The sequence below is a fragment of the Pleurodeles waltl genome, chromosome 11 (assembly GCF_031143425.1).
Source record: "Pleurodeles waltl isolate 20211129_DDA chromosome 11, aPleWal1.hap1.20221129, whole genome shotgun sequence".
Classification (NCBI taxonomy): domain Eukaryota; kingdom Metazoa; phylum Chordata; class Amphibia; order Caudata; family Salamandridae; genus Pleurodeles; species Pleurodeles waltl.
Genome location: NC_090450.1, coordinates 830,141,073 through 830,285,251, shown reverse-complemented (window position 1 = coordinate 830,285,251; position 144,179 = coordinate 830,141,073). Strand labels below are relative to the sequence as shown.

At 42.7% G+C, this 144,179-nt stretch overlaps 1 protein-coding gene across 1 annotated transcript; it reads right to left on the bottom strand.

Moving 5' to 3' along the window:
* Positions 1-25,862: 25,862 nt before the first annotated feature.
* On the bottom strand, positions 25,863-83,424 carry MN1 (MN1 proto-oncogene, transcriptional regulator). Its single transcript, XM_069214681.1, has 2 exons — positions 78,626-83,424; positions 25,863-29,203 (listed from the first exon to the last, which is right to left on the bottom strand). The coding sequence occupies exons 1-2, from the start codon at positions 82,092-82,094 to the stop codon at positions 29,019-29,021; spliced, it is 3,654 nt and encodes a 1,217-aa protein (XP_069070782.1). The 5' UTR covers positions 82,095-83,424; the 3' UTR covers positions 25,863-29,018.
* Positions 83,425-144,179: the final 60,755 nt, after the last annotated feature.

Below are 144,179 nucleotides of genomic sequence, written 5' to 3'. Positions count from 1 at the left end.
CTCCTGAAGGTAATTACCTGCTATCTGAGACTTTATATGAGAGGTAATACATTATAGGCTCAAATCCCTTCAACCTACATGCAGAGGTGAGCTCTGTAGGCATGAGGCTACCTTGCATGTATTCATATCACTTGGAGCATCAGCTGTCACAAATAGTGTACCTGACTCAGTACTGCAATATGGGAAAACTGGGCCAATTGGAGAAGCCCCCTCACTTTTTGCCACCATTTTTTAAGCTGATACTGTTGTTTTCTGACGCTGACTGTGACCAGGGCTAAGCCGGCTTTCACATTAGGGATACGTTTCTGGGTCCCTCATCTGCCCTACGATGATACCGCGGGCCACGGCGGTGATTTTACACACCTGGCCCACTTATCAACTTATTAACTTAATTGACGACGCGGTCAACTGCAATAAATACACCATCTCCCCTTGGCCGTTCCATGCAAGAGGACGGCATAGGCGCACAGCGAGCGCCCCCTTTGATGCAGTGAGTGATCGACCAGTGCCATGGCTATACAGATAAGAACCTTCTTCTCTGTCTTTGCTATATCTAACTTTATGCTACATATACTTATAGTGCTTCACTTGGGCATTCTGCTTTTACTCTCTTCAGGCTGATATCTTCCAACCAGACCCCCCTCACTTGATTATGTAGGTCCCCTTGCTGGACCTCGCCTCTGTGTAGTTCCTCCCACAGATGCTACCATTTATTGGGTCACCCACCCACCTTGTATATGTGTACTTCCCCTTATCTCTCTTTTATTGTCTTTTCTCTCCCCTTTCTTTGAACTTTAGTGTTTGACAATAAGGGGACACTCCCCCTCCTGGACACCAGAGGTCATTAGCCTCTAGGGATTGGGTAAGATTCACTACTTGCCCTCAGTAGTAGTAGTACCTACAATATGCTTATGCCTACTCTGTGCATGAATACTGCGTACAATAAGTGTATCTCTCTTTTTGTGCATGTGCAAATTTTCCGTGTCACGTGTGTGTTTGGTTTGCTGTGCAGTGTTTCACGTTTGCATTCATTGCCTGTCTGTTTTATACCCTGTAGGCCACCTCAAGGTAGTTCCTTGGCAAGTTAGGCCGATTGCTTTATTGCTTCTTATACCTGTTACTAACTTAGCAGAGTTTTTCTCCACTCCTAATATGAGTCTGTGACGGAACGGCCGCCGACAACGGGTCCCCAGTGCTGGCCACGTCCATAGCAACATACCCCCGGGGCACCAGAGAGAGCCTAGGGGGTATGACGTCTGACGCAGTAGGCGTCGGGACGTTCAAAAACAGAGAAGACGGACAGAAACGAGACGCGAGAGAAGGGACGGAGAGAGACGCGCTGTGGAGACGAACCGAGGACAGAAGGAAAGGAGAAACGGACCCCGGCCGAACGGAACCTCCCAGAAAGGAGAGGAACCACAGGGCACCTCCCGCCCCTCTGGAAGAGAAGCAGGGAGACCGCCAAAGAGCCGGCCGCGTCCCCGGAGGGGCGTGGCCTCCTCAGGTACATGTGTACCATAACTGGGGCATTCTGACGGAGTGGCTGTCAGGAATAAGGGGCGGTTGGGGGAATAAAGGGAGGAAGCCGGGGAGGTCCTGCAGAGCAGGGGAGACCCTCTAATGGAAAGGGAAACCTGACCTCGAACTCCCTAACCCACATATAGGAGCGCCGCTACAAGAAACTCTAATGAGAAAGGGAAATTCCTGGGATTACACCAAAAGAGCTAAGGGCACAACAATTAAAGATTATCCCGTCACAACCGCCACCCTTTCTACCTATCCCCGCACTACCCTACTAACCCTGTAGAGACTTCTTTCCCCGTATGCCCCACTTACCTGCTTTTGTTCTTCTTTTTATTTCGTTTCTGGGAAACCTGGGCGGCTGGAACAAGGGGAAGACCGGACCCCTCTCAAGGTTGGACCAGACCACATCGGGATCACTGCAAGAGCCCTGCAAGGAAAAGAAAGGGGTCTTGAGTGAATATAACCGGACAAATCTTGTGAAAAGAAACAAGAGATTAAAACAGTCCGCAGTAAACAGAACTCAAATAAATCTGTTATCCCCCTCAATTCTTGCGCCTGTCACATTATTCCAATATCTCTCTCACTTGGGATAACGAACCCGCCACAGTGGTGTCAGAAGTGGGATATTGGAACGGGCGACAGGATAATTCAAGAACATGGAGGGCACTCCCACAATAGCGGACATGATGCAGCAGTTAGCTGAAGGACAGAGACATCTACAAATTGTGTGGGAGGAGCAACAGAAAGAAGCCAAAGTGGAAAGGGAGGCACTACAAAGCGCTCTTAAAAGTCAGGCCACTATCATGGCCAACAACCAGTTGGTACATGAAAACGCAATAAAAACCCTGACTGATACTATTGCAGCCACTCGGGTACATCCTAATGTACCCACTTCAGTTTTACAGAGATATCAGGAAGGCGAGGATCCCGACGCCTTCTTTATCAACTTTGAGCGCGTTGCCACTTCAGCCACCTGGCCGCAAGATAGATGGGGTCAGTATATCGCTCCTTTGTTAACAGGGACTCTCCAAGCAGCATATCAAGCGGTTAACCCGGGAGGAACAACGCCCTATCAGGACATCAAGAAGAGCATCCTGGAACGGGTGGGCTTTGACACAGAGCATTACCGGGTTAGGGTCCCTTAAGCCAAGTGGGGGCCCTCCGAGAACCCTCGAGCGTTATACTTTAGGATCAAAGATTTGGGTCTCAAGTGGCTAGGACCCATAGGGACGAATAGGGAAGATATTATTGAGGTTGTCCTCTTGGAACAATATCTAGATGCCCTACCTACTAATACACGCAACTGGATCAAGCAACACCCAAACCCAGATACGAACACTACCATTGAGCTAGCCTGTGCCTTCCATCGCTCCCTCGAGTTTAAAACGCCCCTCCCGCGCACATTGCCTAACCCCCTTAGACAGAACCAGGGACAATCCTCGACCATGGGGAAAAGACTGGTAGAAGAACCAGGAAAACCACGCGGGACGGAGAAGCCCTATGTGCAACAACCCCAATGCTTTAGTTGTGGGGAATGGGGTCACATAGCCCGTTTCTGTCCTCTGAAATCCGAGAAACCTGAACCTATGGAAATAGGGGTTACGAGGGGCAGGGTATTCTACACTGGGGGACGAGAAACCCAATACAAAAAGGAGCTTGTCATCAATGGAAGAGAAATGGTGGCCCTCATCGACTCAGGGTGCAGTCAATCCGTAGTTAGAGCAGATTTATTGGCCGGCCTTACCTTCACTCCGGGACTCACAGTATCCATTTGCTGTATACACAGGGAGACAAGAGAATATCCCCTGATATGGACCACCCTTTCATGGGAAGGAAAAGAGACCCCCATAAAGATGGGGGTGGTTGAACGTTTGGTTGAAGAAGCCATAATAGGAACGGACTTTAAAGATTTTCCGATACTGTTAGGCAGTACACGGAATAAGGAGGACCTGAATGCCTGGTGGAGAAGTGCTCCTTTTTCTAAGCTACCCATACAAGCCCCTGTTGGTCGCTATAAACCTACTAAAAGAGAAAAACGAGAAGCAAGGAAGTCCTATGTAAGAGGAAACCCGAGCCACGCTAAGGTACTTACACAGGTACACACCCTCACGGGTCTTCGCCCTTTCCGTAGTAGTCAAAGAGAAGATCCAAGCTTGATCAATGCCTGGAAAAATGCCAGACCCCGAAACCTAGATGATAAGGGTCCCTCCTTTACGATAATTAAAAACCTGTTATACCGAATCACCAATAATGGCAGAGAAGAAAAGAGACAACTACTGGTTCCTGAACCCTATAGACAGCAGGTGCTGCATCTAGTCCACAATCAACCGGGGGGTGGTCATTATGGGAGGGAGAAGACAGAAGAGTACCTGTTAAGGAAGTTCTACTGACCTGGGGTCTTTTCTCAGATCAGAAAATTCTGTCAGCAATGCCCTAAATGTCAGTTGATCGACCCTGGACCTAAGAAAAGAGCCCCATTACATCCCCTTCCCATTATTGACATACCTTTCTCTAGGATAGGAATGGACATAGTAGGTCCCCTTCTACCTTCTTCCAGGGGTTACCGTTATATTTTAGTGTTGGTTGATTATGCCACTAGATACCCTGAGGCCATACCCCTCACCAGTATTAACACCAAAAGTGTTGCCAATGCCATGATAGGGTTCTTTTCCCGAATCGGTTTTCCACGAGAAATATTAACGGACCAAGGTACCCAGTTTATGTCCAATTTGATGGCTCAGGTTTGTCAATTGTTAGGGATCAGACGGTTGAGGACAGCGGTCTACCATCCCCAAACGGACGGGTTAGTGGAGAGGTACAACCGCACCCTAAAGACACTCCTAAGGAAGCAAATTTCCGAGTCAGGTAAGGACTGGGACAGGAAACTACCCTTAGTATTATATGCCATCAGGACCCATGAACAAGCCTCGACAGGTCATAGTCCATTTGAACTGCTGTTTGGACGGCAGCCTAGAACATTACTAGACATGGCAGCAGAGTTATGGGAGGAAGAGGAGGATGGGGAGAAGTCTCTTCTGGAATACACCAGCGATTTAAAATCCCGATTACAAACAGTATGGGAAGATGTAAGGGGACATATGGAAAAAGCTCAGGAGAAGCAAAAGCGATATTACGACAGGAATACGCAAATGCGGACTTTTGTGGAGGGAGACAGGGTATTAGTGCTTCTACCCAGTTCAGATAACAAACTTTTGGCCAAATGGCAGGGGCCGTATAAGGTGATAGGAGTGGTAACTCCTGTTACATATAACATACAACTCGCAGTTAATCCCAAACGATCTCAGACCTTTCATGTTAACCTGCTTAAAAGATGGGAAGAACCGCAGGTAGACCAGAACACGGGCTGTTTAGTTAATACGGTAAAGGAACTAGAAATAGGATGGTGTCCCACCGAACTTCCCTCACAAGACGATGTACCCCATCGGAATATAGAAATTTTGGTTCAGCAGAATAGACAATTGACCCAACTCCTCAACATTCATAACCATGTATTTTCCCCAATACCGGGTCAAACCGAACTAGAGCAACATCGGATTATAACGCAACCGGGTAAGATAGTCAAGCTACGGCCCTACCGTATTCCCGAAGCTAGGAAGGTCATAGTTGAAAATGAAATCAAAAAATTTTTAGACCTGGGTATTATAGAGCCTTCCCAGAGCCCCTGGTGTTCCCCTGTGGTGTTAGTGCCAAAACCGGACGGGTCTATACGCTTTTGTATTGACTTTCGACAAGTCAATGCTGTATCCCAATTTGATACTTATCCCCTTCCAAGGGTAGATGAACTCCTAGAAAGACTAGGTAAAGCTAAATACATGTCTACCCTAGACTTAACAAAAGGGTACTGGCAGATACCTTTAGCCAAAGAAGATAAAGAAAAAACGGCGTTCTCCACCCCCTCCGGCCTATATCATTTTAATGTTCTCCCTTTTGGACTACATGGGGCCCCGCCACTTTTCAACGACTCATCGATACCATTCTACGACCTCATACCAGATACGCAGCCGCCTATCTGGATGACATCGTTATTTATAGCGAGACCTGGGAAGACCATTTAACGCATTTAGACAAAACCCTTACAGCACTACAAATGGCTGGACTGACAGCCAATCCCTCAAAAAGCTGACTCGCATTTAATGAAATACCCTACCTGGGATATCATATCGGAAAAGGGAGCATTAGACCCCAAATTAATAAAGTAGAGGCCATCCTACGCATAAGTACCCCTACAACAAAAAAAGAAATCCGTTCATTCTTGGGCCTGGTGGGGTACTATCGAAGATTTATACCACATTATTCCACCTTGGCAGCCCCTCTGACGGATCTCCTAAGGAAAGGTCAGCCCGAAATTATTTCAAGTCTAAACCCGGTACAGTCACATAGTTATCAAACCTTACAGAGGTGTCTCACTACACAACCGGTTTTAAAATGCTCTGAGTTTGATCTTCCATTTCACCTTCAAACAGATGCCTCGGACGTCGGTCTGGGGGCTGTGCTTTTCCAGAAGGATAAAACCAATGTAAGCCATCCAGTAGTCTTTATTAGCCGCAAGCTTTTCCCCCGGGAACAGAAATATCCAATAATAGAACGTGAGTGTCTCGCCATAAAGTGGGCTATTGAAAGCCTTCAATATTACCTCCTAGGGAGACCCTTCCTCTTGTACATGGATCACGCTCCTCTTACCTGGCTCTCGAGATATAAAGATACCAACGTTCGCATTCTGAGATGGTTTATGGAGCTTCAACCTTTCTCCTTCCAGGTTTGCCATCTTCCTGGTGATCTTATGGGACAGGCTGACTATTTGTCTCGGTACCCGGGGCCTTTGGGGCTCGAACAGCCCCATTCAAGGGGTCTCCAGTGCTGGCCGCGTCCATAGCAATATACCCCCGGGGCACCAGAGAGAGCCTAGGGGGTATGACGTCTGACGCAGGAGGCGTCGGGACGTTAAAAAACAGAGAAGACGGACAGAAACGAGACGCGGGAGAAGGGACGGAGAGAGACGCGCCGTGGAGACGAACCGAGGACAGAAGGAAAGGAGAAACGGACCCCGGCCGAACGGAACCTCCCGGAAAGGAGAGGAACCACAGGGCACCTCCCGCCCCTCTGGAAGAGAAGCCGGGAGACCGCCAAAGAGCCGGCTGCGTCCCCGGAGGGGCGTGGCCTCCTCAGGTACATGTGTACCATAACTGGGGCATTCTGACGGAGTGGCTGTCAGGAATAAGGGGCGGTTGGGGGAATAAAGGGAGGAAGCCGTGGAGGTCCTGCAGAGCAGGGGAGACCCTCTAATGGAAAGGGAAACCTGACCTCGAACTCCCTAACCCACATATAGGAGCGCTGCTACAAGAAACTCTAATGAGAAAGGGAAATTCCTGGGATTACACCAAAAGAGCTAAGGGCACAACAATTAAAGATTATCCCGTCACAACCGCCACCCCTTCTACCTATCCCCGCACTACCCTACTAACCCTGTAGAGACTTCTTTCCCCGTACGCCCCACTTACCTGCTTTTGTTCTTCTTTTTATTTCGTTTCTGGGAAACCTGGGCGGCTGGAACAAGGGGAAGACCGGACCCCTCTCAAGGTTGGACCAGACCACATCGGGATCACCGCAAGAGCCCTGCAAGGAAAAGAAAGGGGTCTTGAGTGAATATAACCGGACAAATCTTGTGAAAAGAAACAAGAGATTAAAACAGTCCGCAGTAAACAGAACTCAAATAAATCTGTTATCCCCCTCAATTCTTGCGCCTGTCACATTATTCCAATATCTCTCTCACTTGGGATAACGAACCCGCCACAGAGTCTTAGGGATCCAATGGCCTGATGAATGCCCCGAGACCTTCCTAGACTCACTACTGAGGGCAGAAACATGTTGGCTATAACTCCTCAGATAGGTGACCCTGTGAGTCCTTGTTCTCACAGAGGTGTCCCACTCTACGCTTTTAACCACACCAAACAGACCCTACTATTAAATTGTAACTTTACACAGGTGCCTGTTTAGGTGGTTTTATCCCATAGATTAGCTGGATCCCGATGTTTCCAGACCTAGAATATATTTACGCACTCCCTCCTGTTCTTTTAACAGTGAGGTTGAGTCCGCCCAGGTGGCACTCTCCTACCTGGGTGGGGCTAGGTGGTCAAATGATGAAGCATGACACTATATAGTGTGTGAGACCACCTAGTCCGTAAAGGAAATCTCCCCTTTATTTCCCCTTTTAACTGCTCTCCAAGCTCACACTGACCCCTTTTCCTCCAGTGGAGGACCACGAGGAACCTTGAGCACAACTGGTACCCTTGTGACCCATCCCTCGATATATAAAAGAACCCCGTACTCCTTAGTGTGTTTATTTCAGGATTCTGACCAGGTGCATTCTGGGAACTGTGGTCCCAACTCCCAAGGAGCAACTCAGATCTTCTAGAACCTTGCATCAAGTTTGTGGACATTTCAAGGACCCAAAAAGAACCTCTGGAGGAAGATCCAGAAGTTTGGCGATGTTTGGAGCAACTGTTGTATACATCTCCATAAGCTGAAAAGGTGCATTGTGGGAGTTGTAGTCCCAGACTTCAAGAGGCAAATCAGAGACTCTGAATCCTTGCCTGTTGCTGTGGGCCACTTTTCTGTGTCAAGAAACACTTCTGAAAGTAAGTGTTACAGTGCTACATCATGGGTGGCCTGAACTCCGGACTTTGTCCCTGTCCAGTGCAACCTTTTATTAACCCTTTGAGCACTATTTGCTTCTAAGCACGAGTATTACTTTTATTCTTTACAAATTCATATCTCTGGTTCCTTACATTTAATTTTTGCTGTTTTGGTGGTGTCATTTTAAAGATAAATATATTCTCTATTTTTATAAATTGGTGTTGGATTGTTATTGTGTGTTTTGTTTTACTTATTTACTGTTTTGTTGATATTAGATGCTTTACACACCTGTCTCCTAAGTTAAGCCTAACTGCTTGTGGACCAGGCTACCAATGGTTGAGCAAGGATTAATTTACTGAGACCTTGACTGGACTGAGTGGGGGGTTTGTGGCCTATTGATAAGTGTAGGTACCTACCGGCCCTTGCCAATAATGATAACTCACTTTCCAACATGTGGGTCAAACATGAGAGATATTCTGTAGGTGATAGGACAGATTTACATGATCTATATTAAAAATGCTACAAATGTGACCTAGCTCCTTCGCCTGAAGTCAAGGTGATGAGGTGTTCCTGGACATTGGATCATAAATGACTTAAGGTGGATATGTACATACACAGTGAAACCATAATATGGTGCGCAAGACCTGACAACAGGAGGACAGACCTTTTGGTGGCAAACATGGGCCTCCAATGGCACTAAAACACTGGACGTTAAGATACAAAGGGGCATATTTATACTCCGTTTGCGCCGAATTAGCGTTGTTTTTTTCGACGCAAATTCGGCGCAAAACTAACGCCATATTTATACTTTGGCGTTAGACGCATCTAGCGCCAAAGTAGGAGTAAAGAGCGTCATTTTTTTGCGTGAACGCCTTCCTTGCGTTAATGAGATGCAAGGTAGGCGTTCCCGTCAAAAAAAATGTCTGCGACGCAAATGCGTCGTATTTATACTCCCGGGCAAAAATCACACCCGGGAGTGGTTGGGTCAAAAAACCCTGCATTTGCGCCTCTTTTTAACGCCTGGGTCAGGGCAGGCGTTAAGGGACCTGTGGGCTCAAAATGAGCCCACAGCTGCCCTCCCATGCCCCCAGGGGCCCCCCCTGCCACCCTTGCCCACCCCAGGAGGACACCCAAGGATGGAGGGACCCACCCCAGGGACATTCAGGTAAGTTCAGGTAAGTATAATTTTTTTTTTTTTTTGGCATAGGGGGGCCTGATTTGTGCCCCCCTACATGCCACAATGCCCAATGACCATGCCCAGGGGACATAAGTCCCCTGGGCATGGCCATTGGGCAAGGGGGCATGACTCCTGTCTTTACTAAGACAGGAGTCATGTAAATGGCGTCTGGGCGTCGTTAAAAATGGCGCAAATCGGGTGGAGGCGATTTTTTGCGTCAACCTGACTTGCACCATTTTTAAGACGCCCTAGCGCCACTTTTCCCAACGCTGGCGCTGCCTGGTGTACATGGTTTTTTTCACGCACACCAGGCAGCGCCGGTCTGCTTGCGCCGGTTAACGCCATTCAATAAATACGGCGCCCGCATGGCGCTTCAGAATGACGTTAGCCGGCGCAAAATATTTTGACGCTAAACTGCGTTAGCGCAGTTTAGCGTCAAAAAGTATAAATACGGGCCAAAGTGATACCATCAAATCCTGGGGTGACAGCACAAAATTTCACACATGTATCTTCCACTGATGGAAGTAACAGCAATTGAGGGACTGTCTAAAAAAGAAATCAAATCAAGGAAATTAAGCATATTAAAATGCAGGATCAGAAATTAAATAATTTAATAATAAGTAAATGTTGGTGAAACATACATATCGGCACATACCAGGTTGACTCAATACTAAATGTAAAAACATTATCTGAAATAATGGTAATCAGAAACTATGCAGAACATATTAATTACATCCAACCCCATTTAGTGACATTGAAAAGATTGTATTTAAATCCATCAGAAGAATTTCTAATTCGCTTTTTAAAGAAAGGTATAAAACAAATGGTTTTTTCAAAAACTTTACATTATCTTAATCAGACTTGATATTTGAAGCACAATACCAATCCTAGTCTTGAACATTAATGGCATATTAATAATTTCATACAGATAGCCATAATTAAAGGATTCATCAATGACATTTCTCAGAACTAAATGTACATGTATTTAAGTACCTGCTGAAAATACACACTTATGGCCAGCACTTGGCCAATGAGATTCCATTTAAGCCATTATGCAACTATGTAGATTTCTATCATTAACAATCTTTTTCTTTCATGCCATCATTAGATGAGGCCATAACTATAAGTCATACACTTGTAATGTTACAAATGTCTGTGACAGCATACAACATAGTGAATAAATGCCATCTCAGACACAAATTAAAACACCTATTGAATTGTTGATGATATATGACAGTTTAAAATATTTTTTTCAGTTTTCATGGTGAATTTGTCTAACAACTGTTGGCACAGCAATAGCCAGCAGTATGGTACCAATATATGCAAATATACTCCAGTGCTATTTTGAACATGAACACATTTTACATAACCTGGAATTAAACTGTCAGGAAGAACTAACATTGTACTCTTAACCCAACTGGAGCAATTCACTCTTCTGCCTGTCACTGAATCAACATTTAACCACAAACAATAAGAATTTGTTTGGCAACAGTATAAATGGTGAAAGAGGAATAGTATTAAAAACAAAAGACAGAGACTGAACCTCACCACCCTCATTCATCACTCTGCTGGGCACTGGCATCTGCACATATCTAAAGACAAAATTAGATATCTTAATATGATGAGGTAGCGCATCTAACCTTAAACTGTAGAAAGGATATAATGTAAGTGTATCACCATATAACAAGCTCTGGATGTTCTTATGTGAAGCTCGTATTTCTGAAATCGAAGCGTAACAGTACTTAGGGAACTATATATATTGACTAAATCTTCATTATTGACCTTCTGGTTTGTAGTTATGTGTTCTCTGATTGCTGGGATAAGAGGCATCCATTTTGGTTTGCCCTTTGTTTAACATGGCACAAAATGGAGGTGGTAATGCAGCTTCCTCAAATAGTGGAAATGATGTATTTCCTGTAGTAGAAAAGAGGAGCCCAAATAATGAAGTATAACAGGATTAAAACAGGCTTATCCTTAGAAGAACCTGGCACAGGTAATTGCTGATTAGTCCCTCCTGAGCACTGCCATCTGGTTGCTAGTAGGGCAGTAGGCATGAATTAGCAGATTATGTTGTTAAGAAGGAGGATGTTTCTAGTCACGGTCTTCCCTTTGGTCTTTCCATGATTGCCACTTCAGTAAGGCTTATCAATGTGCAGAATCTTTACACGCCACTGTGCCCGTGTTTTGGGTACGCCTGCTTGGATGTTTGGAACCACATAATCATTATCTGCTGTGAGAGCTACCACCTTGCTCAAAGGCTGTGGTTGCACTGCAGCCAGAAGATGAAAATGGAAAAGGAGTTATCCCATTTAAGACAGTAGATCAACATCCCCATTGGTACAATAATTATGCAGTTGGGACCCAAACCATCCCACTTTGTTCCATGCCAAGGTTCTTCTTCACAAGGAATGGAATAGTTTGCAGAGTACTTAAAGAGCTACTCTGCTCCAGAGCTGGTATCCGTCTGAAAGCCAGTCTCCCAGAGATAAGGGGACATCACCTGAAAACTGTGCAACTGCCTAAAACCTAAAGCATGTTTACCAGCTCAGAGAGGAATGGAGAGCTTCTGGCACTGCAAGAGGAAAGACTTTCCAAGAGGAGAAGACCAGGCATGTTTGCAGCAAGTGGAGCACCAGAAAAGCTGACTTGTACGAAGGGCATAACAGTGCCATTCTGAGCAGCAAGGGGGGAGTCACCTAACCTCCCTGCACGATTCATGTAGAAAACTGTGTTATGCATCAACAACCCCCAAGCAACAGCCGGTTATCTGGCATCACTTTAGTGCTACCAGAAGCTCCTGTCCTTCCACAGATTTGACATACTGTCCAATCTGTAAGCCCCAATAATACCACTGTATAACAGGCCACTACAACCTTGAGACCGACTATGCCACCACAAAGAGCACCACCTATATTTGTGCTGAACTGCGTCACATCAGACATGTAACACAAGGCCAAGAATCAAAGACTAAGCAACTGTATCCCGAATTCAAAAACATATACCTCTACATTAGGGAGATTAATGATTGCCATTGTGAACCTTTTTTTCAAGGTATGAACAAACTGACCTGCGGGTCACCAAGTGACTGTATATAGTACTGCTTTTGATCTGGCTCCAAAGGCTTCCCTTCTCCCTTAAAGAAAAGCGAGTGGTTAGGTATTACTCCTGGTCCCTGACTGGAAGGACTCTCACCTCCCACCTATCTTCCTGTCATGGGGAAACCTCCCATGTTTGATATCCACTTACTTGGACACAAAAGAGGAGGCAGGTATTAATTCTGGTACAAGGCTGGAAGGACTGCCATATACCTTCCTCTTTTCCCTCAGATTTTATTGCTTTCTTCATGGGTGTGGCTACTCTTCAACCACACTATTTTCTTATTGCTTGCTTGTTGTCTTGCAGCTTACCTGATTCCTTGCTGCTCTTCAAAATTGGAGTTCTGCTTAGGTCTGTAATTCCCATAGCCCACACAACAGTCAAGCAAACTATAATGTGATCATCAGATGCAATGCTATACCCTCACACTGGATGTGGTAGATAAAATTAGAAATGACAGAAACAATGGCTTGTCTATATGTCCTTACTTTATGATGTTGTGCTTTTAAGTGTTCTTTCATATTGGTCTAATTTTGTGAGATCATAATCATGGCATTCTGTGTGTTACAGGTGGCTATCCTCCACTGTGCATGTTTTTGGGCTATATGCAGAACGTATTGGCATCAGGGATGGCCGCTAGTCTTACCCTGCACTACATCTGCCATGTGTAGCTAGTTCAGGCTTTAGAAATACCCTAAAATCAACCTGCCACAGGTGGACAACCCCTGCCTGCATCCTTTGGCCATGCATAGCAGAGTGTGTCACCAGGGCATGGCCTGCAGCAAAGGAACATGTCTGGTCTGGTCTGCAACAGGGATGCAACCTATTATCCATTATATATTACTCGCTGTTGTCATTTGAATGCATGTGTTGACAAAGCAATAGGCCACAGACACGTAATACTGTGATGTTTGTTGTAATAGTAATATTTTTTCACAAGTGGATCTAAAAAGTATCTTTTTTTGAGTGTGTTGATTTGGTGTGTTTTGTTTTACATTTCAATGTTTTTTTAATTCTGTTGAAAATTGAAAACAGACACTTCAACATGAAAAACAGAAGTCAAAAATAAAGAAGACAAACATTTTTCAAGAGTGAAATTCTCTATTGCATTTTTTGAATATGGTTCCAGTTTCACAATTTCTGGTTCCAGCTCTGTTTTTTCTTCATGCTATTGTCCTGGCAGAACAGCATCAGGTACATAGGTGGTGGATGGCTTTCATTTTTTATATCCTCTTCCTTCACCATGGCTGATGTCCTGCCTGATTCTTGGTGGGACATGGTAGTCACTTCAAAGGAGTACCTCCCAGTTTTTCCCTGCAGGGTACTTGTTCACAGAATTTGAACATTATTTTACAAGCATTTCATTTTTTTCAGTGGCTAGATGTGGGAAGTACTCCCAGACACACATAACTTAATTGCCCGTTCCTTAACCCCTTTGCTGCCAGGCCTTTTCCCCCTCCTGTGCCGAGCCTTTTTATGGCTATTTGGGGCACTTCGTGCTTAGGCCCTCATAACTTTTTGTTCACATAAGCTACCCACGCCAAATTTGCGTCCTTTTTTTCCAACATCCTAGGGTTTCTAGAGGTACCCAGACTTTGTGGGATCCCCAGAAGGAAGCCAAGAAATTAGCCAAAATACAGTGAAAATTTATTTTTTTTCAAAACAATGGGAAAAAGGGGCTGCAAAAGAAAGCTTGTGGTTTTTTCCCTGAAAATGGCATCAACAAAGGGTTTGTGGTGCTAAAATCACCAGCTTCCCAGCTTTCAGGAACAGGCAGACTTGAATCAGAAAACCCAAGTCTCCCGATAAAAATGATACCTCACTTGTGTGGGTAGGCCTAGCGCCCGCGACAAGAAATGCCCCAAAACACAACGTGGACACATCCCATTTTTTGACAGAAAACAGGTGTTTTTTGCAAAGTGCCTACCTGTAGATTTTGGCCTCTAGTTCAGCCGGCACCTAGGGAAACCTACCACACCTGCATTTTTGAAAACTAGAGACCTAGGGGAATCCAAGATGGAGTGACTTGTGGGGCTCTGACCAGGTTCTGTTACCCAGAATCCTTTGCAAACCTCAAAATTTGGCTAAAAAAACAAATGTTCCTCATATTTCGGTGACAGAAAGTTCTGGAATCTGAGAGGAGCCACAAATTTCCTTCCACCCAGCGTTCCCCCATGTCTCCCGATAAAAATGGTACATCACTTGTGTGGGTAGGCCTAGCGCCCACTAAAGGAAATGGCCCAAAACACAACATGGACACATCACATTTTTTCACAGAAAACAGTGCCTACCTGTGGATTTTGGCCTGTAGCTCAGCCGGCACCTGGGGAAACCTAGCAAACCAGCACATTTCTGAAAACTAGGCACCTAGGGGAATCCAAGATGGGGTGACTTGTGGGGCTCTGACCAGGTTCTGTTACCCAGAATCCTTTGCAAACCTCAAACTTTGGCTAAAAAAACACATTTTCCTCACATTAGGGTGACAGAAAGTTCTGGAATCTGAGAGGAGCCACAAATGTCCTTCCACCCAGCGTTCCCCCAAGTCTCCCGATAAAAATGGTACCTCACTTGTGTGGGTAGGCCTAGTGCCCACGAAAGGAAATGGCCCAAAACACAACGTGGACACATCCCATTTTTTTTTACAGAAAACAGAGGTGTTTTTTGCAAAGTGCCTACCTGTAGATTTTGGCCCCTAGCTCAGCCAGCACCTAGGGAAACCTACCACACCTGTGCATTTTTGATAATTAGAGACCTAGGGGAATACAAGATGGGGTGACTTGTGGGGCTCTGACCAGGTTCTGTTACCCAGAATCCTTTGCAAACCTCAAAAAATGGCTAAAAAACCACATTTTCCTCATATTTCAGTGAGAGAAACTTCTGGAATCTGAGAGGAGCCACAAATTTCCTTCCACCCAGCGTTCCCCAAAGTCTCCCGATAAAAATGATACCTCACTTGTGTGGGTAGGCCTAGCACCCGCGACAGGAAATGCCCCAAAACACAACGTGGAAACATCCCATTTTTTGACAGAAAACAGAGGTGTTTTTTGCAAAGTGCCTTCCTGTAGATTTTGGCCTCTAGCTCAGCCGACACCTAGGGAAACCTACCAACCTGTGCATTTTTGAAAACTATAGACCTAGGGGAATCCAAGATGGGGTGACTTGTGGGGCTCTGACCAGGTTCTGTTACCCAGAATCCTTTGCAAAATCTGGCAAAAAAAACACATTTTCCTCATATTTTGGTGACAGAAAGTTCTGGAATCTGAGAGGAGCCACAAATTTCCTTCCACCCAGCATTCCCCCAAGTCTCCCGATAAAAATGGTACCTCACTTGTGTGGGTAGGCCTAGCGCCCACGAAAGGAAATGGCCCAAAACACAACATGGACACATCAAATTTTTTCACAGAAAACAGTGCCTACCTGTGGATTTTGGCCTCTAGCTCAGCCGGCACGTGGGGAAACCTAGCAAACCAGCACATTTCTGAAAACTAGACACCTAGGGGAATCCAAGATGGGGTGACTTGTGGGGCTCTGACCAGGTTCTGTTACCCAGAATCCTTTGCAAACTTCAAAATGTGGCCAAAAAAACACTTTTTCCTCTCATTTCGGTGACAGAAAGTTCTGGAATCTGAGAGGAGCCACAAAAGTCCTTCCACCCAGCGTTCCCCCAAGTCTCCCGATACAAATGGTACCTCACTTGTGTGAGTGGGCCTATCACCCACGAAAGGAAATGGCCGAAAACACAACGTGGACACATCACATTTTTTCACAGAAAACAGAGGTGTTTTTTGTAAAGTGCCTACCTGTGGATTTTGGCCTCTAGCTCAGCCGACACCTAGGGAAACCTACCAACCTGTGCATTTTTGAAAACTATAGACCTAGGGGAATCCAAGATGGGGTGACTTGTGGGGCTCTGACCAGGTTCTGTTACCCAGAATCCTTTGCAAAATCTGGCAAAAAAAACACATTTTTCCTCATATTTTGGTGACAGAAAGTTCTGGAATCTGAGAGGAGCCACAAATTTCCTTCCACCCAGCATTCCCCCAAGTCTCCCGATAAAAATGGTACCTCACTTGTGTGGGTAGGCCTAGCGCCCACGAAAGGAAATGGCCCAAAACACAACATGGACACATCAAATTATTTCACAGAAAACAGTGCCTACCTGTGGATTTTGGCCTCTAGCTCAGCCGGCACGTGGGGAAACCTAGCAAACCAGCACATTTCTGAAAACTAGACACCTAGGGGAATCCAAGATGGGGTGACTTGTGGGGCTCTGACCAGGTTCTGTTACCCAGAATCCTTTGCAAACCTCAAAATTTGGCTAAAAAAACAAATGTTCCTCATATTTCGGTGACAGAAAGTTCTGGAATCTGAGAGGAGCCACAAATTTCCTTCCACCCAGCGTTCCCCCATGTCTACCGATAAAAATGGTACATCACTTGTGTGGGTAGGCCTAGCGCCCACTAAAGGAAATGGCCCAAAACACAACATGGACACATCACATTTTTTCACAGAAAACAGTGCCTACCTGTGGATTTTGGCCTGTAGCTCAGCCGGCACCTGGGGAAACCTAGCAAACCAGCACATTTCTGAAAACTAGACACCTAGGGGAATCCAAGATGGGGTGACTTGTGGGGCTCTGACCAGGTTCTGTTACCCAGAATCCTTTGCAAACCTCAAACTTTGGCTAAAAAAACACATTTTCCTCACATTAGGGTGACAGAAAGTTCTGGAATCTGAGAGGAGCCACAAATGTCCTTCCACCCAGCGTTCCCCCAAGTCTCCCAATAAAAATGGTACCTCACTTGTGTGGGTAGGCCTAGTGCCCACGAAAGGAAATGGCCCAAAACACAACGTGGACACATCCCATTTTTTTTTACAGAAAACAGAGGTGTTTTTTGCAAAGTGCCTACCTGTAGATTTTGGCCCCTAGCTCAGCCAGCACCTAGGGAAACCTACCACACCTGCGCATTTTTGATAATTAGAGACCTAGGGGAATACAAGATGGGGTGACTTGTGGGGCTCTGACCAGGTTCTGTTACCCAGAATCCTTTGCAAACCTCATAAAATGGCTAAAAAACCACATTTTCCTCATATTTCAGTGAGAGAAACTTCTGGAATCTGAGAGGAGCCACAAATTTCCTTCCACCCAGCGTTCCCCAAAGTCTCCCGATAAAAATGATACCTCACTTGTGTGGGTAGGCCTAGCACCCGCGACAGGAAATGCCCCAAAACACAACGTGGAAACATCCCATTTTTTGACAGAAAACAGAGGTGTTTTTTGCAAAGTGCCTTCCTGTAGATTTTGGCCTCTAGCTCAGCCGACACCTAGGGAAACCTACCAACCTGTGCATTTTTGAAAACTATAGACCTAGGGGAATCCAAGATGGGGTGACTTGTGGGGCTCTGACCAGGTTCTGTTACCCAGAATCCTTTGCAAAATCTGGCAAAAAAAACACATTTTCCTCATATTTTGGTGACAGAAAGTTCTGGAATCTGAGAGGAGCCACAAATTTCCTTCCACCCAGCATTCCCCCAAGTCTCCCGATAAAAATGGTACCTCACTTGTGTGGGTAGGCCTAGCGCCCACGAAAGGAAATGGCCCAAAACACAACATGGACACATCAAATTTTTTCACAGAAAACAGTGCCTACCTGTGGATTTTGGCCTCTAGCTCAGCCGGCACGTGGGGAAACCTAGCAAACCAGCACATTTCTGAAAACTAGACACCTAGGGGAATCCAAGATGGGGTGACTTGTGGGGCTCTGACCAGGTTCTGTTACCCAGAATCCTTTGCAAACTTCAAAATGTGGCCAAAAAAACACTTTTTCCTCTCATTTCGGTGACAGAAAGTTCTGGAATCTGAGAGGAGCCACAAAAGTCCTTCCACCCAGCGTTCCCCCAAGTCTCCCGATACAAATGGTACCTCACTTGTGTGAGTGGGCCTATCACCCACGAAAGGAAATGGCCGAAAACACAACGTGGACACATCACATTTTTTCACAGAAAACAGAGGTGTTTTTTGTAAAGTGCCTACCTGTGGATTTTGGCCTCTAGCTCAGCCGACACCTAGGGAAACCTACCAACCTGTGCATTTTTGAAAACTATAGACCTAGGGGAATCCAAGATGGGGTGACTTGTGGGGCTCTGACCAGGTTCTGTTACCCAGAATCCTTTGCAAAATCTGGCAAAAAAAACACATTTTTCCTCATATTTTGGTGACAGAAAGTTCTGGAATCTGAGAGGAGCCACAAATTTCCTTCCACCCAGCATTCCCCCAAGTCTCCCGATAAAAATGGTACCTCACTTGTGTGGGTAGGCCTAGCGCCCACGAAAGGAAATGGCCCAAAACACAACATGGACACATCAAATTTTTTCACAGAAAACAGTGCCTACCTGTGGATTTTGGCCTCTAGCTCAGCCGGCACGTGGGGAAACCTAGCAAACCAGCACATTTCTGAAAACTAGACACCTAGGGGAATCCAAGATGGGGTGACTTGTGGGGCTCTGACCAGGTTCTGTTACCCAGAATCCTTTGCAAACTTCAAAATGTGGCCAAAAAAACACTTTTTCCTCTCATTTCGGTGACAGAAAGTTCTGGAATCTGAGAGGAGCCACAAAAGTCCTTCCACCCAGCGTTCCCCCAAGTCTCCCGATACAAATGGTACCTCACTTGTGTGAGTGGGCCTATCACCCACGAAAGGAAATGGCCGAAAACACAACGTGGACACATCACATTTTTTCACAGAAAACAGAGGTGTTTTTTGTAAAGTGCCTACCTGTGGATTTTGGCCTCTAGCTCAGCCGGCCCCGGGGGGGGCAGAAATGGCCTAAAATAAATTTGCCCATCCCCGGGGAGCGACCCTTGCCTATGGGGTCGCTCCCCTTGCGTGAAGGGGCAAAAAAAAAAGATCCCCAGTGCCTAGTGGTTTCTGCCCCCCTTGGGGGTTTCTGCCCCTCTTGGAGGCAGAGTCACCTAAAATCGGCCGATTTGCCCCCAAGGGGGGCAGAAAAGGTCTAAATACAATTTTCCCCTCCAGGGGAGCGACCCTTGCCTAAGGGGTCGCTCCCATCTCTAAAAAAACAAACAAAAAAAAAACACAAACAAAAATTAGCCCTGGTGCCTAGAGGTTTCTCCCCCCCCCCCCCCGGGGCAGATCACCTAATAACAATAGGCCGATCTGCCCCCGGGCGGGCAGAAATGGCCTAAAATGAATTTGCTCCCCCCACCCCCCTCGGGGAACGACCCTTGCCTACGGGGTCGCTCCTCTTGCGTGACGGCGCAAAAAAAAAGATCCCTGGTTCCTAGTGGTTTCTGCCCCCCTTGGGGGCAGATTGACCTAAAATCGGCCGATCTGCCCCCAAAGCGGGCAGGAATGGCATAATTACAATTTGCCCCTCCAGGGGAGCGACCCTTGCCTAAAGGTTCGCTCCCCATCTCTAAAAAAAAAAAAAAATAGCCCTGGTGCCTAGAGGTTTCGGCCCCCCCGGGGGCAGATCGACCTAATAACAATAGGCTGATCTGCCCCTGGGGGGGGCAGAAATGGCCTAAAATATATGTGCCCCCCGGGGAGCGACCCTTGCCTGCGGGGTCGCTCCACTTGCCTGACGGTGCAAAAAAAGATCCCTGGTGACTAGTAGTTTCTGCCCCCCTTGGGGGCAGATTGACCTACAATCGGCCGATCTGCCCCCAAAGCAGGCAGAAATGGCCTAAATACAATTTGCCCCTCCAGGGGAGCGACCCTTGCCTAAGGGGACGCTCCCCATCTGTAAAACAACAAAAAAAAATCCCCGGTGCCTAGTGGTTTCTGCGCCCCTTGGGGGCAGATCGGCCTAATTAAAATAGGCTGATCTGCCCCCCTGGGGGGCAGAAATGGCCTAAAATAAATTTGCCCCCCAGGGGAACGACCCTTGCCTAAGGGGTCGCTCCCCTTACGTGAAATTCACGAACAAAAAAAAAAACTCCCTGGTGTCTAGTGGTTTCTGTCCCCCTTGGGGGCAGATTGGCCTCATAAAAATAGGCCAATCTGGCCCCAAGGGGGGCAGAAATGGCCTAAATATAATTTGCCCACTATGGGAGCGACCCTTGCCTAAGGGGTCGCTCCCTACCTCTAAAACAAAAAACAAAACAAAAAAAACAAAATTATCCCTGGTGCCTAGAGGTTTCTGCCCCACCCTGGGGGCAGATCGGCCTAATGATAGGCCGATCTGCCCCCAGGGGGGGCAGAAAAGGCCTTAAAAAAAAAATCCCCCCCTGGGAGCGACCCTTGCCCAAGGGGTTACTCCCTTATGTCCATTTCATTTTTAAAAAGACATCCCTGGTGTCTAGTGGCCGTTTTGACAGCCGGATTGCTTTCAATCCGGCAGCCAAAACGCAGAGAGAGACCTCAAAGGGAAGGAAATAACTTTCCTTCCCTTTGAAGCCTCTCTCAGCCTCCCACACATGATCGGAAGAGAAATGCAAAGCATTTCTCTTCCGATCGCGCTGGAAGCTCAGGAGGCTCTGTGACAATCAGCGCGCGAGCTGACGTCACAGGGGAAGTGGGGGGGGGTCGGGGGTGGAAGGGGAAGGGCTTCCCTTTCCATCCCTGACTTGGGGAGGTGGGGGGGAACCACACAGAGGGAGCGCTAGAACCATTATGTCCGCGGCACAGAAGGGGTTAACAAATTAGTCCTCTTTGATGATCGAATTACCAGATATGGTACCAGCTTGTGGATTCAGGCTTGCTTTGACAGACACTGTACATTTTTTTAAAAAGTGTTAAGTCCACTATAATGTTAGTGAACTTAAAATCACAAACAATTAAAGGGGACCTAGTGTTGCGTAGGCTCTCATTATTTTAATGAGACTACTGGATTTGAGCGGCAGAATCCCCTGCGGTGTGAGGGACTGAATCTAACCCACTACAGGTGACACCTGTCGGCCAAATCTGGGTTTTGCTCTGGCTAACTAGCAGTGCCTCATCTCCACCCAAGAGCAGGGATGATTGGGCAGCCGAGCGCATGACACAATTGACTCCTCAGAGAAATCATGGTCACTCAGATCGCATCCGTTTATCTCATTAACATTGGTCTCACATATACAAGGACAATCAGAGGCAGTATATGTTTCAAAAAGGTTTTAATGAAGCAACTGCATCTTAGATAATAAAGCATGTACTGGAATAACCAGGACAATGAAGCATGACAGGATTAAAATTGTGACAAGGAGAGTGAAGCATAAAAATAACGCTACAATATTGTCACAAGAGTCATTAAAATAATTCCTACCTAGGCTATATTAGAGCAGAGCATGTTAAGCTCTAGTTCTGCCCTTCGGGTTCCCCTGGGAAGACATCATCCCTTATACCCGAGCAAGAGGCCTGAAGTCTGCATAAGCAGCTGTAACGAAGCATTCAGCAATAAGGTTACAGTCGTGGTCATCTGGCTGGAATCTCCCTCTAATGTGTATGGGACGGAGAGGTGCTTTTTTATTAAAACAGCTGATGTTCTGAGAAAATATTCTTACGTAAGGATGTGTATGTTTCTATGAATACCAGAGACAAAGCATTACCACATTTACCGGCAACCTATCTTACTGCAGCCTTGAGAAAAGCACAGAGTGAAAGAAATGTCTTGTTTAAAAACGCAGAGCTGGCCTAGGCAAAGAACAGCTAGATAGAGAAAAATAAAACAAGACCGCAAATGTGGCTATTGCTAAAATAATAAACAAAGCTGAATAAAATATATCTGGGTTAAAGTGCACAGTGGCAAGCCTAGTGTGCTAAAATAACGTGCATGGAGCTATAACTAAAATGGCTACATAACACCAGTAGGGTCCACAAGTTTCATAGTTCAGGAACCCTGTACAGACTGCACAGACTCCATAAACCATAGTAGGGGATCCAACCTGAGTGCAAAAGTGTTATAGTTTCAGAATCCAAACACACTTCGGGAATGTAAGGCAGGGGGGCAAGACTGGGTCCACAAATGTCATAGTTTCCAACTTTAGTACTGCTTTTACAAACTTCTGAACATTGGTTCCGGGGACTATGGCTGTCAGAGTTTGCAAGCTCTGGCAGGTGTTCAAAGATCCAACATAAACCAATTTTTGTATAACTTTGAGGAGGCCATTTCAGTGTGCATCTGCACAAGTTTTTGAGTCATGGGGTGCCCACTATGCCCCATGTGGGACCTTTTAATTGTTAATTTAGAATGCAGAGTCTTGCCATCACCAGATATGCTACCAGTTCTTGGTGAACAGCATGCCGTAATAGTGTGGTCTGGAATGCCATGCATCCTGTAATGATGACTGCAAGTTTAATTTTTCTCTTGCGGCCAGCCAATCAGGGTCTCCATGTCAGCAGATCTAAGTTTGGGTCCACTGACCTAAATTGGATGATGGAAGAAAAAGTTCATTTGTCCAATAAGGGGGCTTTATTTGTTGAATTTGGGTCTGCAACTTGTCCTTTAACTCAGGTTAATAAACAGTTCATAGACTATTGGTCCTCATATCTTTAACATTTATTCCTTTGAGACCCACTTAACACATTTTGTAACACACATTTCTTAAAAGTACTGGACAGATGTACACCAAACTTAGCAAAAGCACTTCCCTAGTTTCACACTTAGGCCCTCATTACGAGCCTGGCGGTCTGTGACCGCCAGGCTCGCGGTTGGCGGGAGCACCGCCGACAGCCTGGCGGTGCCCCTTAGGGCATTCTGACCACGGCGCTTTGGCCGCGGTCAGTGCAGGAAAACCGGCGGTCTCCCGCCGGTTTTCCGCTGCCCGTCAGAATCCTCCAAGGCGGCGCAGCATGCTGCGCCGCCTTGGGGATTCTGACACCCCCTACCGCCATCCTGTTCCTGGCGGTTCGCCCGCCAGGAACAGGATGGCGGTAGGGGGTGTCGCGGGGCCCCTGGGGGCCCCTGCAGTGCCCATGCCAATGGCATGGGCACTGCAGGGGCCCCCGTAAGAGGGCCCCGCTTGTATTTCACTGTCTGCATAGCAGACAGTGAAATACGCGACGGGTGCAGTAGCACCCGTCGCACCTTCCCACTCCGCCGGCTCGATTCCGAGCCGGCGTCCTCGTGGGAAGGTTGTTTCCCGCTGGGCTGGCGGGCGGCCTTAAGGCGGCCGCCCGCCTGCCCAGCGGGAAACTCAGAATGCCGGCCGCGGTCTTCAGACCGCGGTGCGGTATTCCTGCGGCGCAACTTTGGCGGGCGGCCTCCGCCGCCCGTCAAAGTTGTAATGAGGGCCTTAGTTTGGTGAAATACAGTTTTTTTTCTGAAGCAGATATAAATATTCTTCATGAAGTTCAAATGGAAAACACTGCTTTTGTCAGTCTCCTATCTCCATTTTACCGCTCTTTGATGGATCTGCAAAAACCTTGGCATGCCACTTCTAAACTAGATAAGCGTGTGTTCTCCACTGACTCTGTGGCAAGTATCTCAATATTGCTTTCAGTGTTCATATCGTAGTGTTTTTTCATGTACAGAACAGTTTGCTATGACAAAAGATACATTTTGCGCCATGTCTCTCTGTTCTTCTTATTTTGTGGTGAATCATACTGTGGGTGTTTGTTTTTGTGGGGCTGTTTGTTACATGCGCTTTTGGCATGATTTTCATTTCTCAATACTCCATATCGTGCGTTATGCATTTAAGGTCACAGTGAATTCTATGCCATTACTTTTCTCTGAACTGCAGTGGTCACTTTCTTGGGTCTCTACGGCACACAAATATTTTGGTAATCATGCGCTTGGTTGCCATTTCTTTAGGTGATAATAGCGTAATTGCTACTTTCTGACCTGTTTGCTCGATGTGCAAATCAAGTTTTTGTTACCAGATATCAATCAGGGAGACTTCAATGTCACTATTTTGGTGATTTAGCTTTGTTTGCTTGACTCAATAAATGTAACGTTAACAAATAAATGCAGAACCTTTAAATTCACGCTCCAATTGTGCATGTTTGTGGAAATACAGTAGTGTTTACTGGATGGTATTGATATTTGTATCCAGATATCTCATTCAACATGTGAAAGTATGGATTATAAGGAAGGGTGACAGACTCAATATTTTTTAAGTTGTAGCTACTATAATAGTTGTAGTCATGTTCTGATTTACTAAATGTCTACATGTGTCTTGTGTTCAACTGAAAAGATCATTGATATTAGCAGCATGTGCAGCCATGCATCCAGTCTTCCATCTATCTAGCTTGTTTTTCAATATGTTCTGTGTTTTCTCCTGAAAAAGTACATATCTACTCTCAATATGTGTCTGTTGAAAAATGGAAAATGTGTGAATTCAATTGTGGCCAGAACTCTGTTTAATGCAATTCATATAATTGGTTTACTGGCATCCAAGCTTCCTCTTTCTCTATAGAGGCAATAGTCACAATATAACTAGTAGGACGTAAACAGTGAAATGAAGGCTCACTGGACATCACACTTTCATTCTCTGATGGCTCTGACCAATGTTTAGATAATGTAATTCCACATAAAAGGTTTAGGACCGACTAACAAATCAAAGATCTGAACTTTTAGGAAATAATGATAGGTGAGACACACCTCTCAAATGTTTCACTATCTTTCAGTTTCCTGTTTTGAAACATAAAACTGAGGGAACCTGCAAATGATACAGAGGTATACATTAACCTTGTATACCACAGTGTTCCTTAAAATCATTGTTTCTCAATATGTAAGAGATTTGAGTGCAGGTCTTATTAATGTATTAGTTAACAACCATTGACCACCAAACAGGCATTACAGTAAGATCATAATCATCAACTAAAATCTGTTTCCAAACCCCCTGCACTTAGAAATGAACGGTAAAACTGATGTTGTGGTTGCAGAGGCATATTCCCAAAAAGATATCTTAAGGACTAATGTTTTACATACATAGATACAAATTGGTGGCAGATGAACCTCATAGTCCACGAGTCTAGACATTAATAGAACATAAGCAGTTATGAAGAGGTAAGAAGTAAAAGAAGATATTAAAAATGTATATTGAAAAGGAAATACAGCTGTATGACAATGTATCTATAGATTTTCTTGTGATAATATTTAGCACCATTTAAAGAATAAAACATGTGAAATGCCAATTTTTTTAAAAATGTGGAGTATTATATCCTTGTTTAAGGATGTATTTGTTGTAAGATGTAGTGCAAGTATCATTTTAAAGAAAAGGAAAACCTCTGACAACTCCTTACGCGGATGCTGGGGTTAGTCATTAGTTTGTTCTACATATGAATATGTATTAAAATGCATTTTATATTACGAAACGTTACGAAACAAATTCCTATTTGTTTTAAATGAATTTGGAGCAGGTGTATTCTCTTGTTTTGTAACCAGAAATATATGTCTCCCAGCCGTAACTGTGTGCATTTACTGAAAAATGGCCTAAAAAGAAATACTACACTGACTGGAAATTTATATAAAATATACAACAGCCATGCATGTACAAAAGTCACCATTAACATCATATTTATTGTTATTTAGTTGTTCAGTAAAACATATACAGATATATACATTATGCATGAATACAGAAGACTGCACTTTACATATTTAAAAAAGGAAAAAAATAACACTCGATTTTATAGGTTGTCACAGTCTTTCAACCAAGCATTTAAGAAAAAATAACAAGAGTAAAAAAAGAAAAGAAAGATTACAGGGTTGCCGAACACACAGCAGGCTGAACTTTCCATATTTTACATGTGCAAGAACAACTGTAGAATACTTTTCTTTGCAGTACTGGTTACCAGTGTTTTTCATACTGTATTTTTCAAAAAGTACATTTCAATGCGTCGTTTTTCGTGAAACATGATACAAATAAAAATTCTGGTTTTCTTAGTTTTGTCTAAATATAACATTGTTTTAACCACAATACCCTTGAGAAAATGTGTGTTATCACCATTTCCCAGGCCGAAAAGGATCCATGTTTTCCTCACCACCAAACTAAAATGTAAAACATCATTTTTACAAGCAGAAATAAATTCTGAACTCCTGTGGATATTTTTAATGAAATGACTGTCACAGCTTTAGCATTATTAAAATATTTATAAATAATTGAAAATGGCTACAATGACTATCAATTGAGGAGACAAACTTTCTTTCTACGTTTATGGTCTTGTGCTGGCATGGAAACAATAAGCCTGCTTGAAAGCAGTGTCCCTGCTCTTAGTATTTTACAAACGATGGCCCCATGCACATATCTCTACCGAAAAGTCGTTCAATTCTGACCCCTGAATAGCACACGTCAGTGGGTGAAGTGGTTTACTCTAGCTCTATGATAACATGTAGGCATCCACCAATGCATCAAGCTTTCATTATATTCCTATAAGAAGTTCACCAAGGAGTTTTGAGATTTCATTGGAATTAAAGGGAATTCCAATACTATGTCAATTACAACTATTAATCTGACTAAATGTGTAGATTCTGAGAAAATGGTTTCCCTTGTTGCAGAAGCGCTTTGCAAAGTAAAATACATTTGGTGCAGCTACCAGTGCTGCTGCTACTGATACAGGGCTAGCCTCTAAGAAAGTTGCTACTATGCATGAATCCGCAGTCATAAGATCCTAATGTGTCAGAAATTGTAGTACATATCTGTCTAATTCATGCACAGAAGAAAGAACTGAAGATCCATTTTTATATACTTAAATGCCACATCAAAAGGGCATTTGTTATATGAGGTATAGTGGCACACTGTAAATCAATACTTATGGTTGGTTTTGAAAATGCTAATACACATCATACAATACAAGTCCTAGTCTTTAATGGATCTTGTTTTGCTGCATTTTTCTTTTTACTCCACAACCGATCTTGAAAGGAGTCTTGAGAACAATACCCTGTTCATTATCTTAATTATCATTTTTTAAACAAAGCACATTATTATTTTCTATCATTTTATTCCCAGAAAATCAAGAGTAGATAGTAATGTCCAGCTTTTTTTTTTTTTTTTTACCAAGGGTTAGAGGCAAAATGTAAAAACAACGAATTTCAAAGGACTCATTTTTTTCCGAGCCAATTAAAGGAGGCAGTTTGAAAAAGGAGTGGAGCCTTTAAACATTAGGGGCCTTACTCCATGTTTGAACTCGTTAGGTCAGAAAACCGCCAATAACGTTTTCTACCTGCTGGCCCTATTATGAGTTATGAGCTAGCCTGTCGGGAAACTACCCAAACATTGACCCGGCTCGTAATAGAGCCATGGCAATGTTGCGGTGCGTCGGGTCCATGGGCACTGCAGGGGCCCCAATTAGGCCCCGGCACTCTGTCCCTGCCAGACTTTGCATGGCGGTAGAACTGCCATGCAAAACCTGGCAGGCACGGAAGCTGTAATCCCCAGGGCAGCGCTGCTCACAGTGCTGCCCTGGTGGATTATGACCATAAGCACCACCAGGCCGTCGGCTGGTGAAAAAAGTGGCAATGCCGGCGATTGGACCGTGGCACTTTCACCACGGTCATAATGTGGCTGTCGGACCGCCGCATTGGCAGTGGTCCGACCGCCACCGCAAGTAAATGAGGGCCCAAGTCTTTGTATTTGTAAATCATTTGCTATATCATGGCTGAGCATGTTATTTGCATACAAAAAAAAAAAAACAGAGTGGGGTACAATGCCTCAAAAAACCGGTGTGCATGTCTTGCTGTGATCTGTTTTAATCCAGCATTTAACCAGAACCCATTATTACAAACTTTAATTTTTTTCCACTAATGCTTCCTAGGAGACAACTGCGAATTGTACTCCTGTGTTGTAACAGGGAACTACTACTGCAACCTTACTAGTGGTGTTTGCCCATGCTAGCCACTGCTCAGGAGTCATTACACGTGCAGAACCTGTATTCCTATGTATCATGTCATCGCTGCTGTATCGCCGTTGAACTTATAATACAGACATTAAACTGGAAAAAAGAAAGGACAATTTATTTTCTCTAAAGAATATGCACACATATTTTGGACCGAAACCAGCATTCACAAAGAGGGAGTTGCTGATCGTTTTCTTTTTCATACATACCTTGTTATTTCATCACAAAAGTGAAGTCGACTAGGTATAGAAAGTAAAATTTGAGAGCTTTTGGACACCTCACCTATAAAAACAGATCCGAAGGCTGCAAAATCATTCAAAGGAAAAGACTAGCTTTGGGTGGGAAATAGCTAAATTTAGCACACAGTGCTAATTGTTTGCCTGGTGTAGGGCTTTGTGAAGTTCTTCCAGACTAGCATGTTTTGGGTACTAAGCAAAGCAAAAAAAAACTATTTTGTCTTATTATGACAAATACTGTTTGAACATACATCATGATGTTAAAAATTAAAGCCCCGTTCCAGCACACTCAAATGTATACCAGGCTTGCAGAATAACAGCAAAGCGTGTTCTCTACATGTAAAAATAACAAATATTGGTTAACTTTAACAGGTTTAACACTGGTAACATATTGTGGAAGAAGATTAAGTGAATGAGGTTTGTCATAAATTAACCCTTCCCAGTTCATTTGCTAATAAGCAGTTACCAACCTAAAAAAAATTGTCCTCCTAACATTGATGGCCCTTTAGAAATTTTGTTTCTTTTATGAAAAATACATGAAAATATGAGTTTTCTTCAAGTAAGGGCAGCCACAAAAGTTCCAAATCGGTTGGAGATATCTGAATGCAGGGATCTCCACGTTGGCACTGGCGTCCGGCCCTTTGATTCGCCGATGTCATCTGTACAGTGGAGGGAGAGGCACTGCAAATGGCTGCCGGCCTGGGCTGCTGCTGAGATCTTGCTTTGAGGGAGCTCATGAACTGGGAAGAAAAAAAAAGAAATGTCACTGTAAATCCTGTTCGAGTCTTGCAAAAGAAACAACATACTAAATGAAAACTGATTTAAAAAAGGTATCGATTTCTACTATTTAGAAACCAAAACAGATATTAAAAAGCACCGACTGAGTAAATCAACATTAGCCATGACTACTCATATCAATTGTTTTCAATGTTTTCAAACTTGTTACGATGCAAGGACACACCGGCTGTGAAAGAGGAAGGAACAGTAATAATTAACCAATTTAAAATGCAAGGTAACCTTTCTACTTCTGCTTTCAAGTCAATTGCCTTGAAGATAAACTTCGGAAAAAACACTGTGAAGATATAGCAAGTTACTAGTAGATTTGGCTCCCTCTGCAATATGTTTTCTACTGGTAATAATAACTGGCTTTGACCTGGTGCAACCTGTTCATATAGTGTCTCGGCGTTGGTTTATAAGCTTGAAGCATATCGGAGAGTAGGACACGCGCCAATTCCACTCAGCCTTCAATGCCTGGAGTCTCTCTGCCTCAAATGGATAGTAAATCACCAGTTGTCTAGTCTGGAGGAAGACATATGATTATTAGAATGTGTGCAGTGCATGTTCAAGTGTGGTGTTTAGGGAGTTGTAGAGTGTTGTTAAGAGCCCCTTCTGATTAGCAGTTCACAGAGTCAGAGCCCAGACTCGTTTTAGACTTTGACTAGCTTCTCTATGTTGATTTTGATTAAAGGACGTGATTTGGAGGGGCTGGTCTGCAGGATCAGGACCAAAAAGTGAGTTATTTGTGTAAACTGGATCAGGGAAATGATGGATCCCAACCATTGGTGTACTGGATGTAACTTCAGTGAGGGTATCTAGGCTAAAAAGAAGGTTGATAATGTGCTTCTTTTGATGTGTGACCTTCGTAAATTCCTGTAAAAGCCCAAAATCCAAGATGAAATTAAGAAGGGTCATTGTGAAGTTAATGGAGATACAGGCAATGACTTATGCTACATTTTCCCAAAATAGACCAGAGCGGGAGAAGGTCAGCGGACAAGTAAAACGCAAGCAGTGTAGGTTGCTGGTACTACCAAATGGCAAGTCAATATTTCTTCCAAACTACGACTAAGTTTTAGGACAATGGCCATATTCAAGTCTAACTTGAATACTATTGCGAGTCCACCTCCTACAAGCTGGAGTCCATTAAAATGTAACACAGCAAATCCCGTAGAGAGTGCAATATATCTGGTCTAGATACCTCTTGCAACCATGTTTCAGTCATTCAGAACACATCAAGCTGAGTGTCGTTCAACAGGATGAGGTTTCAGCCTTGTGTTTAAGGCGTGATCTTACATTTGATTAAGCTACTTCAATATGGGACACCTGGCATGTTGGTTCCTTGATTATATTTGGAGTTGCCAGATTAGATGCAGCAATGTTAATTTCACTGATCTTGTTCCAGAGATGTGATGAGAGTTGGGAATATGCATATCTTAGGTTGTGGAGCGTGATGTTGTTTTCCGTAAACCAGCAATGTTTCCCGCCACATCGCAGCTGCTTCTAGATAGACCTAATGGCCTCTATGGTCGTACACACTGGACTACAATAGTCTTGTTCAAAGCCTCCCTCCAAGATGGCGCAACGTAAAAAATAGAAAAAATACTAACAGAATAGAAAAAATACTAACAGAGTGCAACCAGTTTTCATGTTTCAGCCAGGTCACAAAGTGCAAACCAAACCTATTGACTTTTCCAAAACTTGTTAGGGCAACATGAGGAGAAATGCAGTGTGAAGCACAGTAGAAATGAGTGGGGTAAGCAATTTGTTATGAGACTCATCCTGACCATAGAGGGAGAGAAGTAAAATAGTTTTAGAGCTTTCATCACTGTTGTTGGGGTGAGCTTAGTGTCATCAAGATGTGATGAGATCTTTGACCCAGTTTGATTAGATTGTGAATGCAAGTAAAATGTTATTTAAGTAACTAGAAATGTTGGTGGTGAGGTATGGTATGAGGATTGCACCAAGTATTCAAATATGTATGAGATTAATGTAATGAATGTTAGTAACCATTACTTTTTTATGTTTGGAAGTAACCAAGAGCTTTTGTTTTTAATAATTAATATATATTTATTATACAAGCGTGAATGGCTTTCAGACACAGTTCATATCACATCAGCAGTGTCATTCACATTTCGATTTTGCCTATCACAGCATAAAATATGAGGTACAGTGTCAGCCCACTTCAGCCACTGGTCTAACTGATTGTGAATGCATTAGCAAAACCAAAAGGTCACCAGCCAAAGCAAGACCTATTGGCTTTGTCAGTGCTTGTTCTATTTGTATTCAGATTGCATTATAGACATGACAAAGGGCATAATGTTGTCAACTTTAAAAGCCTTTTAAAACACATTGAGCCCGAATCACAAGATTGTTATCCAAGAGTGAATAGTAACTATTGATAACTTCACAGGGTTCCAATCAGATGATTACAAATACACAACCTGTCCTCTCTTTCGCCTCCGAAATTCAATGTCAGCAGTGATATTATGTGCTTAAGACACACACAGTTATTTCCTGGCTTAAATGAACATCTGACAGCGTATTAAAAACACAACTTGATTCCAGTGTAATCTAGATAAGGGACAGACACAATTCGGCTCACTTGCCTCTCCACTAGGTCTAATGCTGAGAAAAAATAGTGATTAAAACAGGAATGTCCAGCCGAGGTGAAAGAAGGGCTGGACTAATGACAGCTTTTAATATAACCTCTGACTACGTAAATGAGTCCCTTCTATAATCATTGTATACCAATGTAAATTAAGTGGATATCAGGAAACAAGTTAATGCATCCTGCCACTTATGGACCTATGTTGGGCACTCCTTATTCAGAAGATAACTTTTTTTTTAAAGGCATTCTGATTCAAAGAGCCTTCAGAGAATGTTGAAAGATTCCGAATACGAACCTGAAATCGAATAATCACATGGAGATTATTTTATTCAATGTGCATTAGAAAACCTCTTATGAGATCTAAAGTGAATATTGGAGTTTAAGTGTATCTTATTTGCAGATCGCCAAGTAGAACGCCTTTAAAGAATAATCTGTTAAAACTAAATGATTTAAGTGAAGTGAGACAGTTCTCGCGAAGGTTATTGTCATTACATACTAGAAAATGGCAATTCCCACTTTTTACTATTCTAAATATTCTTAAATCATATAACATTTATAAGATACATAAAACTGCATTTTGCACATAGAAATTCTGTAAAATCATTTTCATTGTCTAAATTCCCTGTGCAGTCAGAATTCCTCTCTGTCCTTAAAGGTATCGACCTCATCCAACATTTTCTCTTTTAATGGCTGTACCTATCCTATGTATAGTGTTTGTAATACAAAAGCTTGACATCTATGTAACTGTTAATGGGCATATCTTATCCAATTCGATAATATAGAGATACAAAGGAATAAAAAGTAAAGGTTCTCGAAACTTATAAGCCCTCAAATATGACAAATAAATGTGAAATCCAAAAACGAAAGTGAATGGGCACATCAGCTAAAAATAACTCATGTAGTTCCTCTATTTACTTTGTTAGCACAGAGGTTCAAATCTTTTGCTTGCTTAAATCTAGAACATCTGAAAAATAAATGTTACTAGGTTGATAAAAAAAAAGATAAACCTTTTGAGCTTGATTCATTTGTTTGCCAATAGAAATTCATTTCCATTTGCAGTGTATCCAGAAATATATCTAAACATAAAAGTTCATCAACTTTGAGCTTATCTTCCTGGTGTTGAGATGTGGAAGAATGAGCTCTTGCTGAGGAAGGGCGTATGAAAGCGGTGCCCCCCAGGTGACAGGCTGGGAGGGGATTGTATCACCAGGGAGGGGAACTCTTACAGAAATTGACAAAGCCCAGGGACAATTCACCTTTTGCTGACTCATCTAGCACACATAATGGGAGGGGACCATCAGACAGCGGGAGAGCGAGCTCTGATAATACACCCCTGAATAGTGCCCCTAGATATGCCTATCAAGAGGATAACCGAATATAGTGCCTAGGGGATAGAGAGGTGTAGAGATATAGTGGTTGTTTTGCAGTGTGTCCTAGGGGAGTACAACTATATATATGGTGCAGGAATTGGGGTAGAAGGGAGAGGAGGGCTAGAACCAATGCAGGGCTAGAGCCAATGCCACCTTTGCGATACAAATTGTGATACAAATGCCATGCTTGTGCTTGTTCTGTTGAATCATTGTGTATTTTACACTTAAAATGGAATAAATACACATTTAAAAAAAATAACAGACCTGAGGAGGGATTCAGGGCCCTATATTACATTTTTGAGTTATTCTAACATTTGAAAGTAAACAGTAACATTAATATTCCCAAAAAGTTATATTTTATTCAAAAACATAAAATGCAACTTTTATATATATATATTGTATGCAGTTAAAGATGTGAGCTGAAGGTATTTTTCTCACTCATTTATATTTTTCACTGTGTTGGCTCTGTTATTGCTTGTTTAAACCTCCTTTTGTTGTATAAGTTTATTTTTCAATGTGTATAACATGTTCTCTCATTTCCTCTGTCAATGTGTATCCTTGTTTAATTTATGGAGATGTGTAACTTGTAGAGATGTCTGTATGTGTTTGTCAGCATTCTGGTTTCTCTTTCTTGCATTTTCTTTTTCTTCGCTATGATGGATAGCTTGTCCTCTGGTGCTTACCTCTCTCTCATAGCCACTGTTCATGTTGCTTTTTGATTTACCTTCCTTCTTTGTGTTTGGTTCTTTCACATGCCACCACACTGCAAAGCTCCCTTTTGCTATGCAGTTTATCTCATTTGTATTTGTCGTTTGCGATTAAGCACTGCTTTTCCTGTCCTTAAGTGAGATCAAGGAAAGTGGGTGCAGGCTTATGCAAAAACCACAGACAAGCCATTACTGTGTACAAGGAATCTGAAAGGACAGAGCAATCTCTGCTCTACAGCAACCATGAAGTATGTAAGAGGCAATAGAAGAGCAGAGGACTGGATAGGTGCTCATCTTAGGAGGTCTCTTACACTGGTTTTATAGTTGCTTTAAGGCCCTGTACTTCTTTAACTCTTTCCTGCCTGATAACAAATCCATTTCATCAGCAAAGACAGCCAAATGTCAAGCAAAGCCGATGTTACCATTTGTTCTCAGTTCCTTCATCTATGCAACACAGTGACAAAAGGGTCCTTACATGCCAAAATTATTTTTCCTGTGGTTGAAAATGGGTTGGGAGACAACCTATGTGTAGCCTTCTCTGTTTTTGGATCTGCCTACATCCACTACACGATTCATGGGAATATCTCTTGTTCTCTAAGTCAGAGATCTCACCCTCATCCTTAGCCTTATCACCATCACCAATCAGCGGAACCTGAAGAGAAGAACCAATCAGTGAAACATCCTTCTTACCTTTAATTTTTGCTTAGAGTTGCATGCCAGCCATTTTAATGATCTTTGGTGACAGCAGTGCACAATCCTTACAAATGCCAGACTGATGAACTGCCATCATGCAAGTCGAACAAAAATAATTGGGACCCTTGCTCCTAACCCAGTGGCAGAGGTCATATTGATTTAGGGATTTTTCTCTATTAACTTGTCTTTCTTCATAGAAGGCTCATCTTTGCGCAGATCAGTCCTGGCAGAAAAAAAATAAACTTGACATCAGGCTAAAAATAAACAAAAAATATTCTTAACATCAGTGAAAAAAGCGAGACATTAAGCAAAATGAAAAATGGGAGTGAGTTAAAAACGGGCACTCACAGATGAGAAGCATAAAGATCCACAGTTCCTGAGATATTTGTAGGTATGCATACTGTACTAAGAAAGTGAATAATATCCGACAAAATGCGGGACCTAAATAATCAATGATATTGTTAGTTGCATGGCCTCCACCATCTCATAAGATCCAGCTACTGAACTACGCTTCTTTAGGACTGAAGATTTCAATTCACCAACCTTCCCATAGTAGAGGTGTTCTATTTAAGTGCAAACAGCAAACAACCAAAAGGACTCTCTCTGTGGTTTTACCAGCACCTAGTTTGCTGCGTGGCTTCTTTCCATCCACCAAGTCCACTGGAGGAGAGTGTCATCACGCTGTGCTTTCCGTTTGCGAGAGAAAAAGACTATTTTCCACATGCTTTTGTGCATCATATTTTACATATAGCCACACTGACGTATTCGAACGATACTTACTACAGATCATGCTATTTAAATATCCCCAAAATGTTCACTATTGGAATCTTCCATAAATAAAGTGTAATCTGATAGTCAATATCTGACACAGTGGCACCAATTAAAGAAATAGACTGGACTATGCAAACAAAGCATGCTGAATTTCCCACTGAGAAGCCCCAGAAACAAAACAAATTTGAAAACAACTATGGTTTTCATGATTATGTTTTATCCCTGACTGTCACAGATGAGACAGTCATTGGGATTTAAACGCCCTCCGAGAACATGGTACAGTTGCCGGCTTGGTTCTATGTTTTTAATTAAGTTATATATGTATTGTAGTGTTAGTGCCGCCTGCAGTGCATTATTGGGAAGGGTGATGTGTACGTGAGTGGGTGCGTGCGTGCGTGAGAGAGAAGAATACTACCCTCCATGTGTATTTGGAGTAGAGGAGAGTGGGGCACTTCCTGGTAAGAGCATGGTTAGAAGCAGTGTTCACGGCTGCATTTCAGCTTCCTTGTACGATTGGAATGACAAACAGGAGGTGAAGATCTCCGGAAATGCTCCTTGCCTCAGGGCTTGTCCCTTACACTTCTTCAAAGACTGTGACAGAGCATCAGCCACTGCTCATGCCTGCCCATCCCATGCGCAGTGAGGGACCAGTGTGAGGCAGCCCGCCCTCGATAACTATCCAAGCGTGAATTTCTTCCATGGCTTCTATCAGGGTTGATTGATAAGAAAAAAATCTCCTTTCTCAGCATAAGAAAATGTTCTCTTTTTTTCTGTAGCATTCTAAAAAATACAGTCACTAAGAATATATCAATCCCTTTCATCATGTTTGAGTAAGGGTCATCGTTTACAGGTAAGAATGAATGGGAGTTTCCAGCATATGAGAGGCAGCAAACCTAAATATAGAGTACCCAAGAATTCCCCTAGGACAAGATATTATATGAACAAATCTTCCACATGACAGTATGCCATATTGGTTTAGGCAGACTTTCTGTTCCAACACTCAACAAAATCAACGCTTGCTAGTAAAAGGGAATGCCAACTAGCACATGGAATGCTTATGTAAAGATGGAAATACATATTTTGTGAAACAGTCTCTCATACCCATGTCAATATGATCTTCCATAGTGTTTTTGCTTAAAAGACAACTAAGATTTGAAATCTTGATTTAGAAGCAAAATACTTAAAGATGCTTCCATCTCGACGGTGCTAAATGTTATTAATGTGGGTTCATGGACGGCTAGCATCAAACTATCTAATCTACCGTTATGCACATATATCTCTTCCAAATGTTTTTCAGTAGCAATCAATTGAATTGTAATACATTTGTAGAGAAATTAGTCTAACAAATGCCTCTAAAATTTAGGCACAAAGGGCTCTCATAAAAATAAAAAAAATGCAAATGTTTTAATGCTCCTCAATAAAAGCCTTTAATGCTCAACAGCCAGGCTAGCTTTAATCCAATGGCACAGTGAGCACCGGACCCACGTCTGGCCATACCCTTCCCACTTAAGGAAACAAAAGCAAAAAGAACAGATGATGGACGGAATACTACACAATGCAAACATTCACCCCTAGTCACAGATCTGGGTTTAATCCATCTTTTTTTGCTCATTACGTTCTTTTTGCTTTTGTCACCCTCAGTGGAAAGGGTATGCCCAGACAAGGATCCCATGCTCACTGTGCCACTAGATTCAAGCTAGCCAGGCTGATGAGGGGTGATACCCCAAAACCAGTCTCAGGATGTTTTTTTTCCATTTCAAGGAGGACCTACCTATCCTGGCAGTTCAGGCTGGCCTGTTCCTTCTGACGTATTTAAAGTATGCTTATTGAAAGCTCCGTCCATGAGTTAGTTTGAAGTCAGTAACACACTGTGGTGTTCACCTTTTCAGTACTTGAGGATGCTACAGCAGGCATTCTAGTGTCTTTCTGTATATATTCAGGCATTTACATCATAGCTAATTTGTCAACTTAAATACATCACTCAGTCACGATTTTCAGAACTGACAGTCGGCCACATTTCAAGTGCTTAATGGTCATTTTACAGTTTTCTGCATATGCCCAAAAGGAGAATCGATTTGATGTCAGCTAAAAAAATAACAGAACACTCATATTGTACCTAAACTAATTATGTAAGCAGTTGTAAGAATGACTAAATGAGTTGCACAGTGCAGAATTGCCATCTAAAGTTTCTCCACGAGCTCGACTTAGCGTTGAGACACATTGGCTGGAAATGGTCCCATATTCTGTGTTCATTGTATTCATATGTCATCATTCAAGTGTACTTAAATTTAGCGAGCCTCTACTTAAGGGTGCTTTATTCTGCTTCCTTACATTGCAACCTTGACTTGCAAAAAGAACTAAACGTGTTAAAATGACTAATGACAGCAATCTGCATGTACTTGACTCAGGACTTGAACCTCGTGGCCAGCAGTGCTAAAAGATTTTAAAGAAGCAAATTAAAGGGTTTACTGAAATGCGAACAACTATTGAAAAGTCAACCTATTAATGGAACCACATCAATTTTAATGTGCATTCATTTTAGACTAATTGGTTTTCTGTCCCTTTTCTCCAGTTGTTCAATGTACCACGGTGTTACTCGGTTCTCTCTAGCACACATCTTAGATTACAAATGTATATATTTTCACATGCATTTTTTTACTGTTGCAGTTCGTGCCCATAACAAAATACACTTTAGTACTTTGAATGCAGTAGTAAACCTTCTTTTATATTTACTAGGCACATTGCTAAACCTTTAATTTGGTTTGTGCTAATCCAAACGTTTAGACATCACGAATTGTGGTGTGTGCAGTTGAGTGGTTGTTCCAATGACAGTGTTATATAATAAACTTGTAATAACCAGTAGTATTAGACATTCTTAATGCTGATTATCATGAGATACTCTGGCAGGATGCCTGCGCTCCTTCTGAACTTATTCTTCTAACACGCATTGCTTATTTGCTTCCTATCTAACCTCCACTAAACAAACTGACTGTCACTTTCTCAACTTCTTAATGTCATAATGTCACCTTTGGTCAGTGGCGGCCCGTCCTTTAGGGCGGAGGGGCCACGCCCCCCCACCCCATGAAGAGTGTCTGTCAGGCTGAACAAAGGTCAGCCTGACAGACACCCTTCATGTTCAGGTCAGGCAGCCAGGAGCAGACATGCGCGATTTGCGCAGACTCCTGGCTGCCTGAGCTGAACTTTGCTGGGCTGAGGAGATCACAGCTCCTATGGGCGAGACCTGCTCGGCCCAGCAAAGGTGCCTCGAGGCCCTCCCCTGGATGACGAGGAAAGCGTCACCAATTGACACTCTCCCTGGGCGCTTCAGTTTAAGCCCTGAAGCGCCCAGGGCGAGTATCAATCAGTGACACTTCGTCACAGAGTGGGGTGGGGTCAGCAGTCTCACTGACCTCATCCCACTGACGAGGCTGGGACTGCTGCCTTCCCTCATTGGCTGACCTCAGGTCAGCCAATGAGGGAAGGCAGCAGTCCCAACCCTCCTGGGGCCTGGAGGCTAAAGGTAAGTGTTTGTGTGTGTGTATGTATATGTGTTATGTTTTACATTGAATGTTTGGTGCGCGCGTGCATGTTTGAGTGTTATGAGTGTTGTTAATGGATGTGCGTGCGTGCGTGTGTGTGTGTGAAAGAATGAATGTGTGTGATCTTGTAAAATGAATGTTTGGTGCGTGCGTGCATGTTTGAATGGAATGAGTGTTGTTAATGGATGTGCGTGCGTGTGTGTGTGTGAAAGAATGAATGTGTGTGATCTTGTAAAATGAATGTTTGGTGCGTGCGTGCATGTTTGAATGGAATGAGTGTTGTTAATGGATGTGCGTGCGTGCGTGCGTGCGTGTGTGAAATAATGAATGTGACGGGGATCTTGTAAAATGATTGTTTGGTGCATGCGTGCATGTTTGAATGGAATGAGTGTTGTTAATGGATGAGCGTGCGTGCGTGTCTGTGCTTGGAAGAATGAGTCTGTGTGTGTGTGTGTGCCCCGCCCGCCCCCCTCCCAAAGCTGCCAGCCGCCACTGCCTTTGGTCTCCGCAACAACGTTTTTGCTCGTTCTCTTGTAGTCTCTACCTTGGCACTCAACTGAACCTTTCTAAGTGGGCATAACCCACAGTACCCAATCCTTAATAAATCCTCTCTCCAACATCCACTTGCCTTCATACCACGTTCTTCTTTTACCACACTTTCACCAAATATTCCGTCAACTCATTCAAATGATCTTAGCGCTCATTTTCCACTTTGCATCAAAAAACACCTTATGACTTCCTCTACTTCCCTTTCTCATTCCTCTCTTGAAACATTATCTCTTCAATACCTCAATGACCAATATTACAAAATGGGAAGTGGACTCCCATTGTCAGACAGTCAAGGAAATTGTTTTTGGGACTCTCATCTTTATGCAAGGAGCAGCACCGCCTGGCAATATGCCTATCTAGCAGAAATTCAAAATGGCAGCATTAGCATTCTGGCTTGTATAATTCTTGGTGGTCGTCTAGGGGCAGTGGATATCAGCAGTTCTTCCAGAGATGTTAGAAAAAGCAGCAGGAGAGGGCCTAAGATGCTCATCTCCAGGAAGGATACATGAGACTGCTCAGTCATGTGGTTTCATGTCTGGCCAGCGTGGTAGTGTTCTGATGGATGGAAATTGAGTTGATTAAAAAAATTTCTGTTTTGCTGCTCAGTTTGACAAAAAGAGATTTACTACTATAATTCCACTGTGCCTATCTTTATCTACCATCTACCCTTGACAGGCACATTTAAGGATATTGTGGACCCAGATGTCTTTACCCTATTTACATGATTATCTTTAAGGCATACCCTTTTCAAGAATTGTATTTGTTTCAACAAATTTCACTTCTTTTCTCTCATTCTAGGATTTATGAATTCACTCCTACAGCCACAATTTTCAACAGTTTTGCTTGCTCTACTCCCATCCACCTACAGATCACTATGGTGGTTATATTTATAACACAATCAAGTGAGCCATGTCATTTTCAAACAATGCATTGGCATTTGGCTGTAATCCCTCATGAGGTGTTATGTTAACAGTAATTGTGAAGCATGTTGCCGGCCATGGATGTGCTTTGTAGTTCAGTATGTAACCTGGCAGGCAGATGCATCCTTCACCTATGCTTTTCACACCAGCTTCCATGTTGTGCAGAAAGGCTTTAATGGTCTACCTAAATGACAGGTGTTAACCAGTGCCTTAGATGTCACTTAGGAACCCATTACAAAGTGAGGAGCCCATTACAAAGTTATAAACCTAAATGTATAACGCACAACAACCTGATTGGGGATTGCTATACTTTAGCTCGGGACAGGTGTGATACTGAGGGGCTTATTTACAAGCCCTGTGTACCACCGGTGTATCACTTTTTGTGATGCACTGGTGGTGCATAGTGCAGGCACATATCTACAAGGCCACGCAAAGCCACTTTGAGTGGCTTTTCATGGCCTTTTGATATGTTGTAAGGCAACGCAGCACAAGTCGCTGCGTTGCCTTACACTGCATCAGGGAGGCGTTCCATTGCAGTGGGTTTTCCCATGCTACATGCAGGAGTTATGGACAATTCAAATGCAAGGAGAACGGAAGGAAGTTCCAGGTTAATGCCTTGTCTCTTATGGTGCTGTTCCCAAGAAGGAAACCATAAATTCAGGGGGTCTAATAATCTCTCTGCTTCCAGAGTGAGATCTGTAAATTATACCTTAGTCCAGAGCACTTGTCCTGTGAGTTATATTTCTCTGGATCAAGCACTTTAAGATACGCGCTAGCTGGACAAGAGCTCTTTCTTGGCAGAGGCAGAAAATAACACTAGCTTCTTTTTGGGGAGGGTTTTCCTTGAGATGTCCAGCATGAAGCTCACTATACATTACTATTGTAATTTCTTTTTTATGGCACAGCCAGTCAGTGAGGGCTCTGGGTGGACTTCGTTTATTTTACCGAATTGAAGGGATGGTAATCATGGGGTACTTGATGGAGGGCATAGCATTAAAGTACATCTTCTTAGAAAGTGACTAACCACAGGTTGGGAGTCTCCAGGTTGACTCATGAAAAGGTCAGTGCCTTCAAGGGTTCAATTGATGCATGTTGTGGTTCTAGAAAGACTGCTCTACACCAAGTACTCTTAGTGGTCAGGCATCTAGGTTTTGCAATGAAGGACATCCCTTTGGACAATTTTCCAGATCAATCACTCACTCAGTCAGTGGCACCCTTTAGGGTGAAAGAGGAGTGTTGTGAAAATGGGGGCTTAGGATTTATCCGACAAATTAGCTGTGGTGTTCTGTGAAGAGTGTTGGCATTGATAGTGAACACTACTAAGGAATTGAAGTATGGACACCATGAATACCAACGGAAGGTGTTGTAATTGTGAATTTGAAAGTCTCCTTTAAAATGTAAAGTTACTGCAAAGGTGTGGTCATTTCTTGTAACTATTGCTGCTTCATTGTATGGTATATTGACTTGGTTTCAATTTAAATTTAGCCTTTATTACTGAGAAAGATGAATTTGCTGGATTAACTCATCATTACTCACCTCTTTACAAGTGTTCAGTCTAAGGACCATATACGTGAGAGTAAAACATGGCATTTCCATAAACTGTACACATCCCTCAGTGTCAGGGGAGGTAGTCTTAGATTATACCTTTCTTTAAGTGCAAACTTTTCCCAAGTTAGCAACTATAAGATAGATAGGATGCACAGCTGTTTTGAGAGTGTCTGAAATTTGGAGAATTGGTTTCTTTGGAGGCCTAGGAAAGGTTAATTTGGTATGCTCTACAAATTGACACAGGCAGCCCTTAGAAGGTCCTTTCTGAAGCAAAGGACATTTTAACTGAGCTAACCTTAGTTTACCACATTCCAACAATTAAAGAATAGCTAGAAGATAGAAAATAAAGTAATAGGGAAATTGTTGCTAGTCTTTGCATTTATCATATTTTTAATGTGAGAGATAGTAAGACATTACACAACTTTATTAACCATTTAAATAGCTTGAGACCTATAGATTCAGGCAACATAGTATCAGCCTTCTCATGGACTATGCATTTTGAGAAATTAGTTGTGGATCCTGCTCAGTTATAATTCAATTTTAGGCCTGCCAATGGGTCCGACAATCTTATTGAGGAGGATATTGGAAATGCAATACAAGCTCTGCATTCTGAACACTATTTCAAACACACTTTACAAGAATGACCCTCAATTTTGGGATGCTACCTTATTTCCTCTGTTGAAATCATTGCTTGAATCACAAATATCGTTGGCTTCCTGCCAACGCTCTATTTTACACCCAATACTAAAGAAGGGCAACATTAGATTACCTTAAACAATCACATGATTGCCTTACTTGGTGCTGAGGCAGAAATCTTCACAAAACTGTTATTGCTAGATCTTCATACTTGGGTAGCGGAAAAAGATTTGATTCCCCTTCACCAAAATAGGCTTTAGGCCACTTTGTGACACTCTGGATGTCTTCGCATTGTAGCTGAGAATGCATCAGGCGATTTTCATCACAAAGTGCAAGCTGTCTATCTGTTTCATAATTATTAGTTCTGCTTTCGATTAAGTTGGTCTATCTTTATCATGGTTAAGCCTAAGGGACAGGGAAATCCCAGATTCCTTGCTGAACCCTATTATTGCACTGCATTACAAAACATAGGCCAGGATCAGGTTAGGCCAGAAGTGTTGTGTCTCTATAACAGAGGTTTGAAGCAGGGGGCTTGCACACCTGATTTGTAGACTCTATTCTGCAGGCATGGGATTATCTTCCTAAATACTTTCCCAGTAGACATACTGCAACGTGTTCACAATACCATCATGTTGGATTACACTTCAGTTGACATTCAACACAACCTGTCAAATTTACATTGTTCTATTGATAATGGTCTTTTAGTTAATGCTTACACATCAGCAGTGGTGATGTTCTGTTAGGGTACCATGCACAGACGCAACTGGCAGACTGGAGATGGCTTAATTGGTTGGAAGTCCCGGTATAACAATCTTGACATATGGAGAGAGATGCAGGAGGTCACAAATTCCATCTGAATAGGTTTAAGGCAAAAATTAATTTGCTCATTTATTGATTCAGGCATATATATGACTACCTCAAATCTCCGACAGTAGTCTTAAAAGTGTTAAAAGTCATCTCACTTCTGTATGGCCACATCACCTTTCCTGTGAAATGTGAGACTGTCTTGAGTATGCTCAATCTACAACCATAAAATCTAATTTTCAGCTTCCATAATTCAGCTAATACATACAATTCAGACTTGAATTTCAGTTACTTCTTCGGACCTTAATGTAATGAGACCCCTTTTGTTGGGCAATCCCAGATGTCACCCTGAAAACAAATCTATGGGACTCAATAGGTAATTATTCTAGAGTAGCTACGCCACTGTCAACTTACGCTAGAAATGCAATTGCTACTTTGAAACTTGAGGATAGCTTGTCTGGTGATGTCTCCTTATCTTCTAACTTTAGAATATGCATTCAAAGCAACCCAAAGAAAGCTTGATCCACAAGTATTGCATATATCCATTTCTTTCATATGCCCGGACAAAAACTGCTAAAACCCAAGTTAAATAGATACAGTAATAGAAATTGCATTGCTACAGTGCTTTTCATATTAAATGGCCAAGTTCTAATTACCTCAAAACGGTGATCAAGTTTACTGACATTACCCTAAAGGAATTATCCAAAATTCACTTAGATAATATAAATGCACTTTGTCATTTTAATTAGTCACTTGATTTTTTAACAGTTTTAATATTTATTAAATCAAGTGTCAGTGTGGTTTATAAGCTTCTGAATCACAGGATGGAGTATGACCTATTAGTGTTTTAGGGCCATATGTACGAACACATTTTCCCATTGACACAGAATGGGAAAACCCCTTTGCTACATCTGGCCCTTAGTTAACTAATCAGTAATTAAACAACTTGACTGGCTTAGACTTGAGATTCAGAAGTTTGTTTTCCTTCTTATGAAACCGTGTTTTACTGGCCATTCTGAAGGGGAAGATTTTGGGTAGGTGAAGGCTGCTGTTCATGCAGTGTGTTCAGGGGTGGAAGGCAATGGGGGTGACATTTTAAACTATTTAGCCTCCAGCAGACAGGTGTCTTGCACAGTACACTCTCTCAAAGGTTACATGGTTGTGTACTTGTTAGTGTCAGTTTGTACCATTTCTCATTCATAGAGGTGCATTATTTTTTCTCTTTTTCATTTCACTAGATTTTGCACTGCTCCACCAGCTAAGGCAGACACTGTCCATTTTATCCACATAACTTTAAAATGGGTCAACAAGGCTGGGTTTGGCACACAGTGAAATAATTAATTTAAGGTGATGGCCTTATGTTGCTAAAAGCAGTACGTTCACCAGTGTTTGTGATTGTGCTGCCTAGGTATTTTTCATATGTTTATTTTCCTGTTTATCTAATGTAATAACAATACTGGGAATACAGTTGGTTAGTCATTGCGTTATTAAGAAAGCTAACTAACAACTGAGAAAATGGGAAAGACACCACATCAATTCTACAGGAAATTAGTGAGATAATTACAAAGATGGTTTGTCTCCGGACATATACACTCTTCACCTTGGAAGATATTATCTGGTTGTTTCATCCTGAAAGGAGGCAATGGTTGCAATCTTCAATGACTGCGGTTGGTTTGCCAAGCTTTTTCCCATTAGTGTTAGTCGACGGTATGCCATGATGGTGAAAAGGTACTCAAGGCAGATATCTCCGAACACTGTATTAAAGTAGAAACAGACTCGATTATTGCTTTGGGCAGCTGACCCAGGGACTTCTACACATGAGATTTTCATGTAAAGGGAATGTTACACAGAGATGGGGTCAACCTGACAGAGCAGGGTACAAATCTGTTAGTGTACATCATGTCATTTTTTTAAAAATCTGTCACTATTTGAAGCCGGGAAAGCTGAATGACTTCTCATGATCATCCTCCTGGCTGCTTAGGTATTTCTCTTTTTTTTATTATTGGTTTTTATGCAGCCCTACATTTCATAATTTGTCACCTTGAAGTGTGTAGTACAAATATATCATTACAGGATACTATGTCAAGCCAAAGTACAAACGTAGCTGAAGCCATGATGGCAACATTGGCATGTTAAATCATGGAATGGGTCTATAAAGGACTCCATACAGACCCTCCTACGGTTCGGGGCCTAGAGGTGCCAGCTTACCTAGGGATTCAAATCACACATCATGCTGACACATTTGCTCCGACGGCTGCATGAAACACAACCATGGCTATAATTACACCAGCCTGAAATACATATGTATGCACCTCTATCGATCCTTCACAAGGCAAAGGGGCTACTTGAAGTCGTAAAAACTTCGACAATCAGTGATCATGGACAATGCAGGGCAAGGTATATTTTGCATATTGGCAACATTCCTCTATGATCTTTGTCACCAAACTTGGAACTCCACAGGATGTAGAGGGGTAAGCGATTTCCTTGTTCTTTCTTTAGTTTTCATAAGGAATAAAAAATGAGAGGGGCTGTAAATCAGCCCTTAAACAGTGAATCAGAGTTACAGTGACATACAATAGGTTTTACTTATAGATGATGCAATTGAGGGAAATAACCAAGGTACTCAGGGTTTGAGTGATCACGCAGTACAATTTGACAAATGAAAAGAGTGTACACAAAATGAAGAGGCTGCAGGACTAACCAGTGAAAGAACAGACTATATCAAAATCCAGTCAAATGGTTTTATTATTCAACTATGGTTGTTATCCTATTATACCCCTGGTGTCAACATTTTAACCGTATCTATATTACTTCCAGGGTAATCTTGAGGGAGAAAAATCAAATCCAAATATCAGGATAATACTGCATCTAATATCAAATGGTGTGCCAGCTGATCACTCAGGATTTGGGTAGCAAGTCTTTGAATAGTGAGAGATGAGCCAGGATAGGCCTAGACCAAGGTACGAAGCACCAACGCAGTCAGTGTCAGCCTGTTGGTGTTTTCCGTGCTTGGTTTGATATGGCTGCCTTGGTTGATGTTAGTAACTCTCACTCATCGGCCATTTGTTTTTGAACCACGTATTGGACAAAGTGCAACGCATCCTTTTAAGACAGACCCATATGCACCCTTGAGTTGGTCATTGGTCACTGTATGCAATTTGCTAATATAGTCATATCCTTGTTAAATGCAAATCAAAAACCATTGGCAAAGCCAATGGGCCTAGCTTGTATTATGAATCGTGATCCATGCCCACGGTGTAGACCTTTAGAGAGCTGCAGGAATCTTCCAATGTGGCTTTAATGAAAAGTGCATTTAAATATTGTTTCTGAAGCTTGCTGTTGCCTGTGCCTGCATTTTTACTATTTTTCTTCTCCGAGATCTCCTTTCTCATGCCCTCTCACCTTCCCCTATCCCTCTCATATTTTTCAACACACAGTTAATAAGGACGAATGGGATGTGTGTTACCAAATGTGGTTTCACCAAGGACACCTTCCGAGTAAAGGCCAGATCTCACCTTGATTGACTAAAATAACCAATGCAGCGAAAAAACTAAATAAAAAAGTATGTTTTCTATATAGATGAGATCAAAAATGTACTGTGTCGTGATTCAACGCTCTTCAAAAGTAAAATAGTCCCTTGTGCATTTCAATGTAAGCTGACTATAGGAGGCAGAATGGTATACCAAATTGTAAACAGCATGAGACGAGAGAATCATAATCCTCTGGGCAGAGCCAAAGCACAATTTATGTATATTTTAAACAATTGCTGACAATGGGTCACACTGACAGTTCTATTGTCAAGCAAGACCTAATAGGTATTGGGTACAGGTGGCACACTGGTAAATGATTCAAATATTTGCACTGATAATGGAGATAAATGTCACACAACTTGTTGGTGCTAATTTTAGGTATCTTTCTTGTAAGCATGACAGATTACTGGAACCTACTGGGAGTAAACTCTGTCAGGTCACACATTAGCCTCTGCAGTACGTGCATTATGCAACCGAGCTAACAGTTTAGGATACTAAGCAGAAAATCCTGCAATGTGATTCGTCAGATGCCAAGAGTCACAGGGGCACTGACATTATGCCTGTGAACCCAGAAACCCATACTGAAACCGCTGAAAATATTTAAACATCCATTATTTAAGTCAGACAAGATGCATAATGATAGCACTAATCACCGATAGAAAAAAAAACACACACAATGGAAGCTATCCAGACTAGATCTAAACACCTCACCTACGTCTCAGACCCTCAACTCCATGAGCTATGGATTTGTTCCCCAGGAAAACTCCCTTAAGACTGATTTCTTCACGTGGGACAGCTCTGCGTTGTCTTTATCATTCGCTAGGCCTTTTCCAAGCTATGCACTCTTTTTTCTCCGAGTACATAAAGAGATTATAACACGATGTACAGTCAGGATTTTCCCAATTACGGCAAAATAACTGCTTTAATTAGGAAATGAAAAAGTAACATGTTGACCCTTTTCCATTTTTTCTCTCCCAGCTGAAAGGAACCTTTTATTTGGGTCGTATGTTGCATGTTGCAAAGCGAGCTCCTGGCTTCGCTGGTTGACAAACGGTATCAAACATGCTAGTGCCCCTAAACCCCCACTCCCAGAGATCACCAGGACAATGACCTGTGGAAAATGTTTGATCCTCGTGCAAAGCAGGTTTGTCTCTTTTTTGTGCCCTCGGCTTCGGATTTCATTATTCCAGCCCCTTGAGCATTTAGGTCGAGCCAAAAGCTGAAACCCGACCTCTCAGCCTTTAAAACAGGCAGCACTGAACTCCGACCTGTATGCTTACCAGCAACACAGCCGCAGCATGAAAAAGCACGTTCTTATGCTCGTGGTTTCTCGTGCCCACTACAAAGATGCGCGTCTTCTTCCATTCTTTTTTGTTTGTTTTTATTGCCTCATATTCCGACCATTTTACTTGTTTAATTTTAGGGTTTTATTGCAAAGTGAAGAACTCTACAGGACGCAAGGTTTTTCCTACTTAAGCCTGTTTTGGGGTCTGCTTATCTTTAGCATAACTGCCACGTTGCCTCTTGCCATGCCTGACACCCTGAGTTTGTCCTGTTGTTTAAGCCAGCGAAAGTTGCATTACTGGGATTGTAGTTTCATTTAATGTCGCTGTAAGAACACACTTTTCAAAAAAAAAAAAAGTCCCCAAATGTACGTTAAGCATCAGTCGTGAGTCCCTCGTCAGCCCTGCCTATCTTCTAAAGCATGTGCAAGCCTATATAAATGTTTCCAAGTCACAAAAATACTAAATCTTATATTAAAGCTTCCAAATAGGAGCACACCACTATTCAGACCAGCAAAAAAGGGGTTGCAGGCGTTTATTTTTACTACGCTTTGTTTTACAACATTGGAATACCAATACCTGTTCGAAGGAATGAAAAATGTGAAACTGCTTGCTGGCAAGGAAACCAGCAGCATCCTCTAAAGCAACGTGCAACGCGAGGGAGAACAAAAGGCGCTTTTAACGCTGTGCTACCCCAGAAGGACTGCTGAGCTGCGCCTCCCTGACAGCCGAGTTCGGATTGCTCACAGAAGGGGAGCAGCCGAAGCTGAAATAGTTAACCCCTGGAGCACGTTTCGGGTTTCTCACAAAGTTGTAGCTAGCCCAGCCTGCTACCCAGCCAGCAGCTTGACCCCTTGGCATTTCCACTCGGCTTCTCCCTGCCATACATAAACTTACACAAACAAACAGGTTGCTCAGACAGAGAGGCGCAAGAGGAAGGATTTTTTTGCAGCTTGCGTCTTATGCTTTCAATTGCCAAAAAATGCTTAACTAATGAACCAGAAAGTGAACTGACAAACCAGAGTTATTGGGTAACTAGGAAAGTACAACAGCCAGACAATTTGTTTAATTACTTCCAAAAGGAGGCCCTGTCTCCCCCCTTTCCTCGAGGTCTGCTGGACTAGGCTCAAGGTTAAAGGTAAAGAGAGCTCTTTGTGTGTTTATCGTGAAAGCCCAGTTAACTCTTCGAGTGCGGTTACTATACAGCGATATTACCAAAACCACAAGACTTGCAAACAAAGAATGCAAACAAATAAACGAGCTGCTAAAATGTGCTCAGTGTAAGATTTCAGCATAAGGGGACACCTTTAATATAAAATTGTAAACGTGTGCACATTTAAATCAGAGCTCGACATCCTTTATTTATTTTAAATGATTTGTGGGGTGCTGGTTAGGATCTTAAGAAAACGTCTCAGTGCTGTATCAGATATCAATAACGAAAGACAAACGCTAAACACATTTACTTGTGTTTTGTTAATGAAAATTATATAATTGTATATGGGTAAGTATGAACAAAGAGGTTATTTTGCAAAGAGGATGTTCCCCTTGACATCATATGCAATGACAGTGACGAAAGCCTCCATAAAAATACTTAAGGCTGATGTAGTAAAATAACTAGGCCCTGCAACCTTTTGCAAAACGTTATGCAGATGCTGTACTCTAATTCGCCACAGCTCATCTCGTTCGGCATCTTTCTCTTGTGTTAGGGATCTTGACATGCTGGTGCGCAAATCTGTAGGGCTACATGAACCTCGACTCTGTATGAACCCATTGATTAGAGTTCAATTGGCATAGCTTGAAAAACTGATGTTCCCACAACCAGCTTGGGAGACGTTAATGTAAAAAGATCCTTAACGCTGCCAGGTTGGACTGCTCCTGTAGATCAAAGTTCTGTGACTACTATCCCCACTGATAATCAGCATTCTTGAAAAAGGGTGGCTAGCTGGGATGGCATCTTGGGAAACTTAGTGCACTTAGCATGAGTTGTGGCTAAGGCCACTGGTGGCAGCCTTATTCAGGTAAGGAGGGCTGAAAGGACATCACCCTAAATCAATGGTGTATCTACCAACAATTCAATAGGTGCAGTGACATTAGACCGTGTAGCTCTGAAGGGCCCACTTCACACAAATAGATTACAATTTTTTTTTACTAGCACACCAGGTGGTTTAGGGGCCCAAAAGCTTGATTGCTTTAGAGACCATGGTATCTGTGCCACACCACTACCCTAATTTGCAGCAAACATTGGATAGCCATTGGAAGATTAGATCCAGATTAATAGATACTGTGGTAGCATCACACTCGAGATTCTACTTTGGAGCTTTTTTAGGGATCTGAAGAAAGTTTGAAGGATTGACATAAGCTACTGGGATACAGGATTGATTGTAGGGTAGACAATCTATGTACATTTAGAAATTTTAGATAGAATTCTGGCACTCCAGTGTTTCACAACTTGGAATGCCAACTTCCCACACGTGACCTTAGCTTTACTGACTCATGGATGTAAATCAGACAAGGAACAATACGCCATTTTACACCAGAAAAATAATTTTATAATACCAAAGTGAATTTATGGTAAATTACAAAACAACTGAGAAAGAACAGTGTGTTAAATAAACAGTTGCTATTTATTCTCCTACTGATTGCTAAATTAATTTTACCTGTATGAATAGATAATCATTTTCAATTTCATAAAATAAATTTGGTTTGTCACAACCAGTCAAATAAACTATTGAGTATGAGTAGCCAGTCCCTTCTTCTCACATGTTTGCACTTTCGACAGTAAGATTACTTCATTTCTAAAATTAAGTCAAACACAAAATGTGCATTTAGCAAAAGATTAACTTGAAAGTTTAGGATTAAATGAATTATGTTTCACTAATTTAAACTGAGCTAACTCTACATTTATATTGGTGATGACTTACAGGGCATTAATCAAATCTCCATTGACAATGAGTGTAGCTAAAAGAAAAAAATGAATGGAACCATACTCACTTTGAGTAGCTGGAACATTTTTATACATAGTTAATTTATACGCCCCTTATTTTGGTTCACATTTTAAATTTCAAGTGTTTATGACATCAATAGTACATAAATCTCACTTTTGGAGAATTCTGAAAATATCAACAAAAAAGTGGGTGAAATGATGTAATCTCTGTTACTAATGTTACTTAATATCTTCAATGTTAAAACCTCTACTGCCCCAGAAGGAAACAATATTTTGGAAGGGTTTACGAGGTTGGCAGTCACAACTGTGGTGGTTTGACCATCACATTACATCCCTGGGGGTGGGGAGGGGGAGAGGCGGACCCACCAGGAGACCACTGTTCCTGACAGGAACATAGTTCCCGAGGGGGGGAGGTGGTGGTCGGAGTTGTAACCAGCCACAGTGGCGCTGAATTCTCCACCGCCTGACTGATTACAAACCCACTTTCTGCCAGCCTTTTAATGGCAGGGACCCCGCCATGAAAAGGCTGGCAGAAAGCCGGTGCTGAGGGCCACAATAATGCCCCAGTTCCCTCAGCCCAGCACTGTCGGAATGGGCACTGTCTGCATTGCAGACAGTGCACATTCCAAGGGTGCTGGAGTGCTAGGATATTGGCCTCGGCTCCCTTAAAGGAGCCGAGGCCAATACATAGCATTGTTCCAGCCAGTCAGCCTGGCTAGAACCCGTATTACAATGTTTCCGCCGGTCAGCCCAGCGTGAACATTGTAATACATTCCTGGGGGATGGGGGGAGCACCACTGGTATGACGGTGACATCTTCCCCACGGCTTTGGCAGTCCGCTTTTAGGACCATCAAAGTCATAATAAAGCCCTATGTTTGCTATAGCAAATCGGTAGAGTGTGATATACTTGCCTGTAACCTGCCGGGAAGATGACTCAGAAAGCTAAATGCACTTTGCTGGCAAATGTGGTGTTCAAGAGGTCATGATTCCAATCCCAGCAAGGCACACATTGTCTCCCATCTTTCCAAGGTGGATAAATAGCGCAGTGTCTGTAACTGTATCCTCTGTTATTAACAGCTCTTGAAAACGCCAGTTGTGAGTTATTTGGCACTGCATATGCATGTCATTATTAATATTAACATTTGTTCTGAATTATTGTGGCCATCTCTTTGCTAAAACGAAATTAATTATAATCACGAATCACCAAATAAGCCATGCTAAAGTAGGCACCTTCAATATACATTAATATGATATGCTGGTGATACCTCAAAAATTTGTTGTAAACTATTGCTGCCATATTTGTGTTAAAGAAAATAAATTACAAATTAAATCGGCAATCTGGTCATTTTCAACGACTAGAGCAATGTTTGAACTACATTCTGACCTTAACTATGTAATCAACAATGATAAACCACATCATATATAAATATCCTCACAAAAATGGAATAACTACACATTTGACCTTATATGTTCTACTTTTTATACTTCATGACATTAGAGCACCGAGAAACAAACTTAAATACTGTTTGTCTGAAATGATGAGATCCACGAGTATACACCATTATGATAAGGTAGTTCTCAAAACTACTTGTGTCCCATTCATTCCACATAGGGGTCCACTAGGAAATGTCTACACTTTACTTTAAGTTACTAAGGGAAAGATTACAAATCTTGAAAAGCAACACAATCTCAACGGAACGGGGTCAAATATAGTTCAGGGGAGACATGGATAGCCACACATCCAAATAATCAATTTCTAATCCTAAAGTTTACTATTTAAATAGGTTTAAATGGGTGAGTGCTCTGGCAAAATCCTTCACTCACAATATATTTACTGGAAAATGAACAAGCAGCCTCCCAATGCAATCCTCATGGAGACATTCAAACACTACACTTGGCTTACAAAGCAGGTCTTTATAGTATCTGTTCACTCAGGGGATGTAGGCGCTGCATATTGAGTTGAAACCTTTATCCTCACTGATGATCAGTGGCATCAAAAAACGACTGGCCCATTATGTAAAGTGTTTCCATGCATTAGCTAGATATAAGAAGGGAAATGTGTGAGGCGTTTTGTACATAGATCAAAAAATCAAACAGATGTGTGCAGAGTTGTCACTCACACATCCAGAAATTGTGCAAGTAAACTTTATTTTAGGCCTCTATGTGAGACACCTACAGGAGAAGTGAGTTTTCCCTTCGGAGCGCCAAAGCAGTGGATAATTCAAAAAGAAGAACATCTTTATTCGTGGGTGTTTTCTTAAATATTTACAATGCCTTTTCCAACACCAGTTGCTCTTTTAAGTTAGACTCTAATGACCTTTACTAAGAAAAAGGAAAATAAAAAAAGAAAGACTATTAAAAGAATTATGAAGTTACCCTCCACCTGTAGATGTAGATTCTAAACAATATAAGTCCCCACACATGTTGGGTTAGGGATCACAGGCTTGGGAAAAGGAAAGTTAAAATGTAAAAAAACATTTTCCGTTTTGTGTGGTTGTATTTTGGAAACACTGTTTGCTTGTGTTTCATTGTTTGTCATTGTTTTGTGGTCATTTACATCCTAATACTTGTGTCGTTTTATTTAATGCTCTTTATTTTCAGATATTGTGCAGTTTTATGTTAGTTGTGGGGAGCTTATGTATTTATCTGTTATGGAATTCAGTATTTATCTGTTAAGGAAGTCAGTAGTCATATTACATAGCAATTGTACTTTATCTGTTAAATTTCCCTATCTTCTAGAATGCATTTTAAATTTGAATTAATGTTAGGTTGTTTTAGCTTTAAGAAAAAAACACAGCTTTTATTTTGATTTCTTTGCTTTTTTTTGCTAACCAGACCAGAACCGATTCTAAATAAGACTTAAAAGTTACCTCAATAGATTTCTATGTATATGTTACTTGTGCTAAAGTGGGGTCAGCATAGAACAGTGGAGGGAGTCTTGATACTACAGTGACTAACAGGTTTATGTGGATTTGTATTTCTTTAGCAGATGTGTTGGATTTGATGATCTGAGCACCCGACAAATGTTTAAACCTCGAAAAGATCTGTATGAGAGTACATTGTTTACCTTATGGGGGTTTGATAAGACTGAAGTGCAAGTGAATTACATTTATAAAGTGCGTGTGTACCCGTAACGAGGACAAGCATATTCTGGCCCATATTTATACTTTTTAGTTGTGCGTCAAAAATTTTAACGCCATTCCAAAGTGCCATGCGGGCGCCTTATTTATGGAATGACGTTAGCCGGTGCAGCTGACTGGTGTGCGTAAAAAAAAAATTACCCATACCAGGCTGCGCAGGGGAAAATGGAGGGGAAAATGGAGCTTGGGCGTCAAAAAATGGGGCAAGTCAGGTCTGAGGCAAAATTTTGGCCTCAACCCGATTTGCGCCATTTTTTTTTACTTCCAACCCCCATTGAAATGACTCCTGTCTTAGCACAGACAGGAGTCATGCCCCCTTGCCCAATGGCCATGCCCAGGGGACTTATGTCCCCTGGGCATGGTCATTGGGCATAGTGGCATGTAGGGGGGCACAAATCAGGCCCCCCCTATGCCACAAAAAAAAAAAAAATACTTACCTGAACTTACCTTAAGTTCCCTGGGATGGGTCCCTCCATCCTTGGGCGTCCTCCTGGGGTGGGCAAGGGTGGCAGGGGGTGTCCCTGGGGGCATGGGAGGGCACCTCTGGGCTCCTTCCGAGCCCACAGGTCCCTTAACGCCTACCCTGACCAGGCGTTAAAAAATGACGCAAAAGCGGCTGGACGTCATTTTTTTTTACCCGCCCACTCCCGTGCGTCATTTTTGCACGGGAGTTTAAATAAGGCGCACATGCCTTGGAGTCATTTTTTAGACGGGAACGCCTACCTTGCATATCATTAACGCAAGGTAGGTGTCCACGCTAAAAAATTACGCAAACTCCAAGATCTTTAGCGCTAGACGGGTCTAACGTCAAAGTATAAATATGGAGTTAGCTTTGCGTCGGATTTGTGTAAAAAAAAATGACGCAATTCCGGCGCAAACAGAGCATAAATATGCCCCTCTGTGTTTTGTGTGTAGTGTGGCCACTTGATTTAATTGGTCAGTTGATGTCCCCTTTCTACTGAGACATTACCATTCATCATTAATGATCAACAAAAATATTTTGCATGTTTTACTAACTATTGTGTGCTATTTATTGGCTCTAACTGACTCTAATTTAATGTTTGGATTAATATATGTGAAAAAAGTCTATGCATCTAAAGAAATTTGATGGGAGTGTAAACTCAATATATTTTGATGTGAAGACCTTTTTGATACGCATTTCAAATGACAGATGGGACTCTGCATTTATCCAGGTTTCAACATTTTTCTTCTCTGTCACAGATTTTCTATGGAGGTAGGAAGCTATGGCAAAACAGCTATCAAATTGGGCATTGCCACGTGAACTGCTTTACCTTCTGTCATGTTCTAAAAACCTTAGACACAAATTCACAAATAAAGTATGGGCAGATATTTACACCAATTCCTGAATGCACTCTTAAATTTTTTCAATTCACAAACATTCTCAGATATATGCCAGGAAAGTTGCACCAACAAAAAAGTGATGGATTGAATGCATGAATTAATCTCAGCTACTGGTAATTACTTGGGGACATATCCCAGTCAACTGTTAGTTTCCACACCATGCTACCACTGTTTAGACCCAGCCATATGCAAATCAGTCTTGACCCTGTTCCAATGGAAATAGTCCATCCCGAACTGCCAGGCCAAGTTCTCCCTCAACCGGCATACAAGCAACCCCAGACCAGTTTTGCCCCAGTTAGGGTTCATCAGCCAGGTATACCTTGATTCTAGAGAAAAAGTTTGCATGGGAACCACATCTGAGCATACCCGTCCCACTTAGGGCGAAACACTAAAGTATACAAAAAAGTGATGCATGGAATTATTGAATTAACCTCAGCTACTGGTAATTACTTGGGGTCGCATCCCAGTTCATCATTATTTTCCGCACCATGCAGCCTCAGATTGAACCCAGTCAAATGCAAATCAGTCTTGACCCTGCTCCAAGTGGAACAGTCCAGTCTTAACTGGCAGGCCCTCTCTGAACCGGAATATAGGCAACCCAGGACCGGTTTTGCCCTAGTTAGGGCTTACAGTCCAGGTATAGCTTGGTTCTGTGACACACTATGCATGGGACCCACATCTGGGCATACCCATCCCACTTAAGATGACACACTATAGTACACAAAGTGATGGATGCAATGCTTGAATTAATCTCAGCCACTGGTAATTATTCAGGGCTGTGTCCCAGTCCATCATTAATTCACGGGTTATAGTTAACTTAAGAAACTTTAACTCATGCCCCCTCCCAAAAACTTTAACTGTACTGGGCACTGTCCCCCAGGTTGATTTTTTATACATAAAAAGGCAGGAAACCACTGGCATTTATTTGATCTTCGCTGTGGATCCTCTGCAGATTTGTAGCACCAATAAAAATAAATTGCCAGGCCTAGGGGCAGGCCATTCTCCTCATCAAAAAAGTACTACCCAGAAGGATGGTGTGCTAGGGGCTGCTAAAGGGCACTGGGAGGCAGGCCGTGCATACCCCTCTCCTACAAATGTATCTGCACTGCCCCTGTGCCCTAGCACATGCCAGGGTTTTGTTTTTAAATAAAAGACATGAGACTGTGGTATACTTTTATCTGCATCACATATCCTCTGTGGATTTGTGGCTCCAACAAAAAAATACAAGCCCTATCAGGAAAGGGTATCAATACACTGCCACCATATGTTTTTTTAAAACTTTTTTCTGGGACAGGGGAACACAGGCCAAATATGGCTGCTAACACATCTCGTTTGATATAGCGGCCGCCCATCAGATCACAACTTTTGATCTTTCAGAAATATACAAATATCTTTGACCCTTAAAATTAAAAATACTACTAAACCTAAGTACACCAAATCACAAAAGAACACACTTTCTGGACCAAAATATATATTTTCTGCCAAATCTGGTGTAATCCTGTTCTGCCTTTTGGCAGTAGCTGTGTCTAATTTTCCTATGGAAAACTGCATGGGAAAATCAGCTTCTGGGACCCCTCCGCCTCTTTTCTCTCTGCTCCTGGCTTGGCAGAACACCCTGAAACTTTACAGAAGGGAGCTGAGGTGGATGTACAAACATTTTGTAAAGTTTCATGAAGATTTGCCAAGCAAAGCAAAAGTCATTGGCAAACTGATAAATGTTTTTCCTAAGGAAATGTGGTCTTAATTATAACTACGCAATTGCAATTATATATAACTATCAGTGTGTACAACTAGCAATATTTACAATTAGTAATTTCGCTTTTTTTCCCAAAAAGATAGGGCATAGAACTCTCAAATCACACACAGAAAAAATAGTGCTTTTAATGAGAAGGCCACATTTTGCAACTCACAAGAAATTATGTCATATTTCTTGTGTTCGTTAGATAGAAGAGATAGATCCGTTAGTCTATTATCAATTAAATAAAGGTAGTCGTGTAATTTTAACTCTCATTGAATGTCCAGAGTGTTTCCCTCCTGAGAAGTGATTTTGCTTACAATTATCGTATTGGTTCCTAACCAGCAGTGAGCGCTTCTTCGACATTATGCTCCACTTGTCTTGTGCATTCTTGGCACTCAGGTTTGTTGTAAAGGTACAAATGACCTTCCTCTCTAATGCAGAGACCCTGATTTGAGTCAGATGTTTACATTATTGCAAGGTATTTGCTGGCACTGTGTAAGTCAAACACCAAAAGTGATACCCTTGCTAGGGTACATCATAGAGATCAAATCTCATTAGGCCAGGAAACATCCACCAAGGACTGGTATTGCGGTGTCCCTCTATAAAATCAATCCTCACGAGAAAGGTTGCATATGCAGTAAGGAATAACACTGGCTCAAGTAATCAGAGCTTAATTTCTGCTGGTGGTTGCATGTGGCGAACACCAGCACTTATTTCTGGGCATCAGGATTATTTTTCATTATCATTTTTTGACATAAATCAACAGAGTGAAATGCAAACAAAGTAGAAAGGAGTAGGACGATACATGTAAGGAAACAGTGACTAAGTGAGACTGAACCTGCAAGAGTGAAGTAAAGAGACACACAAGTGTAGGTTGGTGGACATAAGAGGAGAGAGGTGGCATGAAAACTAGAGAGCCTTGGTTTTTAACAACACCGTCATTCAGTAGCAGTGGTGGAACACTCCCAAGAAAATCATACAACTTATACACTGCAAGTGATATTTGGGAGAGTTTGCAATCAATATAGCTAAAATGATTAAAATATTCCGTTAAAACTGGATGCAGAAACATATATATCTGGGAGGCTTCACAGCTGAAACAGTCAAGGTTAATGCCAAGCCCATACAAGTACAATATGGGGACTAGATGCATCATTATAATTGGCACTTGCCGCTCATAGTACTCAATTTAGAGATTCTGCTCTGATATTAATACCTACTGTAATAACTGTAAGCTGGTCAGACTCGAATGTAAATCTCTATAGGGAAGGGAAGGTGTTTCAAATTCCACACCATCCCCATCTCACACCTTCAAAGGTTTAGGTAACCTGGTCCTAGAGCCTATTAAGATTCCATCTTGTAACATTTTGGTAGGGGAAGAATCGATCCTTCAATGTTTTAAATGTACTTTCTAGTATATTATAAGTGTGATAATAAAGGAAATATATTTTAGGCAACGTAGTATGTTACAGTGCGAAACTGGTGGATATCAAGCTCAATAAACCGAGGTATAGCAACTGAAGCGAACGTGTGTAGTACTCTGTATTTTCTGCAAAATTAATTTGTAAAACCATAGCCTGGCTAGCCAGTTTTAAAAAGTATATATGTTTTCATAGCAGTTTTGAAAGGGCCAAAGATGCAATTTCAAGCCCTAGCATTCAAAGACACTTCCCTTAGATATCTGAGAGAGTGAGAAAATTTGCAGTGATTATTGCTCCCCACATTTCATGTCACACAACTAAACATCACCACGACCACTTTATTAACTCCAATATGGTTCAACTTCTTTTGTTTTCCCCATTGGCATTCATCTACAACGGCGGTTCACCACCCCCTTGTTCCCAGTCATTTTTTTTACCTTAGCCCACTAAATCTCTGCACTCACCCGTGTCCACCCCTCCACTATCTATTCTCTTTCACTAGTCTACTCTTTACTGCCATTAAAGCACATCTCATCTCCCACAATTTCACCATCTGACCCTTTCATTTCACCTTTATTTGTTCAATCCCAATTGACCTCTTTGTCTGGCTTCTTAGCCTGCCATGTGTCCCGACCCACAAGTTAAAGTGTTTTCTCAATTCCCTAATCAAATGCTCCCCTTACAATCAGCTTTATTTGTGAGTCACTTACTGGCTAATCTTTGGGCCAGAAGAACTAGTTGGCAAATGTGGTCACCATCTCACCCTGCTGCATTTTCATTTCAATCTGATCAACCTAGTCCGGTATGGATCCTCCCAACACACCCCAGTGTGTCCATTATTTCATCCTTTTCCCTTTGTTGCTCCCTGCATATATGGAAACTAATTATTGCCCTGTTGTGTCTCCATTACCTATTAAACACGCTTAGCTTGTCCATTACTGGTGATGCTACTTTGTGCATCAATCAGCGGCTGAATACTCTCATGGGTGACGAGCAGTTCACTACAAATCCACCTTTCCTTACAAGACTCCTACTGACCCCATATTTGTTCTCCACATCGGCATTCTTTTGCATACTACCACAATTTCCCCCAAGTATCTAAAACCTCAAATGCCAACCCTCTATTGCCTATCATGTTTCCATTCCCCTATGTCAGTTTCTGTTTCTTTCTGTCTGCAACCATCACATTAGATTTTCATAATTCATATTTTTTAACCAACCCCATCTAGACTATTACTTCTCCGGCGGCCCACATGTTTATAGATCTACAAGACTCAACTTTGTGAAACCGAACCACAATGCCACCACTAATCAGAATATGACATTAAGGGGTTAGCAGCTCATTTTCTTACTCCAGAAAGGCGCTTGTTGTGGGATACAATTGAGTGCACTCTAATTATTTGCAGAAAGTGAATGCTCTGAGCAGGAAATGACATAGCCTGGTTTAATCTCTCATTTAATACAGTGAATGCCATGGCTTCTACTTCCCTTGTGGAGGACTGCTCCCTGATTTCAAGATCCCCGTCTGTCTTGTGGGGATTTCCAAGCATAAATTGGAGCCACTCCAATCTAGTAACATGCTTTGAACACACGGTTCTCTTTTTGCATGTCTGCACTACATTAACAAACTCCAAAAGCCAGAGTTTGTCTGTGTGAAACAAAGAGGCAATGGCCTGATAAACATGGAAAGCACAGTTGAATTTTCCTTCCTGGGACCATATGTCTAACACGGTGGCCCCAGACAGGGATATGAAATATTGTGCTGGTAAACCATAAATAAAGTGGGGTGATCATAACTATGGCCTAGTGGGCCAAGTGTGGACGAGGTGCAAGATCAAATATTTCCATGGCAGAGCAAGTTGGGGTTTCAGTGGTAATTCACCTATTTATTAATGAGGGGGGAAGTAATTAGTTTGATCCAGATGGAAACCTGACGATTTGCAATAGAATCCCCTACTCTGGCAAATTCTAACTATCCACAATGTTACCTATTTAGTGAGTGATTTGATGAATACAGTGTCTTAATGTGTATCTATACAAATAACATAACATAACAACCACTTTGGTAAAGTGCACATTCACACCTGGACTTCTCTGAGCTGAAGTAACAGGTATTTATTGTTACCCAGCTCATTGATAATATGGATGATGACCTCCAATTTCCACAAGTAATTAAGATAGTTATTTTCTGTAATCCTACAAAAAAAGGGGTGCTATCATATGAAGTAATTCTTTTAGTACACTGACATTACTGTACAAAGTAAAGGACTTACTTTATATACAAAGCTTCTGAAAAGTCAGCCAGGATCTCTTCTACCTCTACCCGGTTATTGCAACTTGCCATTGATGGAGCTACAGGAATTGATATTCATTCCCAAAATCCAGTAACTACAGTAATATCCACACTCAGATGTTGGATGCATGTAATTCCCACCATCCACTTTCTATCCATTAGCTCTGAATACATCTCACAGCCTGGTCATCCTTCATAAAGCTATCCACCCAAATAATGTTGCTAAAATACACATTTCTCAATAAAAAAACATCCCAGCTAGAGTCACCCCCTTGAACAAAATGTTAACCTACAACTTCCCATGCAGAATTTAGGATTTCAACATCTCTACAGGCAGCTAAATACTAATTAAAGAACCTGATTATCAAAGGTAATTGGACAGCATTGCAGAAAGCGCTTCTTTCCCTCAGTTCGCTTAGAAATAAATGCATGAATCCAGTGTACCTAATAACATCCCATCTGATAAACATAAATATGATTATGTCCCTTGACCTAGTACAAAAGAAAGAAAGAATCACCCTCCTATGCATGATTCAGGGAAGAATTTGTCAAAGGTTTGTTATTGCAATTGCAGTTGCAAACCACTGACGAGCTACCAAAGCCCCTCAACACTCCGCCACCACTTCCCACCCGGAGTGGGAAACTGATTTTCAAAATGGGACGGTGTCCCCTTGCAACACCTTAACATTTGTAGATCATCGTTTCGGCAGCCTGTAATGTCCATCCATTGGTTTCAACCAACATACCAAACAACTTTGTCACAGCAGCAGCTCCTGCTTACAAATAACCATCGTAGGACCCTTTCCTGCTACCCACAAATGTCTTTCAAAACGGGAAACATTTCTTTTTTTGTAAGAATAGTAACCCATGATCTAGACAGAGCTCTCCTATGCCTTGCAGATCATAATCCCTGCATTGACAGTCAATCAATGGGGGGGGGGGCACAAATTGTAATCTACCTAACTAATATTGCTATGCAAGTCATTTTGCAAACCCCTGAAAATGGACAATTTGTAATTTGACTTATTAAACAATTATCTCATCGCAAAGCAATTACTGTGCAAATTGTTCATCCCTGGTTTGCAACTGTTAATAATACATCTGGCCCCTAATTTCTAATATAGTAAGTAATACGGTGTCAAAATTATCTCTCTGATTAATTAATTTAAAATGCTGTCATAGAGTAAATCTTACAAATTTTCTTGGTGCAAAATAAATTGTGAATTATGTCATGTGACACAATCGAAGCCTGAGCATCTAACAGTCCTACTTTGGGGCATTTTCCCCCTTTTTTAAGGATTGATATTATTTGTTTAGACATTTCCTTCTGCTAGTAAGATCATCTCTCAGAATGGTGCCTCTAACGGGCATGTACTATAAGAATGCTAATGGCAACCCATGTAATTTTTATAGTCTGTTGTTTGGGGCTTATAAAAATCGGGAAAAGAATCTTTATGAAATGTCCCAAAATGTATTAGGAAATTAGCACAGTTGGAGGGAAGGGTATGCTAACGGTCTTGTTTATTGCTGCAAGGTGCACAAACTAGCAAGCAGGACCTAGGCACTTTTTCCAACAAGCTTAAAGGAGAACCAAAGCAAGAAATGCTATCTGCCAGAATGATCTTGGAAAGGACGGCCTTTATGCAGCAGTGTGGTATCCTTCCATGCATTTTTACACCGATGATTATAATAATTTAGCAGCATTAGAGACAAAAGCAAAGAAGAGGTTATATTTCTAAAACGAATCTCATATCCACCTGCACCTCAAACGACATACTGCGTTTGTGCCAAACACATGATTATAATTGGTGTCCTTTCCTGGATGAGGGGTCAGGAAATGGCTTTTTGTAATGGACACTTACATATTAATTTCTGCTATAGCTGAAAGGTGTAAGATCAAATGTATTCTACATCCCTAAGGGGTACTCAATCACATTGCTGGACAGACCATGATAAAGAGTATTTCTGTGGTCGATCTGAGAATTAATGTCACCATTAACAAGCACAGGAGTGTAGAATGGCTTCATGTACGGACTCTAATTTAATTAAAATATGCAACTTCGCTGTTTGTGAAGACTCTAGACAAAATTGCAATGTACTCTGAGACTACAACAAAACACGAAAAACATTCAATTTCTATTCTCACAAACATTTATTTGTTGGCTGAATTGGAAGGAAGACATACAATGTGCTATCATGGATCCCTATTGTATTGCAGCATTTATGTAGCTCATACTACCCCTCTGTGGGGCCCTAAAGTGCTACATGTAGAACATGCAAATAAAACCTCATTTATCCAGCCAAAGGCTAGGCTAACCACATCAAGGTGCTTAAATAAGTCAGATACATGTTTTCTGGATTTGGTTCAATGAATATGGTATCCGGTACACATTGCTACAACTATGCTATCTGTGTGAATGATTTATTCAAAGCACACTACTAAATACTGACATTATTTGAAATGTATTCATCCCTCCAAAGTCTGCTAATAATTTACCTTAATCATGCTAGTGTCTTAACATTGATACATCATGGGATATCACCTTCAGCTCGAACTTGCTTGTAAAAAGTGTAAGTAAATAAAACAATGCATTGCAATTCCGATTAAGCTAAACAAAAGACAAACGTTACTTCCTTGCATTTTGCAACTTCCCATGTATACATTTGCCTGCTGCAGAACCCGCTGCATAGGTGCAGACTGAAATGGCAATCTTAAAGAATTAATAGGTGTTCAGGTCATATTTTCTTAATTTAAGATTTATTCGATGACCTGTATCCAAAGTGTGAGACTACAGTCCCCGGAATCATCAGTTTAGCAGTGTATTGTTGAGAAACAAAACAGAATAGACCTGTAATATGAAAGTGTGTTTTTTCCACATTTAAACATAGTTGTTCTCAAACGACAGTCAAAGAACGGCTAGGATGCTTGATGTCCAAACCTCTGAATCTTTTTAATGTCTACCTACAGGTACAACAAGCTAATGGTTTAACCATCCTAATGAATACTGCAATATATGTCTTCAGTACAGTTCTTCGAGATATGGGTTGCATAATTAAAAAGAAAATGCGTTTACCCTGGCGAAAAAGGGAAATTTTCAATTACCATCGACACCAACCAAATTGTTTAGGCAGCAAGAGTTTGGATCGCATCTTTTAATGGAAAGATAAATATACAATGTTGGTGCTTTTTGTAATAAGAAGAATTAATTTTCAGATTAAAGGTCTGTGTTTAGTTTTCCAGAAATTGATGATAACCATAAAACGATTCCAGTTGTAAACATGATCACCTGTAATAATACACCAAACAAATTGTATTTTCACACTCCAGTTTTATCAACTGGATGTCAATGATTTGTAATTATTTATTTTTATGTTTTTGCAAGTCTTATGTAGGACAACGTTGTCCAATCGGCATTAGAGTGCTTTACATGAGAACCAGGATATGTTACACATATTTTCTAAAGCTTCAGGAGGTTAAGGCCCTATTTCGTTTTGGGCTGACAGGGTACCCCAATGCAAATAAAACGGAGAACCCTGTCAGCCAAACCCCTTGCCCACCCGCCTCACTAAGAGTCAGGCAGACCAGACGTTTCCATTGACAGAGCCCCTGTTATTTCTGTCAATGGAATACGTCCTTTGATGACCCCATGATGTAGACAGTGTAAAGTATTTTTTCCCAGTATGTTTTGGTCAGGAAAATCATGGAGGAAAGGGATGGTAAAAACAATAATGACCCCCACAACCTGGCAGAAAATTCCCAGGGTATGGGGTCATTTGTTTTGTTCAATAACAAAAAAACTTGTGAAACGTTTGATGGCAGGCCGTCATGGCTGATGTCAAACGTTTCCTATATTGACAGGAGCCATCTTGATGCCACATAGCTGTATGCTAAGCCAACAGACAACTCTAAATTTAGTGACCAGAAGTCATGGGATGGAGCAGCCATAGTCCTCTACCATTCTCACAGACTACACTCGATCCACCAATCTATAAATCTAAGTGATTTCCACAGACTCACACAATATTGAGCAGAGGCCTGGGTTCAAACCTGGTTCCCTTTTCTAAAGTCAGCATGTCTAGCCATTAAGACACATCTCGTCCTATTAGTATGCACGTGTGGTAAATTTGACAATATTACACAACTATTTTCAGCATTTTTACATAAAATACTTAAATGCATGAGCAAACTGTTCATGGCAGCTATGTGAATTCAGCCAGCGCACACTATGAATTGATAAGCTAGATAATAGATACACAAGTTATGTAGTTGCTGTTGTAGAGATTACAATGCCATTTAAATGTGTAATTTTGTTGTGATTGCTGACATCAGGATTAATTTTGGTGCACTTCAGTTTAATGCAAGTTTGTTTTGAAATATAGTCCAATGTGTTTATAAATATTGAATTTTGGGTATACTTACTCATATTCTTCAAAATATTTTTGGAGGACTGTCAGTTATTTTTAATGCACTTGTGGTTTCCAATTCTACTGCAATTTGATCACCCCCCCCCCAAAAAAAAAAGATCAGCAATACACTAACTACTGGTTACTCCATAATTTGATAAGTAGGATGTTTAATAAGAAATAACAAACATGTTGGCTTCATTTGAAATTAAGGACATGTTTAGGAAAGTTCTATATATGCCATGAGTGAAGTATAATCCCAAACAAGGCAGTGAAGGGTTTGCTTCCTGCCCCACTTTCCCCATTTACTATAGAGACCTTTCATTTTATAGACATAAAAGTGAACAATTACGCCTGTAACAGACTCTTTACAGACAAAACTGTCTGTCTGCTATGCCTATAACGATGGGGCGGTGTCCCATGTCTCTTGATTCAAAGATATGTGACACATTTTTTTGTCTATAAGGCCAGCCACTTAAAAAAAATTATGTGGATCCTTGTGGGATATTTAAAAAAATATTCTCACTGCACAGAGTGAACTAGCTCTCCCTAACAGACCACATGAAAATCCACAAGCTGTCCTGAGACATCCTGGTCCAGCGTGTCATTTTTCAAAAATATTGGGCTCCTAAATCCCAGCATTACTTTTTGCATGCTCCAGGACATTTGTAGGGCCTCTGAACATTCCAAAGCTTTGTGAAATTTTACAGAGCCACCTCCGGACACCTGCAACTCTCCCCCCAAAATAATTTATTAAATTGACTCCCCGATTATTGCAATAACTCTTCACAAATGCAATACATTTACATATTATAACTATATATTATTTTTTGTAAGAGAAATCAAACTAGGATTGTGTGCCTTGAAGGCCCACAGTCAAACTTCTTTATCTCTTCAACCGACTGCAAGTTTTATAATCTGTGGAAATAGCAAGTGGAATATCAAAATCTTATTTAAGGTACACTGGAAAATCATATATTGTTCAACTTCTTGACATCACAAAAAACTTAAACCTACAGAGAAGTAAAAGGGGTCTTATATAATACAGTTTACTATTTACCACCTATCTTACACCAATGTTTCTTTCACATGTCAGTTTTAGTTTAAGTTTGCATTGTGGATGTAAATGCATCAGGTGAGACTGGAATGACCTTTTCCATATCAACACACTATACTTCAATTTTACCACCAAGTAACTGTCATCTATAACAAAAAAAAGAAAGCAAGATTTTTCCCTCCACAGTAATAAACAGTAGCAGGAGAATTTCTTGCTAAATTGAGTCATAACTGTAGGGAAACGATATGCTCTGGTATCAAGCCTGAAGGCTTTTAATAAAGGTCTGGTGTGTCACATTAATTTAGGCAAATAAATATTGTTCTCATTATGCCAACAACGTCTATGCTTCCTTCCTGCTCTTGCCCTGTGTGTCTTGTAATTTGTACATTATAGCAGACCCTGAGGCTAAGCTGAGTGACAAATCCAGATAATTAGTTTTTTTGCCATTTAACTTTCATCCTATAATTTCAGACGTTTTCTTGAATTGCAGTGGTTAATAAGACAGACATTCAGCTTTTCAAATTTAAGATTCAGTCTGGATTATGGGTTCTTTTGAGAACATATGTTAACATTTAGTTACTTAAGTAGCAAATGAAGACAAACTGAAATATCACATTTCTGGGATGTGCTGTTCTTCAAGAAAATGTTTATCCTATACTAATATTTGGGATGTTTTTCTAAAAAATAGCTGTCATGTGATTATACACCTGTAGGCCAACTAAACCGATGTCTATAAATGGTACAATTTTGTAACGGGAAGAGATGGATATCACTGCTTAATTTATAATTAATGAACATTGATCATTTCAAAGTTGTAATTTAAATTTCAGATTCAGCATTCACCAAAGCAAAATATTCTATGAATAATACTACTACTACTAGTAATAATAATATTAGCAAATACCAACTAATTTGAATGATACCTCATTTTGCCTGTATGCTTCTGTATTTTCCAACAAATAGGGAGTGTACATGTTACTCTTGTGAGTTGAACACTAGTGTGTTCCTCATTCAGCAATGTACATTCTAGGTATTTTTCATTGTTTTCCTTTGTTTTTAAATTGTGCAAGTTAATGTGCTTAACATGCTTGCCATACCACAATTTGTAACACAATAATGATTTCCAGGAAAAGATGATTTCCCCAGTTGGCTACTCCATACGTGTAGCTGTAGTTTTTCTTCCGGATCTCAAATGCAACCCTTTAAGAGGATTTAAAAGCTGTATTGTGTGGTTATTAGCATGAAAAATCAGTAATCAGCTGTTTCTGATCTAGTTGAAACTAGTAGTTAATAATGAGGTTCCAGCAGTCAAGAGTTCAGGAAGGTATGGTAAAAACAAAGAGGAGTAGGTACATTTAAGCAAGAGGTACTGTGAAAAATGACAAATGATCAGCAGCAATAGGGGTAGCAAGTCATTCGACCTACCACCATCTGGTTATAATAATGATCAAATTCGCATGTATGAATGACAAGCTTTACACAATAAGGACCAGAGTGGCTCACTGGGGGAAACACAAAAGATTAAAGATAGTCAAGCTTTTCCTGTGTCTCAAATTCTCGTGTTTTTTACTGATGGAACCATTTGTGTGCACTTTGTTATGGACAGGTAGTACCGGACAGTGCAGGAATTGTAATTTGAATGACAGCAGGTAGTGTATTTTTAATGTCTACAGAATTCTGGGTCACTACTGGATTCTGGTTAAAGAATTGCACTTAGGGCTAAAATAACTTTCTCAATATTTTTCAGCATTGGACGACCAAAGAGCATTTGATTAGATTTTAAATAAGAGCAGACTGATGGGAGGATTCACACTACGACTTAGGATGTACATCCACTGCAAGTTGAACAGTTCCTGACCTTTTCATGTCACAATGAATGCCATTCTTCAGGGGTTATTTTTGATTTCAGTTATGGGTATTTAATATTTTGCTTTCAAGCAAAGAATAACATTAAAAACATTTTTTGCAAGTAGCTAAAGTTCTGCCTGACCCTGCGAATTTCAAATTTCAGAATGCCATCAGGAAAATTGTAAAATAGCAGGACCACCTTTCTCTGAAGCGAAACCTATTTAAAACCACACATTTTCTTTAAAGGTAACAATGGAACAAAAAGGGGGGGGAGGGATTTGACTGCAAATAAAGAACTAAAAATATTCTGCAGTCTATTCTGTGTGCATGTGAAATAGCATAATATATAGTTGACAAAATACCCTTAGTACTTCAACATTTGACTGAAAAGCACACCATGGTATGCTTTACTTTTTAAATACTTTTTTGAGCTGAAATTCAGTAATAAACGTGCCTAGGTGTACGATTTTTTTACTTAACACATTTTGCATGATGAAAGGTGACTATCTGGAAAGCTGCAACACAGTTTCTGCTTCTTTATATGTATTTCATTCACATTCTGCAGCTCTCCTCAGACGTGAACATGCACACACACGTTCAATATTCGCATCTCCCTTCTTCCATTTTCTTTGGACCAATCATGCAGTTATCCTGATCTTTTCCTTTTATATATGACAAAAAAACATAATCATTCATTTTCTTCTGAAATATTTAACACAGATAAAGCCCACCTCGCTTTTAACAAATATGACCTGCTTCCTCCTGCAATATCATGCTGTACCTTCTTCTGTTATGTAAAGTGATAAAACAGCAGTCCTAAACCATATGTGAGAGTTGAGATCTGGCTCACTCTTGCCTTAACATCCACAGATGATAATCAGTTGTGTCGTTTCTTAATCCTAAGTGATTTATGCTTGAACATCAGAGTGCTGGGAAGGGTAAAAAGAAACCGATCTTAAAATTCACACTTTTAATACCACAGTCATCTGAAAAATGATTTGCGATGCAATATTTGGCCCGAGAGAGAGAGAGAGATCTATATATATATATAGATATATAGATAGATAGATAGATAGATAGATAGATAGATAGATAGATAGATAGATAGATAGATAGATAGATAGATAGATAGATAGATAGATAGATAGATAGATAGATCTGTGCCTGGAACTGGGTGCTGATTCACATGACCTTCTGAATCACACTAAAACATCTAAAATGGAAATACTTGGGCCAGATTCATGTACAAGTAATACAAATAGAAAGGAATGCGCCTATTTTTGCACTTTTACTAATAGTGAAATTGACATTTGTGGGCAAATTCACAAAGGAATGGTAGAGTACAGCATAGAGTACTCCAGTAGCACTACTTCCTGTACTCAAATACGTATGTGAATTGGTCCTTAGATGTGTTAATTAGGAATAGTATAGGTCTATGTGTGATACACCAAACGTGTATAAGCACAGCAAAAAAACTATAATAACATGTTTATGATAACAAATGACAGCAAAGCAAGGTAATTGATTATTTACAGATCTGAACAACATAATCGACATTCCATTTACAGTTTACCCAGATAATATTTTGGTTATTGACTATTTTGCTGAAGATTACAAGAATAAATACTTTAGACGTGATGCAAAACACAGGAAGACTAAGTAGAGGATACTGTTTTCCTTCGTGTTCAAGTGATCATATTTTCCTAGTTTTAAAGCTATGTAATTATTAGGAGGTTTCCTGCATCAATTATTCTGTAACACAAAATAAATGGCGCTTGCTAATAGATGCCGAGAAAAACGAATACCTTAACTGCTTGACAAAATAATGCATAGGTTTGAAAGGCTCGTGAAAGAATTTTGGTTTAAATAAATATTTTCTAATAAAAAAATCAATAAGGGCTATATATCTGATGGCACCAGGGATGCGGTAAACAAAATACTTTTGGATGAAACAGGGGACAACAGCAAGGAATGATGAACTAGTTGGAAAGGCAAGTTTATTCTTTATATCGAAAAAAATATGTATTTTTGTAAGAGTGTCATTTTGAAGTGACATTTAGAAAAGGACTATGGATGAACACTTACACTGAATTGCTACATAGTGGCAGGGTGCTATGTTCAGAAAAACTGTTATACCCTTTTTATTTTTAAGTGATAACAGTAACAATAATTATAATAATGCTCACACTGAGAATTGTTTTCTTAGTACCTATGATGGATGTGAATTGTAGCTTCAGGATCCTCTGTAATCTCATGTTCTACACATAGTGTGAAATTCTCATAAATATTTGCATGTTAATGGCCTTTATACAGGGAAATGTTTCGCTGCAACAGGAGACTATGCTCCACCCCTCTAAAAATGGAATCAGAATTGGCTGGCATGTGTTTGCAGAACTGTGAGCATTTTGCTGCAAAATAGCACGTCATGTTTTTAGGCCCTTAGCTGTGAGATATCAGCACACAAACACATTTGGGAGTGGTTAGTTTCCATCAAAATCTATTTTCAGGTGTATATATTAAACAGGACAAAGATTAAACTGCTAACGTGGCCTGTTTTTCTTACGAGATACAAGATGTTATATATTTGTTGGATAAGATTTTCCAAATATGTGTACTATTCACTACTGAAGTTACAGCACTGTTCAGCAGCATGTAAGGCTTGGTAATTTTTGGACTGTACAAATGATAAAGGACGAAAGACGCATCTGTGTTATGATATGGTAACTTGGATATGTAATCCACTATCATGACACATAGGTGCCCCTAACTGCATAGAAAGAGTCAAAAGAGAATAGTTTAAACAGGCCAATAAACTGCAAGATGTAGGACAGTGGTGGACCTGTTTTACAGATTTATGGAACGCTGTTTCTAACTAATCGTATCACAGCACTGTGCGGCATGAAAGGGTGCAATTACCATTAAAAATTGCACTTTAGACGATGTACTAATAAAACTTGTCTTTTAAAATGAAGAGTTGCGTCACTATTCTGTCAATTTATTTGGAAGAATTTACAAAGGATTAAAGTGTTGCTCCGACCCTCTAATCCTAAATGAACAACCTCGGTGGATGTATGGTGCTGTGTTTGCAGCACTATAAACATATATAAAAGACTGGGTCACCTATGTGATTGTGGTCCTGCTGTAATCCCATCTTTAAACACTATTCATTCATCTTTCACACGAATAGTCAGTTTGTGGATGTTCTATCCCACTGTGCACATTTGGTGCCTGTGCTTAGTGTTGCAGACTAAAAAGCACTAAAAATCTGTCTGTAGAAAAAACATAAATCAATTGGATGTATTTTACCCATACACCAAATATTGTGCAGAATTTTAAATAATGATTAACAAGGAGTATCAATTTCAGTTAGGGAGTCACATTTTAGACTAACATAGGGAGAAAATGATCCTATTAGGACAGAATCCATGTATTCATCTGCTAACGGCCAATATGTATTCATGTGTAGAGTTATACTTTCAAAAGTGCTGGTTTAGCCCACAGTAAATCAATTGCCCTGCTTGTCAGATCTGTAAAACTTGACACTGGTAGTGCAGAGGTGGTTCTCTTTAAAGTGAATGCCATACACTGTTATATTTATCATTCCAGAATACACTGGTAGAAATCTGAAGGTGTAATTGCTTGAAATAGGATGTGAATATGTCTACCACTACATGTATTATTAAAACTTTTGCAGTTATACATTGTTGAATATTTTCCACGTTGGGACACAATCGGAGATGGCCAGGCAATTCGAGATACGCTGCACAGAAAGACAATTCAGTGACAGAAACCATCATTAATTTCCTACTTCATATCTGAAAGCTTCCAGTCTTTGACAACTAACCAATATGTCAGGATAGGAAAGTACATCATATCAGCAGTTTCATCAGTCACTGAAATAATCAAAATGGAAGAGTCTTTAGTCAATGAACTAGAACTTCATGTTAGATTGACATATTATCAACTAAAACTATCACTAAATGTGTGTTAAAGACAAGTATATAGAAATAATTTATAAATATAGTATCAATTCATAATTATACAAGCTATATGTGGTGTCTACTAATATATGAGTCCGATAAACTATGCAAAATATATGTAAATGTTATTTTAACACATTTTAAATAGCAATAAGAATCTTCTTCAAACCCTGTTCAAAAATCAGTTTCTTATGGTTCTAAAAGCACACAATTTTCTTTGCTTTCCATCCATTTGACAATGCCGGAACTATACAATGTCACTGAGACACCCAAAACCAACAAAGAATCACTGTGACATGCAAAGAGGACACGCCACGGGAAACAAATTATATAAGAAATTGCAACATTTGGCATTTTAATTGTATTCTTTTCTTCTTGTAGATTTTTTAAACGTTGCCCAAGACTGTTGCATTCTACATTAGCTTGGAATGATTTTCACTTAAAAAGGTGTCAAATAGTCCCTAAGAGCTTGCCATGAAACTTTATTTTAAAATTAATAATAGTTGTGTTAAACAGAAAATAAAGAGCAACGACCAGATTGCATGAACATACTGGAAGACAAAAGAATGTCAGTATACAGTCAGACACCTTACAGGAGTAAAAAGTATTTTTCTAATAACATGCACTAAGTACAAAACAGCATATACCAAAATCCTAACTATACAGGTGGTACTGTGTGTATATAATATTAAATGATAGTAAGACCCCCTCGGAAATGCCACTTCCTATTTAAATTATGCGATACCCTTACTCTTTTAATTACGCAGCACAGTAAAGCTGCAATGTCTGTATATTTATATGTATATAAGTATAAATAGCATATAGTTTGAGGTGTGTGTGAATGTGCTTGTGCAGCGAGAGTAAGAGAGAGGGAAAGATAGATAAAGACAGAGATGCTAATTACAGGCTTTAGTTGCTACTTGTTTTGTTTTTTGATGATTACTTTATTATTGTAATAAAATATTAAAGAAACCGAGCTCAGCAGTGAAACATACCGTACTTGTAAATGAAATGAGGCAGGCATGAACATAATACATGTCCGGGTAACACTACCCATTTACATGTTTCCTGATTAACACCTGTGTGGTTTTAGGTTGCATGTTCTTGCAGAGCAAATGTCAAGTGAAAGCATTTTTACAGACCTTAGGAATTTTGACGTGAACGAAAAAAAAAATCACGTTAACTCTTTCACTCCCTTTTTCTCAGCTCAATGCCTGAGACACATTGTCTTTGTATTCTGGAAGTGCGGCGAAACATTTATATTGAACTGCATTAAAAGGTGCCGAAGTTAATAGTGTGTGCAATGCCTGGTCACCGTTGAATAAATATTAGGCTGAATAGATGAAAGGATGGCTCTAAACACACTACTAGCCAGTTCCCCTACATAAGCCTAGATGTGTGTTTCTATTCGTTTTGGGGTTTGACCCTATTAGAGTGCCACAATACACACGCTTTGCAAAAGGAAGGTGTGCAGTGGTTCTGGGATTCAGTGATGCTCTGGAGTTATTAATTCCATTGCAATGCTGCTCACAATTACAGTCACTAATATCTAGCACTAAAATCAGTGGACAACGCGACCTGCATTTAATGGTATATGAAAGAATAAAAACCACATAATGTTTAAACGCATTGTTAAAAATGAATGATCGATTTAAATTAACCTGTGGATGCGATAGTAAATGTAATCAGCTGCTAGAAAATCTGAATCATCTAACAGAGATAAACAAAATAAACGGATCTTAGCGGAAACGCATCTGAAACACACATGTTAAAGTTGCTGCTATAATCGTGTTGAACAACGCAGATTTAAGAGCTAAGCAGTTAACATGAAATTGCCAGGAAACTTGAGGTTTCTTTTTTGACTTAAGAGTGAAGCAGTTAACATGAAATTGCCAGGAAACTTGAGGTTTCTTTTTCTTAAAAAATGTTTGTGGATGAGGGATCATGTAAAAAGGTATCAGAGTTTATACCTCACCACTTTACTAAATCAAACAATTGACCACAAAGCCTATTTGCCAGGTGAAACAAAATATTTCTGCACGCAGGAATAGTAGACTTTTCCATAGGCTCCGAATATGGAAACATACTTTAACACAGGGCCTACACATTGTGTCATCACACTTTTTAAAACATTATTTAATTGTGAAGTGTAATCTTACACAATAACGCAGCGCCCTGCTGAGTGTCTTTAAGAGCATCACATGATTTTGTAAAGAGATTAGTAGGGGCAGTTAGCACATCATACCCTCGAGGATAGGGCGTAGTTATCCTTCCTTTGTCACAAGCTGTGTACCCATGCTCGCACCCATGTACAATTTGCTCCATTTAGGTAACTAGAACACACTCCGCACCTCCCCATCGTGGGAAACAAAATGTCGAGTGCCACTTTGTGTCCTCCGTGCCCACCATCACTGAGGGTGTTCGTATACTTGTGAAGACCACACATTACTAATGCTGCATGTTGTTCATCTCAAGGCACCCAGATCTCAGTCGAACTTCCTTGTCTGCATCTTATTATGGTAATGTAGTGTAATATATTAAGGGGCACGTGCGTGGACTGCACAATCTATTAATAAACAATGCATTAGAACAGGTGGGAACCGCAGAAAAAAAGATGTTTGTGTTGTGAAAAAATGACTTAGAATTTTTTTAATTTCTAGCACCTTTCGAGAGAATGCTTTGACTTTGATATGTACATTTTATGTGCTGTGTGTATCTGTGCATGTGTATGTAAATATGTGCGCGCACGTTTCCCTTTTGTCCAACAAGTCACAGTGACTGGAGGGAATACCTGTGTATTGTGTATTTATGTGTCCTTCGTTAACGCTGTGTACACTCTAATAGAAATATTACATTGAACACTTATACTGAAAAAATCATTAAAATATTAATGTTCTGTGGAGGTGTGACTAACTCATATACAATGTAAGAACACATAAACACTAGGGTCAATGCGCTTGTCTTGTGAAGAACTAACTTAGCAATATGGAATATCCACCAGGAGTCAAGAGAATGACTTTACCGTATTGTGTACACTATATTCTTGTTGTTCCTGTACCATATAGCGCATGTGAGCGATCCATTTTTGACCAGTAGGACCTGATAGAGAGTATGTGTACTACATTAACTGAAATGTGACCCTATCAGTTTATGCCAATGGGCAGTGTTGAAAAAACAAACAGAAACGTCCCGTGTGTGTCAGTGAGTGCGCACGAGAGAGGGAGAGAGATTTTAAGGCATTATATATACTAGCTTAATCTTTGCCTTATGGCCCCCTCACTACCAAACCTCTACGAAACATTTCTACTGATCAGAGATTTTAAATACACAAACCTTGTGATACTTTGTAGCGGCCCGGTGTGTGTGGGTGCGTGTGTGGTTCTGTTCGTAACTGTATTGTGCAATTATAAAATATCCTAAAGCTGTACAAATAAAAGATGTTTTTAATCGGTGAATGAAAGAGGTACATACATGGTTTGTTCATAAACCGGAATTACACATAATTGTAGTACCTGGCAATGCCAGGGCCCAAGTGCAGGTCTTGACTCGTATATTACATGGTTCTATATAAAAATAACACAGCGCGAATTCAATGCGGAAATAAAAATGAGCTACTGCTCTTTTGTAAAACAAATACCCGTCATGCTCAAAGCCAAAAAACGCTACATTTATCCTAAAACCGCACCGCAAACCCTGCTATTCTGAAAACAATGTGAACGCTTTTCACCTTAAATAATTAAAAGACAAGCCTGCAATTGTATTGCACGGCGTTCTCCCTGCAAAGCCCTCCTGACAGGCCCTGTGATTTGTGCTAACTAGCTATTGATCCGGCCGCATCTAGAGGTGTGCAAGGAACAATAAAAGAGAAGGCTCTAGAAAGGATGTTGTGTGCAACTCCATTTAAGGATGGAAAAAGACGGGCCCCCAAACAAACCAATTTATGTCTTTGCCTGGGCGAAGCGCGGGGAATGCTGATGTGCTCGCGGTGCCTGCTCTGCATGCTAAGCAGCCCGGCCTTCATCCCATCCCAGAGCCCTCCCGAGCTGAGCCTTAAGCACGAACAAAGAGGCGAGCGGCAGGGGAGAGCTGGCCTCCGGGCGTCAAAAGGCAACATCGGAGACACGCCGAACGCAGTGGCCGCGGTGCGATGGGCCTTTTAAACGACCCACACTGTCTCTTTCCTTTTGTGTACCCTTTCCTGGTCCTGTGTCCCCGCTCAGGCGCACAAATGAGCCTCTTCTAGTAAACCCAGGAATGGACGGGGAAGAAATAGCGTGCATTAAAAAAAATAACAATGGGAGCCAAATGTGCACACATTAATTAAAAAGAAAAATAAATATATGCGCAAGAGCGAATCCGGGAAAAATATATCCATTTCACCTGTTTTACTACTTTGATAGCGGCAGAGAAGGTGTTTAGAAAGGTGTGTCCATGTCACGGAAAGCCCCCCCCCCCCCCCCGTGCCCACCCACCCATTGCATGGGATAGCAAACTGTTAAAAATAATTTTAAAAAGAACTTCCTTCAATGGTACACAGCTGCCAAAAATGTGCGATTACAAATATGAAATGTGTTCCACACAGGGCGTTGCACTCAATAAAAGCAAACAAAAACTACAACACACGCTGGAGTAGTTAGGTAAACAATATATTCAGTTTAGAAAACATACAGAATACCACTGTTGTAATTGCAAAATTACATTGAGACGGGAGTGGGGGATACTTCTGCATATTTGAATGAAATCTTACAATTAATACAAAAATACGCTATTCAATATGAATAAATATATTTCGCATTCCATGGAGATGGAGCAACGCTACCCTTGTACTGTACACATTCTGTAAACTGAAGATACAGGCCACCCGGATTTACAATCCAACAGAAAAAATATTTTTAAAAAACCCTGTTGTAACAATTGTGAAGCCAGGACATATTAACATTCATTAGCCTAATTGCTTCAATCAGTTCAGAGCGTGGCTGTTTGATATGCAAACTGGAAAATGAGGGACAGGAAGTATTTTTTTTTTGCAAAATTAAAGATATACGTAAACTTTGAAAAATACTTTTTACATGATATTTTTTCCACTATACTGTGAAACAATCACCAAATTCGCGGGGACAGCTACGAACCACTGGTCGGTTACTTTCATGATCATGAGTGGGACAGTTTCAGTCAGTTTACATGCAACTGGGAATAGAACATTACATGTGCACATCTTCAACCACAATTCTCCCCTCCTCTGTCTGTGAGACTGAAATAGAACATTGGTGTCCTGTCCCTTGTCTGCCCATGGCTCGCTTCACTTAAATTATAGAACATTCTTTGAGCTGCAGGAGGCGGTTCTGCTCCTTTGGTGTAAACAGATGCCAACATTTGAAAATCCAGAGTTAGAATAAAGTGCATGGTCCGGCTGCTTTTATTTTAGAGATGCATTTAGTACCAGGCTATGATGATAGCAAACCCCTAACAATAAGAGGTATATTTCATTTAATACACGTACTGTCAAGAGTAACATCCCTTTAACGGCCATCTATCAACCCTTATTTGGTGACGAGATTCCGGCCTTACGGCAGTGCAAAAACGTAATAGTGCACACTAGTCTGTGTTCGTTTTCATTGCACATCGATGTGTGCACGTGAAACACAGACTTCAGAAAGTGTGGTAGCCGATTTTAGGAGACTCCAGTGAGACTGCTGGTAGCCGCCCTGTCAGGCCCCGCTGCCCATCAATACTCTTATAGAAAGGACCCTAATCACGGGGAAACAATATAATAAGATTCCTGGTGAGTGCAAATAAGAAATAGTTGTTTCTGCTGTGTTTCAATTCAGTCATGGGGTTCCACCATATCACCAAAGTATTGGTGGGCATCAAGAGTGTCCAACTCCAGTGTTCAAAGGCCTCAGTCGTGCAAGTTTTCCAGATATCGATATATCATGGCTCATGAGCCTAGAGAAGGAAGCGCAGCGCGACAGTGGACTTCCAGCACTGCTGTTGGACAGTCCCATTGTGACTGAGGACAAATGCGTGTAAAAGGCAGTCTCAGCGAACACACATGAAAACTTCGTACGGGACAGGTGGTGGGAAACACATCCTGCATTCTTTAATTCGCCTGACCATGGTTCAGTCTAACTTTCTGGATACAGAATGATACCAGCAGGCATGGGGAATAAAAAAAAATCCCTGGAAAACAATTAATTCCCAAAAAAGCTAAACTAATGCATAAAATTAAAAATCTATACCTTCTTTGTTGGGGATTTGAGTCTTTGTTTTCTCCCATGATGCCATAGACTTGTCCTCCTCCTGTCCTTCCATCAGGGACTTGTCATTGGGCATGTACCAGGTAGAGTTGTGCTCTGCCATTAGAGTGTCAAGGTCTATGGTACTCATGGCACTTTTGACGCTGTCAGAGCAACAACTGCTTAAGTCATTGTCTCCATTCTGAGCAGTACATTCAGTCTTTTTACTTTTCAGCCCCAGAGGCTGGTCTTCCGATATGCTGAACTGCTGCCTCTGGAGCTGGATCTGTGCTTGGAGGATTTCAAGAGGGTGGATTTCATCCTGTGGTGATGTGCTAGTAGGAGTGCGGACTTGTTCCATACCAGGGGTGCTAGGGTGCCCAGTGCTGCTTAGTCCATAGCTGTCTGGGGTAGAGGTAGTGTTGTTTAATAAGTTCTGAACCAAGGGTTTTTGTCCATTGAGCAACCCATGGTCCCCTCGCTGAATTTTAGGGGACCCTATCATTGGTGGGCTGCGGTTGGGTTTCGATATTGTGTTATCTGAACTAGAGGATACTTCATCTTCATTCACATAATTGGTGCTGACATCATCAGGAAAGTCAACGTGAGGTGAGCTGCTGTCTGACTTAGTGATGCTCTGAATCCCGCTATCTAGAGAGGACATGAGGTCAGATTGGTCACTAAGGAGGAGGTCCCCTTTGCCCCAGGAGGGTGAAGTCAGAGACTTGTCATGTGGGGTCCCACCACGCTCCACAAGGTTGGCTGGTGGACCTTGTTGTCCTGGGCTGACTACGGCCCCATCTGCAGTATACTTATCAAAAAAATGTCCAGGACTCACGTGCCCACTGTCCCTTTTTCTTCTGCCCCGCCCCCTCCCACCTCCATTTACTGGTTTACCGTCATTGCCCGGGGTGGCCTCAATATTATAGTTTGGGGAAAGGGTGGATTCTGCATGAGGGACATGGTTTGGCCCACTTTGTCCCACAGGTTTACTGCTATTTACAACACCAGAAACCTGATTGTTCTGAGATGCTCCGTTGGGGAAGTATTCAGGACCACTGCTATTATTTGTACCATTGACACTGCCTTCAGACTCTGTCTGGCTCATCTTCCGTTTGCCTTCTGTTTGGTTCTTTTTGTTAAATGTGACATTCAGGTTCGGAGCACCTAAACTTGCAATCATGTTCTGGCATGCGGTGGACAGGGCTGCTAGGCAGCTTTGTCCAAACATATTGTCTTTCGAATTCGGTTTGCTGAATGAACCTAAGGAGAGAGCTCCCAATTTACTAGCGGTGGATCGCTGGCTGGCTTGAAAATCTGATTGTGGGGGATAGGAGCTTGGTGAAGCAGTGACTCCAGCAGGGTTATTATGTGGGGTTGTTTGTCTGTTTGAGGAACCAAATGGGAAACCTGGCTGCCCACCCAAGGATGGTGCTGAAAAATCCGAAGGTGCTCTCCTATCAGATGGCGTATTTGGAAGTCCCACGCCACCCCCAGGACTCTGCATTTGAGAAAGGTTACCCATGTTCCCACCAAACTGAGAATGCATTCCTGGGGAGTGCAGGGCCTGCACATGTCCTTCACTAGGCAATCTCATTGGTTCTTGCATACTCATCCCATTAACACCGGATCTGAACATTATGTTTGATCCATTTTGTTGCAAACTGAGATCATGTGGAGTAGGTTCTGCTTGTAAGTTCGACCCACCCATTCTCCTCTGCATCATCTCCCCAGGTGGATGAGGTCCTGGAAACCAGTTGCTTTCCTGAGCCAGGTGTGGGTTTTGGGGGTCAAAACTTGCCAGGCGCCCACCATTCTCTCTCTCAAAATTTGACTGAGGCATACTCCCCATTTGAGCCCCATGCACACTGTTGCTTTGATTGACATCCCCGTGATGACCCAGCTGCTGAAGATTAGGCTGCCTCATTCTTTGTTGCTGGTTCCTGGAGGCCATCTGTTTGATCATCATGGCAGCATTTTGTCGCTGCTGTAATGACTGGTGTTCTGGAGTGGGGTGCTGCAGGGGAGGGCCAGGGGGGAAGGTTTCTGGAACTGGTGGAGTAAATTCACCAGAAAGTCCAGGGTAAGTCGATGGTGAAAGGTGGTTCTCTATCCCTGCGCTATGCATGCTGTTATTGTTCCATGTTGCACAGCTTTCAACATTATGGTTATTGGGAAAGTCAAACCTTGGCCGCTTAGGAACACTGAGATAGGGAGTATCAAAATGCTGCAGCCTTTGATTAGGGGGTTGGTGTGGGGCTGGTTGCTGCATACTAAATACAGGATCTGTGTAGGGGTGCATGCTCCTGTTCTCCAGTCTGTGAATAGGGTATTCAAACTGGGCGTGCTGGTTCTGCATTATTGCTCCATTGTCCTGAAGGCTAGGGTTAGCTGTATTGGCTTCTGTCTGCTGTTGCCTGGGGATGGCTGATGGGCATGAGTTCTGTCGGGCGAGTATTCCAGGCTGCTGCTGTTGTTGCATTAAGGGATGTCTGGCACTGACTCCAGATTCCATGCCCACAGACATCTTCCGAGAGCCTCCAAACCTTTCAAAGAAAACACCATGCTGCTGCTGAGGGTGGCCTTTGTTCATCCCCACCATGCCCGGGGCTCTAGGCATTACAGGGGTGCCAGGAAAGCTACCACCACCAGGGACCTGCCTTCCAGATGCATAGTGGGGGAGCTGCCCATCTGAATCAGAGGGTGAGAAGACAGGCATGTCAAAGTGCCCTGTGGGGCCCTCGTTGGGGTACGTGTACTCCAACGACTCCACAGCCCCCTGCGTTTGGATCCTCCTCTGGTCTAGGTTGTGGGAGTCAGAAGAGCTGGCAGAGGAGAGGCCATGAAATGAGGCTGCTCGGTTGGGTGACTGGTCCAAGGGCAAACAGGGTGCAGGAACAGCATGGTTGGAGCCGGTAGAGGTAGGGTGCTGGAAGTCTGGCATATTTCCTGATCTCTGTTGCCCAAATCCCTCTCCGCTCTGATTCTCACCCATGTGCTCGTATCCCTCCCCAAAGGCCTGTTGCCCTCCAAGGGCACCAGTGTAGCCCATCAGGCGTCCCCCATGCAGGCAGGAGTTGCCAGGGTCTGGGCCCCCAAAGCTGCCTGTGAAGTGTGGGTGTTGTTGGTGTGGCGGGTGGTGGCTGCCACCTGGATGCCCATGGTGGGGTGGCTGGCTGTTACCGAAGAAGCCATGCACCGGTTGGGGCTGCATCCCTCCAGTGTGGATCTCCGGGTGCCCCCGGGAATGGAAGGGGTAAGGCTCCCCGCTTAAGTTCATGTTCATGCCCAGCATGGTCGGCTCGCTCAATGCACCAATGGAGGGGTCCACAGGGCCAGGAGGCCCCCCTGAATGGAAAGCAGGGCTCTTGAAGTGGGAACTCATGGGGAGTCCTGGCTGGGCAAAGCCTCTGTCTCCTTGGCCAGTGCTCCTTGTACTGATCTGAGGCTCAAACTGTTCCAGCCCAAACATCCTTCAATGCTGATCAGCACGGCATGGCAGCCCCCTGAGGTGCTGCTCCTTCACCAGACTAGCTTCCCTCCTCCTGGGGAGTCACAGCCAGGAGGCACAGGTAGACGCAAGCAGGAACCGGTGCAATGGGGTCGAGAACGGGTCCGTGCAGGGTATGCTCCAGAATAAAAAGGAAACGATGATGGCGGCGAGGGTCTGTATCTGGAAACAACCCGCATTACCGCTTACATGATACACTGTAATAAGGTCTGACCGGTGCGATGAAGTCCAAACATGTTCCTTCTCTGCTGCACAGTTTAGAGATGAACCCCGCACATAAAACAAAATAAGACAAATAGTAAAATTAAAAAAAAGTTTCTCTGTAGTGGGTAGCTCGATCCTCTCAAGTAAAAGTTTGCGCAGCGGTACAACACCTGGGATGCCCTGTGGTTCTTGTCTGGCTCCACTGCCGGGAGAGGTTAAATGGCCTTTAGCAGCCCCAGGCGCTTCGTGGAGAATACTCCGCGGCTGCAAGTAAACCTGGACAAAAGCTCTTCTTCCAGGTCAGCTCTGGCAGGACAGAGTTCACAAGGGGCACTAGATGTGTACACCCCACGCCAGTCTTCAAAGGTGTGTCGGGTGCCCGTACCAATGAAGAAGCCTGTGTGAAACCTTCGCCCAGTGTCCGTGGAAGTTCACTCCTCGGGCACGTGAGCCCAGCTTCAGATAGTTCACTTTCCTCCAAGGTTTTAGGCTGGCTGCAATTTGTATCCGGTGGAGAGAGCGCAGGGAAAATACGCCAGCAAGCAGCCAGTCTCCCCTGGGTGCCCAGGCCGCAGGTATCCCCTTTCTCATCAGCAGGGGTCTCGTGGGGACACCGTGTAGAAGAGGCCCAGCATTGTAGATAGTTGCTGCCGAGACCTTAGCATGGGTACCCTCGGCTTCACTGCGCTGCCGTCGTGCTCTAGGGTGCTCGGACTGTCTCTGAGAGGTGCGAGGAGTGCTGCTCTCCAGCTCGCGGTGAAACCCTCCTCGCTTCTCCGGAGCAACTGAAGAAGCCTCTGTTTCGAAGACGATACTGCGGACGTCCCTCACAGGGTGCTGCTCAGCTGCCGCTTGAGTTGTCCCTGTGCGCAGGTCCCCTGATCTTGTCTTGTCCTGCCCAGCGCGGGCGGAAGAAAATGACAACAGGAGAAATCAGGGACTGCTACTAAGGTCCCCAAGCGGGCGCCGTGCTTGCTTCAGCCTATCCCGGTCTCGCAGTCCGCGCTTAGCTCCTCGCTCCCTCCGGTAGGAGCAGTGATCTGCAGTCCGCGCTCAGCTCGCTCTCAGCTCCAGATCCAGCAACAAGTTTTGCATTTCAGTCGACCATTCCGGACATGGGGTTCTAGCCAATCACAGGAGGCCCTGAACGTAGGGGCGTGGCTTCCAGTTAAGGTGGACCGAGGGGATGCCGAGTGAAGCCTGTATAGCGCCAGCTCCACACAGGTTCAGTATCCCCAGCCTAGGGCTGCTGATGTCTCTTTGGCGCCACTCTACACTTTCAGTCCAGTACTCTATTCATTAATGGAAAATCTACACGTTGCGGACGGACGACTGGGGCCTGGTGCTGGGACTGGTCCGTCTGTGTACTCCACTTCCAGGGTCTCACAAAGACTCGTCTCGAATGAGCCAGGCCAGGGGATCCTGCGCCCTCGGTCTATTGCAGGGAGTCTGCTGCACCGCTGACCCCTGCGAACGCCAATGTGTTGTTTTTTTTTTAAACACGATGTATATTTAGTTAACACCAGTCTTGAAGGTTCTGTTCATTTCACGTTGCCACACAAACAATGGCAAAAGGCTGAATATGCCCTAAGTTCTGTTTAAACGCACTGTATTATGACAGAACGAAGCTTCCGCGCGTTGCAAATAATTTTACATTTTGAGCACATTCTCGGACAGATGGATGGAGCTAAATTATCCGAGCCCAGCGTGTAAATCTGTCCAGAGTCCTCACAAAGATAACACTTTGGCGATGACGTCTACAAACTCACTTCCACGTGCGTTGCTGTCCAATTGTGACAACAAAAAAAAAAAAAATACACTCCGACTGACGGCAGGACTGCAGTTCTCAAGCACTCGGCGGTGAAGTTGCAGGCTAATCTGGCACTGTTCGTGTTTAGCTGGCAGATGGATATACACCTTCAAGGTGTCGTCCTGGGCCTATGTGTGCTGATTACAACAGGAGCGTGTAGAGGAGTACTTCAGCCCTGCCATTAAAACCAGCGCCCTCTCCCCTCGCTGGGATGGAGCGCGGGCGGCACCGAGCAGCCCCCTCTGCACCGTGGTGTCAGTAAGTGCTGAACGCGAGCCGTGGGCACTCCAGCGCCGAGGCAAGCCCTGAGCTCCCCATGGAAATCCCCACACTTGCTTCAAGTGGTTTCCGCTACAGTCCCCACCGTCGCGCCTCGGCGCACACCGAGCTCCCGCATGATATATTTAAACTGTTGTTTTTTCTCTGTCTCCCGGCTTTTAAGAATCTTTCCACGGATGTGAGCGTCGTAACCTTCAGAAGAGACCATCCAGTCTGGGGGGACAGCGGTGGGAGGGAGACGGAGGAGAACGCGGCTGTAATATTGAAATCAATACCTGTAATTTAATATCTGCTCTGCTCTTTATGAAATATTTAGCCCGATAATCTTAGTTAAAATGTTTTGACCACGCTGAAGTCCACAGGGGCTGAAATATACCCGGCCAATAGAAATAGAGGAGAAACGCAGAAATGTTGAAATTAAATACACGAGACAGTTTTACAAGGGGCCAGCACTAAATAACATTAAACTTTACACCACAAACACTGCTTTCAAAATAACAACGGAAACGATGTCTGTATTCTAAAGCTGATCCACATTCAATGCTAACCAAAATTGACATTTTGCTATTTTAAAAGCCAGGGAAGAAAACACCCATGTAAATCTGATATTTGGTGTATACAGCATACACATGTAATCATTACTCTATATATTTAATAGCGTAACACACAACTCATATTATCTAAACAATCTGCGTTTTGCAAAGGCTTTTTCAACTAAAGCCTGCGGTTCCCCAGAGAACTGCGACAGCCTATCATGCATACACTTTCTAAGTCGTTTCGTGTTTTATAAAGTAAGACATTAGAATAAATAGATGTTTGTATATTTCACGACCTGTCAGTCGAGCAGCAGGGATGAAAAATACAAATCTTGCACGCCCCCGCCCCCTACCCCTCAGCATAGTACCGCAAAAAAATGAGATCTATAAATAAGCAGACAGGGAGAGATATTTGTATATTGTACTAGATTTTTAAAGGGATTTTTCTGCAGGATCAGGATGCCGGGCTGTGATTAAATATTGATTTTGTGTAATTAGTTTTCACGGGGACTATCCTCCTTGCTGATGGCTTGGAGATTTCAGAACCAGGGAAGGAATGAAACTGGGCGTAGAAATTATTACTTAGCAAAGTGATATAAGGAGGAGAGAAGGGGGTACATTTGTGTTGCAAAGTAAACAACACGGGGCAGTGACACGCACAAAATATACACAGCACCAACCAGAGGCAAGAACTGCAAAGGCCTAATGATATCAAATACAAAATGGCGTTATGGATACGGAGACAGAAAACACCCACATATTCGGGAGTAGGGAAAAATGACAGCATAAAAATATGTTTCGCACGTTAATACCCAACATTTAAACATACGCCTTTCTAGAGCACATACAGGCCCGTTTACCCGAGTAAACTAGTACTCTCACACCTCCCCCTTTACAGTCACCAATTGAACTCTATTGTCTAATCTCTTGGCATGTGATTTAACTGGTTTTGTTATAAACAGCATTCACGCTGGCTTAGTCCATGTTGTCTGGCCTTCCACTGGGAGCTGCTTGCACAGAAGCCCTTCCTTTACACAGTTGGGGAAATGGTGGTTTGTATAACTTCCCCGAATCTAGGTAGGTCTAAGTCTAATTATCAGTAGTCCATGTCCAAGGGGGTGTTTCTCATTATATGTAACAATGATTTTCTTCTTTAGTTCAAAGTCAGTTCAAGAGACGCATCTTTCTCTGGCTTTTGTGCTTGTGCCCCAGCTAGCTGGAGTCGGTTTTCTTTCGAATAGACACAGTGCCACCTAGCGTACGTATGTATAAGCTCATCAAAAGTTCATAAATGTTTCGTTGGAAGATTCAGGAACTGCAAACAAGGACCAAATTTTTGTCAGAGCTAGCTAGCTGCGTTTGTCTTTTAAACTTATGTGCATTTTCATTATTCCCCATCCTCGAACAAAAAAAGCAGCTGAAAATACTCTAAGACTGGGGAAACGAAACTTGAGGGGGGCCCGCAAGGTATATGCCCCTCTCCCCCCTCCAGACTTACTCAGGAGCTCTAAGGCCCGGGTATTGTGCCGAGGGTGGGGGGGGGCAACTGGAGCTCGCCCCCCGCCCCCTCACGGCGGGGGCCTTTGTTGCTGTTACTGCACCGAGGTCAGGGTAACCACTGTCTGGGTTTCATATACTATCCTCTGGATTTGTTTCTGTCGTCTCTGCTTTTCTCCATAGGGCAAGTTCGGTGGGTATCAGTACCTTACCGACGCAGCTAAATCTGGAGTAAGTACAATCTGGTTATAGTTTCATGTGCTACCTTCGGAATCTTTGGACCGGTATTTTCTGCGTGACATAAGGTGAGCGCTTTCTACAAGGAATAACCTTCCCGAGGACGTCCGCAGTGAACGGATAGTGTTTTTCAAAGCGCGTGTTTATCTTCGTCAGGGACCCCCCAAGGGAGTTTCAGTGGAATTACCAATCGCCCCGATTAACATAGCGAGTTATGTCTCATTATTGCACCGGTTTCATAGATTTCCAATGTGCATCTAAGGTTTGCAGTTCGTTTTTAAGTCTATCGCTTTGCGCATAATATTAATATATTGGTTGTCTGACGCCAAGCTGTGCGTGCATCAAGGATGAAATACACAGCGGATGTTCAGTTCGTAAAGAGCGGAGACTGGAAATACGGTGTAGAAGAAATTAAAAGATTCAGCTTTTGAACTGCCCCGATGCCCGTTCCCACGTCAGACGCAGTTTATGTACTCCAATTATTACAATGTATATGCCCTTTTTCATTTTGCGAGGGAGAGTGCCTGCTCTTCTCAAGAAAAACGTAATACTTTTAATTGGGGAGTACCGGCACTTCTCAGAAACAAGCAGGTACTCTGATATAGAGTACATGCACTTCTATTTTTCCATTTACAGCACTGATTTGAAGGGGAATGTTTCCACGCCCTATACGCATATAAGCGGACTAATCCCCTTACAACTCTTCCATATACAGCACGCCATTAGCCCTGACAACATGGGTGATTTATCCCACATGTGTGCTTGACACCGTACCGTGCATCCATAACCCGCCCCGTGTCATTTAGTGACTTTACAATTATTACTATTGAAAAAGCCACTTATGGTATTTTCTGCCGACACTGAAATAGTGAGTTATTATTAGCCAGCGTACTGCCTTGACTTCTGCAGTATGCTTCCTGGCTCGACCTTGTAACCTGCAGGTCTATTAAGCTACCTGACGCAAAAGCCCCCCACCTTATCTCCACGCCTGCTCTCCTGAAGCCTCATGCCATAGTGGTTGCCATCGGTATGACTTCTGATGACCCTTTTGCTCACCCTCACAGCGACCTCTAGCGAGAGCACTGCACAAGGGGCAAGACAGTCGGCGCCCAAAACCGAGTTACTGTCGGGTGAGAGGAAGAAATAAATGAAAACCGCGATCCAGCTATGTGCTCAACTAGCAACACTGACGAAATAAAACTATTTACCTACCACAAAGCAGCTAAATGTAGCTGGTCTCAACCCCAACTATCTAAATCAAAATTTATGAGGCGCAGACGTTCTGGATCGGTAGACTGCAAACCACAATGTCACCACAAAAGACGAAGTTAGTTTTTTATTTTGTATGAGTGGTCTGGATTTTCACTTATAAAAATGCCGTGCTGAAAAGAAACATTTTATATTTATTTATGGTTATAACCCCCCACACATAATTAAGGCGCGAGCTGAAGCAAAAGGCGGAGAAGACAACGCATGACCACAAAAATCTTCCCAGCTCGCAATCCATCAGCGGGGGTTCATGGAGAGTTAACGACAGCGCTAGGGTCGTAGTATATTCGATGACGTTCTCATAATTCTCCGTGCTCTGTTTATGGAAGTGCCCATTAATGTCCCGTGAATAAATCCCCGCGTTTAAACCTTACTACGTCGCAGGATAATTGAAAGCGGGAATTAAAACCGAAGTGTGCCTTTGAGTGTGTTCAATTATTAAATACTGTTCCGAACAAGGTGCTAATGTACGCCCAATGTCACGGGGTAATTAAAGGAGGAGCCGAAGGTCGCGAGACATTAAAGAGCTCGGATCATAATCCTCTGAGGGGAAAAAAGGTCACCTTATCTTTGAGCGCGCTGGCTGAATGCCACTGGTTAAGTTTTCCATGCTCGGAAACCCTAGCAGAAGTAAGACTCCGAAAAGGAAGACAGAGGAGAAAAGACAAAAGGTCATAGGTTGACCTCAGCCTTTCAAAGGGCTATTCACTATTCTACACTGTTATCAATGGGCTGACTATCAGCTATGCTTTTTTTTCTTTTCCTTTTATTTTTTTTTTTTTTTTACAGCAGAGCTCACCATATAACGCGGACACAACTGCCGCCTCCCCCTTCACTTCAGCCCCCACCGGCCCCAGTTCGTGAGAGGCATTCCATGCAGCGTGAGAATGTATTTCTGACAGGAAAGGGGCGCGCTGCCTCTCTCTCTGCCCGTCACTGGAAGCCGCATATCACGTTGCACAAAAAATGTCAGCTTCGTGATGTGTGCCTTACCATTTCCAGCCAAACCTCCTACAAGAGACGCCCGTGCAGCCGCGTTTGTCTTTTATATAAATGCTTGTCATTAAAGGTGTCTGTGCAGCGCACAGAAGCAGCAACCGCGCCCTGCTATATAGCAGAATGGAGGCAAGTGTCCGGGACAGTCATTTTTAGATAATTTTGTCTGTTTATAAAAACACTTGAGATCGACGTGGAGACTATGGAAGACTTAGGACCTGGCATTTACAACATGAGAGGTAAACTACCTGATTAAAAAAAAATGGATTGGAGTTTTCCATCAGTAGGCACAGATGGTGTGAGTGAGGGACGGGGTTAATCCACTCTTACAGCAAGGGATATTTATTTCTCTGGCATTCCCTTATTTATTAATAGTTTTATTTAGCGTACATCAGCCCCAGAGGGTGAATGAATGCTTTACATGTAATCCACTTACAATGGGAATAGTACACACAATTTAGAGACCAAATGCTTATGTTTAATATCATGTGTTCAATTATCATTAAACATGGACACTGTGACTTTTTAAATTATGTTTTTCCATGTTTCCGCGTATCTGCGTGTTTGGTAGTATGTGTGCATGCTTCCCTGTTTTTGTGTCTTGTTTGTGCGTGTGCAAGTTTGTCTATATGTTTAGCTGCATGTATGTTTTTCTGTGTGTTTGTCTCGATGTGTCTGTGAGCGCGATCTGTGTGTGTGTTTGGTTGTGGGAATCTGTGCGTTTTTCCATGCATGTCATGAGTGGCCTGCTGTTTTATTTTTCACTGATTTGTGTCGTTAATGCAGTTGATTCATTGTGACAGGCAGGGCCGTCTGCTACTTGACACACCACCAGAAAGAGTTGTATTAGGGATCAAGCAATGTGTATAAGACAGAAGAGGTGTAATGTTCTTCCGGACATCTAACATGTTTTTTTACATGCACATTCATGTATTTTTTTTCTTTCTGTTGCTGGTATGTAACAGTTCTCACCACCCTCCTCCCTACCTTGCACACTTACCACAGTCCTCGCTTTCCCTTCCCAAGCCTTTCCCAAAGCTTACAACTATTTCTCCAGTGCAGGCAAGTGTGTAATATGCGACCACAAAAGTTAAGAGTGGTAATAAAAATGGACCATGGCCGTGTTGTACAAGAATCAATGAATCAGATGAACCACTGACGCACCGAATCTGATAGCTTACAGCGAGATGATGTTATTTTAAAAAGGTGAATTAGATGAAAAAAAACATTGACTAGGACACATTTAAAGAAACAGTATTTCAGTATTCCTTTTATTGGATGCTCTGACAGTTAATGGAGTGAGGAAGCCCAGTCGATGAAAATAGTTGCACAGACAATGCACGGCTTTCCTCTGTACACCATATGACAGCCGATGACCAATGAGGTTAAAAGAAATAAGGCGTTTTAATCCAACCTTTGCCAAAAGTTGCTCTAAAAACAGCAGTCAAACGTTATTCTCAATACATCCGTATCCAGACCCCACAATAACTTTTCAGATCTTCCTGCTGTTTCGTTCACAGTCAGATAATGCTTCAGTCCAATTCCACCCTAGAGAACCCAGCATACTCCTGCACAACCGCACATCATCCCTTACACCACAAATGCATTGTGGCATACATCACTGCCAACCATCTTACCCTCTTTTCAGTTATTTCTTATATTATTTGCATATATATTCCCTCCTTCCCATTTGGTGTATTTTAAAGCACTGTTGTTTTTGTAGTATAACGCATCTGTAACATACACTGCCTTATTTCCTAGATCTATTCGTTCTTGCACGTTCAAACAAAAAACAACAGGTTACTTTGGTGATGATAATCCTGCTCCTAAATGCATGCAGATTCATGCTAAATAGGCACAGCCCATGCTTTGCATCATTCATTTTTCACAGATTTCCTCCACTTGTAAATGTATCCCTGATGGTGTTATCATGCACCGTTTCAGAAACAGTTTGCAGTGTTTCCGTGAGACATGCTATAGGTTTCTGAAAACAAATAACCTAATCAACAGTGCACCCCGTAATAGTTGTGTTCATTTATTATACACTTACTGGTCAATGGTTGCTTGCTATCTGGCTTTTCCTCAATGTCACATATATGCAGCAATTCTGCTTTGTGATAAGCCACCAGGCACGGTACGAAGTATGACTGCTTCTTCACTTACAGAAGGAAGGTCCTCAAAATTACTAAAATCTGCCTAAGTCCAAATGGATTGGAAGGTAGTTGGCCACAAAAACACGCAAAAAAGGAGGATAGATTATTTGTAAATAGGTCACCAAGACAACAAAAATGCTTCTTCAAGAGCCTGAAGATATGTGACCAAATCATACATCACCCCCACCCTGATGGAAACCTGTGCTGGCCTGCACTGTCTTTAAAACATGTAGCATCACCTACAGCCAGCCCCTCTGTCTGTCTGGCTGACAAGCCCCCCCCCCCTCTGGTGGCCTTTAGAACACCACAGTTAGGACACCATCACACTAGAGACAAAAAAGTGCTAAAAATCACACAAGGGAATAGTTCTTCTCTATCTTTGTACCCAAGAGTTGAAACAACATCTTTTGCTCATCTTGACACCTCTACACTAGTTCAATTTAGGAAAAAAGCTCAAACACACATCTCTTTAAAGAGCATTTCACCATGACAAAGTAACAGTGGCCTTCTGCTTTCAGAACCCCGATATCCCTCCATTGACTCGATCTTTGCCTTTTTTACCTTGCGAAGCACTTTGATGGTATTCTTTTCGGTTTGCGCTATGCATCTATCATATATACACATACACACATTATTAGATATACTGAAGAAGCCTGACAATAAAAGATGGAGATGCAGGAAGTTATTCGACCTAGATTGAACAAAAGAAGCCCTTTCATTAATGATAGGTTGAAATAGAGATAACGGGCTTTGCTGGAAAAGAAAAATACATCTGAAATGTATTCATAGTGGAAAGCATGCACCTGCACACGTATCTAGGTTGCAAGGAAACAGATATTCACAAAGAAACCACAAATATCTTGGTAGAAGTGTAGACACAGCCTTTGACTCAGTTCTAAAAAAAAATCACAAATTAGGCATGAAAATTCTGACCATCGACCCATATCTACTTTTATTATGTGCATTATGTATAACAGCTGGAAAGTCAGTGCGTTAATTTAAAAAATAGTCGAGCCTCTAAATACATGCATGCATGTACAATGTAATACCACAAAAAGATACTGAAACTCTTTTTCCTTCAACATGGTGTCTCCCGGTGCCCTGCCTTTTGGTCCCACTGGGAATCCCACCTCAATGTCAATGACCAATCTACTGCTTTAAAGAAGTTTTGGGTGGTACTTTAATCATGATGATAAATTAGGTATGGATATTATACTTTAATTGCTCCATTTAATCTTTATCTCACATTTTGGCATTCAATAATTGTGCTTATAAATTGTAGCAGGTGCTCTAATGACCTTTGTTGATTCTGAGCTTCCGAAACCCTTCTTCAGGAGGAGACAGTATTGCTTTAATTAACTGTCTCTTTGGCACGTGTTTCTGAAGCAACAACTCAGGGCCAGATTTACAAAAAAGTCATGCAATGCAACCCAGCAAGACAACTTGATATGCTACGTGAGAGGGCAGAAATGTTCCATATCTACTAAGATATGATGCATTCCTGCTCTCCCCCTGCAATGGTGCACTGAGTGCAGCCGACTGCCAAAGCAGGCACCCTTACACCATGGTGAAAGCGTGCTCGTGTTACACCCAGGATTATTTTTGTGCAGGAAGACATACCTTCCTCCACAGAACAATCCTCTGAGGCTTTTTACTCTGTGTGCTGCAAAATGCAGCATACCTAGCAGCACATTTAAAAGGAGGAAAAAACAAAGCAAAATAAAGATATTCCTCCTTGTTACGCCTCCCCTGGGAAGGTGTACCATTCTGGCGCGTTTTCAGGTTTACTAGTGTTAATAAATCTGGAAATGCATCAAACTACATAGGTAAATGCATGAGAAAGCCCACTCTCAAACCATGTAATGCCTTCCAAGTGCAGAGTAACACAAGTGAGAGACTTGCACTAACTTGCATTACTCCAAATTTACTATGCAAGGCAGAGCTAGCAAGATGGTTTTGTTTAGCATCATAAATCTCACTGAAGGGCTTGTGTTGGCCTTACGTTCCCTTGCGTGAGACAAGGGCAACACAAGCCCTTGATAAATGTGGCCCTGTGTGCAGAAACAGTACTGGAATTCGTAGCTATCCATACCTTTTATAACAAACCAGTGACTAAGGGGATTATCCCATCCATTGCCAAGCAGATGTAGTAAAAGTTCAGTGGGAGAGCCACTGAGAGCAACAACAATGGCCATGTTGAAGTTAAGAAGCATCAAAAAATGGTCATGGCAGAGTTGTTGATAAGCAAATCATTATTCATGCACATCATATACAATACAGCGGTAGTGCTACATGTGAAATGGACACTACTCAAATACTTAAGGGAAATCACCTAAAGAACATAAACGCCAAACAGCCACAGCCAGGGGCCTCTTTCTCCGTAGCTACAAATCACTTTATGCAAAGCCCACATACCTGCTAAATGCATGACGATCTCCATACATCTCACTGATTACGAAGTACATGTATTAGACTGTGATGCAGTGTGATGATCAATGGTGCAATGTAGGCCGGAAAATCTGACAGTAGCACCCAGGTAGGAAATGTGTCAGAGGGTCAGTGATATTGGTGAGTGTGCGGAAAGTAGAGCAGATACAGTCTGGAAGATGAATAGTGGCAGGATGAAAAGAGACATTGTGACTGAGAAGGTAATGATGATGCAGGAGCCACTGGCAATGAATACAAAGGGCCCATCCTGTCTCTGTATCACCACCAATAAACTTGCAATGTTTTAAACACCCCACCCACATATGTTACATTATGAGGCTTTTAGCTGAGTTTTAAGTCACCATAAGGTTGCCTCAAACACGGACAGGGTATAAAAGATGGTTAAAGATGCCCAGACAAAGGAAGGAGGGGAACAGGAAACCAAGAATGAGCATGGCTCATTTTAGCTGGCGATCTTCCTGAAAACACTGGTACCAAAATGGCCAGAATGATAACATCACAAGTAGCCCATGCAGTGCTTAATTTGTGCTGATTGTTTCCAGTGCTGAGCACCAGCACTTATTTTTGAGGGCTGGCGCTTATTCTTCTGCCTCAAGCATTTGCTGCGAGCAAAAGCCATATATGGGAAAGACGAGAAAGAGAAAAACGAAAAAGCTCACAAAGGTAGAAAGCAGAAAGCTGTCAGAGTGAGCTGAAGGGGCAGGGAGTGGCTGTAAATGGATTGAAGAGGCCCGAGATGGCTTCAGAATTAAGCTGCTTCCTATTACTGCTGGCACGTTTAAATACAGCAGCCTTGTGTTTAAGAGGAGGGCTTTGGGCACCGGCACGTTTTTATTGACAATAAGTCAGAAGTTAAACCTGAGCAGTCGGGTACGAATAAGGGCTTGTGGAATGCGCGAGTGAAATCAGGGTACAGTACAGAGTTAGGGCCTCGCTCCCGGTTATCAAGCCGTTTGAAAACAATAAATCCAGCTAGACTGTTTTGACGGTCAATGATAAATGCGCTTCATGCAAAGGATGACAGAAGAGTATATACTTCGTGGGACAAAAATACAATAGATGAGAAGAATAAAAATCTTTGGCTAATCAAGTTACCTTTGTATGAATTTGTTATGAGGCTTTGAAGAAGCGACTTTAGCCATTAAGACAGTTGCGAAATACATGTTGGCCCATGTATTACCTTAAGCTTTTAAGAAATAAACATTTTCTGAAAAAAACTCTGAACAATCTAAAATATTTTTGTCTGATTAAATAAGAATTGCTCTTTTGGAAGGAAGTATGACCACGAACATAAACTCAATACCTCGACAACAGTGTTTCCCATTTAAAGCTTAGACTAGTTCTGAAATCCACAAAGTGCGCCCATTTTAATGCAGCGTTGATTTGGAGTTGAGTGCAAATTGTATCCTAAGTTGTTTTGTGCTTGATCTCTACTCAGGCTAATTAGCAGTGTTAACAAGTGAAAAATTTAGGAAAAGCAGCACTAATGCATGGAAAAATCTGCAAATGTATATTTACACACGAAAAATGGAGTTCGCAGAGGTTTTCTTGCAGTAAGCCTGGAAACCCGCAACAATAGGACGTTTCACGGGTGACCTGGAAACTTTAGTAAAAGTCAGAAATCTGCACTTATGTTGAGTAAGTGACCTAGGGTACATATTTCAATATCAAGACCAAGGCCTCCTGTATGTCTTTGATCACGTGAGATTGAGATCTTAGTTTTATTAGAAATTCATGAAATGAACCAGTGGTTATTTGGTAAGGACATGGTAAGTGGTTTTCTTAAATCTGTTAAATAGTTCTAGTTATTTCGGGTGTAAAGAGGAAGTCTGAATGCATTCTTTGCGCAACTGTAATTTCATTTGCTGGGGTGAAACACTTGAGGATATTGTAAGCTTAGCTCTCTTTTTGGCTCTTCTATGGGTGGGTGAGATTATGAGTATTGCCTACTGCTTTATAGAATTCTTAAATCGTGTAAACTAATAAACTTTACAAAGGGCCTGATTGAGAGTTGTAATTTTGTTTGGCGTACATGCACTTTAATTATTATTCAAGCTAAGGCTGGCAATTTAATTTTTAGACCCCAATTTCAACTTCCTCCACATTTACAGAGCCTGTGAAACACTTCAATTTAGCAATTTTGATTTTTTATGTACATATACTTGTACATAAACAGTTTGCCAATATTACTTCATTTTATAAAAATGTGTGGGCCCCTATTTAAGAACCACTGCTGTAAGCCAGTGAGAGAGAGAGAGACACAACATGACATACCTGTAATTATGAGGACACGCCACTGACCGTAGTGAAGTGTGCATTTACTATTCTAACACCACGCGCGCTTTGAGAGTAGGGAAGGTTATAAAGCGGACCAAGGCAAATATAACTGCACTTTTAGTTTTTAGATGTGCTCGCTCAAAACTACCTAAACGCACTACAGGGACCGGTCCTCACAAGGATTGTGTTTGTCTGGAACTGACACTGTTTACCCACACTATGAGGACCGAACCATTACTCACAGCGTGGGCTATCCATTACAGTCTCAGTCCTCCTCTTCCTCCTCCCATACCAGGCTTTTCTTTGGGCAAATTAACAATAAAAGGAGCCCCTCATATGACGGGGTACAGATTTTCAATTCACAGACAAACTCTGTAATACCACTGGAAAGCTTCACCACTTTCAGGTTTCAAGGCCTTATTACTAAGAATAAGAGTTTTTACATAGCTTTTTCTCTGGGGAAAAATAGTACACAAAGCAGAATTCTGCATTAAGGAAATGCAGCCCTGGTTTCAATTGCCCATTCTTTCTTTTTATTTTTCTCTGCAAGAGAAATCCCTTTCTCATATAACCCCTTGTAGTTTGGGCATGTTTTGTTCCCCTTTCCGTCCTAGAATGCAACATACACATCCATTTTCTGGAGCAAATCTATGACTATTTCCTGGGTGGGCTGGGTGGGGGATACACATACTCACAAAGTCAATGATGATACAGTGTGAGTGGGGCTGATGCAGACTATCTACAATAACAGCAAGGAGAGAAGCATTCACAGTGAGTGTTAGACCTGACAGCCTTAGGGAGGTCCTACCCCACATTTTCTGCCTGCTTCACTCCATTTTTGCTTACTTTATTTTTGTTGGCTTTAGGACTCTGTGCACTTTATGACTGCTAAAGTGCATGTGCTCTCTCCCTAAAATGGTTATATTGGTATATAACTAATTGGTATATTTAATGTACTTACAAGTCCATAGTAAAGTGCACTACATGTGACCAGGGCTTGTAAATTAAATGCCTCTAGTGGGCCTGCAGCACTGCTTGTACCACCCACTTTAAAACTTTAAAACATGTCCCAGGTCTGACATTGCAACCTGAATGCAATGTGCCACTGCATTGTTGATATGGCATTTAAAACTCCTTTCCATGCCCTCAACTCTCCTTTTACTAGATACAAGTCACCCTAAAGGTAGGCCCTAGGTAGTCCATAGGGCAAGATGCTCTGTAATTAAAAGGTAGGATATATATGTTTAAGTTTTACATGTCCTGGTAGTGAAAAACGTTCAAATGTGTTTTTCACTACTGTGAGGTTTACCCCTCTTATAGGATAACATTGGGGATTGCTTGTTACAACTAATACGCTGTAATTCCTGATTGGGAAGGAGTAGACCTATCATGTTTTGTACCTCTGAATTTTGTAATGCTAAATCCTTTTTAATGGTAACGTCAGATTTATTGTTACAATTTAGAAAATGCCACTTTTAGAAAGATGGAATTTTCCTGCCCTTAGCCCTGTCTACCTTCAGCCTGTCTCCAATAGATGTATGGGGTGTGTGAAAGCGGGGCTTTGTGCATTCCCTCTAGGCACTCACACACAAAGGGAGCTTAGGAGTGTCTCATGGGCCATTCACACCCTGATGGGCCATGCTGGGCAGGATGGACGGGATGAGCTGGCCACAGCCTCACACTTACAACTGAATAGGCTGTGTCCTGTCTCCAGACAAAGAACTGCTTACCTTCCTGTAGTGAGTCTGGAGTCAGGGAGGGAGGACCTCTGTGGACTTCAGAGATCACTTCTTTGAAGTATCCTATATTTGAAAGGCACCACTGGGTATAAGAACTGGACTTCTGACCCTAGCGAATCAGTACACTTCTGGACCTGTGGATACTCTGCCAGGAAGAAGAACTGCTATGGTGCTGAAGGACTGCAATGAAGAACTGCTATGGTGCTGAAGGACTGCCACTCTACTGGACTGCTGCTCTGGAAGAACTGCTTTCTTGCCATGCTGACCTCCTGCCTGCTGCCATCAATGCCTGGGTGAGAATATTTGGACCTACATTACTTGAACCAAACACCCAGAGTGACTCCAAGGGCTAGCTGACTGGTCTCAAGGATATAAAATACTTCCAACCCACATGCTACAGCAGCTGGACTCTGCCATCTGTGAGTTTTGCCCTGTCAAGTGGTGCCAGTCCAGTCATGGGCTCTTGGAAGTGGCAAGAATCCATCTATCAACACCATTGAGCTGCTCAGAACCAGTGCATTTCCATCGACCCCGATCCATCATCGGTGCTTCAAGGATCAAAGACATTGCATCGCCGATAGCATGGTGCACTGCCTCCATTTCTGATGCATCTCCAACTTTGGGAGGCTCGAAGCTAACGCAGTGCTTCCATCCTAAGGATCGATGACTATGCATCACCTCCTCCACTCCTCACATCTCCCTCAACGTCAACGCAAACAAGGTGCTTTTCAGCAGGCCAAGAATGGTCCCTGTATCCAACCTGTGCTCCAACATAGTTTGCCTGAACTTTCGGATTTGACCCGGTCTAGCGTGACCAGATTGCTCCAGTTGGCGCTTTATGCTTTTAAGCACTATTTTAGTTTATTCGTTAAAAATTAATAACTCTGGTTCTTCTTATTGGGTTTTTGCTATTTTGGTCTTGTTTGCTCATCAAATTAAGCTCTATTTTTCTAATGAGGTGTGTATGGATTCCACTGTTTTACTGTTCAAATTATTGCGTAAATACTTTACACATTGCCTCTAATGTTAAGCCTCACTGCTCTGTACCAACCTACCAGGCGGTGAGCACAGGTTAATTTAGGGTGTTTGTGGCTTACCCTGACAAGGATTGTGGTTCCTGCTTTGACAGGGTACATACCTCAGCAAAACAGAAACACAGTTTCTAACAGTGATCTAGAGAAGGGTGTGAGGGACTAGTAAAGGATTTTTAGGATTCAGGGAAGGGTAGCATTAGAGGATAGCAACAAGTAGAATGTAGGGATTGATAATGTAATGGTTAGTTAGGGGTACTTGGGGTACAGGGAAGGGTAGTAAGGGTTTTAGGGCTAAGGGGAGGGTAGCATTAAGAGGTGATTCAGGGTTTTAATGGTTCAGGGATGAGTAGCATAAAAGCGTAGGAAGGGGTTTTAACTTCAGGGAACAGCAATGTTAAGGGATAGTAAGAGGTTTTTAAGATTCAGAGAATGGTAGCATTAAAGGGTTGTTCAGGGTTTTTAGGATTAAGGGATGGGTATGGTAAAAGAATAGTAAGGTGTTTTAGGGAACAGTAGCCTTCAGGGGTAGTAAGAGTTTTTGATGGTTCAGGAAAAGGTGTTAGGGTTTAGGAAGGTTAGCAATAAGGGGAAATGAGGGTTTTGCTTGGTTCTGGGAAAAACAGTTTTAGGATAATACAGGTTTTTTAGTGTTCTGGGAAGGGTAGCAGTAAGGGGTAGTAAGGTTTTTTTTAGTGCAGAAGGAAGGATAGCATTAAGTGATAGTAAGGTGCCTTTTGAGTTCAGGGAAGGGCTGGTAAAAAGGTGGCAGTAAGGGGACCTTTAGGGTTCAGCGATGGGCAGAGTTGAGAGATAGTAAGGCTTTTTTAGGATTCTGGGAAAGGTAGCATTAAGGCAGACCAAGGACAGTTTGGGATTTTAAGGAGAGCAAAGGGGTTACCAGAGAACAATTAGATATATTAAAGAATGCTTGCAATAAATTTCAACATCTTTGAAATTGTAATAGGCAAAAACTAAGGACACTACAATGTTATCTTGCCAAATCCATCTTGACTTTACTGTAGTTGACATTTTAAAAGTTGACTTTATTGCATGTAGCCGATTTCCCTCAGTTTTTTGGGTTTAGCTGGGCTGCAAGGTACCCATAGTCCCGCGCATCTCACTTCCTTGAGATAAGCTCCATGCAGGCTTCAATCTAAGGGTCTGTCATGATCAGCCCCAGACAACTTCTCTTCTTTAAAATCTTATTGGTATTAATCGTCCCACCACTGTACTCTGGCGCTAATCACCCCAACACTGCACCCCAATATCTCAGGTCCCCGCCAAGCATTGCTTATGCATCATTGTATCTCCCATGAAAGGATTGAAGCCCCCAAACACTACTTGGTATGATAATGTATACTTGACATGGTGTTTACCATTGTAATGTCAGATAGCTGCTGCAGAGCACATTTGTATTGTTTGTACCCCAGGGGCTCAAAGGCAACTCTCATTGTGCTCTTTCTTATAACCACTGAGAGTTGCTGATATCTCACTAGATGTCAGCAAGTCTTAGTATTTAAACCATGCCCCTGGAACTGAGCCTGGCTGTGCCTCAAGGACTCCAACCTGAATACAGCTCCTCAGCTACTGCGGGCTTACCTGGGGATCACCAGTTTCCAGACCCCACCCTGCCATCCTATTGCCATCAGAATCCATCCTTGCCACCACCACTGATAACTCTGTTGTCCCACAGACTGGTGACCCAAAAGAAAAGAAAGACAAAGACAATAGAAGTTATCACTCTAACCAGAGGAATCAAACCCAGTGGGAACAAACAGGACATAACGGTATTAGTTTGCACCATCCCTTCTAGCAGGTACCTTGTTTTTTTCTACCAGGTGTGGGGTCTGCTCCACTCTTATTGGCTGAAAATGGCTTTGTGAATCGGGCCCCTCATGTTGTTTTTTAATCACCCATCACCGTGCTTCACCACTCCTTAATTACCCCCTACCGAGTACTTGTCTTATCCCTTTCTTTCTCCCCCTTTCCATTATATCACTGCATTTCTCCGTAATTACACATCTTGATTGGAAGAATGGAGAGTTAGTAAATAAAGTATGAGTAAGGGGGTTGGTGATGACGAGAAGAATAACAATGGAATGGGAGGTAATTTGTGAATCAAACAAGCAGGATGGGAAATTAGTGGACCTTGTGTTATGGAACTGGTGATAAGTTGACAGGGTAGTGGAAGAAGGACGGAATATGAAGAGTACATCATAATTTCTTCAACACGGCTTGTTCCAACAACATGTAAATCACACATTTGGCTCATTTTATGGTATCTTACCTCTCCTTTTCTGTTTTAGTTTTAAATTATGTGTTTCAATGGTAGAGCCTAGAATGTTAATGGGCCCTAGAGAAGTTAATCTTTTCTCTTCTATTATTAGCAAGAAATTAATAATTTCTTTGTGTATGGAGTAGACCCATGCCACACTGCTAGATTGTTAGGAGTTTCGAAACACTGTGAGAAATACTGGGCAACAAACCAAACCTCTACCATCAGAGGTGTAGCAATACTAGAGTACAATCATGTAATGTGCATGTGCAAAGGGCTACTCACTGGTTGCTAGGTTATTTAACTAGCCAGGGTTAGTGGATAGTCCTTGTGCTCTGATCAATTTGTGGCATGAACAAGACTATGAGCTAGTTCTGGCTGAAATGTTTCTTGAATTCCCTGAATGTAATGATATAAGCGACTAATTTTAATATTTCACCAAACCTTTCTCCTGTATCATTCACCCAGTTGTAGAAGGGCACACTGTGTGCTAGTAATATATAAATCAATGTTCCATCTTATTTAGATACGGTGCCTCCAGCAACCTCTCCCCCCCCCCACCAGCAACACACCTATTATTCAGTATTACACTGATTAAACATTAATTGATTATTTGTTGGTTTCATCCTAATCATTCAGCTGTTTGCCTGCATAGGACCTATGAATTGTACTCACCATGATATGATCAAACTACATAAGGATAGTCTTCAAAGCATACATACTCAATGAAGATTGGCTTTTGATAACCACGTATCGCAGATCTGGCATTCATTTTGCAGGTGCAAGGCCTGCCTGTGGAACTCCTCATTACAAACACTGCCTGAGGAATTCCTCATTACAAACACTGGATGTGCCAATACTTCAGGCAATGGGGACTTATTCAAGGAGCAGGGTGTACTAGTTAACCATTCAGCCAGCATAAGTAAGACATGAACAATTAGCAAAAGAACATCCTCAAATAGCTGAATTTCAAGTGCAACCTATTTTGAAACTGCTGCATGATGGGATACTGATTTAATTATAGATAAACTGAAGTAGGCTGAAGTCTCGCCTTTTACCAATAAAAGGGGGAAACAGCTCAGAAGACCTATAATTTTTACACTACTCAAGCCTCTTAGTGTAATCAAGATGCAGGGAGGTTCTTGGCTCTGATGAGAGAAGAAAAAAAGGCTATGAAGCACACTAAGGTGGTCTTTAGTTCATAAAGCACCCTATAGAGTAACAAATTGTGTATTCTGGAGGCTCTCTCATGATCTAGTCAACAACGCAAAGACATCACAGTGACAGTGTGCTGAAAGATTTCAAGAGCTAGAGAATAGAGCATAACAGAAAGATTAATTATTCAGGAGGGCACAAGGATTGTGGCTCCTACTTGGACAGGGTGCATACCTCTGCCAACCAGAAACCCAGGCCCATATTTTTGTCCTGGTGTGCATCGCTCTTGCACCACACATCACAAATCACTGTGTTACATTACTCTGTGCCAGGGAGGTGTTTCCATGGGTGTTGAGTGGGCAGAATCTGTGGATTGTGATGCATTCCCAGGTTTACAGGTTTACAAGAACTTGTAAACTTGGGAATGCATCAAAAAGATATGCCTCCCCAGGGGAGGCATAAGAAGGAGAAATATGTTTATTTCTCCTTGTTATTTCCTTCTTTCTATGTGTGTTGCATTCTGCAGCACACATAGAAAGAGTAAAAAGCCTCTGAGGATTTATTTTGCAGAAAGGTGTCTCTTCCTGTACAAAAACAACCCTGCATGCCATGCAGGCACCCTTGCACCATGGTGCAAGGGTGCCTGAATTGGTGCTACTGTGACAAAATGGCACCAGCACAGGGGGTAAGGACTTGAATGCACAGTGTTAGATAAATACAGTTGTAGAAGGCTCGCTCTCTATATAGTGTACGCAAATGATGTGCACCGCGCAGAGAGTCAAAACAACCCCACCTTGAGCAGTTAGGCTAATCCAGGAGTTGCGCTAAGCATTTGTGTACTCACAGTATCAATAAATGAAGACACACACTCAAAAGAATAACTTGAGACCAATTTATAAAAATAGTGCAGATTTTTATAAATTTTTTCAGACCAAGAACTTTGTTACAAGTTAAGAACTTTTTTAGTTACGAATTTTTAACGTTCATAAAATGCACTGTTTTATGTGTAATTACACACCTTAAGAATCAATGGGAGAAAATAGAAAAATGCATATAAAATGAGGCAATGTTCTCACAAGTGTCACCTTCTATTTTTAAGTTGAGGTCATGGAGAGGTCCAATGGTCCAGCCAGAGAAGTTCGGGCAGTTCCTGGAGCTGGTGTGCAAGGGATAACGAGTCAACTTGGAAACACACTGCACATGGGGACTTAAAGGTATGTCCCAAGGGTCTCCTTGGAGGGAGGAGGTTGCAAGGGCTTGAGGACCATCGGAGCACAGCTGGTTGGTCGGTGCAGGGGCCAGGGAGGCAGCGTGCAGCATGAATACATCAGCCAGTCATCGTGGGTCTTGGAGTCCTTGCTGTCAGGAGCAGGCAGCATTAAGGGTGGATTACAGGTTAGTGGGGCCACTCAGGGGTGCATCTCTGGTGTCCTGAAGTCCCGCAACATGTGTTTGCTTCTGCACTTTTGGAAGTCTGGAATGGACTCTGCTCCTGGATGTCGGCTGTTGGGGATCCTGAACCCCGGGTACTGGTACGCCAAATCCATGGAAGGTCCTACTTGGCACCAAACTTGGTAGGGGGCAGATCAGGTCCTCTGGAGCTGTTGTACAGTTTTTGGCAGGGCTTCTGTGTTGTAGTAAATGCTGTATTTAGAGGGTGTTAAGGGGAGTACCTGGTAATAGTTAATAGGCTACCGACTTTACGGTGGCTACAACCACTAAGTGACTACTTCTTCTGGAAAGGGGACACAACCCTATCCCAAATTGACTATTTTTCCTACCATCCAAGATGGAGGAAAATGAAATGGAGTGGTTACCTCTCCTGCCTGAGGGATGGTGCAGGCTGAGGTATGGTGCAGGCTGAGGGTGCCCATTCCCTCTATTGCTTCTAAGTTTCCCGCCAGTTTTCCTACCTAATGTGGGGGGAGAACTGGTGGGCTGCCTTCTGCTCCTAGCAGCAGAGGCTGGGGTTAGATTTTAAAGGCGGCAAGGCCCTTAAAGCTGACCACTGGAGCCGGGTGCCTGACTGGGGGAGGAGGTAAGACACCTTCTCCCAGGAAAAGCTTTATCTTCTGGCTCCTGAGAGCAAAGGCTCTCACCCCAGGAGTCCAGAATCGTGTCTGGTGGTTGAAGGCTGGCTAAGGCCAGTCAACAAGCATGCCAGGGCTGTTAGGTTTTGCAGCGGCACCTCTAAGGTGCCCTCTGGATACATTTTATAATAAATCCCACACTGGCACCAGTGTGGATGTATTATTCTGAGTTGTTTGGTACAAAACAAATCAGGATTCAGAGAGGCCATCATATTGCTGGGAACTCGTAGTGACCAGTGTCCAGCACAATAATTTACAATGGCTTCCGCATGCAGTGTTAGGAGGCAAGGCACCCAGGGTGAGTGCCATGTCAAGTTTGCAATGTAGGGGACACCTCGTCATGCAACTTGCAATGGCAGTTTGCACAAGACTGGTGTGGGGCCTCTCAGAGTGGCACAATTGGCGCTGCAGCTCTGGGGGACCATCTTCAGTACCCATGCCCTAGGTACCAGGGGTACTAGGTACTAAGAAGGTACAAGGGTGGCTGAAGTGCAAATCACGTAACAGTTATTGGGGAAAGAGACCTGGCCCTGGGAACCCATTTAGCAGGGTCCTACGGCACTTGCAGTTTAAAACCACATCATGTTCCAGGCAAAAAATGTGTGTGTGTGGTCAAAAGAGGCACTTTATCACACTACCCTCCCACTTCCTCCTACAAATGAAAGGGGATGAAACTACCCTTCCCCTGTGGAGTCTTCATCCTGTAAGTGGAAGAACCTGGTAAGGCCATCTGCATTGGCATGGACAGTCCCAGGTCTGTGTTCCACTTTGAAGAACATTCCCTGTATGGATATGGACCACCTAAGCAGTTTGGGTTTTTCACCTTTCATGTGTTGTAGTAGCTATCAGAGAGGTCTGTGGTCTGAACTATGACGTAAGAACCAAACAAGTATGGCTCCAGCATTTTCAGGGTCCAGACCACAGCAAAGGCTTCCCTCTCTATAGCTCTCCATTTATGTTCTCTGGGGAGTAGTCTTCTGCTCATAAAAGCAACAGACTGGTCATGTCCTCCATTATTTGTCTGGGCTAGGACTGCTTCTATCCCAGGCTCAGAGGCATCTGTTTGGACAATAAACTGCCTGGAGTAGTCTAAAACATTCAGGACTGGGGCAGAGCACATTGCATCCTTCAGAGTGTCAAAAGCCTTTTGACAACTCACTGCCCAGTTAATCTTTTTGGGCATCTTTTTGGAGGTAAGTTCAGTGAGGGGGCCACTATGGTGCCATAGTCCTTCACAAACCTCCTATATTACCCAGGCAAGCTAAGGAATGCCCTGATCTGAGTCTGGGTAGTTGGAGCTTCCCAAGCCATAATTGTCTGGATCTTGGCCTGTAGTGGTTGAACGTGTCCTCTACCTACCAGGTGGCTCAAGTATACAACCTTTCCTGCCCTATCTGGCTCTTGCTTGACTTGATAGTGAGGCTTGTCTTTTGCAGAGCCTCCCAAGGAAGATCAGGTGATCCTGCCTGTTGGAGCTGTAGGCAGCCGAATCATCCAGATAAGCTGCACTAAAGGATTCCAACCCAGCCACAACTTAGTTCAGCAACTACTGGAGGGTGGTAGGGGCATTCTGTAATCCAAAAGGCATCACAGTAAGCTGGTAGTTCCCACTCGGAGTGGAGGAGGCAGATCTTTCTTTTGTTCCAGGTGTCAGGCCTATCTGCCAGTACCCTGATGTGAGATCAAAGGTACTCAGATATTTCGCTGCCCCTGATCTCTCAATAAGCTTGTCTGTCCTAGGAATTGGGTGTGCATCAGTCTTTTTTACTAGATTGATTCCCCTATTGTCCACACAGAACCTCATGTTTGACTTCTCACCCTTGGAATGAGGTTTGGGGACTAAAATTACTGGGCTGGCCCAGGGGTTGTCAGAGAATTATACGACACCCAACTCCAGTATCTTGTTGACTTTTGTTTGGATGCTTTCTCTGACATGGTCTTACCTTCTACAGATTTGTTTTTGACAAGCAAGCTGTCTCCAGTGTCCACATCATAAGTACACCAGTTAGTCCTACCAGCGGTCAGAGAAAGCAGGGCAGCATACTTGTTGAGGACTTGCTTGTAATCAGCCTGCTGCCATGGTGTGAGGGTGCCTGGCAAGACCACCCCATCCACAGACCCATCTTGGGGGTTGCTGGAGAGGAGATCAGGGAGCAATTCACTGTCTTCTTCCTGTCCCTCATCTGTAACCCTGAGCATGGTCACAACAGCTCTGTCAAAATAGGGCTTCATACTGGTGAAATGTTTAATCCTTTTGGGATTTTTCAACTACCAAAGTCAGCCATATAGGTGACCTCTCCTTTTCTTTCAAGTATGGAGTAGGCCCCAGACTACTTATCTTGGAGAGCCCTAGGATCCACAGGCTCCAACACCCAAATTTTCTGCCCTAGTTGTAACTCCACCTTAGCAGCTTTTTGGTCATAGTAGTGCTTCTGGAGCTCCTGGCTGGACTGGAGGGTTTTGTTGGCTTTTTCCATATACTCAGCCATCCCTGAATGAAGGCCAACTACACAATCCACAATGTCTTGTTTGGGCTCTTTGAGACGCCTCTACCAGCCTTCTGTGGCACTTCCCTGTAGGAAAAACACAGACATGGAAGTAAGACATCCCATCTCCTTCTGAGGTTTTCATGGAGTTCTCCAATCATGCCTTTCAATATCTAGTTAAATCTTTCAACCAGCCCATTGGTCTGCAGATGGTGTGGGGTAGTGAACTTATAAGTTACTCCACATTTCTGCCACATGTGTTTTAAGTATGCAGACATGAAGTTTGAGCCCCTGTCTGATATCACCTCTTTAGAAAAGCCAACCCTAATAAAAATATCAAGGATTGCCTTTGGCCACAGCAGGGGCAGTAATGGTTCTAAGATGAATGGCCTCAGGATATCTAGTGGCACGATCCACTACCACTAGGATATATCTGTTTCCTGAAGCTGTTTAATGGTCAAGGGGGCCAACAATGTCAACTCTTACCCTTTCAAAGGGCACCCCAACCATAAGTAGTTGGATTAACTTGGCCTTCAGGTTGCCTCCAGCCTTACCACTGGCTTGACAGGTGACACAGGAATGGCAAAAGTCCTTCACCTTCTGGGACATCCCAGGCCATTAAAAGTTATTCACTAGCCTGCTCCAGGTTTTGTTTTAGCCCAGATGGCTAGCCAGGTAAATATCATGGGCCAAAGAGAAGAGGAACTCTCAGTACTGTTGAGGTAATACCACCCCCCCTGGTTGCACCAGGCTTCAGGTTTCTGGCCTCAGTATACAGGTGCCCATCTTCCCTGTAGACTCTATGGGTACCCTGTTCTTCCTGTGCAGTTTGCTGCCTCAGGCTTTCAAGAGTGGGACAGGCTTCTTCTCCTTGGCAGTGATCCACCTTAGAGGCTCCCCTGGTCCAAAGAGCTCTGCCATATAAGGCCCAAGCTCTTCAGGCTCAGTTCCTTCTGCGGTTACCAAGCTCTCTTCCTGGGAAGAGGGGTTCTGACTTTTGGTCTCATTAGAAGGCGTCCCCCAGTCTTCATGCCTTTTTCTTGGTGGGCTAGTCCATTCTTCCAGGATCCAACACCTCTTATTCAATCTGGAGTTTGCTTTGATCCCTAGTTTTGACACAACCTTATTCTTGGATCCCAGGCAAGGCTGCATGGGTCCTCAGCTCTACTTCGACCCAGGGAGAATTCTCCAAATCATTGGCAAGCAGACAGTCTACAGGAAAGGATGGGGACACAGACAATTCTTTCTGTCCAATTATTCCTCCCCAGTCAAAGGATACCATAGCCATGAGATGGATCTTTGTGACATTGTCAGCATTGGCGACAGGATAGGTTTTCCCTATCGGGTACTAATCTGAGTGGACCAGGTGCTGGGTCACCATGGTGACACTAGACCCTGTGCCCCTGAAGGCTTCTACCTTAGTCCCATTAATCAAAGGTACTGCCTGTACTTGTTGCACGTTAGTAGGCCAGGCAGCACCTGATACGTTTAGCCCTCCCTCTGTGACTAATGTTGCCTCTGTGGATTTACTGACATTGTCGGGCCATAAACTGTGACCCCATCTGGTGAGTCACAACTGCATTTCCTGCAGGTAGGCTGGAAGCATTCTTTTTGTTTTTACAGCTAGGGTCTCCAGTTTGGTGTCCTTTATTTTTGCAATCATGGCGCAAAGCCTTGTTGGGATCAAAGTGTTTACCCCTGTACCCACCCTTAGTCTGTGAGAAGTCTTGGGGCCCACCCACCTGTGCAGGTTGTTGGGGGCCTAATGAAGTCTCTTTGTTCTTGTTTTGGTTCCCATCTTTTCCTTGGTTATTTTTTTGGTCTCCCCCACCAATGGTAGCTTTGGTTATCCTTCTTTTGACCCAGTGCTCTGCCTTCTTCCAAAACTCTAGAGGAGAAAGTGGACCTAGGTCTACTTATGTCCCTAGTAAATGCTACTCTGGTGTCTAGGGCATGGGTACAGAAGAGAGCCCCCCAGAGCTGCAGCACCAAATGTGCCACTCTGAAAGGCCCTACACCAGCCTCATGCAGACTGCCATTGCAAGTGCTTGACTAAGTGTATTTAAAAGTTGCAAACTCAACATGGCTCTCAGCAAGAGTGCCATGCCCACCAAGACTGCATGCAATATAGGTAAGTCATCCCTCTGGCAGGCCTTCCAGGCCTAAGGCAGGATGCACAATAATACATGTGAGGGCATAGGTGTGCATGAACAAAATATGCCCCTACTGTGTCCTTGAAAAACCTTAAGACATAGTAAGTGTTTAGGGAAGCCTTAGCAAATATATGTGCTGGACACTGGTTCCTGAGCTACATGATGGCCTCTCTGAATACTGGGTTGTTTGGTATCAAACATCTCAGAATAATAAACCCACACTAATGCCAGTGTTGGATTTATCATAAAATGTACCCAGAGGGCACCTGAGAGGTGCCCCCTGCAAAACCTAACAGCCCTGACATGGTTACTGACTGGTCTTAGCCAACCTGCCAACCACCAGACAGAAGTCTGGACTCCTGGGGTGAGAGCCTTTGCTCTCATGAGCCAGAACACAAAGCTTTTCCAGTAAGGCATCCTGCACCAACGATCAGCTTCAAAGGCCTTACCACCTTTGAAACCCGAACCCACACCTCTGCTGCTAGCAGCAGATAGCCGCCCAATGTTTTGTCAGCCACTTTGAGTGGAAAAACAAGTGGGAAAACTTGGCCAAAGCAGAAGGAATGGGCCACTGAGGTGTGGCATGCAAAGTGGCCCCTCCAATTCATTTCCCTCCATCTTGGATGGCATGAAAATAGTGTATCAAGGTTAGGGATGTGGCCCCTTCCCACTGGAAGTGGTCACATAGTGGGTGTAGCCACTCTAAGGTAGGTTGGCCATTGGCCACTACAAGGTACTCCCCCTAACACCCACTAAATGCAGTATTTTGTGGGCATCCCTAGACCTGCAGGTCATATGTGATGGACACAAGAAGACCAGGAACAAAGAAGACGTGAGGCATGAGAACAGAAGTCCTGCTGCAAGAAGAAAATGGCGTCAAACCCTGCCTGCTTCTCCTAGGACTTGACAATCACTGCTGAGGTGTCACCTGGAAGCCTGAAGGACTCTAAAAATCCCCAGAGCACCTCCAACCTTCTGCAGAATGCCAAGAACCTCCCTCAGAGTGAAGCTATCACTCTCCTGCAACCTGCAAGCAAGGAACTAGTAAAGTCCAGTTCACTGACTAGCTGCTAAACAACGAACCAGACTGAGCAGCCTGGCCAAAATCCACACAACAAACCTGTAGGACAAAACCTACCAGTGTTCTAAGTTTGGTGGTACTGCAACTTTCAGTGCATAAGACGTCCCATAGCCTGGGGTACTGTACCCCTAAATGTCGGACACCCAGAAGCAAAGTCCACTCCAGACTCTCCAAAGGCCAGAAGCAAGCACCAGTCAAGGGACTTCATGACACCCAAAACCACCCCCAAGAGTGGCCCTGTTGACCTGCAATCTACCCTCAAAGTAGCCTGCACCTGGCTCCAAGGACTCCCTGTTGCATGACTCTTGGCTGACCTATCTACACTGCACCCAGCCTCCCTGGCCCTGCAATGCCAAACCGGCTGTGCTCTTGGGGTCCCTAAACCCTTGCAACCTCTACACTTCAAGGGGACCCACTGGGCATACCTTTAAGTCCACCTTTGCAGTGTGTTTCCCAGGGGTCCCCTTCTCTGTTGTGCACCAGCTCCAAGACTTTGTTGCTACTCCCGCTTGAACTGGAAACCGGATGAACTTCTCCAGTCGGCCCACAGGACATCTCGACGACCTCAACCTAAAAATAGAAGGTGACATTTGTGAAAGCATTGCCTGATTTTATATGCATTTTCAAAGATTTTCCCATTCAATCCTATGGTGCATAATTACACACAAAAGCATATCTTTTTTAAACTTTGAAAAATCATATCAAAAGAAGCACTGTATACTGATGATCTTGGTCTTAAAAAAATGTATAAAATTCTGAAGTATTTTTGTAAACTGGTCTCAAGCTATTCTTCCGAGTGTGTGTCCACATTTATTGATACTGTGAGTACAACAAATGCTTAGCATATCTTCAAGATAAGCCTAACTGCTCACCCATGCTACCACAACAACAGAGCATTAGTGGTCTGCTTTTTACCTCTGGACACCAAAGTGGGGTTGATTGGATTGTCTGCACAGTGCACATCTTTTTCACACGTTGTAGAGAGAGCCAGCCTCCTACACAGACCCACGAAGACACTGTCAGACCAACTCACGGACCCACTCAGACACTCTCACACCCACTCACTCACTCACACAGGCTCTCACAGACCTAGACAAACACTGTCAGACCCCACACACATCCAGACACCCATTTACAGACCCACACAGACACTGACACACCCACTCACATACTCACCCACCCACTCAGAGACCCACACAGACACCTACACACCCACTCAGCGACTCATTCACACACACACACACACACACACACACTCACAGAGAGAGACACTCACAAACCCACTCACAAACCCAAATACTCTCACATCCACTTTTGAGTGAACTTTTCTTCACTGTAATGTAGATGTTACAGAGGACATGGACTAATCAGGTGTTGTCACAGTAGTGGCCTGCTGTGTTATGTTGTGTCAGCTGGACATCCAATGGGTGATAGGGGTATGGAGAGGTAAGATATGTATTCAGATATTATATTGATACTGCATCCAGGGCATGCTGTGCCAGCTTCAAAGGGCATTGGTTGGTATCCCGGGGATGGGTGTTGTAGTGCTGTCCTACGTAGGTATTTCTGTAGATGTGAGGGTTGGCAGACAGGTGTGAGTAATGGTGACATGTCATGACGTTATGTAGGTTATGTGCATTGGCAAATGTGATTGCTTAGCCATGATATTTATTGTGACAGATGTACATGTTTAACTGTGTCAATGGGAGGTATGTTAACCATTTTGCCCCTTACCTCACTATCTTGCTTCCTCTCTCTTTGGGTGCATCAGCATCATCTGGCAAAGAAGAAGGGGCACAGGTAAGTGGGGAAGCAGCAGCCCACGGGACCCAGGAAGCCGGGACCAGCAACGTGAAGGGACCCAGTGGGACAGAGGGTGAGGGGAGTACTACGGGGGAGACCAGATCAGCCACATCTTCATCTGAATCCTCCTCCAGTGAACACTCCCTGGTGGTAGCAGACCCATCTGGGTCCACCCCAGCACCAACTTTGTCCGCCACCCCCGCTTACTACCATCACCTTCCCTGTTGCTCCCCACTCAGCTCCCCGTTCCTGCTCACCAGGAAGGAAGGTGCATGCCTCCTTCACCGCAGGCACCTCTGCCCCAGCCCCAGTCATCCCTGCTGCCCTCAGTGACAAGGCTATTGACCTTCTGAGGTCCATCTCTGTGGGTTAGTCAACCATTGTGAATGCCATCCAGGGACTGGCAGCCCAGGCACAACAGAGCAATGCATTCCTGGAGGGCATTTAGAGTGCCATGACTGGCCTACAGAGATCCTTTCAGGCTCTGGCCTGCACTCTGTTGGCAGCCAGTGTCCCTTTTTCTACCATCCCCCTACAACTACCTCTTCTAAAACTCAAACCCCTCTCCCCATACCCATCCAAAGCACACCTTGACACAGGCATGCATCCACCTCAACAGACAAGGTTTCCACAGACAAACATAAGCACCGCAACACCCACCACCAGCATACACAATAGCCACCTGCACACTCAACAACATCAATTCCCTGCACTGACTCCCCCGCAACCACCTCGCTCACAGACACTACACCAGACACACATGCAGCCACCACAGCATCATTGACTGATCCAGTTACAAGTCCCATCTTACCCACAGTCAGCACAATATAAGACCTGCAGACATCCACCCCAGTCACCACATCCGTACCCACCACAACCACCGACACACCCACACGCAGCACATGTTGAATACCTGCAGACATCACTCCAACAGCCAGTCACCCATCCACAACGGCATCTCCCAGCACCTCCTCCCCGCCTCCTCCAAAAAACACCTTAATGCTCGTAGTCACCCACCCAAGCATTCCACGCACACACCTGACAACCACTCCTGCCCCCTCTACTCCTAAACCCTTTTGCCATGACCCCTCGTGTGGCAAAGTAACATTTCCTCTTGGAGCTTTCCCTGTTTCCTACCCCTCTGCCACCCCGTGAGACCCCCAAGTACTCTGTGTCCCTCCCCAAGCCCAGCCCTTCCACCTCCAAGTACTCCCCTACCCCCCAGTGGTGTCCTTGCCCCTCCCCTGGCAAAGAAGTCTGCTCCTCCCAAGGCCAAGGACCAACCCTCCCAAGCCCAAGGACCCCTCTCCCAAGCCCAGACCCCCCTCTGGCTCGCCACAAACCTTGAGCTGCCTGTCTGCCCCCTGATGCCCCTTCCCTGTGGAGGTCATTTTGCAGTCAGGAGTCAAGTGGAAGCACAGTGCACTGGCATTTGTGCCTTTGTAGGCATGCACATTGGGCTGGCCAATGGCCTTATTTTTGCATGTAGTTTGACTTTTTAAAATAATTTTACCATTCTGAATACATCTGGGCCAATATGTGGTTGGATTCGATGTTACACATGGCTGTTTGGTGTAGGTGGGCTTTGGTATGTGCGTGTGTGACTTGTGTGTGTGTTGGTTTTGCTTGCTGCTGTGCTTGGGCTTCATGTGTGTGTGTGTGTGTGTGGCCCTGCCATTGATCCCGCTGTAATTGCTTGATTTTTGTGTTGGATATGTTTGTGTTTGTTCCATGGATGTGTCTAGCCAAAATGTCTATAGTTATTGTTGGCATGTGTGATGGTGGTGTTGTGTGTCCTTGTGTGGTTGTTGTGTGTGTGGTGTTGGCTATGTCCCATACATTGTATGTGGTGTGTTGAATTGTTAGTTGAATGGCAAGGTGATTGTGTTGATTGGTATTGTGGTGTTCTTACGTGTTGTATGCATGTGTTGTCACGTGGAGGTGTACAGTGTGAGTGCTTTGCAAAGCATTTGTGTAGTTGCAGTTGTGATGTGGTTGTGTGAGTTGGTTGAGTTGTGTATGATTGTGTTGGACAGTGGCAGTGCTCTGTGTGTGCGGTTTGGTGTGTTTACGGCATGTGTGTTAGCCCTGGTGTGTGTTGTTTGGGTGTATATGTGTGTGGTATGTGTGTGCGTGTGTGTATGTAGGTGTGTTTGTTCGTATAGGCGTGTGGTTACGTGTGTGTGTGTCCTTTGCAAGCTGTCCCAGATGAGTGTCTTGTGTATGGGAAATGTCACTGGGGAACTCGTAATGACCAGTGTCCAGCACATGTATTTGCTATGGCTTCCCTGTACACTTACTATGTCTTAAGGTTTTGCAAAGGCTCATTAGGGTCATGTTTGCTCATGCACACATATGCTCTCACATGCATTATAGTGCTCCTTGCCTTAGGGCCATGCACTTTCAATGAAAGTCTGCATGAGGCTGGTGTGGGACCCCTAGGAGTATACAATTGGTGCTGCAGCTCTGGGGGCCTTCTTTAGTACCCATGCCCTAGGTACCAGGGGGTCCATTTACCAGGGACTTACAAAGGTGGCTGAAGTGCCAAACAGTACAGTTTTGGGGAAAGAGATCTGGCCCTGGGATCCTTTTTAGCTGGGGCCCAGGGCACATACAGTTTAAAACCACATAATTTTCCAGGCAAAAAGTGAGGGGCTACTATGTCAAAATAGACCCTTTCTCACAATGAATGGAAGCACATATGTAGTACAGAGCCTTTTTTAAATAAAGAAAACTACTTACAAGAGAACACAGTGCATGCAGTTGTTACAACTGGTCGTTGCTAAGAGGTAAAAGATGTTACTCCCATTGCAAGAGAGGAGATGATTTCTAGCAATGTAGAGGAAGTGATAGCTGAAGACCTACAAGGAAGATGTAGAAAGGCCATTGTATACAAATGGAAGTGCAGCAGTACTTGCAGTGTTCGTCAGGAATCAATTGATATATTGAGAACTTTCCTACGTTAATTTCCATGCAAAAGTTTGAAACTGAAGTTTGGAATTTTGAAAGGATTAGATCCATGCAAGGTGAGGACGTACACTAATATACATTCCCTCGCATGTCTATTGAATATGTGTGAAGAAGCACCTTTTATCACTTCAGATATTGAGCTGTTCATTACTCTAAAATGCTAAATGTAATTAGGAGACTTTACTGTGTGAAAACTCATGCCTTATGTTTAGGAGAAATGAATTGAGCTCTATTTAATGGTACACAGGCAGAGGTAGAAAAAAGTGCTATGATGTTCAGTTTTGTTTATTTGGTCCTGAACAGGAGTCTAGGGAAAATGATGAGTTGGTATGTGCAGGTGTAGAGGAATGGGACACAGGTATTAGAATTGAAATCTTTACAGAAGAGATTGCAAGGTTTAACACAGTTCCTTCAGAGAATTCAAACTGTGTTTGTATTTGTTGTTGCCACACTCACTACAAAAGCCAAGCTCACAATGTTGGAACTGAACTGAAAAAAAAAACTGAACAAGAGAAGAGAGATAAGTGGCAAGAATTTGCTGCATATTTATTTGTGGAGGAACGCTTTGATTTGTCAACACAGCAAATTATATGTAAGTTGCTATGATAAGTTAGAGGATAACAAAATGCCAGCCACAGCCATATATAACAAGCTAGAATTGGCATCAATTCCAGAAAAACTTTGAGAATGGAATATTTATGACTCAATTCTCATACAATCTATAAACCCTTGTCAAGCAATAGTTTGTATGGAACTAAAGACTCGAAAACTACCACAACAGAACTACAGAAAGGCCAAAACCCCTCGGGTGCTGTGGACGAGCTGGGCTCGACCATGGATGCCGTTGCCCACAGGGGGCCACCCACACCCCCCCATGAGGGATGGAAGGGTAATCGCTTTCCCTTTCACCCCTGACCAACCGATCCCCTCTCCAGTGACGTCTGATGATGTCAGCACACAATAGCATGCTGACCTCATCAGTGGTCGCCTCCCATCGCGCTGGAAGCATTCTTCCACTCGAGAGGAGGGGGCAGGCAGAGGCATGAAAGGAAAGGAAAGGCCTTTCCTTTCATGTCACTGCAAGCATTTCTGCTGCTTTTTATACTTATGTATAAGGGGAGCTGCCAATTGGGCAAGGGCCATTCCCCAGGGGGCAAGATATTTTAGTACCTTTTCTGTCCCCCCGGGGGCAGATGAGCCTAATATAATTAGGCCGATCTGTCCCCGGGGGGGGGGGGGGTGGAAAACCCTACACATCATGGATATATATATTTTAATTTACTTTATGTTTTTATGTATGGGGAGCGACGCTTTAGGCAAGGGTCGCTATCCTAGGGGGCAAATTGTATTTAGGACATTTCTGCCCCCCCTTGGGGGCAGATCAGCCTATTTTTATTAGGCCAATCTGCCCCCCAGGTGGGCAGAAACCACTAGACACCAGGGATTTTTTTGTTTTTATATTTACGCATAAGGGGAGCAGTCCCTTGGGCAAGGGCCGCTCCCCAGGGGGGCAAAATATTTTTAGGCCTTTTCTGTCCCCCCGGGGGCAGATCGGCCTATTACAAATAGGCCGATCTGCCCCTGAGGGGGGGAAAAACCCCTAGACACCATGGATATATTATATATTTTTAATTTACATTATGTTTTTATGTATGGGGAGCAACCCCTTAGGCAAGGGTTGATCCCTAGGGGGGCAAAGTGTATTTAGGCCATTTCAGCCCCCCCTGGGGGCAGATCAGCCTATTTTTATTAGGCCAATCTGCCCCTAAGGGGGGGCAGAAATCACTAGACACCAGGGATTTGTGTTTTGTTTGCATCCATTTCATGCAAGTGAAGCGACCCCTTAGGCAAGAGTCATTCCCCTGAGGGCAAATTTATTTTACGCCATTTCTGCCCTCCTTGGGGGCAGATCGGCCTATTTTTTATTAGGCCAATCTGCCCCCAAGGAGGGGGGCAGAAACCACTCGGCACCAGGATTTTTTTTTTGCACCAATTTCACGTAAGGGGAGCAACCACTTAGGCAAGGGTCGCTCCACTGAGGGGTAAATTTATTTTAGGCCATTTCTGGTCTCCTTGGGGGAAGATTGACCTATTTCTATTAGGCCGATCTGCCCCCAGGGCAGAAACCACTTAGGTACCAGGGATTTGTGTGTGTGTTTTTGTGTGTTTTGTTTGGGGGGGCAGCCCTGTGGGCAAGGGTTGCTTTCCATGGGGCACATTACTGTTGGCCATATTTGCCCCCCTGGTGGCAGATCGGCCTCTTTTTGGAAAGCCCATCTGCCCCCAAGAGTGGGGGGTAGAAAGGACACCAGACACCAGGGAAGATTGTTTTTTCCAAAATAAGAGGGCGGGGGTATGGCCATACCCCCACCCCAAATAAATAAGGCAAAAGTTGTTCTGCCCACCAGTGGGAAGGTGGGGCAATTACCCCTGATCCACACCCCGGGTGGGGGGTGGCAGAAAGTCTACTACATTCCAGGAAATTAAAAAAAAATTAGTGTGGTGGTGGCTACCAACCAGTATTGGCATGGTTATGCCCCCGACCCAACTGAAGGGGGTAACACTCTTTCAGCTAAAACATCTTATCCCACAGCAAGCAAGAGGACATTTGATTATTTTGAGTTTTGGTTTTACATTTGGGCCATGAGAGCTTGGCTAATTCTCAAAATCGTCCCACTTGGAATGGTGAGGGCTGCACTTTTTGGACTTTGGGATGCTGCCATGTAGAAAAATCCACAAGACCTAGGCACGTCTGAAAACTAAACATCTGGGTGAGTCCAGGGTGGTGTGCTTCACATGCACCCCGTACCATTTTCTTACCCACAATGCCCTGCAAACCTCCATCTTTGCTGGAAATCACACATTTTTTCCACATTTTTGTGATGGAACCTTACGGAATTTGCAGGAATCCACAAAATTCCTACTACCCAGCATTGTCTCATCTATACCGATAAAACTTTTGCCCCACTTGTCAGCCTAAAAATGTTTTTTTTTTCAACTGCCCTTTTGGACCCGCTTTGGTTCCCCCTCAATTTCAACATGTTTTTGGCTCTTCCCTATCACAGGCACTTGGCTCACCTACACAAGTGAGGTATCATTTTTACCGGGATACTGAGGGGAACGTTGGGTCATAAGAAATTTGTTCCGGTGCAGTGATGCCACACAGAAATGTGGAAAAAAATTGATTTTTTTTAGCTAAATTTGAGGTTTGCAAAGGATTTTGGGTAACAGAACTTGGTGAGAGCCCCACAAGTCACCCCATCTTGGATTTCCCTAGGTGTCTAGTTTTCTAAAATGTGCAGGTTTGGTAGGTTTCCCTAGGTGCCGGCTGAGCCAGAGGCAAAAATCCACAGCTTGGCACTTTGCAAAAAACAGCTCTGTTTTCTTTGGGAAAATGTGATGTGTCCACGTTGTGTTTTGGGGCATTTTCTGTCACTGGCACTGAGGTACCATTTCTATAGGGAGACTTTGGGGAACCCCGGGTGGAAGGAAATTTGTGGCTCCTCTCAGATTCCAGAACTTTCTGTCACCAAAATGTGAGAAAAAAGTGTTTTTTTAGCCAAATATTGAGGTTTGCAAAGGATTCGGGGTAACAGAACCTGGTGAGAGCCCCACAAGCCACCCCATTCTGGAGTCCCCTAGGTGTCTAGGTTTAAAAAATGTGCAGGTTTGGTAGGTTTCCCTAGGTGCCGGCTGAGCTAGAGGCTAAAATCACGTCAGATTTCAATGTAAAACTGTGATGTGTCAATGTTGCGTTTCCTGTCACGAGCATTAGGCCTACCCACACAAGTGAGGTACCATTTTTTTCGGGATACTTAGGAGAACATAGAATAGCAAAACAAGTGTTATTGCCCCTTGTCTTTCTCTACATTTTTCCTTCCAATTGTAAGACATTGTGTAAAAAAGAAGTCTATTTGAGAAATGCCCTATAATTCACATGCTAGTATGGGCACCCCAGAATTCAGAGATGTGCAAATAACCACTGCTTTTCAACACCCTATCTTGTGTCCAATTTGGAAATGCAAAGGTTTTCTTGATACCTATTTTTCACTTTTTATATTTCAGCAAATGAATTGCTGAATACCCAGCAGAGAATGAAAACCCATTGCAAGGTGCAGCTCATTTATTGGCTCTGGGTACCTAAGGTTTTTGATGAACCTACAAATCCTATATATCCCAGTAACCAGAAGAGTCCAGCAGACATAACGGTATATTGCTTTAAAAAAATCTGACATTCAGGAAAAAGTTACAGAGTAAACTGTGGAGGAAAATTGCTGTTTTTATACCTCAATTTTAATATGTTTTTATTTCAGCTGTTATTTTCTGCAGGAAAACCTTGTAGGATCTACACAAATTACCCCTTGCTGAATTCAGAATTGTGTTTACTTTTCAGAAATGCTTAGCTTTCTGGGATCCAGTATTGGTTTCACACGCATTTCTATCACTAACTGGAAGGAAGCTGACAGCACAGAAAATAGTAAAAATGGGGTATCTCCCAGTAAAATGCCAAAATTATGTTGAAAAATTGGGTTTTCTGATTCAAGTCTGCCTGTTGCTGAAAGCTGGGAAGACAGTGATTTTAGCACCACAAACACTTTGTTGATGCCATTTTCAGGGGAAAAAAACACAAGCCTTCTCCTGCAGCCCGTTTTCCCAATTTTTTTAAAAAAAACTACATTTTTCGCTGTATTTTAGCTAATTTCTTGGTCTCTTTCAGGGGTATCCAGAAACTCTCAGTACCTCTAGAATCCCTAGGATGTTCGAAAAAAGGACGCAAATTTGGCATGGGTAGCTTATGTGTACAAAAAGTTATGAGGGCCTAAGCGCAAATTGCCCCAAATAGCCAAAAAAAGGCCTGACACCAGAGAGTAAAAAGGCCTGGCAGCGAAGGGGTTAAAGGAAGAGTTGTTTACTAACCTTTAGATTGTAAAAGGAATATTGAAACTGTTGATGTTGAAAGAGATATTGATGAGCCACTTATCTTTCTTGTAATGAGTGTGCCTACTAAAAACAAAAAAATCTGGCAAGAGTAAGTGCATGTTAATAAAGTAAAAAAGAACTACATTTTACGTGAAACAAAATAATATTTATTACAAAAACTGTTACCATCTAGTGGACAGATTGAAAAAGTGGACGGATATAAATCAGAGGAAATATATGAAAACTATAGTATCCATCCACTTCACTCCAAATAAGTTATTGGCGATGCTATTGATCTCATTCAAATAGAGCTCCAATGAGTGTGTGAAAGAAATGTGTAGAGGCTTGCTGTTTTCCACAACTATTTCCCACTGGAGTAGGTGGACGACACTATGACCAACCCGTACAAATACCAGCAGCTAAGTACATGTAAACCTGATTATATTCAGAGGGCCCTACAGTTCACCAGTGTATTCCACACATATTCCATTTATTATTTGAGAGTGACTTATCTGGACTATCATATGCTATAAACAACATATTGAAAAGAGGGCAACCAACAAAATCTCTCTGCAAAGGAATTTGTTGACAAAGTTCATTATAAGGATGAAACGTTGGAATACAATTTGATTAATTTAATGGCATGCCAACGTGGGACCAGCAACTATTGGTATCATTGTCATGGAGAACTGAAATGTATGTTGCAAAACTTAGGCACACCTACTTGGTTTGTGACTTTTTGAGAGAAGCAAACTCAAACATTAAGGACATCAATATGAAGACAGTAGGAGAGCTTTGCTCTTTAGATCCTGCTAATGTTTATAGATATTTTAACCACAGATTTTAAGCGATGCTGTCTTTCATCTGCAACAAAACAAATCCTGCTCTTAGTGAAGTTACTGATTTCTTTTGGCGTAGAGTACCAAGCAGATGGTGCTCCTCATATTCACATGCTGTTATGGATAAAAGATCCGCCAACATCTGGAACAGACAGTTCTATATGTCTTTTTCCATAGAACAGTATTTGACATGTGTCATTCCAAAAGACAGTGCTGAAAAGGCCTGAAGCAGCAAGTTCTGCACTTTCAAACACAGATGTGGAAAGTACTGTCATCAAACATCCAGGACTAAAGAACATTTTTATACAAGATGTTGTTTTGGTTTTCCAAGACCAGTGATTTCCAAAGAAAGAGTGAACAGTTTTATCTGCTGCAAGCCATATAATGGCTTGCAAATCACCAAAAATCACTTACAATCATAGAAGAACAGAGGTCTCCAAATATATTAATGACTATAATCCTGTGATTCTCAAAATGGGAAATGCTAATGTGGATATACAATTTGTGGCAAAGAACTACATAGCTGTTGCTCGATATGTGACTTCCTACATAACAAAATCAAAGAAGACGGACATGAAGGAAATTGTTGTGTAGGCTCTCATTATCCTAATGTGGCTGCTGGATTCCAGCAGCAGAATCACCTGAAGTGTGAGGAACTGAGTCCAATGCCACACTATATGACAACTGTTGGCCTAATAAGGTTTTCCAGCTAACTAGCAGTGCCTCATCTGCAGGGATGATTGTGGCAACCGGGCGCATGACAGAAATGACTCAGTTACTTTAGTCTCACATATGCAAAGACAAACAGAGGCAGAAAATGGTTCAAAAAGGTTTATTGAATAACCTGCATCTTAGTTAAAATGGCATGAATTGCTAGGATGATAAAACATGCTAGAAGCAAAATGGTGACAAGAAGAGTGAAACACAGGATAAGTCCCACCATACTGTCACTAGGAGTAATACATGTGGTTCCTACCTAAACTACATTAGAGCACAGCGTGATAAGCCCTAATCCACCCTTCAGGATTTTCCCCTGGGACAACATCATCCTCTATACCTGAGCAAGAAAGCCTGTTGTCTAGAAAGACACCATCCCCATGTAGGCTAGGGATCCATTAGTCTCAGCAAGCAGCTGTAGCGAAGGCAATGTATGCGGTTGTGGTCATCTGGCTGGAAATTCTCTCTAACGTGCATAGGACAGAGAAGTGTTTTTATAATAAAACAGCTGATGTTCTGAGAAAGATATATCCACATAAGGATGTGTATGTTTCTGTGAATGTAGGAAACACAGAGTACTACATTGCTGGCAACTCTATCTGGATGCAACCTTGAGGAAAGCACAAACTGAAAATAATGTCTTGCTAGAAACGTGATGCCTTCCTAGGCGAAAGAACAACTAAATAAAGAAAATAAAACAACACTGCAAATGTGGCCTATGCTAAAATAATAAAATGAAGCTGAATAAAATGTAACTGGGCTAAAGTGCACAAACGGCAGGCCTCGTCGCTAAAACGCCCTGTCTAAAAACATGGCTAAAATAGCTATACAACAAGATGTGGCAGGAGATTTCTGCTGGAAATTCTTTATCTCAGAAATTATACAGCTTCAGTTTGAAGATTCTGTCTCACTGGAAAATTGGTTCCTATTTATGCTGTGATCAATTGATCTCAGACAGTTTGTACTTGAACTCAAAGAGAACTGTTTGGTAAGTATAGGCCTTGCAAGCACACAAAATAGAGTATTGAGGTCCTTCCCGGAAATTCAGTGCCTAGCAGAGTTTTACCCGGAAAGTACAGACATTGTGAAAACCAATATGTTGGACACTTACTATCCAAGAAGAAGTCAACATCTAGAAAACATGTGTCTTTATGAAAAACTTTAACACTACAGATATAGAAACAATGTAACAGAAAATGTAGATGAAGGGAAATTTGCAGTAGTTTGTTGTGATAGTTGTTGGGTTTGACACACAAAAGGAAGTCTTATCAATTACAGAAACCTTAGTTGTCAAACTCCTGATAAAAGAGAAGTTTTCTATTAGGCACTTCTACAACCCTTCAAGCCTTGGCGTTCTGAATTGGAATTACTCAGAGACTTTGACTGCTGTGAAAATTCTTTCAACATTGTTAAATACAGCATTCAGTGTTTCCAAACTATTAGATAATGTTAAATGATGAGATTGAACAGGAAGACACAATTGCTATTGAGATAGCAAAGGAGAGTTAACAGAGCAGCCAAAGGTCAGGACCATTGAGTCAAGATTCTCTTGAACAACCAATTATTGAAAATTAAGCTGCCATAGCCATGAATGAGGTGGAAACTGCATTGCAATAAGCAAGACAGGAAAATGCTGAATTGGAACTGTTAGTTGGACAACCAAATGACAAGCAGAAAGGAACATATGGAAGTGAAAGAGAGATTGGAGCATGGATTCCTTTATGAGAAGAAACAGTGTACGTGCACATTATCTAAGCCAATACTATTATACTCCAGTGATCAAGCTGGCACTGGGAAATGTTTTTTTAATAGAAGCTCTCACTGCTTACCTACAGAAGACTACAGACTTGAATTTGTCATATGTAGTAACAGCACCAAGTGGAGTAGCTGCACACAGCATCAAATTAATTACTTTACATCAACTACTTATGCTACCTGGAGAACATGACAACAAGCTGGAGTACCAAAGGTTATCTGGTGAAGCTTGTCATGATGTCTCAAGAGTACTGAAGAAATTGATATGGGAAGCATGGTCTTAAATGTAATGCTTGCCTTTGTACACTTAAGAATGCAACAGATTCTAAGGACGGAATATGATGTCCTATTTGGAGGGAAGCACTTGATTGTGTTTGGTGATCTACTACAAGTTACCTCCTTGAAAGGACAGCCTGTGTTCAAGACACTACCCCATGATGAAACTCGATATTCCTTGGGAAGTTTTGGAAACAAACACTGGGTTAAACTTCCAGTAGAAAGAACTACTTAGGAATATGCAACAAGCATCTGACGTTGAATACAGAAATATTGTAAAGGATATTAGAGAAGGAGTTCTCACAAATGAGGGGAAACGTTGCTTAGAAAGTCGACTTATAAAGAAATTGTTTCCTACAAGAAGACAGCAGCAGTCCTATTCAATTTTATTCAAGAAGGAAAATCCATTGCCTGCCTAATGCCTACACTTCATGAGTGCTCCTGTTTTAACACAATTCCTGGTGGCTGGTGAACCTCGGCCGACCCCCACACCAAAAGGCCACGCCTGAAACCTGTGCATCATCCTAGACAGCGAATTCTCCATGAGATGTCAGGTCAACTCTGTCGCCTCACGGAGCTTCCACACACTCTGCATGCTCAGAAAATCCTTCAAGTGGCTCCCCATCAACACAAGAAAGTTACCCATGCTCTCATTACCAGCCGGCTCGACTATGGCAATGCACTGTATACTGGCATCTCCATCGAACTTGTGCAAAGGCTCCAAACAATACAAAACACTGCAGCTAAACTGGTTATTGACCTGCCCAAGAGAGCACGCATCTCCCAGCACCTGAAAGACCTCCACTGGCTCCTGGTCCAGAAGCGATTTCACTTCAAGCTCCTTACCCACGCCTACAAAGCCCTCCATGACCAAGGATCTGCCTACCTGAACCATCGCCTGCACTTCTACAACCCCAGCAGAAACCTTTGCTTTGCACAGCAGGCCCTTGCACAGATGCCTCACACTCGTCACTGCCATGCCAGAAGACGCCCCTTCTCCTTTCTCGCTGCCAAGGCCTGTAATGCCCTCCCATCCACATCCATGCCTCCCCTTTACTAGGAGACTTCAAGAAAGGGCTCAAAACCTGGCTTTTCAAATAAGAACATTCATAGCACCTGGATACCCTCACGGTTGACAAGTTGCTCTTTATAAATACATGACTGATTGATTGATTTAACAAATAATTACTAACATTGGTAAGAGAAGAAATTTTGGAACTTACAGCAATCAACAAAATGGAACACCAAGGTGTAAATATACTCATAAATGAAAAACTATAAGCATGATTGGATTCATTGGGAAAATCTTTTTTCCATAACTGCAGGATTAGAAAAGGGTTTAAGTGTATGCAAGAACCGTAGTATAATTTTACAGAGTGCAATTGAACAGAGAAAAGACCAGCGATTGTGGTCCGCACTGTTTGCTTTGTAAGAACGTCTCTGTAGTGATAGAAGTAAAACACATTGTGCATCTCACATTTGAGATCTTGTAGATGTATACACTGAATCTGTGCACTTTACCCAAAACACTCAAGAAGATGCACAATAATTTCTAATGGTAATCTTCAGCATTTTAGAAGAAGAAAAAGTAGTTAGTTAATCATTGAACCATGAGTATGAAAATTGTTCTTCCACATCAACAACAGAAATAGATTCAGAGCAAATTATTTACTTAACGCTACTGGACTGTAAAACTATCAATTTTAACAGATTGCTTAAAGAGGCTTCACAAAACAATACGTTAAAAGATTGTCAATCAGATCTTCTGTCAAGTTTGCATATATGAATAAGTGGCAAATATCTTATTCTAATGCTACAGTGATGTACAGCAAAAGGAAGTACATTGGAAACAGAAATTACAATTTTAAATGAGGACAAATATCTATTTCAAGACAAACATATACCACAATGGCTATTATTTTTTGAGACGGAGTCAGTATTACATCTGGCCACCAGTGTATTTCTGGGTGTGTTAGTGTATGCATCATCTATTTAAAAAGTAAAACTGGATGGACAGAATGTAATGACAGCAACCTGACATTCAAGCAAAGAGTGCCTTACAAACTACCAAATTCTTAAGTTCTGCGTCTTGAACCTAAGTACTAAGGAAGATTACAACTGAAAAGTGAAATAATATACATGTGGCAGTTCTAATGGTACTATTAATGGCTATATATGGCCTACCAGGGGTGATATCTATATAAGAGATTTGAAATGTTGGCATGCAGTTAATGTTAGAACGATACAGAGCTGATGCCAGCAAATTGGAAACAGTCATCACAAACTAAAAACAAGGGCAAACTATTTTGTGGAGAAATAAATACTTCTAAGGTTACTATTACCTCTGGATACTGCATTCTGTATTTAAAAACTAAAATCGGATGAACACAATATAATGAAAAGAACGTCACAAAAACAAATAGATATTGCAACACAATATATCATGTTACAAGAAGAATTAGAATTGGAAAAGTGAAATAGTCTACTTGTCTTTTATGTATCACCAGTTCTTATAACATAATACAGCCTACCAGGGGTGATGTCTTTAAAAGGCTCTCCATATGCTAGTGTCCTTTATATATATTAGTGGTATCGCGTAGGCTCTCATTATCCTAATGAGACTACTGGATTTTGAGCTGCAAGATAGTTCACAGTGTGGGGGACTGAGTCTGACCCATGGTGGATGACACTTGTCACTCTAAATCCGGGTTTTGCTCTGGCTAAGTAGCAGTGCCTCATCTCTCCCAAATGGTAGAGACAATTGGGCAGCCGAGCGCATGACATCTTAATACTTCTCAGGGAAGTCGTGGTCACTCAGGTCACAACCGGTTCTCTCATACACAGTGCGGTCTCATATATAAATGACAATAGAAGCAGTGTAAGTTTTAAAGATTGGTTTAATAAAACAACTGCATTTTAGATAGCAAAGCGTGAGCTGCAATAACCAAAACTACACAACACAGTAATATTAAAATAGTAATGATGAGAGTGAAGCACAAGAATAAAGCTATCATAGTGCCGCTAGGTTATTCTCTCTCTAAGTTATATTTTCGAGCACAGCATCTTAAGCTCTAAGCCTGCCCTTCAGGTTCCCCCGGGAGAACATCGAATCTCATACCTGAGCAAAGGCCTGTAATCTGCATCAGCATCTGCAACGGGGCATTCAGCATACAGTTGTGGGTCCCTGGCTGGAATTTCCCTCTTGACGTGTACTAGGACTAGAAAGTGTTTTCATAACTAACACGCAGATGTTCTAAGAAAATGTCCCTACGTAAGGATGTGTACTTTCTACGAATGCTGGAGACTAAACTTCTACCACGTTTACCAGCAATGTACCAGACTGTAGCCTTGACTGAAGCACAGGGCGATCAAGAATGCATTATTTGAGAACACAGTGCTGGACTAAGCTAAACAGTGTGATAGAAGAAATTAAAACAAGACCGTAAAAACTGGTTATTGTAAAATAACAGTGCAATGCTGAATAAAATATATCTAGGGCAAAGTGCACAGCGGCCTAGTATGTAAAACTAACGTGCATGAAGCTATATTAAAAATGGCTACACTACAGTGGCATTGTAGTACTCCTACTAAAAAAAGTAATTATTTTGACTATATGTTCCTTTAGATTAGTTCAGTAAGTATAGGTAAAACTACTGGTTATATAACTGTAGTGAGTGCAATGCACAGTGTCACTAATTTATAGTGTCATACTGTGCAGTTCTGCTTTATCTACAGTCTATGTGATTATTTATTCTCCACTGTTCAATGATGATTCTTTATACAGTACATCATTTATGGTGTAAAAGTATGGAACCTGAAAAGAGTAAAAAAAGGAAAAAATAAATGACTGATGTTAATATAAGAGTACACATAAGAAGAAATGTCTACTGCTTAATCTTAATTATTAACATTACTCTTTCCATTGCAGAAACTAAACATTTATTGTGAACATTTATTAAGTGTAACATTAACATATTTTTTTCAATTTACACAGATCAATCGAACCATCTATTGGAGTAATGAAGGTTCTTTCAACATTTGTAATACATATAGTAACACACCCAGACACACAGTGACATGTACACTAACACACTTAACAAACACTAATATAGTAATTGATATACCTGGGCACACATTGATGCATACAGTAACACACCCAGGCACAGACTCATTCGAACACTAAGAAACCCATGCACACACTAATGCATACACTGACACACCCAGACACTCACTGATGCATATGCTGACACATACAGGCAGACACTCATACATACTCTAAGAAACCCAGCACACAAAGATGCATACACTGACACACCCAGGGACACACTCATGCATATGCTGGCACAACTAGGTACAAACCCATGCATGCAATGACACATCCAGGCACACACTAATGCATACACTAACACTCTCAGGGACACACTAATGTATACACTGACACACCCAGACACACACTCAAACATACACTAAGACAGCCAGGCACACACTGATGCATACACTGACACATCCAGGTACACACTGATGCATACAGTGACACACCTAGGCACACACTGATGCATTAACTGACAAATCCAGGCACACACTCTTACAAACACTAACACACCAAGATATAAACTCATTCAAACACCGAGGCACACATTGATGTATCACCTGACACACCCAGGGACACACTAATGCATACACTAAAATATCCAGGCATACACTGATGCATACATTGACATACCCAGGCACACACTGATGCATACACTAACAACCCAGACATACACTGATGCATATGCTGACAAACCGAGGTGCACATTCACACATATGCTGATGCACCCCTGCACACACTGATATATAAACTGACACACCCAGGCACACACTCATACATATGCTAAGACACTCAGGCACACACTGCCAGATACACTGACACGGCCAGGCACACATTCATGCATATGTTGACACACCCAAGCACACACTGATACATACACTGACACACCCAGGTATACACTCAAACATACCCTAACACACATAGGTACAAACTCATGCATGCACTGACACTCCCAGGCACTAAAGGATGCATACTCTAAAGCACCCAGGCATACTTTTATGCATACACTGACACACCAAGGTACACAGTCATATATACACTAACACACCCAAGCACACACTGATGTATACACTGACACACCCAGGCCCACACTCACTCATACATTAAAACACCTAGGCATAAACTGCCAAACCCAGGCACACATTAATACATACACTCACACACCCAGGCACACACTCATGCATTCATTAACACATCCAGGTATACACTCATACATAGACTAATGAACCAAGGCACACACTAAAGCATACACTGACACATCCAGCCAAACACGGATACATGCACTGATACATCTAGGTATACACTCACTTATTCACTGACACACCCATGCAGACACTCATGCATATGCTGATACACCCAGGCACAGACTAATGCATACTTTGATACACCCAGGTACACACTGATGCATATACTAACACACCCAGGCACACAATGATGTATACACTGGCACACATTGGCACACCCAGGCACACAATCATACATATAATAACATACCCAGGCACACACTGATGCATACACTGACACACCCAGGTGTCGTGGGTGTAGATATAGGGTTTTCGTTTGTCACGTATTTATAGGAAAAAAGAGATTATGCGATTCTTTATTCGATATAAGAATATTTCCCTTGTTATTGACCATAGTTTATTTGATTGTTTCTATTTTGTTTGTCCTTTTTCCCTTATTGTCTCTCTCTCTTTTTGTTTCTCTCGTTATTTCATTCTGTTTATTTTTCTTTTCCTGTTAGTTTCTCTCTGAGAATATCTTCCTGGGTTGTTTATTGTTTTCTTGTTTCTTCTTTCTTGTCAGTGTCTCCTGTTTCAGGTATATCGCTCCCGGAAGTGTGGAAAAGGAAGGAAAAAGTAGGGAGTAGGTAACTATAATATCTCTTGTGAGATTAATTAATTATACCTGGTGCGGGGGTGAGGTTTGTGCCTACAAGTGTACGTATTATTTCGTTTCTAAGTGCTCAAGTGTTCTTAGTGTATAGAGGACAAGAAAACGTTAATGAATATTTTCCAACTCCTTCCTATATTTCTGTTAGGTTTCTTCCTCCCTCCCCTCCTTCACACTTGTCAAATAAGTATACAGGTTTGTCAAATAAGCCCGTACCTGTAATAGCCACGTCCCTCCTGGGACATGGCGGGTGGTTCCGGCGTCCTTCTGCGTTGACTCGGCTTCGGCTGGGAAATCTTTTCCCAAGCCCTCTCCGCCTCCTCTGACTCCGCGTCACTCTCCTCTGTCTTTCCGTAGTTCTGTGTCTTTGTCTCTCTTCTGGTGTCCTCCTTGTTGCCAGATGCCGGTCTCCTCTTCTGTTCTCTCCTCCCACCTCCGACATCCTACTCGTCCTTTTCTCTCCTCCCGGCGTCTCCTCGCAACCCTCTTCTTCCAGGTTTGGGTGTCCCAGGAGACGCAAGTTGTTTGTCAAAGTGCCCCCGGGGCTCTCGCTTATCAGCCCCACTCGAGTAGTGGGGCGAGTGGGGCTGGCAGTAACAGCCAACCTGTTACATACACTTCCCCTGGAAGAGGGCTGATCGAGTCCTGATTCCAAGGGATTTCTGGATAAATAATCCGCTGTGACCAAAGGTTTTCCTGGGCTATGTTGTACCTGAAACATAAATGGTTGCAGTTCCATGAACCATCATAGAATTCTTGAGTTTGTATCCTTATTCTTAGCCAACCAGGTTAGAGGATCATGATCGGTGATTAAGACAAATGGATGTCCAAGCAAGTAATATTGTAAGGATTCAATAGCCCACTTGATAGCTAAACATTCTTTTTCAATTACAGGCTAATGTGTTTCTTGAGGCAACAGTTTTCTACTTATGTAGACGATAGGGTGATTTATCTTGTAGTCATCTTTCTGGGATAAGACTGCCCCATTGCCTACATCTGAAGCATCCGTTTGTAAATAAAAAGGTTTAGAAAATCAGGGCAACGCAACACTGGTTTGGTTGTTAAGCTCCGTTTCAAGGACACATAACTCTGCAACTGTGTGGTCATGAGCCCTTTCAGCTTAGTGGGTTGATCCTTTTTTTAGGAGGTTAGTCAAAGGGGTTGCCATGGTAGAATAATTAGGGATAAATCTACGATAGTACCCGACCAATCCTAAAAATTAATGTATTTTTTGTTTTTGTTTGGGGGGGTGGAACTTTGAGGATTAGGATTAGGATTAGGATTAGCGATTAACCCTGCTCCCATTAAGCTATGAAAAACACCCGATAAATGATTTAGGTGTTCTTTCCAGGTCTCACTATATATGACTATGGGCCAGATGTATGAAAAAGGCCTTTTGTGAATCAGAAATAGCGTTTTTTAAGAAATAGCTATTTCTGATTTGTAAAATGCAATGTATCACATTTGCGATGCGGTAATAGTGATTTCTTAAAAATCGCAAATGCTATTACCGAATTGCAAAGTGCGATACCGGCCCCCTTTCACACCTATGGGCCCGTAGGCTCATATTTGCGAATCTTTTGCATTTCCAAAATTGCGAATTCCTAACTGGAATTCGCAGTTTTGGGAAATGCAAAGTCCAGGGTGCTGGGGGCCTTAGTTCCCCTCTGCTGCACCCCAAAATATTTTTCTACGACATGTAAGGTGCTCACATGCCAAAAGGACATGTGTGCTTTACATGTAAATTTTAAAAATGCATTTTAAATGCATTTTTAACATTTGCACATGGTTACCACCAAGTTCAACTTGGTGGTAAATAGCGATTCCTTAATGCCCAATTCGCATTAAGGAATTGCTTGTTACATGTGCTTCAGAAATCGCAAATAAGGATTTCTTATTTGCGATTTCTTATTTAGAGAGTCGCAATCTGCGACTCTCTAAACAGGGTCGCAATTTTAAGGAATCGCTATTTTAGCGATTCCTTAAAATTGCGTTGAGAATGCCTTTGATACATCTGGCCCTTAGTCATCTAAATAAGCGGCTACATAACCTGTACATAATCGTAATAAATGGTCCATTAGGCGTTGGAACGTAGCTGGAGCCCCATGTAAGCTGAATGGGAGAACTCTGAAGTGGTACAACCATGAAGATGTAGTAAAGGTTGTCTTCTCCTTATCTTCTGAATTTAAGCGTATTTGCCAGTATCCTTTTGTTAGGTCTAAAGTGGACATGTACCGTGCTTTCCCTAATTGTTCAATTACTCATCCACTCTTGGTACAGGATATGTATCAAAGTCTGATATGTTATTCAATTGTCTAAAATCAATACAAAAACGAATGGTTCCATTAGGTTTGGGAACTAATACCACCGGCGAACACCAGGGACTGGTGGAGGGTTCAGTGATACCCATATGTAACATAGTTTGTACCTCTTGTTCTACTAATTTCCTACGGGCTTCAGGAATAAGATATGGCCTAAGAGGCACCACCTTCCCCTCTTTTGTATTGATCTTGTGTTATACCAAAGAGGTCTTATCAGGTGTTAAAGAAAATAGCTCTTTATTCTGTTCTAGGACCTTTAATAATTGTTCTTGTTGTTCAGAGGATATGTGAGGGTTTATATGGGGAAGCTATTTGCCCGAGTTATCCGGCTGTGGACATAAATTTATGTCTAGGGGGTTTCACATTATTTATGAAATATGCAGTGTCTACCCGTGGGAAGGAGATATCAGTTTCTTCCCATTTCATTGATAAATGGATGTGGATAGATCTGTGTTTTTCTAGGTGATTCAGAAATGTTTAGGCTATATGTAACAGGATTTACCTGTTCTAATATTTCATAAGGGCCTTGCCATTTTGCCAGTAGCTTATTTTCAGAACTAGGTAAAAGTACAAGTACTTTCTCCCTTCGCAAGGATGTTCTTCGATTATTATAGTTCTGCTGTTTATCTTGAGCTTCTGATACGTGTACTCTAACATCTTCCCAGACCGTTTGTAATTGATCTTTTAATTGTTGTGTATATTCCAGTATCTCCTTATCTTCTGTCTCTTTTTCCTCCCAACTTTCAGCGGCCATATCTAATGAGGTTCAGGGCTGTCGACCAAAAACAAGTTCAAAGGGACTATGTCCAGTTCAGGCCTGTACATGAGTTCTTATGTCATATAACACTAATGGTAGTTTTTTATCCCAGTCATGTTCAGGACCAGCTATGGATTTTTTTAGGATTGTCTTGATGGTTCAGTTGTATCTCTCCACTAAACCATCTGTTTGTGGGTGATATACGGATGTGCGAAGATGTTTCACACCCAATAGTTGACATATTGGTGCCATCAAACAAGAGATAAATGGGGTGCCTTGATCTGTTAGTAATTCTCAGGGAAACCCAACTCGGGAGAAAAACCCAATCATAGCATGTGCCACGTTCTTGGTTGTCATGCTAGAAAGAGGGATCGCCTCAGGGTACCTAGTTGCATAATCAACTAGCACAAGAATATATATATTTCCTCTAGGTGAAGGGGTTAAGGGGCCTACAAGGTTCATACCCACTCGAGAAAAAGGGATATCAATAATTGGCAATGGATATGAGGGGGCTTTCTTGACTGTCCTGGGGTTAACTAGTTGACATTTTGGACAGTGTGCACAAAATTTCCAGATATCTGAAAAAACTCCAGGCCAATAAAATCGCCTGAGGAGATATTCTTCTGTTTTTTTCTCTTCCATAATGCCCACCCAGTACTTGAGCATGGGCTAAATGTAATACCTGGTTACGATAGTGATTGGGTACCACTAATTGCTTCTTCTCCAAATCATTATGTCGTGTCACCCTGTATAGTAACCCATTTTGAATGATAAAATGTGGACCTACCTGTCCCATTTTCTCTGTAAGCGCCGAGGCCCAAGCATGTTGTAAAGTGGAATCATCCCTTTGACTAGCTCGCAAGTTCGGTACCGTAGCCAGGACAGGTTTCTCTGTGAGGGGTGAAGGTAAAGAAGGAGAAGTAGTGGTTAAACAATATATTCTCTTTTGCTCCCTTTTTTCAGATCTACTTAATTTTACCTTTTCCTTACCCGTACTAATAAGTGTCTGACTGAAGGGGGCTTCTGATAACCACAGATCCAACATCCCTTTTTGTGTTATGTTGTTTAACAAATCAGGAAAAGCACTGTAGTCTGTTCCTATGATAACCTCTTCTACTCCTACTAAGAGGGATTCTTCTTTTCCTCTCCATTCTTCTTGAATTTCAGCTAAGGGATATTGTCTCATGTCTCCATGAATATAGCAGATTGAGACAACTGTATCAGCTTTTATTTGTTCCGGGGCTACTAAATCGGCCTTGACTACCGATTGACTGCAGCCAGAGTCAACTAGAACTCTAATGGATTTCTGATAGACTAACATTTCTTTCATATATTGGATTATTCCTCGGGCTGTACATAATACCCTTCCTCGAGTAACGCCTATTTCCATTGGTTCGGGTTTGGACATTTTGTGGGGACAATTATGATCGATATGGCCCCATTCTGCACAGCTATAACATTGAGGTGCCTGGTTATGTTCTCTATCTGGGATATGCATACTGGTGACCTCTTCAGTCTCTCTCATTACCCGTGGTTTGGAAGAGGTTTTCCCTCCAAGGGCTTGTCCCTTTTGATGACTGACCCTAAATTCAGGAGCTCTATGAAATGTGCAGGCTAAATCTATGGCTATGGAGGTATTTACATTAGGATGTTGTTTTATCCAATTATGAGTTTGTAATGGAAGGGCCTCTTAGTATTGTTCTAATAATAGAACTTGTATGACTTCCTCTCTACTTGTTCCAATCGGACCTAAACATTTTAATCCTAAATCCTGTACTCTATAATAAAGAGCTCTAGGGTTCTCTATGGGAATCCACTTCGTTTTGCAGAACTTTATTCGGTAATATTCTGTATCATAGCCCACACGCTCTAAAATAGCCATCTTTAACTCAACATAGGGAGTTGTACCTCCAGGATTAACAGCCTGGTAGGTGGACTGTAAAGTCCCTGTCAAAAGGGGGGCTATGTATTGACCCCATCATTCTTGGGTCCAATTCGCAGAAGATGCAACCCTTTCAAAATTAGTGAAAAACGCATTGGGGTCTTCCCCTTCTTATGTTCGTAATCCTGAACTAGGTACATTAGGGTGTACTCTAGTGGTAGCAATGGTATCGGTTAGATTTTGCAGAGCGGTCTCATGTACCAATTGATTGTAAGCAATTATGGTTGCTTGCTGTAATGCATTTTGCAAGGTTTCCCTATCACTCCGAGCCTCTTGTACTTGTTCCTCCCATACCATCTGAAGGTGTCTCTGTCCTTCTACAAGTTGTTGGATCATATCTTCCAGAGAAGGTTTTGTATCCATATTCGTACTCCAGTTATGGAGAATTAAATCCCACTTCTGACACCAATATGTCGTGGGTGTACGTATAGGGTTTTCATTTGTCACGTATTTATAGGAAAAAAGAGATCATGCAATTCTTTATTCGATATAAGAATATTTATCTTTTTATTGACTATAGTTTATTTGATTGTTTCTATTTTTCTTTTTGTCCTTTTTACCTTATTGTCTCTCTCTTTTTCGGTCCCTCGTTATTTCATTCTGTTTATTCTTCTTTTCCTGTTAGTTTCTCTCTGAGAATATCTTCCTGGGTTGTTTATTGTTTTCTTGTTTCTTCTTTCTTGTAGGTGTCTCCTGTTTCAGGTATATTGCTCCCGGAGGTGTGGAAAAGAAAGGAAAAAGTAGGGAGTAGGTAAGTATAATATCTCTTGTGTGATGAATTAATTATACCTGGTGGGGGGGGTGAGGTTTGTGCCTACAAGTGTACGTATTATTTCGTTTTTAAGTGCTCAAGTGCTCTTAGTGCATAGAGGACAAGAAAACATTATTGAATATTTTCCCACTCCTTCCTATATTTCTGTTAGGTTTCTCCCTCTCTCCCACTCCTTCACACTTGTCAAGTAAGTATACAGGTTTGGCAGATAAGCCCGTACCTGTAGTAGCCATGTCCCTTCCGGGACGTGGCGGGTGGTTCCAGCGTCCTTCTGCTTTGACTCGGCTTCGGCTGGGAAATCTAGTTCCCGAGCCCGTCTGCCTCTTCTGACTCTGCGCCGCTCTCCTCTGTCTTTCCGTAGTTCAGTGTCTGTCTCTCTTCTGGCGTCCTCCTCGTCGTTGGATGCCGGTCTCCTCTTCTGTTTATCTCCTCCAGCCGCCGACGTTCTCGTCCTTTTCTCGCATCCTGGCATCTCCTCGCAACCCTCTTCTTCTGGGTTTGCGCGTCCCAGGAGCTGCAAGTTGTTTGTCGAAGTACCCCCGGGGCACGCACTTATTGGCCCCACTCGAGTAGTGGCACCGGCTGTAACAGCCAACATGTTACACAAGGCAAACACAGATGCATACACAGATACACCCAGGCACACACACATAAGACACCCAGGTCCACGCCGATGCATACACTAACACACCCAGGCATATACTGTTGCATACAGTGAGATACTCAGGCACACATTGATGCATGCACTGACACACCCAGACAAACACTGATGGATATGTTAACACACCCAGGCACACACTCATATATACACTAACACACCTGGGCACACACTGGTGCATACACTTAGGCCCATATTTATACTTTTTGACGCTAAACTGCGCTAACGCAGTTTAGCGTCAAAAAATTTAGCGCCGTCTAACGCCATTCTGAAGCGCCATGCGGGCACCGTATTTATGGAATGGCGTTAGCCGGCGCAAGCAGACCGGCGCTGCCTGGTGTGCGTGGAAAAAAACCACGTACACCAGGCAGCGCCGGCGTTGGGGAAAATGGCGTTAGGGCGTCTTAAAATGGGGCAAGTCAGGTTGAGGCAAAAAAATCGCCTCAACCCGATTTGCGCCATTTTTTACGACGCCCAGACGCCATTTACATGACTCCTGTCTTAGTAAAGACAGGAGTCATGCCCCCTTGCCCAATGGCCATGCCCAGGGGACTTATGTCCCCTGGGCATGGTCATTGGGCATAGTGGCATGTAGGAGGGCACAAATAAGGCCCCCCTATGCCACCCATACAAAAAAAAAAAAATGTATACTTACCTGAACTTACCTGAATGTCCCTGGGATGGGTCCCTCCATCCTTGGGTGTCCTCCTGGGGTGGGCAAGGGTGGCAGGGGGGGTCCCTGGGGGCAGGGGAGGGCAGCTGTGGGCTCATTTTGAGCCCACAGGCCCCTTAACGCCTACCCTGACCCAGGCGTTAAAAAGTGGCGCAAATGCGGGGTTTTTTGACCCGACCACTCCTGGGCGTGATTTTTGCCCGGGAGTATAAATACGACGCATTTGCGTCGCCGTCATTTTTTGAGACGGGAACGCCTTCCTTGCATCTCATTAACGCAAGGAAGGCGTTCACGCAAAAAAATGACGCTATTTGCCCATACTTTGGCGCTAGACGCGTCTAACGCCAAAGTATAAATATGGCGTTAGTTTTGCGCCGAATTTGCGTCGAAAAAAACGACGCACATTCGGCGCAAACGGAGTATAAATATGCCCCTTAATAACTCAGGCACACAGTGATGCACACACTGACACACACTAACACAAAAAATAGCACACTCAGGCACACACAAACATACAGTGGCACACCCTCACACTAACACATCCAGGCACATCCCCATATATACAATAACACAGCCAGACAAACAGGGATGCATATGCTGACACACCCAGGCATACACTAATGCATACACTGATACATCCAGACACACACTGATGCACACCCTGACACATACAGGCACACACTGATGCATACACTGACACACCCAGACACACACAGATGTATACACTGACACACCCAGGCACAAACTGACACATGCACTGACACACGCAGGCACACATTGATGCATACCCTAACACAGACAGGCACACATTGATGTTTACACTGACACACCCAGGCACACACTCATATATACAGTAAGACACACAGGTACACACTGTTGCGTACAGTAACACACCCAGGAATACACTGATGCATAAGCTGACACACCCAGGCGCACACTAATATATACACTAACACACACACAGACTCATCCAAGCACTTAGACACCCAGGCACATACTGGTGTATACGCTGACACACCCAAGCACACACTAATGCATGCACTGACATACCCAGGCACACATTGATTTTACATTGACACACCCAGGCACCCACTCATACATATTCTAAGACATACACAAAGACACCCAGGTACACATTGAAGCATAGACTGACACACCCAGATAGACACTGATGCATATGCTGACACACCCAGGCACATGTACATATATACACTAATACACCTGGGCTCCCACTGATGCATAAACTGACACACCCAGGCATGCACTGACTCATATGCTGACACACCCAGGCACACACTGATGCATACACTGACAAACCCAGGCACACAGTGATGCATGCACTAACACACTCATACATACACTGAGACACCCAGGCACACATTGATGCATACACTGACACTCCCAGGCACACACACATGCATACGCCGACACACCCTGCCACACACACTGAAGCATACACTGACCAACCCAGGCACACACTCATACATACAATAGTACACCCAGACAAAGAATCATTCAAAGATTGAGACACCCAGGTAGGTACTGATGAATACACTGACACATCCAGTCACACACTGATGCATACACTGACACACCCAGTCACACACTTGTGTATACACTAACACACCCAGACACACACTGATATACACACTCACACACCCAAGCACACAATCATTCATACACTAAAACTCCCAGGCATGCACTGATGAATACACTGACACACCCAGGGACACACGTATGTACACACTGACACACCCAGACGTACATTCATACATACACTAACACACCCAGGCAGACAGTGATGCATATACTGACACACTCAGGCAGACACTGATGCACACACAGGAACACCCAGGAACACACTGACACATGTGCTGACACACCCAGGCACACACTCATGTATACACACAAGACATCCAGGTGCACATTCATATATAGACTAACACAGCCAGGCATGCACTGACACACCCAAGAACATACACTGATGCAATAAAAATGCACAGTCGGTTTTTTGATTGACTAAAAGGAACTTTTTTTTTCAAAGTTAACAGGTTTTTTAAATTTCTTAAACAAAAAGTAAACAGGGTAGAAAAATTGTAAGAAAAGGTAATTGCTAAGAAGACACTTGCTTAATTTCCCCAAAAACATTATACACCAACTGGAGGAACCAAAAAAAGAAACCTAACAGCAATGCTTTTTGACTGCAACCAAAAACCAAAAATGCAGGAACAGAAGAAAATTGAAAAGCAACAAGCTTGTGTCACTTTTCACAGTGTGTGACCATGCCATTGAGTTCTGCACTGGTAGTGGGATGGTTATGGTAGGCGATGGTGGTCCAAAAGATGTAGCAGAGCTGGACTCCCCTGATGCACAACCACTATCCAGCATCATCCTATTGTACACTTTCTTGTGTATTGTCTTGAGGTGTTTCAACATCCTGTTAGTACAGTGGGAGTACTTTTTAGCAGTCCCTCCTGACAACTGTTTGCCACAAATAGTACAATTCACATTCTTTGCAGTCATTTTTTTCTGCTGAAGGGATACTGAAGTAATTACAAACATAAAATGCCTTTTAGGTGGTAGAGATTCTTCCTTCTCCTTTTGAACAGCCTGTTGATTTTCCTTCTGCTGACAGGTTGAAGCTTCTGCCATTTTACCAAAAAACAGACAACCACTCCTTCCCAATCCTCTTTGAACAGAGTTTAGTAGAGAAATAAATGATTTTAGGTGTGGCTTGCTTTCATATGGGTGGGGTCCTAAAGTACAAAATCAAAAGGCAAGTTTTGCCTAGTGTCATCGAGCGAATTCGCAAATCTGGTCTGTAGATTTGCAAATTTGCGTAACTTGTAAAATGACGAAGTAGATGGTACATGTTAGAAATGGTGTCTCTAGTTGGCAGAGGTATACACCCTTGTTCAAATAGGGATCACAATCCTAGTCAGGGTAAGTCACATACAATCCAAATTATCCTGTGTCCACCCTCTGGTAGCTTGGCACGGAGCAGTTAGGCTTAACTTAGAAGGCAATGTGTGAAGTATTTGTGCAATCATTCATGCAATACCACAGTTAGAACACTAAAAAAAGACACCACACAGATTTACAAATATATAGGATATTTATCTGATTAAATTAAGGTCAAACCAATCAAGATTTGATAATCACAAGTTCAAATATAACTTTTGTAATGATAAGAAGAGTCTTTAGTTATTAAAAGCAACAATTGACTGTTGCAAGCTCAAAGTACCTGGTTTGCGTAAAAATTACACGCACGAAGACCGCAGAGCAGGAGATACTTGGAAAATGAAGGGTGTGCGTCATATTTCCAGGTGCACACAAATGATGCATCGATTCCTTTCCATGCGGCAAGGGCTTTGTGTCAAATTCCGGTGCGCCGGCTTGAATCTTCTTTGCGATGCTGGGTCTTTTGACATCCAGGTACATTGCGTGGAAATCCTGGGCGTGCTGGATGAGGTCACAGGTGCTGCAACAATCCGGTGTGTGATGCAGGGAAGTTTCTGTTGCACCTCTAGCACTGCGTTGATTCCTATCACAAGAAGTCGGGCTGCGTTTTTCCTGCTCGGCGATGCGTCGATCCAGTGGGCTTTGTGTCGAGGTTCCGATCGCAACGCTGGCTCTGCGTTGATCTCCAAACGGGGAGCCAGGCTGCGTCGTTCCAGCTCAGTGATGGTGATATTCTAACCACTAGGCAGGCTGTACGTCAATTCCGGCAGGCTGTGCATCAATTGTTGCCGCAAAAGGAGTTTCTGTGCAGAGGTGAAGTCTTTTTGGCCCTGAAATCAGGAGGCAAGCTCATTCCAAGCCCATGGAGAGCACTTCTCAGCAGAGCCAGAAGCCAGCAAGGCAGCAGGGCAACAGAAATGCAGCAGTCATTTACATCAAAGCAGTCCAGGTGAGTCCTTTGGGCAGCCAGACACATCCTCTTGGCAAGTTGCAGGCTCTGGTGCAGAATGTCTTCCCAAGAAGTGTCTGAGTTGGTACCATCAGGGACCCAGTTTATATACCCAAACGTGCATCTGAAGTGGGGGAGACTTCAACTCCTAAAATCGTTTTCCACTGCTGTGAGGCCTGCTCCTTTCATAGGCTAACATTAGGAATATCCTCATAAGCTGCTTGAGTGGCAGATTCTGATTAGAAAGGGGTAGATAGGTCATATTTAGTATGGCCAGAATGGTAATACAAAATCTTGCTGACTGGTGATGTTGGATTTAATATTACTATTTTAGAAATGCCACTTTTAGAAAGTGTGCATTTCTCTGCACTTAAAATCCTTCTGTGCCTTACAGCCTGTCTCCAATCCACGACTGGGCTGGGCTGGTTGACACCTCCCTTGTGCACTTCACCCAGACAACCATAAACACAGGATGCTCTCTCTCACCTGCACACGTCTGCATACTGAATGGGTCTTCCTGGGCTGGAAGGGTGGAGGGCTTCACACTTTCATTTCAAAGGACAGTGGCCTGCCCTCACACAATGGACTGCCAAACCCCCTACTGGGACCCTGGCAGACAGGATTGTACTGAAAGGGGACCTTGTGCACTTCTAAGATGCTCTTTGAAGTCTCCCCCACTTCAAAGGCACATTTGGGTATAAAATCAGGGCCTCTGCCCTACCACCTCAGAAACTTCCTGGAGAAGAAACCTGAACCAGAACCTGCACCCTGACAAGATGAACTGCCTGGCTACCTAAAGGACTCACCTGACTGCTTTCTGTCGAGGACTGCTGCCTTGCTGTTGCCCTGCTGTCTTGCTGCTCTCTTGCTTTGCTGCAGAAGTGCTCTCCAAGGGCTTGGATAGAGTTTGCCTCCTGTTCCCTGAAGTCTCAGGACCAAAAAGACTTCTCTCTTGCAGCTGAAATCCCCATGCAGTGAAAATGTGATGCACTACCTGCCAAGAACAATGCACAGCCTGCTCACGGTGAAAAATTCACCGCACGCCGAGTCGACAATGATGTAGCCCGACTTTGCGACAGCAGATTGACGCAGTATCAGCGATGCGACCGGAACTTTGACGCACGGCCCTACTGGATCACACAAGCCGACTCAGAACGACGACGCCCGACTTCCTGAGAGGAATCAATGCAGCACCTGCCGTGCAGAAGAAAATTCCATGCATTGCCTACTGGAATCGACGCAGCCCCTGTGACTTCGCTCCACAAGCCCAGGGTTCGACGCATCATCCCCCGGGTGTCTGAAAATCCCACAACCCGAAGAGGATCCAAGTCTGTGTGCTGGAAATCGATGCAACGTCTTTCCCACGTGGAAAATAATGACGCTAGTCCATGTGCGAAGGGGCTAAACCGACGTGCACTCACCATTTTCCACACACGTCCTCCTGTGCAGTCCCTTGCGAGGATTTTTCAACGCAAACCAGGTACTTTGCCCTGCAAGAGACAGTTGTTGTTTCTAGGAGAACTTAAGACACTTTTTATTGCTTTTACAGTAATATTTTAACTCAAAGACACTTGATATCACTTTCAGTGATATCCCTACATCTACTTATTTCATCTTTAATCGTTTTGACCTGCATTTATTCAGATAAATATTATATATTTTTCTAAACACTGTGTGGTGTATTTTTGTGGTGTTATATTGTGGTATTCTATGGGTTATAGCACAAATACTTTACACATTGCCTTCTAAGTTAAGCCTGACTGCTCAGTGCCAAACTACCAGAGGGTGGGCACAGGAAGATTTGGATTGTGTGTGACTTACCCTGACTTGAGTGAGGGTCCTTGCGTGGACAGGGGGTAACCTAACTGCCAACCAAAGACCCCATTTCTAACAAACTAGATATGTACTGTTTATGTTTTAAAAAGAAAATAGTGAATATTATAAAACTCAAGATAATTTGTACAATACTTAATATTAAAAATAACTTCCATAAATTAATGGAAACAACTAAATATTACATATACATAATACTTTGGAAATAGAAAAACATTAGAATATCACTGAAAAAAACAAAGTTAATAGGGAGGTTGTAGTTAGGAAATAGAATAAAAATATCTTTAGAAATTCACTGAAAAAACTAAAGGTTACAGGGACGTTATAGTTAGGAAATAGAACGAAAACAACCTTAGATATTCACTGAAAAAACAAAGGCTACAAAGACTTTATAGTTAGGCTGACATTTTAAACATATAAAACTATAGAATTTCAGCAGTAATAGTTACCACATCTAACTAGAACGTGTGCCCCCAAAATGCACTGCGTATGACCTCACATATTGCATCACTCATTACATCACGGATGACATCACTGATAACATTTGAAATGACATCACTGATGACATCAGCCACAGTATCACTAACAACCTCATCAACACTCCACACCAGTGCCACACATATAACTTGTGCCCCTGCCATGCACAATTTTCTCTTCAATTATTTTACTTCTAATATTTCATTCATATTTTTATTGACATTTTAAAAGTTGTCATGAGTGCTGTAATGTCTGGGGTAATTAGCAGTGCATGTTGAGGACACAAGTTATAGTTACCTTAGGCTGTGTGTTATAGTTAATTGAAATAACTGCTGAATTTCTATGGTTTTGTGCGAGTAAATTCAGAACATAACTATAACGTCCCTCTAACCTTTAATTTTTTTAAGTTAATTTCTAAGGTTTTTTAATTCTATTTCCTAACTATAACATCCCTGTAACATTTGTTTTTTTCAGTGAATTTCAATTTTTTTAAAAACGTAAAGTCATTTTCATTACTATAGGCTAATTCAAACACCGCCACACACAGCCTTAGGCCTGTCTCTCTGGGTGTAAGAATAGGTGAGAGAGGGTGTCTCTGGGTGTGAGAGTGGGTGTGAGAGGGTCTATGTGGGTGTGAGAGTGGGTGTGAGAGAATATGTTTGCGCTCCAATAGATGAGAGATGCCTCCAATTTCACAAAGGATTTCCGCTTGTTTCCTCAATATGGAATCGTGGAGTAAACACACTTGCTTTGCCTCCTACAAACCATGGAGTTAAGGTAATTTGTCCTTTCCAGAAGTGCAGCTTCAACTGGGGAGCCTACTACATTTATATTTGTAAGTGCTTACTGTTGAGGTTTAATTTCTTGGGCACCCGTCATTTCCGGGGAGCTTGGACAACGGGGTAGGTCAGATTGACCATGGGGTTCTTCAGGTAAAATGTCTTGATAGAAGATTGGCCAGCATTCATGTGTTCCCCAAGGGGCCCATGTACCTAACCTAGGAGGGTCTCCATATTCAGAAGGTTATGATTCCAAAGTAAGATTTCAGTTATTTCTTACATAGGCAATAGGAGTAGAGCTTTTTACTCTCTTAGTGAGGGTTAGGCACAACAAACAGGTCCTGAAGAATTGCCACCTGATCCATGTGACTGTATTAGGCGAGAAACATATTGACCCTGGCTAGCAGTTCTGTAGTGTAGGCAATACCCACACACAGTCCCATAATATCTAAATCTCTAATTAGAGTGATAGACATACATTTAGTTGTAGGTAGGGAACTAGATCATTGTTTTCTGAACTTACTGGTTTTTAGTGTTTTTAACCTTGGCAGGGGTGTCAGGTTGTATTAAAAATTGTTTTCTTGTGCATCTTTAGCCAATTTTAGCAGTTTTCCCAGCCCCTCTCACATCAACGCACTACCGGCATTCTTTCTTATGAAGATCTCCGGCAAAGAGCCCTCTAGTAGGGCTCATCAGGCATTGCAGTGCCATGAGGAGCACGGCCCGATGATGAAGCATGTCACCCAATGGTGAGTAAGGGCTAGTGTTCCTGTAAGACTAATGCATGTGGTGACTGAAAAGACCCCCTACCCTAATTGGTGGAATGGAGTCCTTTCTTTTGGAACAGTGCACCTTATTTCAGTTATACTATTCCACACTACGCTATTCTACTGTATGCCACTCCACTCTACTCCACTTTATGCCTCGCCACTTTACAACTCT

Bases quoted from the DNA above. Each gene is read 5' to 3' on its own strand.
- MN1 (XM_069214681.1), bottom strand. From the start codon at position 82,094: ATGTTTGGGCTGGAACAGTTTGAGCCTCAGATCAGTACAAGGAGCACT. The intron at 29,204-78,625 runs GTATAGATTTTT...TTTTCTTCCCAG, and splicing joins TCAAATCCCCAACAAAGAAG to TTCATGAGCTCCCTCAAAGC.